At 34.6% G+C, this 144,179-nt stretch overlaps 1 pseudogene; it reads left to right on the top strand.

Annotated features, from left to right (window-relative positions):
• Positions 1-39,170: 39,170 nt before the first annotated feature.
• Positions 39,171-143,503, top strand: LOC144374906 (sodium/calcium exchanger 1-like; annotated as a pseudogene).
• Positions 143,504-144,179: the final 676 nt, after the last annotated feature.

Here is a 144,179-nt window from a genome sequence, read left to right as displayed (position 1 = left end):
AATAAACATCTGATCTTCCTCTATCTTGCTTTGAACTATTGCCATTTCTTTCATAAATCAAACTCAATTGGTAGCCAGGGTATAAGGAAGCCCAATAATGCATACCATAATAATCAATCAGCTAAATTACAGGGCAAGATGAAACACAAAACAAACAAAAAAACAAACAAAAAAAGGATCAAAAGAAGGGCAAATGGAAGTTATTCACAAAACAAATTTAACAAATTCAGAGGCTTTGGATTCAGATGTTTTAACAAATTCAGACATTTTGGACTATATTATACAAATTTGGGAGTAAAGACTAGACCCCAGGGATTATGTATTATAGACCACTATTTTAATCAGCTTTCTCATTGCCGTGGCCACAAGACTTGACAAGAATAATTTTGAGGAGGAAAAGTTTATTTGGGAACTCACTGTTTCAGAGGTCTCAGTCTATTCATCCCTTGGGGTTTGACATGAGACAAAATATCATGGTGTAATTTGTGGCGGAGAAAAGCAATTAGGAACCTGGCATCAGGAAACAGAGAGAGAGAAAGACAAAACATATACTCAAACTCACACCTCCAATGACCCACCTCCTCCAGCCATACCTGACTTGCCTACAGTTACCACCCAGTTAATCCTTAAAAGGGATTAATCCTCTGATTAGGAAAAGGTCTCATAATCCAATCATTTTACCCTTAAAATTTCTTGCATTTTCTCACATATAGTTTTGGGGAGAATAGGTAATACATAAACCATAACAAACATTTATTTTTATTTTTTAACCATACAATGTTACCTCTCTTTATCTTAGTATTTCCCTCCTACATTTGTTTTTTGTTTTGTTTTGTATACTCTTTTCTCATTTCTGACTTGCACTATCCTGTCTCTATATAAATCTGTCAATACTTCTAAACAGTTTATTGGTTCATTAGTAGTAAGAATCCCCCCCGCCTTTTTTGGAATCATTGTATCATTTCACTCATTAGAAATAATGCAATAGCTATTAGCTTAATTAATCCACTCATTTTCATTCATAATTATGTAATAAGTGCCAGCTGTGTAACAGGAACAGACATATGTAAAAGCACTCATAGCCCCTGCTTCCATATCTTATGTGAGATAGGCTTTCGTCAAGTGATCACTGAGGTTAAGTACTCTGAAAACAGGCATGTTTGCACAATTTTGACGTGAGATTTTGTGGACTGCTTCCCTGAGGAGGATATGTTTCACTTGAGGCATGAAAGGAGAGCAGGAGTTAAGCCAAAGATCTAGAATGGAGGACTTTATAGACAGTGGGAACAACACATGCAAAATCTGTGGGGCTATAGGAAAGAGGAAATATCCAAGAAAATACAGCCTTTGTCAAAGGGGCACAGAGAGAAAGGGAAGGAAAAAGTGAGAGAAGGGCCCAAGAAAGGCTACCAGAATGGAGAAGAGACAGTGCCCTGAGGATCTGTCCAAGATTTTGATATTTTTCCCAAAAGCAATGGAAAGCAATTGAAAATTTTAAAGTGAGGAGCACAATGACCAAATTTTTATTTTAATAAATAGCACAGACATTGCAATGTGAATAATGAATTTGGAGGGATCAGAGAAACAAGGAAATCAGAAATCTGTTAAAGAAAATGAAGCATAGTATTTTACAGAATGGAATGCCATAGTTTACTTAACTTTTCCTTTATTGTTTGCATGATTTTCTTATTTTAAACAATGCTATGAAGAACATAGTGCATGTGACTGCTAATTTATGCATCTAAGTATGGATTTCTCTAGAATAGGCACTCTGTTTTTTCCCTAGGAAATATTTTCTTTCTTACTCAAGATGATTTGACTGGACCTGAACTCACCTTAGCTGTCAGGGTGCAAATGTGACCAAGGACTTGCCAAGAAAAGCAGAAATTTTCAATTATTGAACAGTTTTCAGGAACTATTGGGAAAGAAAGGAAACAACTTTGATGGGGATGTTAATAAATAATAGTTTAAGTGGAGATTCTGACAACCTCCACCCCAAATAGAAATGCTTGCTTAAAGATAGATCCAGCAAAGAGGAAAGCAATGCCAAGTTATGGTAATAAACCAATTTCTAATAATTTGTTTACAGTTGTGGATTTAGAAGTACTGAGGGCATGTATTACTTCTGGAATTACATGGTGTAATAAATTTTTTTTTGTTTAAGTCCATTTGAGTTTTGTTTCTCTAATTTGCAACTGGAAGTATCCTAATAAACAAACAACAAATTGAAAACCAAGTGAGTGATATCTGTTACAAGGTTGTTATAAAATTTACTGCTATGAAAAAATATTTCACTCCAAACAATATTAGTTATATTCTTGAAATGCAGACATTTGAATGGAAAAAAAATTACAGAGAATTATTACAATGCATAGTGAGGCTATGTTAGGAATTAAGACATAAACAACTATGAGACAGATTCTTTTAACATTTCCTAATATATTAGGGATATGTTTTCTTCCTTACTTAGAATGTATGCCTACAGACATCATTCAAATTGGAATGGCTAACTATTATCTAGGTTGAAAATACTTAAATATTATTACAGAGGACATACTGAAGCTGTTCTGTGTGTGTTCCACACCAGATGGATGACTCAACAGGTGAAATGATTTAGAGCTTCTTGGTTGTGCTTCTCCAAGCCAAATGCAGACCCAAAAGGTGACCAAAGTAGATATTAACTGTACAGGTAGATCTTACATTTAATGATCTGAAATTGATTCATCAGGAGAAACTCCTGTCCAGTCTGATTCCTCAAAATAGCTCTTTTCCTAAGAAGTGACTTTGTTTTTATCCTCTGGGTCTCTGAATCATATAATTGCCCAGGTTTTCCTGTTTTGAAATGGTTCCCAGAAAAAAATTTAGTGCTAAAACTGATATAAAGCTATTAAGATGAGAATGTTGTTTAATTCTCTCATGGATTTAGTTTTTTTCTTCATTCTGATTAATTTTCTTCTTTTGTTAAATATACATTGCATATTTTTTGTCAATTATCAATTTATATGAATTTATACTATCTAGATTATTTACCCTATTATAATGTATTTAATTTACAATTTAATGTACATTCATTATTTCTATTAAAGTAATCTGAAAACATTACTGAAAGTGATTTGAGGAAGTATCTTAAAAGATACAGAATTTATTTATTTATTTGTTTATTTAACTTTTTATTTGATAAATTATAAGAGAGTAAAAATTAATAAAAAAGAGATAAAGTTATTAGAAGAACTTATTTAAAACACTGGGTGGATTCTCAAACTGAGTACCTATTCCTCCTTCATTTTAAATTGCCATGAAAGAAATATGGCACTAACTGTAAACTCATTGCTTTTTAGTAAAACCAATAATTCTGCAGGAACTAGTAAATACTGGTTATCTATTCCCAGTAAATTGTTTCCTTTCCTACTAATTCCATGAAACCATAGTATAGATAAACATGCATAAGAAGTAAGACTGATAAATAACCTAATGAGAGAATCCAGAAGCAATTAATGACATAGACTTTCTCCTTGATCAAAACTTATTCAGGATCCTCTTCAACCTCTTCTCAACTGGACCTTACCCTAGGCCTTCTGTATCCAGAACCTATTGAAATCCAGTTTGAACAAGAACCCCCCCAACCCTATATTTCTGATCAAACTTCCCATCTCCCACCCTTGATAGTGAACTCCTTGACCTATATGTAGCAAGAAATTTGTTAAGCCAACTTAGCAAAACTCTTCCTACCTGTTTCATCTCCTCTCAGTAATTTTTCATCCAAAAACCCTCTCTCTCTGCTTGTCAGCTATAAGTCTACAGCTATTTTTGCTATATTCAGAGTTAATCTCAGTTCTATACTGAAGTCCCCTCCCTTACTGAAATTTTTTGAATAAAATATGTCTTGATATTTTAACGTGTCCATTGCAGACTTTTTATTATATTCATAAGTAACTATTTGATAAAATTACACACACACACACACACACACACACATCCTACTCAAGCTATAGCACATGATACATTGCATTTTGCTTTACAAAATGGAATGCCTAAAAAGTAGGAAGAGGTTTCTTAGTATTAAAGACAAAATTATTCATGTCACTTGTTAAAGAATAGTAAGGCAGACATATTCAGGAAGATTACCGTGATACCTATAGCCTCTATTGCCAAAATAAAAAAAAAGAAATACTGCAAAAAATAAAATTTTGCAGTAGAGAAGAGTTTGGGGTCAACAACAAAGAATACAAAACAAAGTGGAAATTTATAGCCAAAGAACCAGGAGTTGGGCACCAAGAGGGGATGTCAATGGGTTGAATAATATTCAGAGAAAATATCAGAAATAAGGAGAGACTCTGTCTAAATCAATTTAGCAGGATTCTTGCTACTGGCAGTCCAAGGTGATCTGACATTAAATGGAGTATGGTGAAGGATAAGGAATCATGCTAAGGGAGGTTAGCCAAAATTCCCACTGGAATTAGAGCTGGATAGTGGGGATCTTGGCTAAACTCACATAGCAGACAATATAGAGATAAAAAGAAAAGTTCAAAAGTTAGGGCTTAGTTACGAAAAGAGCTCAGAAAATCCTGACTAGAGTTTGGGCCAAGAATCTCTGTCACTATTTTCAAAACGTTTGTTCTCTGGCTCAGAAATATAGCATTTATTATATGCAGAGAGGAAGATAAATATTATCCTACTCTCTTAAAATGATATCCAGTGAAGCAGGTAGATACTGTTTTGCCTTTCCTTCATCTTTCCACTTGTTAGTTTTCTCCATCTTGAAAGAAATATGAAAGTCCCTCAAACCACCAGAGAGGAAGTGGGAGCAGATTGATGGCACGGTGCATTTTGGGAAGTGCATTCAAGAAAGGAATTAGGAACAGAATGCTGGTACACAGTGCAAACTGGGAATTTTAGATGTGCTGAAGTTTTTGCTCCAAGCTGGGAAAGCTTTTTTTTTTTTTTAACCCTGTGCAGTGTCAATTTAGGTATCAGAGTATAGGTATCAGAGTATAGGCATCAGAAGCAGTTGAACTAAGAGAAACCTTATTAGAATTTTGATAAAAAGCTATGAACATCAAAAATTCTCTCACTGAAGATCTGAGAGTCATCTCCAAATACATTTGTAGAAAGCAGAGAGAAGGAAGGAGGACAATCAAAAGACTGTCTAAAATTTATCTAGTCCCAAATCTGTTTTAAATAACCAGGAAACGTGTTTGGAATGATCAACAGAATAAACATCTGGCCTTTTTGGAAGAGAGGCAAAGTTCTTATGGAAAAAAGAAACAGAGATGAAAGTGAACAGAAAAGATGAGTAGGACAAAAATGGTGGTAAATGAAATAAATAAGAATTTTAAATAAATAAAACCACAGCATTAAAAGAGAAATTCACATTGGTAGTAAAGAATGAAAGAACTACTGAAGAATAATCAAATATTCATGGGAAACCAATACAATTGCCCAAATGCAGAGGAAAAATGAGATTAAAATAATGAGATGACAGAAATTATACAGTGTTCATATGCATAATGGTGTTCTTAATCTAATGCAAGATAAACTATTAAAGAACATCCTTTCAAGAAAAAAGGAGATATCAAAAAAAATCCCAAAATAATAAATATTATGTTTTAAGGATATAGTCTTAAAATCCAGAAGACAGTACAACAAGATTAAGGAATATTGAAGGGAAAAATGTATAATAACTCAATAAAATTTATACACATAAAAGTACTTCAGCTGTCAGAAAAACAAAGACAAAAATTAAAAATAAATGAAACTACATAAATGAAGATGATAAAATTATTTGGATGAAATAGATGAAGTCCTTCAGAGAACAACTTATGCAAACTGAAAGCCTCAGGAAATTTTCTATAGCCTGATATTTGGTAAATAAATTGAACTCATTGCTAAATGTATTCCACCTACACAAAACAATAACAAAGGCACACTCATATAGCATTAACAGTAAATTCTTCCAAAATAAAAAAAAATGATTCCAATACTTAAAAATTCACTCAAGTTATTGAAATAAAGGCAGCCAACTTTGTGATATCCTTGATCCCCAAATTTAGTAAGAACATTATAATCCTGTATATCTTACAAATACACAGGCAAAGATTCTAACAAAATTTTAGCAGAGCGAATTTAGCAAAATGTAGAGAAAAAGAGACTATGTCTTGACTAAACTAGTCTTAATCTAGGAATGTCAGAGTCAGCTAAAGATTTGAAAATCAACTGATGTCATTCTCCATATTAGCAGGAAATTGTTAGTGGGAAAGGGGAATCACATATTCTTTTCCCTAGTTTCAAGAAAATTTGAGAAATTTTAACACTATTCATGGAAAACAAACAAACAGAAAAGCAAAAATAAGAAAAAACATCCTTCCACAAACTAGAAATAGAAAAAGCCTTTCCTTACTCTGGTTAATATGAATGAATTCTTCATTTCATGAAAGAAAAGAAGCCAAACAAAGAATTCCTTTGGTATAGTTCCAATTATATAAAATTTAAAACCAAGGAAAAGGAATCTATGCTGTTAGAAGTCAGAATGTCTTAGTCGGCTTGGGCTGTCGTAACAAAATATAGACTGGGTGGTGGCTTCACCAACAGACATTCATTTCTCACAGTGCCACAGGCTGAGAAGTCCAAGGTCAAGATAACAGCAAGGTGTGTTCATTTCTAGTCCTCTTCTCCCCACTTGTAGGTGGCTACCATTTTTCTCTGTCTTCATGAATGCTTGGTGCATTTTTTAGAGAGAGAGAGCAGGTACTTTTGTGTCTCATCTTAGAAGGGCACTATTTATGTCATGAGGGCCCCACCCTAACCCAGGTTCTCTCCCAACCGCCTCGCATCCAAAGACCATCACATTGGGGGTGATAGCATCAACATACCAACTGGGAGGTAGGACAAAATTATGCAGTTCATACCATCATTGTTCAGGAGAAAATAGTTCTTGGAAGGCGTCAAAAGTGAGCTGGCCAAGTTGGCTTTCTTGATCTGGTCATTGGTTCCGTGGACACACACTTCTTGTAAAGGCACATTGAGTTGTACACTTTAAGATCTGTGCACATTTTGGTATATGTTCAAAAAAATCAAATTGCTCAAAAAATTCTACACGATACTCTTCTTAAATCTAACTTCATGCCTTCTTGTTTCTTTTTTTTAGTTGTCTTGTTTCTTTTTATACTTAAGAAATATACCTAGGGCTGGGGATGTGGCTCAAGCGGTAGCGCGCTCGCCTGGCATGCGTGCGGCCCGGGTTCGATCCTCAGCACCACATACCAACAAAGATGTTGTGTCCGCTGAGAACTGAAAAATAAATGTTAAAAATTCTCTCTCTCTCTCACTCTCTCTCCTCTCTCACTCTCTCTTTAAAAAAAAAAGAAATATACCTAAACAATTATCTATATCAACTTTGATCAGCTTTCCTACCTTAAAATCAGCTTATATGCCATATCTCAAAAAGCTCTCAAGCTTTTCAACTAACTATCTGGAAAAGTTTTATTTTGAATATGATTTATGAAAACTCAACACAAATGATGAATCTATTTATAGGTTACAATTTTCAAAAATAGGATTCAGAAGGAACTGAACATCCACTTGGCCTTTGTGAACACATCAAATTACTTTATTTTATGACCTGCAACCCCATAATGCTTTGTGTGTGTGTGTGTGTGTGTGTGTGTGTGTGTGTGTAAATATCCTGAAGCCAGGCAAACTGTGTTCTCATAGTCACAGTTCTCTGGTCCCATTTACCATGGAAAACTGTAAATAGATACTGTGTTTGCTTTCCTTTAAAAAATGAAAACCATAACTGTAATAATCCTCGGCCAGATTTTATGGACATAATATCAGAGAGAAATTGAAGGAAACTGTTCCTGGGACTGCTAAGTTGATGATTTTTGTTGTTGTTGTTTGTTTGTTCTAACTGAAGTCCTCATAGATCAGTTTGCAACCTCTTGTTTGTTTTTCTCAAAGAGGCATGAGCCATTTTGGTATCTTCTCTGGAAGCTCTGACTAGTGGTTTGGACTATAGAAATACATCTGTCCTATTTTGTAGAGCTGGCTCAAAGCGGTGTTGGGGTGACACTTGTTCATGCTATCTCATTTTCCAACTGTGTTGATAAGCTTTGTAACAAAGGCTGCTAAATAAGTCTTCCTGTTTGGAATTAAAATATAATGCATGAAGGGAGACAATTTCTTCTTTCTTAATGACCATGGCCCATGAATTTAAAATAACCCAGTCTATTAATCACTAATCAGATTTTCCAGATTGCCAAGTAAATATTTATAGAGTATAAATCCTGCATAATTATGCAGATTCCTATCATCCTTTGGGGAATATAAAATAATGAATTGTCTTTAACATTTGCTTTTGTTCCTTGCTTTAACTCTTGAACTGCCTAGGATAGGCCACTAGAGTTCCCTTCTCTCCCCCAAGTGGATTCCCCTCTCAGCAGAGGAAACAACTTCTCCCTCATTACTAACCCCAGATGTCACCTAAAGCTCTCTAAATGGTGCTACTTTGCTTGCCTTCCCTCCTGTCTCCCCCTCTTCTCTCCTACCTCCATCTCCAGACCTGTCTTTATGTAGAACTGATTGTGCATCTCCTTACTGCTTTCGGAGGGAACCTGGAAGTCTGAGTGGATAACTTATAGCCGTGATCACTTGGCCTTTACCCAGTTCCCCATGTGAATGACCTTGAATAGTCCACTCTGTGAACCTCAGGCCCCTCCATGGCAAACCTGGGATGAGGAAGTTCCTACCTAGCAGGGCCAGCCCTCATAAAGTTTAAATAAGATAAAGCATATGACAGACTTAGCTTAGTCCCCAGCATGGGGGAGTGTGGGAGGGATGGGGCTCTATTAGTGTTGATGCTCTGATCTCTGACACCTTCCTGCTCACAGTCTCCTTCTGGTTTTGCTCCACCACATCCACTTCCCAAGGGCCTATTTACCTGGCTTTGAACTTGACTGGGAGATGATTTGCAAAGACTGACTCTGCTGTCTGTGTCTTTCCTTTCATTCTGTGATGGCTTGGATGTGAGGTGGCCCGCAAATCTCCGGCATCCATGGAGAAATATTCAGAGGTGAAGGGATTAGATTGTGAGGCCATCACCTCATCAGTCCACCTGGCTTGAAAAGACTAACTGGGCAGGTGGGGCGTGGCTGCAGGTGGTGGGTCACTGGGGGTGTGCCTTGGAAGGGTGCATCTTCCCTGTGACCCCTGTCCTCCTCTCTCCACTTCCTGGCAGCCTCCTGCACCAATCCATTCTGCCATGATGTTCTGCCTCATCTTGGGGCCATGGAATTGGCCCACCATGGTTTAAACCTTTGAAACCATGGGCCAAAATAAAACTTTTCTTCCTCTAAATTGTTCTTCTTGGATATTTTGATCATGGTGACAAAAAAGCGGATGCCCTTATCTTTCTCTGCACTGATTCAAACTTGCCTGCACACTCTTCAGCGAGACAATGAGTTCACGCCTTTGTAGATGGGAGACAGAACCTTACTTTAAATGTCCATGGATTTCTTAAGTGGAATGCTCCCTTTAATAGCATTCTTTAAAAAAATATTTAAAAAGCTTATTGTGTATCTTTTTAGGCTTGAAGTCTCTATGTTTTGTGTACTTTCTTACACAAAATGTCCCTCTAATTGTTATTTTCCCCACAGCTTGGCAGAGGCCTGCTCCCCTGTGGCTGCCCTTGGGAGCAGAGGTGGACAAGCACACCCTGAGAGGGTGGGGCCATCTCCTGTCTGGAAACTAAAATAGATGGAAAGCGCTGTCACCAGTCTTCAATTCAATAGACAGGATGGCTGGGCGGTGTGCCTCAGTATTGTAGTGGAGGGGCTCTTTCCCCTTGGTTTTTGCAGGAAAATTGTTAAATGGCCTCAGCAGGGGTTAAGAGACATCCAAACTTGTCCCTGAGTCACCCAACAGTGACAAGAACAAACACCTTCACTGTGTCCCAGAGCGCCTGGCATTTTAAGTCATTGCTGCAAAGGAAGGCAAGTTTAATTACTGCAGAGGAAATAAATCAGGAGGATCTCATTGGAAATGCAGGCCTTGCAGACAGCCTGTTCTGCAGGAGTCTCAGCCACACGCCCAAAAGGGCAAGCCTCTTAGCTCCTGAAGGAAGACACTGCACAGTCTGAGGGGTACCACAGCTTTAAGACAGAGGCTCTGAAATAGTGCACTGCCTGCATCCAGGTGCCATGCTGACCCTCCCCACTTCTACCCACTGTCTAGTTTCCTGCTACTGGGATTCATAATTCTCACTCTTTGTTCCTGAAACCTATACACACCTGAGGATTGACGGTGGGGTCTACTTGCCATGTCATTCCCCAACCCACAGATGCTCCTCTATGGACTCTTCTGGGAAGGATTAATTTCCTCTGCCTAAGCTGCTTGGTTAGATCTGTTTCCTTCCTAAGCCATGAACTCCTGCACACACTTATTTTCATGGTTATGAATCTATACTTATCCATATCTTAAAATGCGTTAGATCCTTGTATTCTCATGTTTAGCCTAATAGAAGCACATGGAGCATAATCCTGCATGATTGACATTAACATTAACAAAACTGACTCATATTTTGGGGAGTGTCAATTGCCAGGATGATTCTAACCACCTTCATGTAAATTTCTCATTTAATCCTCCCAACATCCAAATAATCCAAATATTTTCATCCTTGGAACCCTATAAAGAAGTAAGTAATGCTCAAGACATAAGTGGAGAAGGCTGTGTCACAAACTTGTAAGTGGCAGAGGTGGTTGGTGAACCCAAATCAAGTGATTTCAGGACCCTGCGGCTTAACCACTGCCCGCACTGTCTAGCTAGTGCTGAATTGTGGCATTTATTTGTTATAAAACAATATGATTATAAATAGCACAATCATAAAAAATGTTATTATCCTTTATAGCAGTAATATCACCCCTGGCAGTATATCCTATGAGAATAATTCAACAAAAGAAAGCAAGCCACAGTACAAGGACATAATAATGAATTATCAATGTGCATGTTCAAAGGGAAGAATGAGGAAAGGCTTGTGGGATAAGACTTCATATCTCTGTATGCTAATATTGTTCACAGTTACTTTTAAAATTTTTCTATATTTGTTTTAAAATACTGCTTTAATATATTTGAAGTATTTTATAAGACAAGGCTAGTTTTATTAATCATGAAGGAACTTTTCTTTCCTAGATGAGCTAAATAACTCCATCATCAATTCTGTGATAGCTTCCTTGGAATTTTACCCATAAAACAAAGTAATCGGGGTAATAATGACCACCCATGTTTGTTGAACTAAATATTACATACTACTTTTAGCTATTTACATACATTAAAACAACATTCATACAACCTACTATTACGTCCACATTACAGGAGACACAGCTAGGGCTCACTTAGGTTAATTCATTTGCACATGTACATGGAGATGAGAGGCAGTAGGTACAAAATAAAATTATCTGCACTCTTATTTCCAGCCCTGAACTCCACTCTTGGTCCCCTAGTTTTCCTTAGCTGGACGAGTTCTGTCTCCTGGTTATAAGAATTCTGGCATCCAGCTCCCCCTATGACCAGACAGTAATAGACATGAGATCCAGTGTCCAAGCTATTGCTCTGGCTGTATCCCAGACTTCATTGGTAGCCTTTTCCAAGCTTAAGTACCAGTTGCTCTCTCAGCATTAACCAAGCATCTATTGAAGATTTTCCACATTCTCTGTAACTTCCAGGGGTCCCAAGGCCACCTTCAGGTTTGATGATTTGCTAGAAAAATTCATGGAACTCAGTAAAGCCATCATGTGCACAATTCAGGTTTATTATTAATGTTACAGATGAATATATACAAAGGAAAGATGTGCACAGGCTGTGTCTAAAAGAAACCAGCCCTGAGCATCCAACCGTGCTCTCCCAATGGGTTAGGTAGACAGCACCAGTTCTCTAGTGGTGATGCCATGTCTGAAGTATTACCACCAGGGAAGCTCACCTGTGCCTTGGAGTCCAGGGTTTTTATTGGAGCTCAGTCACTTAGGCATGGAGGGCCTCTATGACCAACCTTAACCATTCAGTCTCTAGCTGCCTCCCCCTGCCCCAGGGACAACTGATACAGCATGGCTTAGGGACCCACATGAACGGAAACAGGTGCTCCTCATGGGTCACACTGCTAGTCCATTATGTGGTTGGCATCCAGGCTCCAGGTATACAAGGAACCCTCATCAAGAAGTTTCAAGGGCTTAGAGGTCATCTCTCAGGAGCTGGTCAAGGCCAGTCTTTCCTCTGGACATTCGGGGTTTACATGCCCAAGCCCACACTGAGTTAACTCCTCACTGCCCAGCAACAGAACTGACTCTGTTCCAACCAGTAGAAAGCTTTTAGTCCAGCGTATTCCAGATGTATTTGACAAAAGTCCATTTTGGTATATGGATGCCTAAAGCTCTGACCATTGTTTTGCATTCCATTGAAGTCACCTTGTTGAGGTGAAACATTTTATTTTCTGCCACTTTAAACTGACACATAAAATATTGTTTGCTTTTGGCTTATCACTAATGACACAAAAATAAATTTTTATAGCATTTCGTGGTGAGTAAAATCATCTGCCACTGTATTGAAGGGTCTTTAGCTCTTGCCTTCCTTGTCCCATGTCTGTACCTTGCTCTGTTTGTTTTTCCATTGGTGTCAGAGTTCAGTGACATTTCTCACTGCTCCCAATAAGTCTTCTATATTTAACTCCCTTTCTGCATTTTAAAGCACATTTTTATTTTTGATTGATACACAGTAAAATTGCGCACATTGGTGGGGTGCAGCGTGGCATTTCAAGAGAGTTATGGGGTGTGGAATGATCAGAGCAGGTAATAGACATATCTACCACCACAGACGGGCATCATTTCTTGTTTCCCTCCCCACTTTCTAATCCTAGTGATGCAGGAGCTCTACGATGAAGGTCGCCTGAGTGGAACCTCAGCGGAGAATACATGGATTCTAAGAAGGAAGCTAAGGTTCCAGGCTCATTCTCACTGATATGTTCCAAGGCCTTTTTCCCCTCTGACAGGTTTTTGGCTGCATTCCAGAGAGCTGTAGACAGATGCTTTTAAATAATCTGAGTCATTGGGGAAGACACAGCTATCTGTCTTACCTACGGTTTCCTCATCTGTGAAAGATGTATAAGTGCATTGTAAAATTAATTTTATGAAGTATTGTGATGGAAGACATCTCTAATACAAGTATATTTGGGTGGCTTTCCCAAGTAGGCAAGGATTGATTAACCAATGATTGATATTTGGGTGAATGGCTAGAAATTCAGACAACAGAAAATTAGTTCCTCCATTCTCAACTTGTACAACACAAATCCAACACATACTCTCCTAAAGGGACACGAGATAGAGCATTGCCCAACGTAATGATGGAGAGAATGTTTTAGACCAAGAATGTTTTAAAAAATACTGAAGCAAAGTATACACATCAAGTAGAAAGAATTCTAGAACAAAAGTTTTAAATAGTAAGAGAAGATCATTTATAAATTAATCTCAAGTCTCCTCAAAATGAAGTATTGGTTTTTGAAAAGACTCCCAATTGGAGGAAACTTTTGTGATCTCTTTTAATAAGAGAGGGAAAAAACACAATAAACTTCTGAATAAATTAAATCAAATGAATTTTTAATAAATAATATTTATGCATAACTTTCTACCAATAAATGTTATTTAATTTGAAATCTTGACAGAAGATACATATGCAATTTAATGATTTCTTTTGTTTAAAAAATAGAAGATATGATTTGACCATAGATATGAAGAAATGTGACTCTTTTTTGTCAAAAAAAGAAAAATACTGCTGTCCCAACTTCTAATTTCATCTCCATTTTTATTTTGAACATCCAAAAAGATTTGATATCTATAACAAATAAATTAAGCTATGTTAAAAGAAAAAAAGATGAAAAGCTTCCTAATTCATTCAGTGAAAAATTTATTTACTTCTAAAATCTATGCCTGATGATGATAGAAATACGGAGAGACAGAGAAAGAGAGAGAGACTATTATTTAAGGATACATAAACTAAATACTATAAAAACTGATTTGGGCCCTTAAAAAGCTGTTTCAGCACTGAGGAAAAAAAAGGGAAGAAAATGAATAATCATAAAAACTTGACTTTTCTAATAATCAAATATTGCAGATTAAGCTTTTTTGTAATCATGATTATAATATTATCAGGTTTATTAATTGTGTTGAATATGATGAGAAATAATGAATATAAATTTGTGAGCAGAAATTCCTCAATTTTTTTCAAGTCAAGGTGAAATTTTATTCAAGGACATTTGCTCAACTTAAATCATGCTTATGACATAATCCTTGCAGTTTGATCAAATAAAATGAATGCAAACTAGTCCAAGTAAGAAAAAGTTTGTTCATTATTTGTATGTCCATGCTATCAGTTTCATTTAAGAAATGTTTGCATTTATTTAGAAAAATGAAAAGAAACCTTCATAAAACTGTTCATAGGTTCTGAGAGTCAAACCAGTCTGAGCCACTTACTTTATAGAATAGATAATAGAAGAAATATCAGCTTTCTAAGAACGTCATGTATGTGAAATGAAATAAACAGTAAGATTTGTAATGTACTGGCACAGCAGTAATTTAAACCAGTTTTACAAATTGGGAAGGTATCATGTGTGGAATAGTTCTTCCTTTTAAAAAGTCAGTAATGGCTAAAAGTAAACACAAGGGCTTTTTGCTAAGTTTCGTTTTAGTCTTTCCCTTTTCCCAAATAAACTGGTATATTTAAAATCAGGTATTTAAATATATGTTGAAGGTTGTGTCAACCATGTTTGGAGAGGTGCAGAGTGCTGAGGTCAACTTTGGAAATGATAGGGGAGGTCTTGTTAGGGGAAATGCAAGAAGGGACTTCTATGGCCCCAACCTCAAGGTTCTGCTCCCCTGAAATCATCTATCAGAGAACCTCAAAGGCTAGAAATCCCAGCCAAGAGACTCCCCGGCCAGGAAGAAGAACCCAGTATGAAGCTTAGGAACAGGCCACAGCAGCCTCAGCTAACCCCTCATTTCTGTCCTCCCTATTACTCTGGCTAATTTTATTACCTTCTCTTAGCTATTTATACATTATATTTTATGACTTTATTTAGTTTACTCTGCTAGCTAAGATTTGTGTTTTAAATCTAAGATTTTCTTTAATCTTTGTTTCCACTTTTCATTATCTGATTTTTATCACATCTTGGTTTCTTCAGTGCCTATTTTATACCACTTTATCTTACCATCTTATGTTATGCTATTTTGGTTATTTTCATCATCTACTTTAAAGATTTAATTCTTATTTTTTAAATTTTGCCCAATTTTACAAATGGTTTGCAGAAATGCTGGCTAAAAGGAATCATTTTGGGGATCAGTCTAGTACCCAAGAAAAGGGAGTTGGAAGATTTTTTTCTTCTAAAGGGTTGTGCAACATCTCTTCTAGATCACTACAATGGATTCCCAAATTCCTTTTCTAGATAAATTATTTGTTTGTGAAATCATTCTGAAAGAGTCTGACCACTATCAAATCCCTTTATGCTCAGGATCCCAATATGCCTATTAGAATAACCAAATCCAGAACACTGACATCACCAAACATTGGTGATGATGTGGAGCCACAGGAACACTCATCCACTGCACTTCCACTCCAAATGAGCCTGTGGACTTTGAAAGTATGAAGTCTTCCTCATGTACCTACAATTTATAAGGCATGGTGGGGAAGAGTGAAGATATTTACTTTTGTGGCTTCTTGATCTAGAATTCTGCTTTCACACATTGTATCTCTCTGGTGTTCCAACCCAAACTTGAAATAGTCTTCTTTAATTTCTCCCTAACCGATCTCCATTTCTCTCTCTTACCTGCTCACCTCTGCTTCTTGTGTGTTGGCTTCAGTCCCTTTTCTGGAAGTTGTCCTTCTCTCCTGGTGGGAGACATGGCTGCTAGTCACCCCAGCCTGGCACCATGCCCATGAACACTTTAATTTGCCAAGTCTTTGAAGGCATTTTTGACTAGTATTAATAAACAGATTTATTTATAAGAAATTCTCAGAGATGCCCCACAAAGAGTTATGTAAAATAGTATTTATTATATTCTTATGTATGATAGTAAAAACTAGAAATCACTGAGTATAAAATAATTAAACATTTAAATATGTGTTAGTATATCCATACTGTGGAATTTTGAGATCCTTCATAAATTTAAAAAATTATCTTGATGTAACTTGAAAAGAAAGAGATAAACAATATGTAGTTAATCTACTAATGTCTTTAAATATGTAAAATATTATGTATATGTGTATGTGCATATAAATAGATGGCAGATGTATACACAGATAAATTTGTATAAACCAATTTATCTATGTGATAGTAATTATCTCATTTTACAGTGTTTATAATTTTTGGATTGGGAAGTTAAATGTATTTTGACAATGCAATTTTATATTTTTCCCTATTTGGGCAAAGATCAGCTCATGAATAGGAAAAACATTACACCAATTAAATGCACAATTTTGTTAAAATAAAAACTATGTAAGGAAAGTTTGAGGTTATCTGAGTTTTAGAGTATTTTTTCTGACATCCAGAAATATCCAATTATAAGGCATTTTCTTAAGAAAATGTGATTCTATTGTTTGCAGCTGTGAATTGTGCTTCTTGTTTCTAATTCATTTCAAGTAACATGCTCCTTATCTCAGAGGAGACTGATTCAGAGGTGACTCCCTTAGGCATGAAGGCTTCGAGAGAAGAGAGCTGTTTACATTCATTTTCAGGGTTCAGCATCTTGTCTGAACAACTTATATCTGGTTAGCTCAAAATTTACTGTTGCTATTTTAACTGTTCCCAGAAAACCATTAGAGGGCTTTATCTAGCGTGTGTCTATGAATATTCATAGACAGTTGCTTCTGTATTAGAAACCACACCCACATCTCTGCAGTCTCTGCGGCATGAATAAAGGTGTCCTCTGGGATTCACAGGGCAACATGAAAATTTGACACCAGCTGCCTGCAGAATGCACATAAGATCTGCTTTCCTGTGTTGCTTTTTATAGGAAACCCTTTCTGATTTACTTTTTTATATCATGGAAATATTTAAAAGCTTCCATTAACTGTTTTACATGACTGGGTTATCTCAAAATATTTATAAAATTAAAATTGACATTTTCTAAAATCAGAGAGAGACAGAAAGCTTTAAAACCTACATATATACTGCTCCTGTATTATTTTGGGGCATACAGTAAAGCAACATTTTGCATATTCACATGGCAATGAATGTAAAAAGACAATTAAATATATAGCCAGACATGATGGTTCATGCTAAGCATCTCAATGAGGCAATCATTTTGAATTTGAATTTGATATATGGATACAGAGGCATATGTGAATCAATATATGGGTAAATGCTGGCAACTTGCCTAGGATCACACAGCTAGATAGCTAAGCTCATTATACGAATATGTTTTGTTCATATGCATCATTTATGAATGTCTACACCAAGTAACACACCAGTTAGTGGGAACTCTCCTGTCCCTGGGGGTCATAGGAGGCCCTGCACTAATTTTTGTGTCAGTTCTTGAGGCCTCTTCTCTCATAGCCTTCTCTGTCTTATAAGTTGTCTTCTACCTGCACTAAATAGCCCAAAATGGAAACCACTGCTCTTTGATAACTGACCACTCCTGCCCCTACCCCCCCCCAACCAATGAACCCACAGACAAAACATGGATGAATTGAAGACTTCTGAACGTTTTCATTTGGGGAGAAGAATTTAAATCGCGCCATTGAACTTACTCCAAATCTCTCTTTGGCCTGTGCTTTTTCTAAAAAGTTCCCACCAAGGTTTCTTTGAACAGTAGGCTAAAAAGCATCTGACCTTCCCTTTTGACTCTCTTCCCCCCATTTTTTAATCTAAAAACATTTCAAGTCTCCAATTTGCAAAATAATTCAATAGATTTGCACATATTAAATTTGCTCATCTAAACTTATTGGTATATTTTCTGAACAAGGCTTTTCTCATTAACTTGATATACATTCCTTAGAAACAGTTGGAGCTGCTTAGCATAAATCATGAGGGTTTTTGTTTTTGTTTTATTGGACACATAATGCTTCCTCTTACGTGTGAGTACCCTGGGTACCATCCTTCATTGTCTTCTCACATGATCTTCTTGCTGTATACCCTTTTCTTCTCTAGGGCTTCCAGCTCCTGTTCCTTGTATAGCGACTCTAAATTCCTTCTCAGTTTCTACCTCTCTACATGCCACATGTGCAGATCAGCTTTATGGGCATATAGATTTGGAAGCCTCTCAAGTACCTTGAGCTCAACATGTTCAAAGCAAATCACTATATATCCCAAAGGAACCCATTTTTCTTTGTTTTATCTATTCTCTACATACTTTCTAATACCACCACTATCTTCACAAATACTCAGTTATCTGGGAGCCATTATGAAATCCCACTGTTTCTTTTTTCTTTTTTTTTTAATTTTTTTTTAAATTTATTTATTTTTTTATTGTTGATCGTTCAAAACCTTACACAGTTATTAATACATCATATTTCACAGTTTGATTCAAGCGGGTTATGAACTCCCAACTTTACCCCGTATACAGATTGCTGTATCACATCAGTTACCCTTCCATTGATTGACATATTGCCTTTCTAGTGTCTGATGTATTCTGCTGTCAGTCCTATTCTCTACTATCCCCCCTCCCCTCCCCTCCCCTCCCCTTTTCTCTCTCTACCCCTTCTACTGTAAATCATTTCTTCCATTTGTATTATCTTGTCTTACCCCTCCATTACATAGTTCTTGATATATCATATTTCACATTTTGATTCAAGTGGGTTATGCACTCCCATATTGCCCCTTATACAGCTTGCAGAATCACATCGTGTGATTGCTAATGGACATCTGAATTCTCTCCGTCTTTTCCTTTCCAACTGCATTAGCCCTCCTTGAAACCCTATTTTGTTCTCCCTAGACTTTAGAAACTGCCCTTTTGCCTTTGATCTATTAAACTTCTAGTACATTGGTCTTCCACTTGTGCCAGAGAAATCTTTCTATACCATAAATCTGACATTCCCTTTTCTGCTCCTTCTGTAAGGTCAAGCCCAAGTATAAGGGCTTGGAGTAAAGTCCTTCACAGTCTGGCTTCAGGTGGCCACCAGCCTTACCCAAACGTGGGGTCCAGTTCCTTCCCACCTTTTTCAGTGAGCTTTATTACATTTTTTTGTTTTTATATTTCTGTACCTGTCTAAATGTTATTACTTTTGCCTTGAAAGATGTTGTCCAATCTTTAATTCCAATGTTTCATTCTAACCAGAAAACCTGTCTCCTTCCATCAAAATCTAAACCAGAAGAACTTTCCCTGTGCAGCCTTCCTTGGCCTCTGTCCCTTTCTGCTTAGCCTCAATGCCCTCTCCATCCTGTTGTCTAGCTGCTTTTCAGCCCTCTGTTAGAGCCTAGCTGTATCACATTGCAATTAGCAATTTAAACCTTAGTCTCCCCATTGAGAGTGCAAGTTCCCAAGTCAGGATTGTATTGCGTTGGAATTTCTACCCTTCATCTGCAGTGAGGTGTCTAGAGCAGGATTCTAACTAAATGTCTGCCATTGAATTAAATGATGGCTGACACATATTTATTGATGTTTGGAGACAAATGGGCTTCAGACAAGCTCTTGATCTCTTTTATGTCACAAAGTTTCTCACCTTTGCCAAGCTTTAGTCAGGCTCCCCTGAGTCCTCTTTCAGGCAAGACCTGGTCCTTGGGCCTTGTCCTAGGCTTATCCAGTTGAGTAGCAGCAATAATCCTGCTACGTCAGTTTAGCAAGAATCATCCTCCTCTGGATACCTCCTCTTAGTGATTTTCTATCCTCCAATTCCCTCACTCTGCTTCTTAGCTATCAATCCTCAAATGTCTTTTTTGTTTTATATTTGTAGGTTATCTCTCTCCCTGATGTCAATAGTCTTGACACTTATTGCAATAGTCCTGAAAAAATCTTCCTTATGATTATAACAAATATCTGAATAATTTTTTTCATTAACACTGACTGTCACATTGTTCTTTTATGTACATTTTGCACATAAATGAAAACTTTGAGAGGAAGCTGATTCTTCCAGATCTTTTTTTTTTTAACTTCTACATATCTCAAGTTAATGAACATATTTCATTATTATTGCAACCTATGAAACTGTTTTTTTTTAATTTGTTCTCAGAGAATAATGTATTCATGTGTTAGCATTTGAGTGTCTATAGCCAGGATAATAGACAACACTTTTAGTGTCTCATTAGTACTTTTGTGCTCATACATATATATGTGAGGCTTTGGTTTTATAATGAATGTAAGGATATAAGGATATGTATTTCTAAATTATTAGTCAAGTTTCCTCAGAGAAACAGAATCAAAATAGCATAGATAGAGATCCAGATAAGAGATTTACTATGGAATTTGGCTCGAATTATGGGAGTGATTATGGAAGCTTTGAAGTCCCAAGATGGAGAATCAGGAAAACTGATGGTATAATTCTATCTGAGAACCAGAACAACCAATAGTGCAACGGTCAATCCAAGGCAAACAACTTGAGAACTGGAGCTAGGGGGTTCCGGTCAGGGGAAAGTGTACTTGATGTTTTTGAGCTTGAAATATTTGAAGTGGGCAATAGTATGTGAGCAAGAGATGGGTGTTGGGCTGGATCACTGTCAGCCTCTGGCTTTTACTTTGAGTAAGACTGGGCCACCTGAGAGTCTGCAGCAGATGAGTGGCAGCGCTCACTTACTTTCTTGGAGAATCACTCAGGTTGCTGTGTGAAGCATAGGCCATTAGCTAGGGACATGAGCAGGGAGAGTAGTTAGGAGGTTATTGTAATGCCCCAGTGGGAAAATGATAGCAGTTTTGGCCAAAGTGGTGACAGAAGAAATGGTGAGCAGTGGAATGGACTGTGGAAGCATTTTGAAGGCAGGTCTGCAGGATTTGAGGGCAGAGAAAGAGGAGTCAAGAATGACCCCAAGGTGTTTTGTCTGAGCTACGTGACGAATGAAATTGCCATGTCCTAGGCTGGGAGGGATAGTGATTTGGGAAGTGGGAGTTGGGTAGTAAGAATATCAAAAGCTTTGCCTTTAAATATGTCACAATCTATAACTAGCACAGTCTCCTAGAAAAGGAAGAAGCTGCATCTCTCTTCTTGCCAAAAGAGCAGCTGACTCAGAGCTGCAGCTGTGCCCAGGCGGTGGCTAATGGGCTGAGATGACTGGACATTGGAAAGTGATGTCGGCAGCTAGTTTCAAAGCCTAGTGGGCTGGAAGATGGATGTTCAAGTCTTCAATGTTAAGGACAGCTTTATTATGTTCCACAAAGATAAGAGCACTATTCTAATTAGATAATTAAGCCTCATGGCACTTTGGCTTAGATAGAACTCTACCTACAGAGAGCCTAGATTTCTCTCCTGAGCTCTGAAGCACAGACTGCCTTCCCAGCTCCTGGGATTTTTAACATATGGAGGTATCACTTCTAGCTAAGAGGCTTGCAAAGGGTGCTAACATTGCCTCAAAAATAAGACATTATTAATGTCATCTTTCCTTAAAATTATAGGCAACCCTGGAAGTTGAGGTAGACATTTATATCTTTCAGAACTCTTGTGCACTTCATATTTAAGTATTTAAGCACTTGCATGCAGAAACTCTATGAGGTGGGTGGGACTGACAATTATTATCATTGTCAGCTAAGAAATTTAAAGTTTTAGGGAAAGAGAGAGAAAAACTAAACTGGAAGTACTGAATAGCAGCACAGGGTTGCAGAGGTGATTGTATCCAAGTTTGGATAAGGAACAAGGTGTGTTAACTCTGAGTTCAGTATTCTTCCCGGCAAAGCACACAAACATAATTAGAGAAAATTTATCTGTGCCTTCCTTAATCTCTTCTGTAGGTTTTCTTTTGGAACAAACATAAACCTCTGCAGTCTAGTTTATGTTCAAGGGTTGTTGGGAAATAATTCAAGAAGGCTATTGGCAAGTGAAGGATGGACTTGCTTTTATTGAGCGGTCATAAAATATCTCACATAAGCAATTGGAGAATATCCAGTTCTTTCTGGTTGCAGAGAAACTTGTCCTCCAACTCCTGGAAACAGGAATTTTAGACACAACCAATGAAGTTCAAGCAAACAACATTACCTCATCAAAAGAGGTTTTCATTAGCTGTTCACTTTCCAAGTAGCATTAATATAAGTTTCTAATACTTTAACCCTTGTGTGTATAAATCTATATAGTACAGCATTGTAGCTAACTCTTGATAATAAAGCTGTTCTATGGGATATACATAGAACATATGGCTAGATTAAAGAAGCAAATGCCACTTATTTCCATTCAAAATGTACAAGCAATACTAGTGGTCAATTTAACATTAAAAAAATCAATTTTCTTTTTTTTGCTGACTCATAATGACTCAATTTTCATGCTAGAATGCTATAAAAATATTAGTCCAAACAAGAAAAAAGAGCAAAGATAACCCTAGTGATGCCTTGCTGTGTGTACCAAACCTTCTGACTTCTGAAATAGCCCATTTCTCCATGGTATCTATCTCGTTACCCATCTGTGTTCAGCAAGCTGGGGCTTAGTGTTGGGTTTAGGTGTTGGAAAGTTAAATAGAAATCTACACATGTGGAAAAATGATGAATACAGATAAAGGAATAGACCAGCACTAGAGGGATCCAGGGATTAGAAGACTCCTGTAGTTAATCATGTCTTTCTACAGTATAGGAACACCTTCTCCAATACCCTTCTTCCCAGTCCCACTAATCCTCTAGGCAGAAGTAAAATCCTTTCTCTTCTATTTATAGCGGTTCCCATTATTCTGGTGCCACCTGCTGACTCTCCCCCCATCCCCAGCCCATTTGTTCTTTTCTACTGTTACATGACAATTCTGTGCTGAAGTTGTGACCTGATTGTATTGTTAGGTAATATTTTTTATTCCGTTTTACCAATTAGCTTGTAAATCCTGTAAGGACAAAAATTAAGTGTCACTTTTTTTAACAGCACTCAGAACCTAAATAATAAACACCCAGAAATTGGCTGATATTAAGATGATTTGAGTCAGACTCCAGAATAAAGGCCAGAAGATGACCATACTTCCTAAGAGGACAAGCACCATCCAGTCCAGAAGAGAAGAGCTGGGTCTTTTTTCTCCTTCATAATTCACAGACTTAGTTTCTTGAGTCGTTATGCAGTGAGCTTGGAAAAGAGCTAGACTTGATGCCTATCTCTGTCTCTATCTGTATGGAAAGTTTTAATACATTATTGGATTTCCAGAGGCTTCACTTTCCTTGTCTGTAAAATGGGGGGAAACGGAGCCTACTTCCAAAAATGATCCTAGGGATTCAGACAGATGTGCAGACCCACCTTTCTTTCTGTCCTCTTTACTGTCTCTCCTTCACGCTGGGCAGGACTCATTCATCTTGGATATTGAGCAAGAAAATGTTGCATTAGGAGGAAATTTCTAGCATCACCCCCTACTTGACTCATTCCTGCCTTGAGATTCTGAAAAGCTTCATTTCTGTCTTGACTTCCCTCATCGCCTGTAGTCAGTCCCCAGCAGTAAGTGTATTGAGAGCATCCAACTTGTGAATTAAGGGGTCTTGAATTACATTTGCTGTCATCCATCTGCTGCAGTCTAATAAATCGTGAGCCTCTGAATTCCAAGTCTGCATCCTTCACCTTTTCCCCTAAGTGCAGGCTCTAGGTTCTCTCTGACTTTTTTTCCTACTCAACTTTTTGATTCCATGATGTTAAGAAAGTGTCAAACTCAACTGTAGTTCACATTACTAGGATCTAGACATTGTTCTTTGCCACCTTCCTATCTTCAAGACAGAGCTGGGCCATCTTTGTCCAGCAGGGAATCTCCTGTCATGAGCCACAGACTGGCCTGGGTCTATGTTATCCCTATCAGTAATGAGCCATAAGCTTTGACCTTTTTGGATATTACTTTTCATTACTGCAGTTAATACACACACCCTTCTTGGCTGGTTAATTCATTCACTCTTTCAAGTTTTCATCTGTCTGAGCTCACATCCTACTTTGTACCCTTGCCTAAGCCCTAGGATACAGAGTGAAATAACTGGAGTGAGTTCCATTGGTTTTGATCTAGCCATATCTCAACTTCACCTCACACTGCACTTATCCCAGTATGACTCATAACTGAGCCTGAATCATCCTTAAAATCTAACTTAAACTGTTTAGAGAAAATGAGAAAATGAAGAAAACCTTAACAGATCCTAATGCATGTTGAATAATTTAGATATTTCCAGAAGTCTTTCATTCGTCACCAAACAAACAAGCAAATTACCTTTTCTAAGTGAAATCATTTACAATAAAAGTAAAGAGATTAACAAAAGGATAGATTGGAAAGGAAAACATACTGGGAAGTGTAGTTAAGTCACATACTGTTCTTTCTTAGAGAAGGGCAGAGAATGCAGCAAAATAAATTTAAGGAAGGACTTGGTCTCCTCTGCAAAAAAAGCTTTAGTCTTAATAGATGGCTGATTTGTTATAGTTCTAATAAAGTTAATGGAAATGAGCAAAACCTTTCCAAGTAATACTTGTTTTTACTTTAAAAAAATCAATATGTGCTGTCCACTGAATGACAATTAAATATGAAACCAATATGTAGAGTTTGCAGAATCTTCCAGAACTGTATGCTTTAAATGAAAAACTGCAAGGACTTCAATGCTTTAATGACCAATCACTGCTTACCCACTGGTGGTCCGACTTGGGTCCTCTGAGCTAATTTGAGCAAGCACAGGGAATATTAGTGGTAGTGGCTCCTTTCTGGGTAGAATTGTGGTTAAGCCATATACTCCAGCGTGAGTTTCAAGCGTCCTATGGAGTCTCCTTCTCTGCCAGGTTGACTTGGGTTTTATATATGGAAGTGAGCCCACATTGCTAGATCGGCAATTTACTATAACCTCAAATTACATTATAGTTTATTCTTATAGAAAGTGATGTTAAGAAAACAGAAGTAGAATATTAGATAGAGACTTCAAAAATAGAAAAAAAAAAGTTGCCAAGGCTTTTTTTTTCTTCAAATCTGTGTTTTGTTGTCTTTAATGGGAGAAAAAATATATATATCTATATATATTTTAATCACTTGGAAATTTTCATTTAATTTATTTACTTAGTCACGGTCTTGCTATTTAGCTCAGGCTGGACTTGAACTCCTGCACTCATCCTTCTAAGGAGCCGGGACTATAGGTGTATACTACTAGATGGGCTTTGGACATTTACATCTTTTTTAATATTTATTTTTTTAGTTGTAGTTGGACACAATACCTTTATTCCATTTATTTATTTTTATGTGGTGTCAAGGATCGAACTCAGAGCCCCACACACACCAGGCGAGCACTCCATAGCTGAGCTACAATCCCAGCCCCCATTTACATCTTAACTAATTAGACTACATAAAGAAATCACCAAATAATGTCTTACAAAATAGTGCTCTACTTCCACAAAGTGTATGTTCTTCTCTTTCTTTCATAGAATTATAAAGAGTCATAAATTAGTACACATTTGTAGGGATGATAACTAGTCTGAGCAGCAAAATAGAACTTTGAGAGAAAACTATAGGGTTAAAGCAATTTTATGTCACTAAAGATTTATGCAGAAGGACTTGTGGTATATACCTAAAGGAATATTAAAAGTTAGGAATGCTAACAATACCTTATTTTTTCATAAAATTAAACATAAATTTTATGCTCAAATTTGCATATAAATGTGAAGATATAACTCCATTAAATATGGAATCAATCTAAATTATACTATTCTCTTCTCAATTTGAAAATGTTTATTAAAATAGGCCCATGACATTATAAGTCCATCCTAAAATGGAATCAATAAATGAAATCGCAGTATGCAAATAAGTCACAAAATAGCATTTGCTTATACAACAAAAACGTTATTATAATGATGTTGTGTGGTACTGATTTTGGCTCATTGATTTGGCTCACTGCTCACTCTGATATACACATCTGCTGACATAAGATTTATCACCCATCTTTTAATTAAATTGTTGAAGCATGATGTAGAAGTCATGATCGAGGGAATAATGATTGCATTTTATTCTCTTATTTGGCTAATTTTGGGATATTTTAAATATTTTTGAAGATAAAATTCTAATTGAAAGTTATTAAAGATTGTAAATATTAATACCATAAGTATATTTTATACAATTAGCATTGTCATAGTTCTTTCTTCATTATACCTATGTAGGCTTTCAACTAGCTGTTTATACATAAATTATAAAAACCTGAAGTTTTAATGAATTAAGTGATTATTTAAGTTGTAGAAAGGTAGATATCTGTCTTTAAAGGCAAGCAGACTTCTGTTTTATTTTCACATGGGCATGAAAATTCTCCAGTTTTTCAACTGGCCTATTTGATATCAAATGCTATTGTTGAAATATCCTCTTCAAGGAATTATGGAAATACCGAGGAAGACAAAAGAGAGAGAGAGAGAAGGAGGCATAATTTTTTTGACAATAAGGATTTCTTATTTTGTAAATATATAGACATATTTGAGTATCTTTTAAAATCACAAAAACAGATTAATGCTACATTAAGATTAGATTTTCCTTCTAGTTGTACCACTTAACATTTTGACCTTAAATAAGACATTATATATACCTCCAAATGAGATAATTTATGCAAACCACTTAGTCTAGTGCTTGATACAGTTCTAACAAATTATTGGCCATTGTTACCTAATGTTATTTAAATGGTATCAATCTGTATTTCTATGACTGAAATATGGCATGAAACATTGCCACTTCAGTATTGTATTATGCCTCTGCATTGCGCGATAACAAAATTTTTATTGTATTTACCTTGGAAAATAGATGAAACTTAGAGGTTCAACTCCTCCAAAATTGTCTTCAGCCATACAAATTTCTCCCTACCTATCTAATTCAAGCCTGTAGCCTACATTGTCTGTACTCAAAAGAAATTTCCTAGAAATGCTATGGATTATTAAACAAAAGTAGAATAAGTGTTTCCTTTGTCCTAGTTCTAGGAAATCTAGAAATAAATAACTCTAAGTTCTTGTTCATATAGACTTATTGGCAGAAAGAAAGAAAGAAAGAAAGAAAGAAAGAAAGAAAGAAAGAAAGAAAGAAAGCAAGCAAGCCTGCTAACACTTTCAATGAAGGGGCAAAACTAGACAGTGGAAAGCCAGAACCAAAGACTATATGCATGTATTTTTATTGGAAGTGATCATAGGGAAGAAATGAAGGGCAGTGGAAGTGAAATATAGAAGAGATAAGTCTTAAAAGGATGAGTAATCTAGTTTGTTCCAACTATTGGTATATCATCCCATTGGCCTGAGATACTGTATGAAAAGTTTCAAAACTGATACTTCGTGTTGGCATTGACTCCTTTTTTCTCACTGGTCCCCTTCCCCATTGGTCAAGTATAGCCTGTCACTGGAAAAGTTCCTGGAGAAGGGAAACCTCTACTCAGGACAAGTGGGGTTCTTGAATAATATGATAGAAAAGAATTTCATTCAGCCACATGCTGGACAAAGACATAGATTTATTTAGGAAAGCAATTACACGTTCAAGGGAGAATGCAGGCTATCCTGAAAGAGAGAGGAGGGAGAGAGAGTGGGGGGAGACAAAGGGACAGAAAGGGAGAGACAGAGAGATCTTTGGGGGTAAAGTAAGAAAGACAGTCCCCCAAAACTAAAGGCCAAATGTTTTCTCTGATGTGCAGATGTTAATTCACAATAAGGGGAGGGGTGTTAGGGAAGAATAGAAGTATTTTGGATTATACAAAGGGAAATGAAGGGAAGAGAGGGAAAATGGGAATAGGAATGAAAGATAGTAGAATGAACTGGACATTACTATCCTATGTGCATATGATTACATGACCAACGTAATTCTACATCATGCACAACAGGAAAAATGAGAAATTGTACTACATATCCGTATAATATGTTAAAATACATTCTACTATCATGTTTAGAACAAATTTTTTAAAAAAGAAATATACATTCAAGGGAGAATTCCAGCCATCTTGAGGGCAAGAGATTTTTAGGATAAAACAAGGAATACTGGTCAACTCCAAAGGGAGAGACAGCAACCCATTGTTCTAGAATGTCTATATTTATAGAAGAAAGGTAACTAGGGGCTGAGCCGCAGGTGGAGTCAGGGTGGAGTTACACAAGTTCTCACCAGTTTTTCTAGCACTTGAGTATTAATATCATTTACTTTTTGCAGGAAAAGGAATGAACTCGGGCTGGGTTGCTCAGGAATGCCTCTTTTGCATTCCAACTGGCCACATGGGAATTTACTTCTCATTTTAGACTCAATATTTCTTTTTCTGTATCCTTAGATTCCTATCTCAGTCCCATGGCTTTAATTCCCTTGCATTGTTGACTGATACTTAGTTGAGTGACTAGCTGATCTTGCCAGTAATTCAAGCCACAGGGGTAGGAAATGTGAAGTATGTTCCAACATTCCAACTTACCAATACTCCACTCCTTTCCTTAATATTATGTAAAAGCATTTATGGAATCTTCACCTCAATTACTGTAGATTTTTGTGCCCCAGATTCAAAGAACTATCAATTTGTACCAGACCCAGGTAGCTTTTCCAAGACATTGACCTCAAGTCATCAGTAAGGCTTCCATTTCCTCCTCCTCCTCCTCCTCCTCTTCCTCCTCCTCCTCCTCCTCCTCCTCCTTCTTCCCTAATCATGCAGGGCCAATGCATTCACACGTTTCACTGATTTCTGCCTAGTTACTATCCAGATTGTGAAATAAATTTCATGTGTAAACTATTTTCTTCCAAAGGGAGGGCTATTTCCTAATCCATTTGTACAAAGTTCTGATTCAAGATACAGGACTGTAAAATAGTAATGAGAAACAAATCATTTTGTGCGACTCTGGTTTCGCCCTTTTATCGATATCTCTAGGCAAGAGGAAGCTTCTTTCCTCTAGCAAAGGAATTTTCTCTATCAACCTCAAGCATTTCAGTGACTTAAGATTTTCAAGCTTGTACACATAATGCCCAGTTTCAGGGATGAAATGCAGGTGGTTTAAATGAGAAGAAAAGAGGGGCAATGATAAAAAATGGAAATAGCAATTCAAAGATATACTATCACCAAAGGAGACTGATGCAATATGACATTTTGAGAAGTTTTGTGAAAGGCTTAGAAATATCTGACAGTGCAAAGACATTGGGAAGCATCTATCCACCAGCTCTCATATCCCAGTGGTCAGGAGGTGCTCCACGGTGTGAGTTCTTCAATACTTATGGGTGTCCCTGAGGTAGGAGGTAAAAAGGATGTGAGACAGTCTTAGTTGAAGTACTGCCCCTTGCATCTTTGTAAAGCCTGGACAAAGTGGTGATCTTCAGCATGGCTTAGATAAGAAATTGGTGGGGAAGGGGACAGCAAGAGAAGATTTGAAAAAGGCACACAGAGAATTTTAAGGATGCTATACTAGATGTAGTACAGTTTACACTATATATTTTTTCTTTATCCTTTACAGCTTATATACTCTTCAAGAGTACTTTTTCCCCCAAAACATGTCAGCTCTTTGAAGACCACATCTATTTATTATTTACTAATTACATATTTTTATTTGTGTATTATAAATATATGTAATAGTAGCATTCTTTGCTATATACTTGTTCATGTATACATTATAATTTTGTCAATATTGTTTCCCCATATTTCCCCTTTTTCTTCCTTCCTCCCTCTCTCAATCCCTTATCTCTATTCAACTGGTCTCTTTTGAGTACCACATCTATTTATATTACTTATTTCTAAAATATTTTTTCAGTTGTAGATGGATACAATACTTTTGTTTTATTTGTTTATTTTTATGTGGTGGTGGGGATTCAACCCAGTGCATCACATATGCTAAGCAAGTGCTCTACCACTGAGCTGCAACCCCATCCCCTATATTACTTATTTTAAATTCTAAGATGATCCATCAATGTGTGGTGTTCCATGATAATAGCATGTTAAATGATTGATTAAATAATAAATTTGTTTTCAGCTTCCCAAATATCTGACTTTCTAAATAACTGGCTTAAATAAAATAATAAGTATATTTACTAGTAGAGGAGATAAGATAAAGTCAAAATAGTGATGAGAGTTTATTTTACATTTTATTAAGGTACATATATTTTAAATTTTAAACTAGCCTGTAATCCTAATGTTTTAATGGAATATACTTTTCTTTCCTTACATTAACTGCTATGATCACATTATATGTTTAATTTTGTATTCCTTGAAGTAGAGATATTAAAAAGGAGTTAATTAGCACTTTAAAAAAATAGTAAGCCTATGTAGTCAAATAGTATCCTTCAATAATTCTACCGTCATCAAGACATGAGAATACAGAACAAAAAACTTGGGAGAATTAACAGACTTAATTCTCAGTTATCACATCTAAAGAGAAGAAGTTGTGACCTAAATAATCTTAAGACTATTTACCTTTGAGTTTAGAATTGTAGGGATTTATAACAATAGTAATTTCTTAAACTCACCTAAAAACCAGGGCTTTGCTTGAGGTGATATTAAGACCTACATATTTTGTTCTTAGACAGGATAGACTAAGTGGAAATGATACCCAATATTAGTATTGGGAAGGAGTTACTTAGGTTTAAAATCTTAAATAAGATAATCTATACTTGAATATTTGTGAACCCATGTGATTTCCTTGTTCCTTCTATATTTTGCAAGTAGATAGAGGTGTAGAGTACTGATAGACTAATTTTTAAATATTCAAACGTGTCTCTCACAAGGATATATTGTGGAGGATATATTGTGATGTATACTTAAATAGGAGAATTCAGCTGTCTTTTATTAAGTTAGAAATTAAGAAGATTGGTAAAATAATTGCAACAATCAGACCATTCTGATTTTGATAAAAATATACTATTTATGTCAACAAGGAATAGGATTACTATTATTTTTAAATAGTTTATTTTTGTTTTATTTTATAATATGGCAAATAGCAACAACTATAGGCAACAAAAATTAAAGTCCTTGGATCCTCAATATTTTTCGGGAGTGTAAAGAGGTTTCCTTATATTGAGATTCGCTGCAATACATCACTAATTGTCCAGTGACAGGACTAGGCAAAGAATTCAGAAATAGAGCCAATGGTGACTGGAAGATTCTGTGAAGACTTCTTGGAGAAATAGAAACTTGCATGGGGTCTTAAGTGACAAGCGGGATTTAAGTATTGTAGAACGGAAAGGATTTCTATGCAATGAAGCTGGTGAGGGCAAAAACACAGGTACAAAACACTGAATGTAGGGGTAGGGAGACCGGATCAGTTTGGCTGCAATGGGAAATAAAGTAGTAGCAAAACACATAGAAAACAAATGAATGGTGGGAAAGACAAAGGCTGGAACACAGGACTAGGGATTTAAATTTGATCATATTAGCTATTGGAAACCATTGAACATTTTCAAGGTGTTGGGGGGAGTGACATGAATATAAGTGGATTCAACTTTATAGAGAGGGAAACTAGTAGAAATCTTATCACATTAATGCATATGTAAATCGATAAGAACCAATGTTGAGGGTTTATGGTTTGAAGCCTGAATGATGTGGGAGAATAGAACATGAAGGGAAACAGTACTCAGTAGGGATTTGAAGAAAAGATAAACTATTTACAATAATGCTAAATCACTATTTGGTGTTAAAGATGCTCCTGAATCATAAATGCAAAATGATATTTGATATAACTTAAGTATTTTTTATTTTTATATTATTAGGATTTTAAATTATGTGAATATATAAACAAAGTATATGAAAGATTTAAAAATTAATTTGAATAACTGGTTAATTAGAATTCCTTATATTTTTAACCATGCCACGATTACTATAATTTGCACATGGACACACATTATCGAACTGTCTCATTTATTATGAATAAAGTATAGTTCTTGTTGATTTAAAATAGTCGCTTCATATATAATTAACCCCTTTCAATGTGAAGCTTGAATGCTTCTGAAACTTACTTTATTCTAAGTTGGAAAAGCACTATATTCAAGAACTAAACCACTACTGAAAAAAAGTTTCTAAGACTTTGGAATAAATAAATTCCTTGCTTAAAATAATGTGGTTGGTTTGCTTGTTGCACTCCAACATTGTGCACACATTCTCCTTTTCTGTCCTTCACACACACACACACACACACACACACACACACACACACACATATCCATTAAAAAATGAACAAATTATTTTTTGGAATACATCCAATGTAGATTAAGCCCATTAACTAATAAATTGGTACCCTTAAAATTAGAGCTTCCTGGTCAGTCCTGGTTTTAGTACAAAGAAATATATTTAACATATTTCTTCATAACCAATCTAGCCCCTGAAACAGATGATGATGAAATCTTGCAGGAAACCAAATGGATTTGTCATAATATTCTACCATTAAAACTTAATGACTGGTTATAATTTCAATTAAATATTTCATTTTGTTAATATGAAAAAAACCTCATCCACAGCTCAGCAGTTGTGGTGTTAAGAAAAAACCTATTCATCATTTCTTTCCTTGAAAATGACAAGGTTAAAATGAACATTTATTTGGTGAAATAAAATTATTGGCATGTAAGTTATTAACTTATTTGATGAGTGTAGGAAATAAATTGAGAAGAAAGCCATGTACTTGGAGATTCAGCATATGGTTTACTCATTAATTTTAAAAGTTCAATTCAAATTTTTATATATAATTCAAAAGAAAGGGATAATTGAAAGGAAGTCAGAATATGTTGAATTGGTCATTTGTACACAAACGAATTACAGCATTTTAAATCCAGGAGAACCACAAATCAAAATACGCTGTTAAGTATTCTGTAGCAAACTCACATCTATCCGAGCCCAGACAATTTGTTTGGCATAATAAGGATAGCAAAATTATCTCTGTTGCTCACCTGGCTTCATAGTTTCCTTTCCAATGTTTCTCTGGCTCTGTAGAACCCTTTTTCAATTATTTCCAGAATCTTAGAGATACTCTCTAAATACTCCTGTGACCCTCTTGGATTCTTTTCTCGTTTTAAAAAAATTGCTACAGATGGCTTAAATTAAAGAGCTTCAATCATTTGTCCATATTCCTACCCTCTCTCTGTATAATTTCTTTTTTTTAAGAGAGAGAGAGAGAGAGAGAGAGAGAGAGAGAGAGAATTTTAATATTTATTATTTTTTAGTTCTTGGCGGACACAACATCTTTGTTGGTATGCGGTGCTGAGGATCGAACCCAGGCCGCACGCATGCCAGGCGAGCGCGCTACCGCTTGAGCCACATCCCCAGCCCCTCTCTGTATAATTTCATTAAGATAAAGTGAATCTTCCTAGTGAGTCTTGGAAAGCTCTGAATGCACAAAAAAGTAGCCACCATTGGACTTTGACCTCAGAATATCTGATATACCAGAATTTAAGAAAATAATTCCTTCCCTTTTTTCCCCTTATTATTCTTCCCTCCTTCGAGTTACTAACCAATTTACAGTTCTTTGGAATTATATTTCTTGGCCCTTATGTATACTCTACGGGCCTCTCTAGATACACGGAACAGGCTTGAACAAATAAGTGAGATACTGTTTGAGATAAGCAAATGCTCAACATAACTATACTGCATGCTGGGGGTTGTTTCTGAAAACATGTCAACCACAAATACTGGTTAAAATCCAATTAAATCCAATTGCACAGGTGCTTGCTCTCTTTTTTTTTTAAAGAAAGAGTGAGAGAGAGGGAGAGGGAGAGAGAGAGAGAATTTTAATGTTTATTTTTTTTAGTATTTGGCAGACACAACATCTTTGTCTGTATGTGGTGCTGAGGATTGAACCCGGGCTGCACACAGGCTAGGCGAGCGTGCTACCGCTTGAGCCACATCCTTAGCCTAGTGCTTGCTCTTTGTATGATCATCTCAGTTAGAAAATACTTTATTGGACTATTCCTTAATACAATGTTTTAAAGATAAATTTATATTGGTCTTGGCAGAAATCCTAGGGCAGAAATCAAAATATATAAAAAAATCAAAGCATTTTATAAATGTTACTATTATATAAAAATGAGAATATTTTAATTTAATAGTATGGAACGTGGCATTACTTTGAAAATAATTTAATTGCTGTTTATTGTATGAACATATTACTTTGAAATTTCAGTTACACAGTTTAAAAATAATTGAATGAATTCATCATAATATACAAAATCACTTTTATGTTAGAATATTTGTATGGAAACTTAATCAACTGTTTGAAAACTACTATTATTACTAACCTATTATTATGTTTAGGGAAATGAAAAAAGGCAGGTAAGTTTAAATATTGATATTTAAATATTGATATTTCCAATTGTTGGTTTTTAAGCTATATTTTTTTTTGGAGTTAAGAGGTTTTTCCTTTAAAAATGCATTCGTATGTACATGTTGACATCTGTGTAATAGTTCTGGAGACAAAAAGGTTTCTGCTCTGCTATGGTGTCACAGACAGTATCAGGAACTTGGAGCTGAATTCTGCTTCCATCTTTGTTCCTGGTATTTGATTGTTTACCCATTAGTTAAAGAGACACTTTGACATCACTGTTCTGCTTGTTTCTCTAATGGGAACATGCTGAAATTTCTGTGTATGCTTTTCAGAGATGGACATTTCTTTTTTGCCCCTTTTCTTGTATTCACCCAGTATCTCACATAATGGAGGAATTATTGTCTGGAATTCAGTCAAATATTTATTGAGTACCTACTACCATAATGGAAATTAATACATAGCATTTACCAGGTTTTAGATGCTGTTCTAAACACTTTGCATGTATAGACTGATTCCATCTTCATGGTACATTATTATCGTCATTTTACAAGAAAATAAATGATACAGAGATGGGAAGAAACCTGTCTAAAGTCATACAACTAGAAAGAGTTAGAACATGGACTTTAGCAAACACTCTACTGTGATTGGCGCGGGGAGAACAAAGATGAACACAACACAGTCCTTGTTCTCAAAGTATTTACTATTCAGCAAGAGGAAAACTAACATACTTTTAATGTAACTGTAAATCTAGTAATAATAACACTAGCAAATACTTATGAATTTTATATCTATTCTGAACCCTGTAATCATCCTTTTTTTGGTATTGTTTCACTCTCACAAGAATTTTATGATTTTCATTTTTTAGGAAATAAAGATAATTTTCCCCCATGTGGGAAAGAACAAACCACTCTTTGATTGTCAGTTTGAAGCTGGTCTGGCTTTGAAAACATTCCCCTGAAAACCAGAACACTGAAGAGTTCTTTTGGATATCAAATATCTCACAGAACGTTACTTTCATGGTGACTGTGACAGAGCAAGATAAAATTGTGTACTCTCCACCATCTTTTCAGAGCATAGATAAAAACAACAACACTGACCAAACAACAAAAATGACCCATCATCCACCTTTCTTGGATAATATAATGTGACTGTTCCCTTTGATCAATTGTAGCTTTAGATCTACTTTGTTATTTTCATTTTCTAGACAAGAATCAGTAATATACCCTACATAAAATTTTTCATTTCTGCCAGATTCGAATCAAGCAAAATCACACTCCCTGAATCCTCTTGAAAGCATACAAAGAAAGCCTATATGAAGCCCCATCTAACATCCTCTTTTGGGACTTCTCACAGTTCCTGTAGGGTTGCCTTCCTTGCTGCAATGAACCCATAAATCCAAATCCAACTTGGTTTGATCCCAAGTGTGTTCCTATGGTCTTTTGCTTGAGGGTATTAACAGAAATGAAGGTATTTCAGCAAGGATGTGCTGTTGGAGCAAGACCCTAGACATAGTTTACAATGTGTGTATTGGAGGCCCCTGGAGAGCTTCTCATGTTCAGGTATTCCAGTTGACTCTGGCATATGTTCTCATGGGACTTTTCTGGCTTTAGGATCAGAATTTTATTGTTCCTCATTGAGATTGTTCTCTGGCCTTGAAGTTCTACTTCTATGGTCTGCTGTTTAGTGTTTTGTCTACATAAGGAAACACCATAAGGAGAAAATGGATATAGACCTGCATTGTCTAGTTTTGAGACAATGCCAGGGAAGGAGGAGTTAAGAAAATATCATTAGATTGGTGTTCTTCAGATAAAAGTTGCCAGGGTCACCATTTTAGAATCTTAAAAAGACTTTTCTCTTAGTTTTATGAGAAATGACTTATTTAATTTCATCTCTCCAGAGTCCAGGTTTTTTTTTTTTATCATGTCTCTGATCACTATAAATTAGCTTTTGCCCAAATTCCAGATACACATAATTACACGATTATCAACCTTATGGACCCCTTGAGTTCCCATGTGGTCCTCTTAATCTAAAATTGCACCTTTTAAACCAAACACTTGTTTCTTCTCTGTTTTCTGAATATAAGCAATACTTAGGCTCTGACTGGTAAAATTTCCCAGAGCAATTCAGAATTGTAGTGACAACTGGGGGAACTCTGACATCAGCAAAACATAAAGTATTTACAGAGTGTGCATAAAATATCCCTGTCTCATGGCATTTGTATACTAAAGTAACGTGTTAGGCTAGAAACAAAATGAATATAAATGGTATGATGTCAAGCAGTGAAAGGCCAGTACTATAAAAAGTTTGGGTGTGTGTAAAGAGAAAGATGTTTGTTTTTTAGATATGGTCATTTGAGGGTCTATAGAGAGAGATATAATTTTAAGAGAGGTAGACCTTGGCCTGAATAAAGTGATGAAGTACACCAGGTGAACATCTATCTAGGTGAAAAGGGTTACAACAAAGAGAAAAGCAGTGCAAAACATAGAATAGAGTGTGCATGGCATTATTTTAGGGAAAACAAAACAGCTGGTCTGGCTGGAATACTTTGAAAAAGCAGAAGAAAAATAGAAGATGAATTTGGAAAGGTAGCTTGGAACAAGGTAATGTGAGATTCTGAGGGCTTGGGAGATTTTGTTATTTCTAGTGTAGACAGAGAAGATACTTTGCACTGATTTATGTATTGAAGGAGTCACTCTGGCTGCTCTACTAACAATAGAAATCAGGAAGGCAGCATTAAGGACTCTTGGATTATGCTGGTTGAGGATGTAGTTAAGATTGTAAGAAAAGGAGGATCAACAAATAAAGCTGTCTGGTGTGGTTCTAAAGAATGCTAGAGTTACAAAATGGGAAAAGGAAGGTAAATTCCTAAGACATTGTAGAGGTAGGGTAAATTGGAAAGTGAATGTGGATGGCAGCAAGATTAGAGGGAATAAAAAAAAGGAACGCAGATGTGAGGCTCTGAAAATCCACAATTGGGACAGTGGTACCAATAATTACACAAAGGGATTTAAAACAAGTTTGAGAAAAGGGGAGATAATGGATTTTATGTTCACTATATTTAGAAGTAGGGGTCGAATTGATAAAATCATAAGTTCATTCAAATACCAAAAGTTGAGGCTAGTTTCACAGGTCTCAAGGAAAAAACAAGGGGCTATACTTTGGGAGTGTTTTAGCAAAATAGGCAGGAGGCTATTAGCCAGGAGTTGTTTCTATACCAGAAATCTAATGTAAGCATATTCTGAGTTGCCTTCAAAACATTTCTTGTAACCAATTAGGGAAACAACTACTATAAACGAAACCTCAGCCAGTCACAAGCATCCAACAAGATGACTGGATACAATCACCCACCCCCAAAACGTATCTACCTAGGGGGAATGCCTAGCTGTGGATAATCAGGCAGTTTCCTCACTTTGCTATTATAATAAGCCTTGCAAGTTTTCTGCTAATATTGCTGGAGCTGAGCTCTCTGAACCTCTTCTGGTTTTGAGTGCTGCCAGCTTTATGAATTGTTCTTTGTTCAAATGAACTGTTCAGTTTAACTTTTTCTTTTAACAGAGTGATAGCTAATACAAGCAAAATGTTCACATAATAATGGGAAATGAAAAGCCTGGGAAATAGGAAAGAGGGATTTATTTGTAAACGCCTTTTAAAAATGTGATGTAGCATAAACATGACTGTAGAGCTAGACTGCCAAAGTTCAAATTTCTGCATCAACCTTTTCTAGCTGTACTACATAACATTGGATAAGATCATCTGGGCCTTAGTGTTTGCATTTGAAAATTATTATACTAGAACTTCCCTGATAAAAGTGTTGTGGTGCAAACATTCTTCATCTGGAGGCCTTGAAATTTCATAACATCTGTAAACATTGTAATGGAAAAAATTATGATCCTATTTCTATTAACCATTCACAAAATTTGATTCCTTCCTTTACAAAAACCCTATATAGTTTTAGTATCTATGACTTTGTTTCCTATAGAAAGTATAGATATTTTCATATTGCAATACAGTGGTTGCAGACATCATGAAATATTGTGATGACTGTTACTTCAAAATTACCAAATTTATTGCAACTGGCTGTTAGATCGCATGTGATGACTGAACTTATCTATTCCTCATACCATTTAGTTGGCCAAATCTCCTGTAATTTTATGCCTCTTGGTCAAACACAATCATTTTGGGTTGCCTGAATGTTTATAGAGTCACACATCTATATTGCTGTCCAATATCCACAAAATACAAATATTTGTTCATCAATATGAGGAAGGAGGAGAATAGTTTGATATTTCCATTGTGATGGATTCTTTGGAAATCATATATATTTAATTTCATACATTTAAAATATTATTTTCAGATTAGATCCATAGGGTTAATCCCATTGTCAGACATGTTCAGGGTACAAGAAATCTTGAGGTAGAAGGATAAAATGAGTAGGCATGACAACACCTGGCCCTTAAGTTCAATAAAATGTCTGCTACTATTGTTCTTAAAATTTTAGAGAACAGAAATTGAGTTAAGTTCTATTCATTCTTGCATTCAAATCAGCTAGAACACTGCTGTGTCCATTGGCAGTCAATAAACACTGAAAGAATGAAGCCAAGTCTATGTTGGCTTCTCAGGATCTTCAGTTGGGGTTGAAAAACAGGTGTCAAGTTGTGGGGCCACTTCTTATGCATCCAGAAAACTCCAGAGTATGTTAGAGCGCTTGAGAGTTTAGACGGAGACACATATGTGTCCCTAAACTCATCCCAATAAGAATATGAATACCAGTAGCTTAGAGTGGCCAGATCCTTAATTCTTCAAAGCTCTCCATCACCCAAGAAGGCAACCAGGTAAAGTATTGGACTGAGAGGTCCCTTGCTTATTCCTGGGACCTAGTTTCAAAAGGACAGTTTCTGATTGAGCAAGATAGACAGCAGCCTCTCTTCCCTAGGTGGGGCTCAGGGTACAGTCGTGGTGAGAACTCCGCGCCGCGCGCACCGAGCCCTCTCTTCCTCGCCACGCCCACTTCCTGCCCCATCCAGCGCCTTTCCAGGTCTCTCTCCCGGTGAACCGGATGCGCTGTCAGTCTCCTCCTCCGTGTGTCCTCGGCCTCCACCCAGCTCCTTCGCTGAGCCTTTGCCACCCCGAGGCCCCAGCCAGGAGGCTCCTGGCGGCTGGCCTGGCAGGTGTGGGGCGCAGTAGGAGCTGGGCGCTCACGGTTACCGCGCGTGGAGGAGACACTGCCCTGCGGCGATGGGTGCTCGGGCCTCTCCTTCACTCCGGAGACCGGCGGGGCGGCGGCTGCGGTACCTGCCCACCGGGAGCTTTCCTTTTCTCCTCCTGCTGCTGCTTCTCTGCATTCAGCTCGGGGGAGGACAGAAGAAAAAAGAGGTAGAATGAATCCTGTTGGCTTTCTCGAGTGGGCCTGGGCGGGCTGGGGCGGGACACGTTGCCAGGAAGCCCCGCATGGTGGCTAGGCAGCGGGGCGGCGGGGCGTGGGCGGTGGCGGCCGCGTGGGTGGAGGCCTAGGGGCGGGTGCTTTGCGGTCCGCAACCTTTTAGCCCAGTACTGTCCCCTGAAGGGGAAAGGACGCGTCCGCTTGGCTGCCCTGGGCTGCTCCTGGGAATGTCACTTAGGACCACTGAGAGTCCCTCTGTGTGCAGGCCGAGCTTTGGGCGCTGGTGTCGCTGAAAGGGGTGTGGTGGATGAGAAAATACCCTTGAGAAGTATTTATAAAGCTCCAGGAACTATTTAACTCTTTATTTTTCTCCTTTTCTGGATTAAACAGAATATCGAGAGTGTTTTAAGTTTTTCTCTATTCTGAATTATACCTTCTAAAAGGGTAGGTTTATTTTTATTTTAAACTCAATGTGTAATTGTGAAATAACCTCATATTATTTACGTTATGCACATTTTTGGGTGAAGTTCAGATCACCAGATTTTAATCTTAGTCTTTAACTTTGGCCAGAGTGAGATTTGAAACGACTGTGTTTAAAGTAATGTAGAGTTATTTGTGAATTTGGTTATGTATCATTACTATGGATGATTGATCTAGAAGTTTCAGAAGAAAAATTCAGTGTTTCTAATTGTGGATCATTTTGGTTAATATACTGGTTATGTAATCCAAGATGGTTTTTCTTTGGTGGAATTACACAACTACACATGTCTCATAATTTGAATCAAGATATTGCCAGAAATTTCTTAATAGCTGGATAGAGAGAGAAAAAATAGATAACTTTCGAAGTAATCGTTTTGTCTTTTCTTATTAATCATTGCAGAAAAAACTGTGGTCAATATTCACTGTTTTTTTTTTTTTTTTCCTTTTGCGTCCTGGGGATTAAACTCAGTGTCACTTTAACCACTGAGCCACATCCTCAGCCCTATTTTGTATTTTATTTAGGGACAGAGGCTCACACTGAGTTGCTTAGGGCTGCTTTTGCTGAGGCTGGCTTTGAACTTGAGATCCTCCTGCTTCAGCCGTCTGAGCCACTGGGAATACAAGCGTGCACCACCTTACCTGGCAATATTAATGACTGTTAGTTTTTTGTTTTTAATTTTAGCATGAAATTAGGCCATACAAAATTCCTTGTGGAGTTTTGACAACAACATTTAGAGAATCACTAGTCACTAGTTTTGTTACAGTTGTATTTAGAAATATAAATTGAAGATATATTTTTAATACTTGGTATTTATATGCTATATTTCAAGAGTTTTAGGTTTTATAGTTGTTGATGAGAAAAGTAGAAGATTGAGTAGTAGACTTTTTTTTTCCTTTTTCTTTTTTTTTTTTTTTTGTGAGTTACCAGAGCAGAGAGCAATAAAATATGATGAGGAATTCCATGGAAATTCTGATGTTTTACCTCCTGGGAATGTCACTTAGGACTACTCTTTAAACTGCAGAGGGAAAAAATGCAAAAAGGGTACAGGTTCATGGCATCTTAGTGTCTCCATTTGTAATATTACTTGAATATGTAAAGATGATACCAGTGTAATTAATTAAATCTAAAAGTCAGTAGTATATTTCCATTAAGATATATTTTATAGAAGGTATTTTTAAAATGAAAATCTGGGGAGAACAATGCTGAAGATTGAAAATGAGCATCTTCCAAAATTATTCTTTTTCTCATAAAAAGGAGAAGCTAATACTAATATATGGTGGTGTTACAGTAACCATGTATTTTTCTTTATGGAAAAAAAGGCATATTAAAAACATTTGAAGTTTTGATACTTAGGTCTCTGAAGTATTATAGGCCAGTTCTGTATATAGTACTCTGTTAGCAAACTGTGATATCTTCTATTATTGAAATAAAAACATTATACATTGGAAATAATGAGAAATGATTGTTCACTAGTATGATGCTTTTTCAGGGGTACCTCTTTTTTTTTTTTTCCTGTATGTGGTTTCTTTCTTTGCTGACATTAGAATCTGATGCCCAGAGTAAGATTTGCCATTGAACCAGAAAGTATAGCAGCTGAAATGTAGTTTACTGCAATGAATATGACTACCATTATATATCAGAATAGTTGACATGGCATGAAGAGCTTTTCTTTCTTGGGAATTCAAATTGAACTCTAAAATTGAGTCTGGAGTCAAGAATGTATATTATTTGCTTTTAAGGAAGTAGTAATTGTGGTGGTAATATTTACAACATGTTTTCTTGAGTCAGACAAATGATACAGTTATAACTCAGTCCTTGATTGTATGACACAAGGCAAACCATTTAATGTTGCTGAATTCTGGTTCCTTTTTTTAAAAAAAATACAGACATAATACCTATATCTTGGGATCATTGTTGGGATTAAATAAGTTTATGTAGTATCTAGTGTGATGACTAGAACATAACTGATGATCAGTAAGTGGTAAGTAGCTATTATGGGTTTCTTATTTAAATAAACATGTTAGTATGGTGAAATTATAAAATGTAAGATTTTTTAAAAATTATTTTTAAGCTTTATGATGATAATAAATTATATGGCTTCTAAAATAGATTATCTATTACTTATGATGAAACACTGAGAATTCTAGACTTTTATATTGAGAATTTTGCACATAGAGATTTTGCATCAGAATTAGTGATACTCCATGCATTTGTGTATATGTATGTGCATGTACATGTGTATGTATTATGTATATGTTTATATACACGTTTCTTTATGATGACATTTTCATTCCTTAAAAATAATTAGTTTTGTTATGTATTCTGTTTAAGAATATATGTAGGAATAGTTAAGTGGATAGACAAAGAAAAGTGAGGATTCTTAAGCCACATCTCTTAATTGTATTAAATACAGTCATTAAAAAGTAATTTTTAATTCTCAAATTAAAATGATGTGATGTGAGTGTGGAAGACTTTGGCCTCTTAGTAGTTTTAATTTGTATATTAACGCATTTTGCTTTTCTTTTGATAGTTTTTCTATTTCATAGATTATTATATCAGTTAATCAGCTTCATTTGGAATTGTTGTAATTTATAATGACCTCTTCTGATTATGTAAACAGAGCTCAAATTGTATAATGAATTACAGTAGAAGTATTGATTTGTTAGTCATCAAAAACAGCCGTTATAATAATTTATTATATTTGCAAGGAATGTAATTAGTTAATAGGCTAGGATATGTAGGTATAATGAATATGCAATATGAAAAATTGATTTGCTCATAAATGCTTCCTGGGAGATTAGTAAAATATTTGCTTAAAATTGTTCAGCTGCCTTTGACATAATTCTGTATGCCATTAATGTTTTTAAACATGTTTTACACTGGGTGAATGATATCTAATTTCTAGTGTCCCAACTGCGAAATAGAAATTTTACTTAGAAAATGATTACAAGGGAGAAGATGGAGGTAAGCAATAGAAGTTCCCTTTAAGCAAAGAACTTAAGTGGAAGAAGTATGCAAACAGTACAACTTTTAGAAATGCATAACAATTTTACATTGATCTGCTTACATATAAAAAACAGATGATGCTGATGTCAGGCAGTTGTTTCATTTAGGTTAGATTATGTGTGTGATAATCTTTGAAGAATGATTGAAAATGACAGGTCTTACTCAGAATAGCCAAATGTGCCTGTCCAAGAGCTCCAGTTTCTTGGATGATGGCAGAAGGTATGGTATTCCTGTATCACGGCATTCCATGAGGAATGTGTCACAGAATTCCATGACTTTTAGGTACATGAATATATTACAGCACTAGAGTTGCCAGAGTATCAACATCTGCATTGGTTCCTTGAGCTTTAATTGGTTAAGGGCAGTGTAAGAGGGCCAGGTGATCCTCAGGTATGTAGTAGTTGAATTACAGGAGAGCAACCTTGACTGTAGGGAACGCACATATTTTAAAATGCACACACTTTTTAATTTTTTTCTTTTTTTGGTACCAGTGATTGAACCCAGGGGCGCTTTACCCCTGCATCAATCCCCACCCCTTTTTATTTTTTCTTTTGAGAGAAGGTCTTGCTAAGTTGCTTAGTGCCTTGCTAAATTGCAGAGGCTGGCTTTGAACTTGTGATTCTCTTGCGTTTGCCTCCTTAACCACTAGGATTACAGATGTGCACTACCGAGCCCACTTTTTTTTTTTTTAAATAGAGAACTCTGTCTTGACTAAGACAGTTATATATAATTTTCACATGATGGCTTTATGCTACACAACATCCTTAAAAAGATAATCCAAAACCAAGTTAAGTCTGTAGCTTCACTCACAAATTGTGTAGAAACCCACGAAGAATTATCTCTTTGAGAAATTTCATCAAAAGGGAACATTTTTAGGGTATTTTCTTAGAGGTAAATATACCACTGGCAAGTATAGTCCCATATATGTACTTAATTGTATGTTTATGTCATAGAGAAAGATGGAATGAAAATATATAACACAAAGCAGACAACATTAACACTTAACCTTTTGTTACATTTACTTTTTCATCCTTTCTCTTTTGCCCTAAATATTTAGTAATTTGAATGCCAGTGCAGTCTGTTATGCCCTTGAGTGATGTTGGTTTCTTCACTGTATTAGACTATCCTGATTAGCTTATCTGCATAAGAATTCCTCTTGGAGCATCATGGTAATTCTACCAAAATAGAAAATTTATCTTTGGTTAAGTGTAGGAGTAATGTGTTCCCTGCTAGAAAATGGGTAGATGAAAAAAATGACTATTTGTTGCATAACAGTAGTGTGAGAGTGTGTATGTTTGTGTGTGTGTGTAAGTGTGTAACAAATGGATAATACTTCTGCTGATCTCTATGTAGTTTTTATTTCTGTTGTTAGGACAAGATTTCTGCAGTTCCTCAACTTGAGCATATCTATTGAGCATATCATCCTTTCCTCTCTCCATCTGGTCCATCTGATTTCTCATTGCTATTAACAGTGTTGTTTTATGGGAAACAAACTTTTAATGTTGAAGAGCTTCGTTTTTTTTTTAATCTAACTACATGCTAGTATAATACATCTTTGCAGTTTTTTTTTAACATTTATTTAGTTGTAGATGGATACAATACCTTTATGTATGTATGTATGTATGTATGTATGTATGTATGTATTTATTTAATATGGTGCTGAGGCTTAAACTCAGTGCCTCACATCTGCTAGGTGAGCACTCTTCCACTGAGCCACAACCTCAGCTCTCTTTGTAGTTCTTAAATTATATTTTGCAGATAGTAAGTAGAGTCTGTGATTACATGATTTCTTGTGGAATTACACATGGATTTAAGGAGAGAATTTTAAAAATAGGGCTCCTGATTTATACATAAATATGTAAAACATTTAAGTATTTAGGCTGAATATTAAAGCTTCAACATTGTTATTTAGAAGAATAGATAATACTTTTTCATAGTAATTAGTTTCTCTCTGCCTATCTATATTTTTCTTTAACTCTGGAAAAAAATATCATGAGCTAGCTTATTGAGTGTTTTGGAATCTGTAACTTAATAAACATTTTAGTACAGATAGCATCCTGAAGAAATTCATGAGCTGAAGACAGTTTTGAATAAAAGTAAGTCCTTACTGACATATTTATTAAAGTTTTTGTTGATCACCAAAAATACCTATTGAGTTTTATACTTGAAGATGTCAGGAATTTTCTTTTTCCTTCATGTTACCTTGAGAAATCAAGTAACTGTGATGGAAAGGGGCAGTTCAGTATAAGTTAAATAAATGTGGTATTGATTGTATTTAATGCAAATATTTTATAAGTATATCTTTTAGAGATGGTTTATTTAGATGTTAATATTTATGTGACTTAAGTTTTGGAAATATTTTGATATTTTTGACTCTGCTTGAGACACAGAAAACTATTGGCAAGTTAGTTCATATAAGTGGTAAAACTTATTTTTTGTAATTATTTATAAATTGTGTAATCTGTTTAAATTTTAAATAGAGTGTAATACCTTAGTATAAATTCCTGAATTTGGTAAATTGGGAGTTGAAAATAAGTCTTAAATTGTATCAGGAAAAGATAAAGAAAGTAGCAATACATAGACAGGATGCTAGGCCTTTCCCTTAATTAGATTATTGAAATGCATTGCATGTTTGTGCCCTTCCAAAATTTATAATTTGAATTCCCAACCCTAATGTGATGGTATTAGAGGTATTGTGATGGTATTGGAGAGCCTTTGGGGAGTGATTAGATCCTGTGGGTAGAATTCTTATAAAAGGCACCTGATCGTTCTTGTTTTTCTGCTCTGTGAAGATATAGTGACAAGTCAGCATTCTGAAGAGAGCCCTTATCAGAACCTGACCATGCTGGCACCCTGATGTTGAACTTTCAGACTCTAGAAAGGTGGAAATAAATCTGTTTTTTAAGCTCCCCAGTCTAAGGTAATTTGTTGTAGCAGCCTAAATTGACTAAGACAGTTATCTATAATTTTGACATGATGATCGTGGCAGATGGTCTTGTTTACCTGACTTTTGGTTTGGTTTAGCTGGGACTATTGCAAGCTCCAAGTAGTAATTTTTATTAGTCAAAGATCATCATGATTTTTCCAGCATCTTTCAAATTGTTGTTTTAAAAGTGAGCAGATGATACAATTTTGGGCAAGTTTCTTTGTTCTTAAAGGATGCAAGAAGGTAAATTTTCTCTTTCTGTCTTTGAGTATGTGTATGACAGTGGGATGCTTGAGTTGCTGATCTCAACTTGTAATTATGATGGTACAAGCTTGAAGCAAAACCTGTGGAGGAAAATAATAAGAATGTGAGGTCTTGATTATGTAACTTAGCTAACCTTGTTATTGTTCTAACTCTGGACTCTTGTGTTCTGAAGTTAATAAGTGTTTTAGCTTTTCTCGCTGCTGTGACTGAAAGGACCCAACCAGAAGGGAGGAAAAGTTTATTAGAGGGCTCACAGTTTCAAGATCTTAGTCCATAGAAGGCTGGTTCTATTCCTTGGGGCTCTAGGTAAGGCAGAATATCAAGTGGAAGAGTGGCTGAGAGAACCAGCTCACATGATGATCAGGAAGCACAGAGAGAGGTCTCCACTTGTGAGATACAACTATATACCCCAAAGCCACACCCCCAATTCCCACCTCCTCCAGCCACCCCGACCACTTCAGTTACCACTCAGTTATCAGGGGATTAATTCACTGATTGGGTTAAGACTCTTACAACCCAATTATTTCTCCTCTAAACCTTCTTGCATTGTCTCACATGTGAGGTTTTTGGGGACACCACATTTAAACTATAACAATAACCTTCCTTATTGTTAAGGAAATTTCAAATTGGATTTATAGTTGTATCATAAAGCATTCTGCTAAAGAAGAAATTACTGAAGTTTTTTTTTTTTTTTTGGATCAGTGATTAAGCCTAGGTGCTTTACCTCACCCTTTTTATTTTAAGACAGGGTCTCACTCAGCTGCTTAGGGCCTTGCTAAATTATTGAGGTTGGTTTTGAACTTGTGATCCTCAGCCTCCCAAGCTGCTGGGATTACAGGTGTGTACTACTGTACCCAGATGAATAGAGGGTTTTGACCCTGTTTTTACAATTTGTACACTTACCGTTTTACTCCAAAGTTCTCCTTCTACTCTGTTTTAATAACTAGCTTCATAACCCTATTTATGAATTAGTAGAGGATTATTTAAATATTAGTAGATGATTATGCAAGTGTGCATAACCCTTTCTGATCCTTGAATCTCAGTTTCTGATCCTTGAATCTCATTTGTGCAGAAGTGAATTTTTCCATGTGTTTCTTCTATTGATAGAATTTTGTTTCATTGTATGTTTGAAATTCTATTTAAATATTGTATGAACCAAAAGCTTTTAATAAAAATACTGTAAGCTTAATATGTGTCTTAAAAGCTGCCAGCCCAAGAAAAGAGTGGAAGAGTAATATATGCCTCAGATATATTTTCTGTATATGATTCATTTTACATGTGAATGCTTTTAAAAATATTTTGTGTGTATAATAGATGAGCAGGTGGTTTCATTTTAAAGGCACACCAAATAAAATACAGGGAAATACCTTTATTTTGAAAAAAGCAATCATATTTTAGTAACATTCTTTTGATTAACATTTGAGTTAGTATTAGGCAAAACTAAAACGGATTTCTTAAGAAGGTATGCTGATTGGGCCATGTTTTCTTAAGAGCTGGAGTTTTCAAGGGGAATAAAGGGACTTTTCATCCTGATGAAACAGGAGTGATTGTGCTCTGTCTTGCCATTGTTTCCAATACATTTTTTTTTTTTGGAGTCTTTATGGGAAAGAAGGGTGGTTGAATCAACTTTTAGCACTGTCATAATGGCATTCTAATTCAACTTTGCTTCCAACTGACAGCCACAGGAGTTGCATGCTTTCATCCTGGAGCACAGTGCACATCAAAATAGTAACTATAGAATTTTTTTAATACTACATTATACAATGTAGTGAATGGGAAATGTCAGATTTTGGGCTAAATAAGGAAGCTGGGGCTAGAAGTAAGGTTTGCGGACACCAGAGTTTTTGTTTCTATATTTCTATGATCTGTTTTAAGAGAATTTATGCTGTCATGGTATTTCCTCCTTTAACATTTTCATATTATTTTATTACTGTCATTATTCCTTCTTTTATCTTTACATAGTTTATCATTTATGGAATTCCTGTCCCAGGGGACTTGTTTAAATGTTTTTTTTAAAATTCCAATTTAATTTGTTTCAAATGGATCTGTATATGAGTTGGATATGACATAGGATGCCTTGTGATGATTCAAAATATGTATACATTGGGTAATGTTTGAATCAGATTAGATATTTCCCTGAACAGTTTTTATTTATATTAAAAGCATTCAACATTCTTCTAGCTTTTTAAAATACACAATACATTGTTGTCATCTATAGTCACCTTACTGTGCAGTAGCACACAGTTACTCCTAGCTAATATAACTTAGTGTACCCATTGATCAACCATTCCCCATGCTCCCTCCTGCCTCCTTTCCCCAGCCGCTACCCACCAGAATCAATGTTTTAAAATTATATTCTGCATATGAATGAGATCATGTAGTACTAATCTTTCTGTGCCTGACTTAATAGTTCCATCCTCATTGGCAAAAATGACAGGATTTCATTCTTTTTTTATGGCTGGATAGTATTGTATTGTGTATATGTACTTCATTTTCAGTATTCATTTAGCAGTTGATAAACACTTGTGTTGTTTCCATTTCTTATCTACTGTGAATACCCGTGCAATAAACAAGGAGAGTACAGAAGTCTCTTTGACATATTGATTGAACTTCCTTTGTGTATATAAACCCAGTAGTAGGATTGATGGATCACATGGTTTTTGAGGAACATCTATTCAGTTTTCCATAATGGCTATATTAATTTGTATTCCCACAAATGTGTACAAGAGTTCCCTTTTTGCCACATACTCATCATCACTTGTTATCTTTTTGAGAATGATCATTCTTATTAGGATGAGGTGATATTTCGTTGTGTTTTTTTAATTCTTTTTTTTAATGATTAGTGACACTGAGCAACTTTTCATATACTTGTTGCCAGGTTGTATGTGTCCTGAGAGATGGCTATGTAGTTCTGTTGCTCATTTTTAAATTGGGTTACTTTTATACTGTTGAAATTTGGAGTGCTTTATATATTCTGAATATTAACCCCTTGTGAAATGTATAGTTTGCAACTATTTTCTCTCATTCTCTAGGTTGTCTCTTTGTTCTGCTGGTTATTTCCTTTGCTGTTTAAATGCATTTTAGTTTTATGTTATCTCATTTGTCTCTTTATGCTTTTGTCTCCTGTACTTTTGGGATCTTACTGAAAACATCCTTGCCCATTCCAGTGTTTGAAAGTGTTTCCTCTGTTTTCTTCTAACAGTTTCAGGTCTTACATTTAACTCTATCCATTTTGAATTGATTTTTGTATCGTGTTAGAGATAGGTTTCTAGTTTCATTCTTGTGCATGTTTTTTTTGAACCCAAAGAGTGACTAAAGATGTGGCAGATGAGTCTTTTAAAACTGCTGAAACTTAACCACTGTAAGAGTATAATTTATAAAATTAGACCATTTGTTTCTTTGGGAAGTTATTTAAATAAATGAAGTTAGACTCCGGTAACCTTAGATCACACCTAACATCTAAAGGATTTAATCTATATGGTTAATAATGTATGAGGGGTAAGGTTCTGTTCTGACTTTCTTGCCCAAACTGGTATAATTCTATCACAGATAAAACACTCTCACACATCTATTTGCCAAATGTAGATATCTGGACACATTTCTCTGAACCTCAAACTTTTTTAAAAATCGCCTCTGTCCCACCTCAGCCAAAGATATCTGCTGGGACTTCTCAGGAGAATTCAATCTTTGAGGAGTGCAGTTTAAATACCAGTGGCCTTGTAGGACACAATTTAAGATTCTTTGCATGTTCTTTAGGTGCTTTTTCCTGAATGAGCATTGTGAGGTTCTGAGATAGTGTGCCACTGAGACATAGAAGATATAAGGCAAGGAGAGAGGCTCTAGTTCTTCACAAATAATTGAGACAGACTCATGGCCAGATATAAGTTTTTTCCCCCAGTATTGTTCAGGAAGGCCAGGATGACCATTGTATTAGTTTCCTATTGTTGCTATAACAAATTAAAAATTTTGTGACTTAAAACCACAAGATTAATTATATTAGTGCTCTGAAAGTACAGTGTTGTCTCACTGGGCTAGCATCTAGGTGTCTGTAGGGCTAGCTGCCTCAGGAAGCACTTAAGGGAAAAATCTGTTTTCTTACTAAGAGGGATGGTTTACTGAAAATTAAATATTAAAACAATCGGATCTCTTTCTGTATTTTAAAACATTTAATTTAGAGTAGTACATTTTCCTTACATTTGCATTTGTGAATGTATTGTATAAGGAAATTGTGTCCATCATGTATTAAAAAATTATTCTCTAAGCCTTCAGTCTAATGTAGAGATGTGCATTTGTAGCATCTTTTCTGGACTGTGGTATTAGAACATGGTATTGCTTGAACTATGGAATCAGAATATGGTATTGTTTACATATTTAGAGTAATGGCCTCATACAATATACTTTTTGCAATGTTCAGACTACAGCAAGAAATTCAGTACCTATTCTTTAATAGTATTCTACTCTTTCTGAAGTCCAGCAGTTTTATTGCCAGTATATTTTCCCCAAAACATTTAAAATGTTTCTGGAGTTCAGAAGTAAATTTCAATGACTAGTGTTTGGGGGAACACAGCTTTTAGCATCATCTTATTTATTCCTCATGGCTTTTTTTTCTTTTTTGGAATAGGTGGTATTGTTACTATTTTAAGATGAGGGAGCTAACTCAGTTCAAAGATTTTTTATCCCAAGGTAACATAGTTGATAAGGGAAAGAGCAGGGTCTCAAACAGATGTAAGTTGTTGATCATCTACCTCTAAAGTCACTACTTTTTTCTTGATATATGTACTTCAGAGTGGACTTGTATACCTTGCTTCACAGAAGATATGTACTCTTAGCATGAATCATATTTTAACCTTTTAATTGATGTTGTATATGTTGAATATATTCTTGGCTAAGAAAATGTTGCAGCAAACTGGGAATCTGCAACAAAGGTTTTAGTCAGATAGTCTTTAAATTATCAGCTTTGGATCTTCATTAAGCCACCATATTTTTCTGGGTCTCAGTAAAACTAGAGATGAACCAGATGTCTTTGATTTCCCATATGTTACCATTTCTTTTAATGAAAGAACTAAAATATACTTCAGGGAAGTATATTTTAAATACTTTAAAATTTATTTTATTTTCAAGGGAGCACTGAAATTGATATTTTTTTTCAGTTAAATAAGTATGTCTCCTTGCAGTGTTTCTTTACTTAGCTACCAAGTATTAATCTTTCTCTCAGTGCTCTCATAGTACTCAGAGTCATGGTCTTTGTTAAATGTTATTAGTTTAAGGTTCTTTATGTTGTTTATCTTCTAATCTTCTAAATAACCTGGCCCATTATCATGCTCAGAGTTAGTTCCTTGCTTAAGTATTTGTTTAGTATTTAAAGCACTAGCAATTATTTCTCCAAACAAGATTCACCTTTAATTAAATAGTACTTGGGAGGAGTCCGGTTTATGAAATAAACTTTAAGTGATGTGTAATATTTCAAAATGGTGAAAAAGGATTTGGAGTTCTTTCTTTAAAATTAAACCAAACTTACAAAAAAAAATTAAATGTGATAGATTCTGGTGTGATTTTTGTTAATAAATTATATGATAATTTAAATTATCATAAATTATATGATAGTATAGGATATTTTCAGTTAATGTTTAACTTTTTTAGCATGATTCTAGAGGTCCTTTCTGTGGAAATATTTTTGGTTTTAGTAATTTTCTCAGGTGCTGCTTTGAATTCTTTGACATTAATGTCATTCTTTATTGAAGTATGTAATATGGTTATTTTTATTGACTTTATTTTTTCACATGTTATAATTTTTTTTCTTTTTTGAACCTGGGGGGTTTGAACCCAGCCCTTTCTGCATGTGAGACAGGTGCTTTACCTGGGAGCTACATCTCAGCTCACACCTTATAATTTTGACAGGTCTTTTCTTTACTTTGCATATAATTTGAGCAATTCTCTTGTATCAGTTTGTAAAAATCGACTTGATGAAATTTTTTGCATTTATAATGTTGTAGTCAAGTATGGGAGTGACCAAAAAAGTAGTATGGTATGACGAACTGGGATAGAAGCTGCAGGGGAAATTTGGATGAATGTCTGTGATTGGTCCATTTGAACTAATAATATAATTATCTTTTTATTGTCTATATAGCTTTGTGTGTGTATGTGTGTGTGAATGTATTGAATTAACTGTGGCATATGCAAGACTAAAAACCACTGTATGTTGAGATGAACGATTTATTTATGTTGCTGGTAATGAAGGACATGTTAATGTTTGATATCTATGTTTTTATCCTCTGTAGACCTCCCTTTCCCTTCTTTTTTTTCATCATAAGAAGCTGCTCCTTTATGGCCACATATTATTAGGCCAGGCTCAGATCTTTGTCAACTCTCTTGTGTCTTGCATAGGATTGGCATAAGATTGGGCTAGTGGCTAGAACACTCCCTGGAGTTTTTCTAAATGGAATTGGCAGAAAGATTGCCTTGCTGGTTGGTTTATGAAGTTGGAAGAATGTGCTTTTTTAGATTATCACTTTTGGCACAGAAAACACTCATGTTTAGTAGTTAAGCTGAAACAAAGAGGGGATATTTATTCAATAAATATTTAAGTACTAACTGTGCCAGTTTCTATGCCACTAATATAGAAATAAAGCATACAAAAAAATTGTTGCCGTCACTGAGCTTTTAAAACTAGAAGGGAGTATTGACACCATCAAATTCTTGGGTTTAGTCCTTCCTAAAACCAGATTTTTCTCTATTTTTTGTCATATGATGTTATCAAGTCTTTTTTTTCTAAACTGAATTAAATTAGGCTTACATCATTATTAATTCCAGGATTTTTGAAAAATTTAAAAGAATATTTTATTTTTTTCCTATTTTTATTAAGAATGTAAACTAGAATTTATGTGGATTCTGACTGATGAATTTGGGTAAAATTCTAATATTTTCACATTTCTTTCAGTTTTTGGTATATGGATATTATCCTATTTTTTTCTCTCATTTTCATTTCAAGCTTTACCACATTGTTTTCTTTTTTAGTCATTCAGGAAAATATATTTTTTTAGTAAGCTTTTAAGTGAATGTACATTATCTAATACTTTTTTATTGATTGGTAAAATATAGCAATCTTATTTGAAAATTTATCTGTATTCAAGTAGAATAGAGAAAAAAGATTTATAAATAATAAATTTTGGGTTGTATATACAAAGCATTGCTTTTAATGTTTGTTCGGAAAGAGACTACAGATTTCAAAAAGTTACTCATATTATCACTACTTATGTGTTGTTTATAGCTTTTCCATAACATTGTAAATTCTTGGTTACTTCTTAGTATAGTTGAAATGATGTGTACATCATGTCTTCTCTGAATAGTAATTTTTTTCACAGAACACCTTAGCACATATTTTATTCTTTCTCTAGTGTTAAAACAATATTTTTATAACGTGTTCTATGTGTACTCATATAAAAACATATGTGATTGAATGGTGACTGATTTTCTTAATTATACTTGATGGAAATTTGTTGAAAGATTGTATTATTATTTAGTTTGAGTATGCTGCAATTATATTTATAGCATCTGAAATTGTGTATATTCAAATAGGAACCTATGTTTCCCCCCCATCCCCTTTGTTTATCTAAAGAGCTTAGGAGAGGAAATTTGGAAATGATTTTTAAAATCATGTAATTGTTTGGATGTAATTAAAGCAGACACTAATATTATATATTATTTTAATTTCTTAATTAAGTTGAACTAGTGATAATTACCATTTATTACATGCCTATAATTCTAAGTATTTTGTATGTACCCTATTATTTAATCACAACCTTAGTATGATTTTAATTTATAGATGAGGTTAAGAGATGAAGATGTTTTATAAATTAGGATAATTTGCTCTGAATCATACAACTAGCAACTCTGCCAATATTCACGTATGGATTTGACTTCAAAGTTGTTCTGAATCAACTCTTTTTCTTTCTTTGTTTCTCATACTGAAGGGAGAAATGAGTGAATGTGTACCTTTCGAGATCTTGAGGTGTAGCACGAAAGCCATCTGATTGTTTAGAATATCATTATGATCTTATATTTTATATTGAAACTGTTTTGCAAACATTGCTTTGTATTTCACTGTCAGTTTAGTCCTTTTTTTATTTTGGTACTGGGGATTGAATTCAGGGGCACTCGACCACTAAGGTACATCCCAGCCCTGTTTTGTATTTTATTTGGAGACAAGGTCTCACTGAGTTGCTTAGTGCCTCACTTTTGCTGAGGCTGGTTTGAACTGGAGATCCTTCTGTCTCACTCTCCTAAGCTGCTGGGATTACAGGCATGCACCATTGCATCCAGCTACTATTGGTTAAAAAAAAAAAAAAAAAACTTTTTAAATAATAATCTCAGTTGAATATAAGGATGGCATCAGGATGGTGTACTACATTTTTCTTGGCATACTATCAAGTCATACTCTAGGGACAATTCCGCAAAGCCATATCTGGTCATATGGTCATATCTGGTCATATCTACCTCTGGAGTAATTACCAGCTTCAACCATAAAGGAGTTGTGTATGTCAGTTAACGTCTCCTAAACAAGTTTGATGGGATCTGCTAGGTTGGCTTGCTGTACTTCCAATACATTCTGCTGCTCAGGAGCCCCATGGATTTAGGTAGTGTGTTTGTTATTCAGGGCACAGCAGGCGTCTGAACCAGAGCCTGACATTGAATCAGTGGGTCTGTATCATAGCTGAGAAAACCCGGAGTTTAGGGACCCTAAGATATTAAAGGAGCTGCTTTAAATCTCTCCAATTTTTGCCTTGCAGAAGATATAGCTTTATTATTCTGGTCTAGGAAACAAATTCTGTCCTCTGCCTCAGAGGGAAACTATGCTTCCATGCCATTTATTACGCAGATGTTCTTGAAAGAGATTTTGGAAGAAAAGCTGCCGAGACATGCAGAAAGGTCATGGAGTATTATTTTCCCAGGACATGTTATCATGAAACTTCCCTGATTGTTCCAAAATGTAAGGGGGAAGAGCACTTATATTCATATTAGCAGAAGGTAGAGAATGAAGAAGGTGGGTAAGCCATTTCTTTTTATAGGTAACTTTAGGTGCATCCTTGCCATTTTGAGGTCATCATTTGTTCCTGGAAATTATTTCAGACATTTTTGTTTGAAAGTTTATCTATCTTATGTGAACTTAGGGCAATTTAAGAGACATTAACAATTGATGTGTATTCAGTTGTTAACCTGCTTAAGTCACCTGTTAGTTTTTTGTCCATTAATGTACAATAAATCCCTCCTTCTCCCTCTTTTACTGCCTAGAGATTTGACCTATTACATTGTTCATTACTGTCTCAAAGTGTGCAATTACAGATATAAATAAATGAGTAATAGAAAATTGAATAGATTGTAGCATTGTTAGGAGGCATCATTCTTTAGTGCTCGACTTTTTATCTTTGTTTTATTGTCATCCTCCTCTCAATTATTCATTCATCAGACTCTGTGTCTTGCATAGGCTCTTTCCTATAAATGAAATGTTATTTTTTACTGTAAGACATTAGGTTATGGTGGGTCTGGATAATATATATGATGATGTAAAGCATTCAGCCACTTTTAACTCCATCAGAGTGATTTTTTAAAATTGGTAATTCTGGTTACACTGCCTCACCAAGCTTATTTTTAGGGTTTTGACCCATGGCTCTTTCTGTAAGAGTTAGTTCTCATTTTGTAGCTGACATTGTCTTATTCCACTTGAGAATTTGAGTCAGTTTATACTATATTAGAAAAATAGATCAAACATTTTAGGTTACATTTACACTTTGTGTCCAAATGGGTTTTTATATAGGTGCAGATCACTTGGAAAACATTAGCCAATTAGAACCTAAATAAACATGTTCAGCTTTATGCTTTCAATTATAAGGAATGTCTCCTGCTGTTAGACTGCTCTCTTTTTATTATATTTTAAGGTTATTTTGAAGGAGAAATATATATACTAACTTTGGGATGGTTATTTTCCTGCAGAGTTTTCACTTTTATTTAATTTTTTTTTTGAAGTCATTATTTGGAAAATTTTTAAATTTTATTGTAAGGTTACTCATCAAAAACTAATTTTTAAAATACAATGCAATGTAATTTAAAGGGAACATTTAGTGGGATATATTCAGTTAAATAAATTTCTGTGTATATATGGCATGTAAATATTTTTATATTTGAAATTAACAGGAATTTTGTGAAATGCAAGGGGCTGGTGTCGTGGCTCAGTGGTAGTGTGCTCGCCTAGCAAGCACGAGGCCCTGGGTTCGATCCTCAGCACCACATAAAAACAAATAAAGGTATTGTGTCCAACTATAACTAAAAAATAAATATTAAAAAAAATTTTGTGAAGTGAAAAAGTACATTTCATGTCTTCTATTATGTTTTTTGAGGTTAGGGATTAAACACAGGGTCTCATGCATACAGGCAAGTGCTCTACTGCTGAACTACATCCCCAGCCATGTGTTCTCTTCTTAAGAATTTGTGTTTTTAGGAAAGACTAAGTCTGCCTTATAAAGTTACCAATGTTGTATTGAAAGATTTCTAAACTGGAATTATTTGAATTTATTTTGCAGTGATTATCCAAATTTGTTATTTTTCAAGTCAAATGGAATATTTTCACAGCAGCTAGTTTTAATATTAAAGAAGTTAAATATCTAATATGTGCGTTTATATAGTTTCATTGTAAGAGAATAATTCATTTTTTTATTTCAAACATTCTTTTGAAGTGTATAGTAGTTCCCACTTAGTTTTGTTATCATTTTCCATGGTTTCAGTTACTTCTGGTCAATCATACTCCAAAACCAGTAAGTGCAATATTTCAGAAATAAATAATTCATGTTTTAAGTTAAAAATTTGAATGATGGTGGGTCTCACTAAATTTTATATTTTGAGATGGGGGTCTCATTACCTTTAAATAATTCATAAGTTTTATGCATTCTGCTGAGCACCATGATGAAATCTTGTAACATCCCACTTCTTCCCTTCTACAATGTGAATTATCCATCATATCCATAGTGAATATGCCATTGAGCAATTGGTCATGTAATAACCCTCTTGGTTTCAGGTAAGAGAGAGAGAGAGGGACAGGGACAGGAACATGGAGGGAGGGAAGAAGGAAGGGGGGAGAGTGAGAGGGAAGGAGGGAAGAACAGACCTCTGGGGGGTCTTAAAACCTAACTCCAGTAGATTAGGGAGGATTACTGTTATTTCTTTTCTAAATATATAGTGCATATCATTTTTTGGTAGCATTATATGTTTAGACTTTTAAGAGATACATTTATGTCCAATATTGAAATTAATTTTGAATTGAAAGGGTTATAAAAGTGAATCAGACACTTATAATTTATATAACATAAATAAATTTTATAAATCTGTATTAATAGCACATTGATATAATAGCAATTGAATAAGATACTGATTTCAGATTTTGAGACTGATGTTAGTTTTTTAAAAAAATATTTATAAATGATGCCAGATATGGCTGTGTACGCCTGCAAACTACTCAGAAGGCTGAGGCAGAAGGATTGCAAGTTTGAGAACAGCCTCAGCAACTTAGTGAGACCTGTCTAAATATAGAAAGTAAAAAACATGTGGGGATGTAGCTCAGTTGTGAAGCACCCCTGGTTCAACCCCAGTACCATAATTAATTAATTAATTAAATATGATTAACTGGTTTATTTGAACCTCTTTGTTTCCATTTAACTTTTTCTAAATATTTTTTTTCTAAATAAATTAAAGCAACTAACTAGAGGTTTTGAATAATTTCTGAAGAATTCTTTCTCACTTAGATGTTGGAGTCTGGCTTATAAATTTGTCAGCTGATGGTCTATCTTGCTTAGCTAGCTAGTTAGGCATCTAATGTTTTTTATGTAGGTATGAAATTTTGGCAAAGTTAAATACATTGTTTTTTTGTGAGGAATGAGACAAACCTGTTTTAATAAATTCTTTTTTTGTTCCAATACCTTTTTATTTTGAGATGGGGTCTCACTACATTGCTGATGCTGACCCTGAACTCCTGGTTTTAAGTTATCCTCTTGCCTCAGCCTCCTGAAGAGCTGGGATTGCACCATACCACTTGGGAGTTAATGCTTTCTTACTTCTTGTTTGGAAATGGATTGAGGATGCTTTAATGCTGTAATGAAGAACATTTTGACTACTTTAAATATGAGCAACTGCATCTTAAATTTCTGAAAATGTGTGTTAATTAACGTTTTAAATGACAATTAAAGAGACAAAAAATTAAAAATGCTATAAATAACATATAGCTGGATGACTATATAATTGATAAGTAAAACTGAAGCACATTTGGAAAGGAAGGGAGATGCTAGTAATAATTACCCCATAGCAATAAGAATAAACTAGAAATATTTGAAGCAAATCTAATACAGTGTAAAGACAAAAGTTAATAATGTATTTTGTTGTGGATATATTTTTAAAAGCACACTTGTGTTTTACACAGAACATCCTAGCATTAAAAATCAAAATCATACTTTGTTTTAATATAGTCATGTCAGGGCAGTTTCGTTCTTTTTAGAATTTTTGAGGTAGAAAGCATCTTTTAAATTAAAGTTTGTGCTTTTTATTTGGTTAGTGTCTTATTCCATTTTCTGCTGTTACAACAGAATACCACAGACTGGAACAATGTGTAAATGATATTAGTTTATTTAGATTACGGTTCTTGAATATGGGAAATCCAAAGAGCATGGTGCCAGCTTTTGATGAGTGCCTTTCTACTGTGACACTACATCTTAGAAGGACAGGCAAGTATATGTAAAACAGAGTCATATGGAACTCATTGTTTTTATCAGGAACCCACTCCCGTTATAACTAATCTACTTCCAAGTAATGACATTAATTCATTTATGAGGACAGAGCCCTCATGATCTAATAACTTTTTAATATTACCAGCTCTTTTTTTGGTACTGAGGATTGAACACAGGGATTCTCAAACACTAAGCCACATCCCTAGCCCTTTTTTTATATTTTGTTTTGAGACAGGGTCTTGATAAATTGCTTAGGGCCTCTCCAAGTTGCTGAAGCTGGTTTTGAACTCTCCATCCTCCTTCCTCAGCCTCCTGAGCTGCTGGGATTATAGGTATGCATCACCATGCCTGGCTAGCATTACCATCTCTTAATACTTTTTTAATGACAACTAAATTACAACATGAATTTTAGAGATAGCATTCAAACCATAACATTTATGTTTTATAATTTTCTGTTTATCTATATTCTGTATTTGATGAGTCATTGCTATTATACTTCAATTTTCAAGAAACTTTTGTTTTTCAAGAACAGTTTCCCTTAGTTCTTTGAATATAATAGCTAATTTGAAGTTTTTCTGTTGCTTATATTTTTTTTCCTTTAACCTATATCTGCTTAAGATTTTTCAATTTGTGTACTTATTTTAGTTATTTTTATGCATGCTGTTTTGAAAACTGAACATTTTAGATCAGAAATTTTTGTAACTGTAGATTCTTATTAATCCCCTTTCCCTCTGGAATACTGTTTATTTTATTTTTTATGTTTATTTGGATTACCCATAGTTCTGGATGAATTTTTGTGGAGTTTGGCTGCAGTATATAACTTCTGATTTTAATGGTCAGCTTCCCACACCCACTTGTTTTTATTTTTAAGCCTTGCTTCCTAGAAGTTGTCAATGACTGGTCAGAAGTGTGTACCCTAGAGGCAGTAAGTTTTCCATCTTTTGCCAGTTTCTTGGTGTGTGGTTTGAGGAATGCTTTGAAAGTTCAGGGACTTTTAGCCAAGCTTACCAACTGTCAATTATCTTTTCCAGCGGTTACTGAGCAGGTTCATTCTGTGGCCTTCCAGACTAGTAGGCATAAATGCAGTCTTAGAAGGATTCCTTTTGGCTATGTTTTTCCCTAAATGTTTTTTGTTATATTTATGATTGATATGCTGTTGTTTTCACTGTTATGAGTATCTAATTGTTGCTGTAATTGCTCAATACTTTAATCTTTGTTTTTTTGGATAATTGCAGAAGCAGTACTATAGATGCTTTTCCTGGAGATCCTCTCTTGTTTTTTCCTGGAGCTGAGGAGGAGAAAATGGTAACCCTTTCATCCAGCAGGAGGAGTTAGAACAGGATGGTAGCCCATGGTCTTCTTAGCTTGCCCCTCTTGGGAAAGACTAGATCTAGTAGATGGATATGACATAGGTGGATATATATATACTCAATATAAGGAAGAATTTTGAAATGTCATTGTTTTGAAGTGGAGTTGGCTGCTTAAGTGAGAGAGCAAGCTAAGTTTTACCAGAAGTATTCATCTTTTCTGATCAACCTGCATGATGAGGAACGTAAAATTTTTCCCTTCAATACAGATGAGAGAGAGAGAGAGAGAGAGAGAGAGGGAGACAGAGATAGAGATAGAGATACACACACTTCCTGCCAAGGAAATAAGTATACAAATGAATGTATGAATATTATTATAGTAAGTGCTCTGAAGAAAAAGCATTCCCTAATAACAACCTATTCTTTCTCTTCAGAATACTTACTATAAACAATAATATTTAATAATAATAACAACAGTAATAATAATAATAATAATAATAGAGAAAACATAGGAGTTTACATTTCAGTGGAGACCTGAAGTTAAAAGTAAAAAAATCTTCCAGTTAGCAAAAGATCTGTCTAGAGGAGATACATTTTAGTCGTATAGTGAGCTAAGGGGAGAGCACTTATAATGATATTGGAGTTGTAGACAGATATCAAAACAAAGAAGTACTTCCTGGGTCATGTTAAAAGGTAGGCAACAAGACTAGATGATAAAATATTTAAATCAAAGGGGTGACATGATCTCTTTTAATGTTTCAAAATAATCACCCTTGGAATAATTTGGAGAAAGAATTGGTGAAAACAAGAGCAATGCTGGAGAAAACTTCTAGGAGGCAGCTTTAATAGTTTAGGTAATAGAGATTAATGGTTGATTAGGCAGTTAATAGCAACCAGGGAAGTCAAATCAAAACTACGCTAACATTTTAGCTCCAGTTAGAATGGCAATCATGAAGAATACAAAGAACAGTAATTGCTGGCAAGGATGTGTATGTATGTGGGGGAGTACATTTATACATTTCTGTTGGGAATGCAAGTTAGTGCAGCCACTTTGAAAAGCAATATGGAGATTTCTCAAAAGCCTAGTAGTGGAACCACCATATGACCCAACTGTCCCACTCTTTGTCCAAAAGACTTAAAATCAGCATACTATAGTGATACATGCATACCAACGTTTATAGCAGTGCAGTTCATAATAGGCAAGTTGTGGAACCAGCCTATGTGTCCCATCAGATGAATTGATAAAGAAAATATGGTAAATATATGCAATGGAGTTTTTTCCCTTTTTTTAAAAAAAATTAATTCTAATTAGGTATATATGACAGCAGAAAGCATTTTGACTCATTATACACAATTGCAGCACAACTTTTCATTTCTCTAGTGGTATGTGATATAGCATTGCACCATGTATGCAGTAATACACATACCTAGGGTAATAATGTCCATCTCATTCCACCATCTTTCCTGCTGCTAGGCCCTCTCCCCTCCCTTCCTCTTTACCTAATCATAGTTTCTCCATTTTCAACGGCCCCCCCCCAAATATTGGATCAGTATCTACTTATCAAAGAGAACATTCGGCCTTTGGTTTTTTTGAGATTTGCTTACTTCGCTTAGTGTGATTTTCTCCAACTCCATTCATATACCTGCAAATGCCATAATTTTATTCTTTTTTATTGCTGAGTAATATTCTTTTTTTTATTGTTGGTCATTCAAAACATTACATCTTTCTTGATATATCATATTTCACAATTTGATTCAAAAGGGTTATGAACTTCCATTTTTACCCCGTATACAGATTGCTGAATCACATCAGTTACATCAGTTACATTTCCATTGATTTACACATTGCCATTCTAGTGTCTGATGAATTCTGCTCTCTATCCTGTCCTCTACTATCCCCCCTCCCCCCCTCCCCTCCCCTCTTCTCTCTCAACCACCTCTACTGTAAAACATTGTGTATATATACCAGTTTCTTTATCAGTTCAGCTATTGAAGGGCATCTAGGTTGGTTCCACAGTTTAGCTATTGTGAACTGAGCTGCTGTAAAAATTGATGTGGCTGCGCTACCCTAGTATGCTGATTTTAAGTCCTTTGGTTATAGAAGCAGGAGTGGGATAGTTGGGTCAAATGGTGGTTCTATTCCTAGTTTTCCAGGGAATCTCCATACTGCTCTCCAGATTGTTTGCACCAATTTACAGTCCCACCAGCATTGTATGAGTGTGCCTTTCCCCCCCATATCCTTGCCAACGCTTATTGTTGTTTGTATTCTTGATAACTGCCTTTCTGACTGGTGTAAGATGAAATCTCAGAGTAGTTTTGATTTGCTTGTCTCTAATTACTAGAGATGTTGAACATTTTTTCCTGTATTTGCTGGTCAGTTGTATATCTTCTTCTGAGAAGTATCTGTTCAGCTCCTTAGCCCATTTATTGACTGGGTTGTTTGTTTGTTTTTTTTTTTTGTTAAGTTTTTTTGAGTTTGTTATATATCCTGGAGATTAGTGCTCTCTCTGCTGTGCGTGTGGCAAAAGTTTGCTCCCAAAATGTAGGCTCTTTTTTTCACCTATTGATAGTTTTTTTTTTTGATGAATGTGTGTGTGTGTGTGTGTGTGTGTGTGTGTATCACATATATAATTATAATGCACTAATTAAAATAACAAGGTTTAAGAGGGTAAAGGAGGATAGAGAAAGGGAAGGTATTAGGGAATGAGACTGATTAAATTATATGCATATATGAAGATGCCATAATGAATAATACACTATTATGTATAATTATAATGTACTAATAAAAATTTTAAAAAGTTGGAGATGGAAAGAAGTGGAGAAAAGTAGAATTCATTCAACATGATGATGCGGGAATTGAAGAAGGGAGGTACTGATAAATGTTTCTTAAATTTCTGACTTGGTTAGCTTTGCTTTATTTACTAAAACAGGAAAAAGTTTTGAAAAAAAATCAGAATTCATTTTGAATCTGGTAGTTTTTATTTTCATGTCTTTATTATATAATCGCATGTGGTTTAATGATAGAGATATGATCTGAGATAAGTATCAGATGACTTGGTCATGGTCTGAACATCATAGAATTTACTTATTGAAACCTACAGGTATAGCCATTTATACATTTAAAGTGTATGGGTTGTGTGTGAATGTTTGTATAGAGTGGGGGATACTGGTGTGGAGAGAGAGAATAATCTGCTGCTCTTGGAGTGGTAATGATCAAGCACAAGAGGAAATGATGCAATAAGGAGATGTAATAAACACAGGATATTTGATGCTGCTGCTGCCATGTAACAGGGCATACTGTTTTATAGTAAACTTTTTTTAAAAAAAATAAACCAGAAATAAAAAACTTGAAAGTAGTGATAATAGTTTTTCAGCTCCATTATGGGGATCACCATTGTTTGAGATCTGTTTTTGACCAAAATATCCTTATGCAGCACAGTTTACACAACCACCAGTTTAATATTATAGTTGTGGTGATAACTAGAAGTACAGAATCCTAGGATTAATCACAAGCTATTCACTGGGTAGGTGGAGTCTTTATGGTAAAAGCCTCACTTGTATTGCAACTAAGGGACTTTAGAAAGCAGTGGCCTTGGATTTTATAACTCAGGCCAATACAATTGTGTGTCAGAGCAATAAAGGAAAAATCCTTTTTCTAGGGGGGTACTACAGAGAGCTTAGATTGTTCTGACCAGTCCTTCTCTATCTGCAGGACCTCACACTCCTGAACTGTTGTAGTTATTCTTGGAACTATAATTGAGAAAGAGGGGAGATCTGGGTCGTCTGGGGACACTTGGAGAATTGTTCTGTAGTTCTCATATACTGTAGGATAGATCTCTTTCCTGGCTTCAGGTAATTTCCTTTCAGGATATGATCATCCAGATCTCTAGATTTTCAGTTTTCTCTATGCATAATTATTTCATCTCTAGCACTTTGCCATGTGATTCTAGCTGTGTTGGTTACCTTGCCTCTACATGTGTTCACCTCTTCTATCCCTCATCCTTGAATGTTTATCAAGGTAGTGGAGTGGAGTAGTCATAGGGCTCACCTTACTTGTTTCTTGTCTCTTAAACACATGTGCCTTTTATTTCCTGATGGCCAGTGTCCTGAAAATTATTTCTTTTTGTTTGTTTCTGTTAGGTGGGTAAATCCAGTCCCTGTTGCTGCTCTGTCTTTGCCCAAAATGGAAGATATACATATATATATTTTAAGCAGTATGATATTGACAAGAAAAATTCTTGAGGGATAAATGTAGTGATCAGGTTACCCTTATATTTCTATGAAGTTGTCTCAAAAATTAAGTAAAGATTTTTAGTATATGTGTGGAAGCCAAAATGGACTTAACCATTTTTTTTTTCTAGCCTTAGAAAATGTACTTCATCTCTCTTTGTTGTTGAAATTAAAATGAAGGTTTTTGTAAATTCAGTGTATACTAAAAGGAGTTAATGGTTTTAATAGATGACAAATTTGACCAATTGAAAAATAAAGGTCCCATGAATATCTTTAACATACTCTAAAATTAAGGTTATGCGTAAAATAGCTCCATGATGACAGCTAGCATTTCCCAGGTGTAGTTTGAAAATTTTCTAACTTTTACCTAATATTTGTTTTCTCAAAATGTTTAGAAGAAATATAGAAAACTAAGTACTCTTTCCTACTTTAAAGTCACATATTCTAATTGAATACATTATTTGTAATAATGAAATGAAATATCTAAATTGGATGTCTTTTTAAAAGGTTGATTTTATTTGTATAATCTCCCACAGAAAGAATGAAATGTTTTAGTTGCGTTTTGATAAAAAATATTTGGAACTTGAATTAATACATTGTATACTAGTAGTAATGATAATTATAGGTCAAAGTATAAATTGTAACCTTATTTTTTCACACTGTTATTATGCTTTTGCCATCATTTATCAATTGTAGTCATATTTCCCCCATAAAATCCCAAATTTAACTGGATTACAAATAAGTGTTCAAAGTATGATACTTGGTTTAAGTATTTGGAGATTTTGCATTGCTTAAGTGAGTGGATATAGTGTTTTTAGAGGATTGACTGTAGTTTTATTTATAATTCTTTTTACCCTTTCCCTGATTGTTTCAGAAATGAAATGTTCTGATTATAATCAATTATCATGTCAAGTATGAGAAGGTCTTTAGTAATTTAATTGTAAATTGGTCTGTGGGTTGTGATAGAGACTACATGATAGGTAATAGGATTCACAGTCCAACGTAAAGCTTGGTCAGTAGCGGCAGTTAAAAGAAAATAATTAGTGTGGAAGGCCAGGAGAAATTGGGTGAGTTCAGAAGAAATAGTAAGACTTCTGAGAATATCATAAACTAGTGCATTGTAGGTTAGAGATATCAGAGATAAGCAAAATATGCAAATGAGAGAGTACTTGGACAAGATCAGGACTGGAACAGTGGGAAGGGGCTAACTTTAAGAATAGAGATTTGCTACAAATTTTTATGGAGGTAATTTAAATCTCTTATAGACCAACCCAAGAAATGTCTACAGCCCTTGGCCCTTTGAGCCAAAGGGCTCTGAACCCGTATCATTTGGCTTATTATATAAATTTTGGAAACTGCTGCTTTGAAGGTAAATTTTGTATTCTTCTTAGGCCAATTGGGTGCTTGCTTATGAAGTATTACTTTCTAGTTTCAGTTTGTCTCTTATACTTAGGTAATTTATTGAGTAATGAATGCTTCTTTTTCTCCTTTGTTCTCCTTTAGTCCCTTTGGAATGGTGAACTTTGTGTTAAATAAATTTTTTTGAAAATCATTTTTACATGGTCAGATCTATAGCATTTTATTAACCTAACCTCCCAGAATATTGGTTGCATAAGCCTAGAACATAGGATATGTATAATATGCTAAATATACATCAAAATCAGATTTATGCTGTTTAGAAAAACTTTCATGAATTTGTTTTTAGAAAATGACCATATATATAACATTGGAATTAAGGACATGTACTAAAAGCATATGGCTGAGTCTTAGCATCTTGAGCTCTACCTAGTTCATACTTTGTAATTTGTCAAAAATAAATATAGCCTAGATTTTTAAGTCAGTTGGAATTCTAAATTGGTAATTAGGGATAAAAAACTACACTTAATACTATGCATTGTTTTTATGTATTAACATGTAATCTGTGTTTATCTCTCAGCATTTATATATTTGTATGTATTTGCGCACACTTTCCGTGGTCTGGCATTGATACTTTCAAGGTATCTTGAAACTAATTTTTCACATAAGTTGTTTTTTTCTAAGCTTCAATAAAAATAACATCAGATTACCTGTAAATTTCAAGAGCTTCTGGTTAAATAAATCTGACTGAAAGTAGAATTTGGAGGGTATTATGTAATTGGTATTTTATGTGATTATCTAGAACTTCATCTCTTCCTCATCTTCCTACTGCAATCAAATGTTTATTAATTGATATGTTAAAAGTCTGCCAAATCAGGGGAAGGTACAGATATTTTACCTATATCTCCTGTCCCAAACATTTATATCCTCTTCATTATCAACATCCCTACCAGAGGGTACATTTGTTATAATTGATGAACCTAGAATGACATAATAATCACATAAAGTCTAGTTGGCTTTAGTGTTCACTCATGGTGGTGCACTTCTATGAGTTTGGATAAATGTCTAATGTGTCCATCATTTACAGTGTTATATAGAATAGTTTCACTGCCCTCAAAATCCTGTTTTCTTCATATTCTTCTCTCCATCTCTCCCTATCCTGGAAACCATTTGTCTTTTTACTGTCTTCATAGTTTTGCCTTTTCTAGAATGTTGAATAATTGGACTTGTACAATATATAAGCTTTTCAGATTGACTTCTTTTACTTAGTAATATGCACTTAAATTTCCTCCATGTTTTTTCTTGGTTTGAATAGATCATTTCTTAGCACTGAAAGATACTGCATTGTCTAGAAATATCATAGTTTATCCATTCACCTGTTGAAGGTCATTTTTCTTGATTATGAGGTTTGGCACTGAAGCTTCTAAAATAAATTTGTACAGTTTTAAAAAAAATTATTATTTTTTGATTGTGTGTGTGTGTGTGTGTGTGTGTGTGTGTGTGTGTGTGTGTGTAGACACAAGTTTTCACCTTCCTTGGATATATACCAAGGACAGAGATTGCCAAATCTTGCCTTTAAGAGTATGTTAATTTATAAATAACTGTCCGATTGTCTTCCAAAGTGACTGTGCCATTTTATATTTCTGTCAGTAGTAAATGAGTGTTCTTGTTGCTCCTAATCCTACTTAGCAGTTGATACTATGAGCGTGCTAGATTTGTCCATCTGGTACATGTGTAGTGCTATTCCATTATTTTCATTTGCATTTCTCTGTTGATACATGGTGTATATCACATTTTTATTTACTTAATTGTCATTCATATATCTCCTTTAATAATTATTTTTCAGTTGTACGTTAACCCAGTATCTTTATTTCATTTTTATGTGGTGCTGAAGATTGAACCCCATGCCTCACGTGTGCTAGGCTAGCACTCTACCACTGAGCCACCCCCCAGCCCCTGATGTATCTTCTTGATAGGAGCTTTGATAAGATCTTTGGCCCTTTAAATAAATAATCAAGTTGTTTGCTTTCTTGTTAATGAATTTTATGGAGTTTTTTGTATATCGTGGATAACAATCCTTCATCAGATACATCTTTTGCAAATATTTTCTCCCATTTGCTTGCTTATCTTCCCATTTCTGTTACATTAATGATGTCCAGATTATCAATCATTTCTTTTATGAGTCCTGTCTTTGGTGTATGTAAAAAGTCATTACCATGCACAAGGTCATCTGGATTTCTTCTTCTGTTATCTTCTTTTAGGAGTTTTATATTTTACATTTAGATCTGTCACACATTTTGAATCACATTTGTGAAGCATATAAGGTTGTATCTAGATTCATTTTACTTGCATGGAAAAGTTCAAGTGTTCCTGTATCAATATGAAAAGAATGTATTTGCTCCACTGTATTTCCTTTGCTCTTTTGCCACAGATCATTTGACTATGTTTATGTTAATCTATTTCTTGACTCTGTATTCTGTTCCATTGAATCTGTTCTTTTGCTAATACCATGCTGTCTTGATTGTTGTAACTATGGTAAATCTTGAGGTTGAAGGTTGGGTTGTGTTCCCCAATTTTGTTTTTTACCTTGAAAGTTATATTGGCTATTCTGGATCTTTTATCTCTCCAAATAAACTTTAGAATAAGTTTGTCCAGATCCATAAAATAATTTGCTGCGATTTGGTTTGATATTACATTGAATTAGTAGATCAAATTGTGAAGAACTTCCATCTTGACAGTGTTACATCTTATTATTCATGAATATGAAGTAACTCTCCCTTTATTTAGTTTCTTCTTTCATTAGAGTTTTATAGTTGGCTTCATATAAATTTTGTAAATATATTGTTAGATATTTTTCTAAATATCTCATTTTTTGATTTTGCTCATGTTAGTATTGTGTTTTTAATTTCAAATTCCACTTGTTCATTGCTGATATTTGGGAAAACATTTGAGGTTTGTTTTTTACCCTGTGTCCCACCTTTTACTATTATGACTTATTAGTTTGAGGAGTTTTAATTGCTCTTATTGATTCATTTGGATTTTCTATATAAATGATCCATGTGATCTGAGAGCAAAGACAGTTTTATTTACTTTTTCCAGCATGCTTTTAATTTCTTTTTCTTATTGCATTCGCTTGGGCTTGAGAGTGAATGGTCAGAGGGGACATCTTTGCTTTTTATTTAGTGGGAAAATATTTATTTCCTCATCATTAGATATGATGCTAGCTTTTGGTTTTGTTTGTTTTTTGATGTTCTTTATCAAAAGTTGTAAAAGATCTCCCATTTTCCTGGTTTCCTGAGAGTTTTCTGTTTATCATAAATAGGTTTTGAATTTTGTCAAATGCTTTTACTGCATCTATTGATATGATTATTTGCTTTTTAATCTGAGCCAGTTTTTATGATGGGTTACATTAATTACTTTAATTGATTTTCAAATGTTGAATCAGGTTTGCATACCTGGAATAAATATCACTTGGTTGTGTTGTGTTATTCTTTTTTTACATTGTTGAGTTGGGTTTTCTAACATTTTGTTGACGATATTTCAATCAATGTTCATTAGAGATAATATAGTCTGTAGTGTTCTTGTAATGTGTATTGTGACTTGGATATGAGGTATCCCCCAAAAGCTCCTGTATTAATGTGGAAATGTTTGTAGGTGAAATAATGAGGTTATAAGAGCTGTACTAATTAGTCTATCCTAGTTTGAGTGAATTGAGTGTTAACTATGGGCAGGTGGGGCATGGCGGGAGGAGATGGTTATTGAGGCTATGTCCTAGAAGTATGCATCTGTCCTGTGGCCCCTTCCCCTGCTCTTTTTCTCTATATCAGTCTTTCTTGTTTCTGCCATGAGCTGATAGATTTCCTCTGCTGGGTTCCTCTCTCAAGAAGTGCTGCTACCTGATGCCTTAGCCATCTATGGACTTAGACCTCTAAAACTGTGAGCTCCAGATAATTTTCCCTCCTCTGTTTTGTTCTTATTAGGTATTTTGATCACAGCAATGCCAAAGCTGACTAAAACAATGTCTTCATCTGGTTTTGGTATTAAGGCAGTGTTGGTGGCATCAAGTGAGTTATGAAGTGTTCCCTTTGTCCTTTGAAAGAAAATACAGAATTGGTATAATTCCTTCCATAAATGTTAGTAGAATTCCTCTCTGAGCCTATTTGGGCCCAATGCTTTCTCTTTTGGAAGTCTATTAATTATTGATTTAATTTCTATCATCAATGTAGGCCTTTTTAGATTGAGGATATTTGCCTATCTGTTCATAAGAAATATTAGTCTGCAGTTTTCTTGTACTCTCTACTATGGTTTAGATATGAGGCGTCTCCCCAAATCTCTCTTTGGGTGTGTTTTTGCAGATTGTGTTTTCCAAGGGATTGGTCCATTTTTGTGTAGTTTATTAAATTTGCGACATACAGTTATTTTTAGTACTACTTTTAATCCTTTTACTGTCCTTGGAATTTTTAGTGTTATCATCTTTTTTTTTTTTAATTTCAGCTCCACTTTTTCCTTCTTTGATAATCTCCCTTTCTTTGTATAGAGTGAATTTAGAACTTATATTACTTTCGTTCTCTCTAAAGAACTTCTTTTAGCATTTCTTGGAAGACAGATTTATTGGCAACACATTTTCCTAACTTCTTTGGCAGGTAAAGTCTTTATTTCTCCTTCTCCTTTGAAGCATGTATTTTCGGGCATGCAATTCTGGAGGTTTTTTTCTTCTTTCAGCACTTTGTTTCACTCCCTTGCCATCTTTTTTTGTATGGTAAGAAATCAGATGTAGTTCTATCATATCTTTGTTCCTCTAATAGGTAAATAGGAAGGAAGGCAGAAAGGTTGGCAGACAGGGGAGGGAGGAGAATGTGAGAGATAGTGAGGGCAGGTTGTTATTCAGTACTTTATCTTTGATTTTTCTATAGTTTGAAAATAATATTCCTGGTGATTTTTTTATTGTTGTTTTTTAATGGCACTTATCCCTTGGTGTTTTTAGAGCTTTTAAGTGTATTGTTTTTTCTCTGACATTAATTTAGGGAAATTCTCAGTTATTCTTGTTTCAGAGATTTCTTTTACTTTCCCTCCTCTTAATCTTTGCCTTTTGGTTTTCTGATTAATATATGTTAATTTTTTGTAATTGTCAATAGTACTTGTATTTTCTGTTCTGTTTTTTAATTTATTTTAGTCTTTGTTCTCTTTGCCCTTCATTTTAGAGGTTTCTTTTGATAGCTCCACAGGTTAGAGATTTTTTCCTCAGCTGTGTTCTCTCCACTGATAAACCCATCAAAAGCATTTTAACTTTTTGTTGGAGTGCTTTTGATCTCTATCATTTGGTTTTGTTTCTTAGGATTTCCATCTCTCTTTTTACATTGCATATCTGTTCTTGTATGCTGTCTACTTTATTCATTGGTGCCCTTGGCATATTTATTGTAGTTGTTTTAAATGCCTAGTCTCAGTTCCAACATCCCCTGTTATGTGTTTCTTATGCTTGTTTTAGCTCCTTAAACTGTGTTTTTCTTCTTTTAATTATGTCTTTTAATTTTTTTCTTTTGAAATCCAGAAATCATGTACCAGGTTAAAGGAACTTTAGTAAATAGGCTTTAAATAATGTGGTGGCAATGCATTCTGTCCTCCTTTAATTAGGTTTCAGTCTTTCAGTGAGCCTGTGTTCCTGGACTGTGGACTGTGTAAGCAAGTGTTCTTCAGGTTTTTCTTCTCCTTTTAAAGGTGGGGCAGAATACATATAGTTGAGGTACAATTGGGAATTTTCTTTTTCTCCTGGATCAGTTAGCCTCTGATAAAACCCCTATATGTTAAACTCCGGATAACTAGTTTGTTCTGAGAGTAGGTCTTGTGTCAGAACATAGTGCTTTGACATATTTCAAAATGGCTCCTTTTCTTTTCCCTTGCTATTTATGGTGAAAAACTGGTGAGTTCCTACAGACAGAACTCAAAAATGTGTGAGTCTTCCCCCATGACTGAGGCCTCATAAAGTTTTGAACTCTGGGTTGTGCATTTTGGATCTTTAGCAGTTTGTTAATTACAGCTCAGGTTTTCCTGTCCCTGCAGTGGTTCCCACTGCAATTTCTACTGTTGAGACTGCACGAATGAGCTGACTCCCTTTGCTCACTTGTTGTTCCAGTCTTGAAGGCAGTGACTTTTTGTATGGATCCAAGAAGTGTTGATTTTTTAGTCGGTTCACTTATCTTTAGGATGTAATGGCTACTTAGAATTTTCTCATGTGTGGAACTGGAAACTAGAAATATGCTATGCCTTTTTATTGAAATTTTTCATTTGCTTAAGTGACCTTTTAAATTTGTTTCAATCGAGACATACAATATTTTGTTACAAGATTTTCCTACTTTGGAATTAATCGAAACCAATATGTTATGTTTTGTTCCATTGCACATTGGACCATAAGAATGGATGTTAAAGTACATTTCATCAGGTTAAATTTCTATGCTTTAGATTGGTAGTGGGTTTTTCAAAGTCAGTTCATTTACAATAAGATGCCTTTTTTGACACACACACAAACACACACACACACACATATATCTATATCTATAGATATAGATATATGTATATTTATATATATATTTATTTGAAAATTTTACTGTGGTTGTATGATTTAGAAAAACTTCTTGATGGGATAGTCTTTTACATCTTAAATATTAATATCTTCTTAAAGATTTATAGTTTGGTATAGTAGAATAAAATTTATATAATTTATAAAATTTATATGATTTTATATAAATGTTACAGTGCTTTTGTTTTAAGATTATTTTGTAAAGCATTTGTGTGACCTCACTTGTTGTCTTAATACATATTTTTATTAAATTGTCATTAATTCATGAGAGACCATCAAATTGACAGTAGGGAGAAAAATGATCTTTTTAATGAAAGCAAAAGTAAATATTATTGGTGGGAATAAGATTAATTAAGAAAGATGTTGATTCAGCAAATATCACCAAAGATATAGCCAGGAAGAGATTATGCATACTTTTGCAGTCACACTGAGTGCTTTGAATTGCTTGTGTGCTATTTTATTGTCATTTCACTTGTCAAACTTTGCAAAGAGAGAAATTAAGTATTTGTTTCTTTCTCTTAAGTAAATTGCTTATATTAACTTTAAAGTACCTTCACATAATTGCTTTATTTTGATCTTTGATTCCAAATCCTCAGGCTTCATGTGCCTTATTTGCAAAATAATGATAATAATTGTGCTATTATTTTATAATAAAAATATTATCATTGTTATAAAAAAGTAAGATGTTGAATTATTGAATTAGAATAAAATCAGAAATGAATTTATTGAAGGATAGATGGATTAGAATAGGATGTTGGTAGGCTTAGGAAATATGAAAAGAATGTTAATTCACTGGAAAGATGAAAGATGAGTAGTGATTCTTACAGTTTATTGTATAAATTTCTTTGGTAAAAGCTTAGCATTATTGTTTTTTTTTTTTTTTATTGGTTGTTCACAACATTACAAATCTTAGCATTATTGTGACCAATAAATTTGTTAGGGATATAAAATGTTTTATTATTTTTTGTTTTTTCTTTATGGATTATAGGTTTTATTTCCATATAATTTATCAAGTGGACTATAGTTTTTACATCTCACATTTTACATATACTTATAAACAGTATTTTGAGCTTATTTACAGATGATTTCTCCTGGCGATAGGAAAAAGAAACGCAGTGGTTTGAGATACATAGTATAGTGTTAGCAGTTGGACATACAAGTAACTATCTTTGTGACCTTGTGCAGATAGCCTAATCTTTATAAAGGTGCTTGTGATAGTTGCTGTTTTACTGGATTATTGTGAAGATTAAGTTTTTTATATGTGAACATATATATATTATGTGTGTATCCTTATCATTTATTATTTACTATATTTGTTTTATTTGAATAAAAACAGGCACCAGAAATTGCCCATGGAAAAATAGGATTAGCATAAATTAAAAAGACAAAAATAAAAATAAGGGTAAATGAAACTTTAAAATTATTAGAGTGGGAGACTATCCTATGATGTCATGTTAGAGAAGTGCTTTTTTTAAAAAAATTTATTAAGTACTGGGGATTGCACGCAGGAGCACTCAACCATTGAGCGACATCCCCAGTCCTTTTTATATTTTATTTAGAGACAGGGTCTTGCTAGTTGCTGAGGCTAGCTTTGAACTTGCAACCCCCTTGCCTCAGCCTCCCCAGGCACTGGGATTAATGGTGTGCACCACCATGCCCAATAAGAAGGGCCTTTAAAATAAAACCCAAAGAGATTATGAATTGTAGAGGAACATATTTAACTTGACTGTATTAAATAACAAAATTTGTGAGATAGAGTATATCGTAAATGGATTTATATATCAAGTCATAGAAGATAGATGCCATACATGTAAATAATTAATATTATTAATACATTACTAATTTATTACCAAGATAGAACAATTACAAAAAAATAAGACAATCCCACTGAAAAATAAGTAGTCTGAAAAGAAAGTGTATAGTAGAAACCTGATTGATTAGTAAACATTAATATGTGTAATATCATTGATCATCATGGATATGAAAATTACAAGGTTGAGATACCATTGTTACTTGTCTGTCTTGCAAAAAGTTTAAAAATTATGAAAGTGCTAGAATTGATAACTATGAGAAAATGGGGACATCTACATTGCTAGTAAGAGTATAAATTAGTATACAATTAGCCCTCTGTTTTTGTAGGTTCCATGTCTTTAGATTCAACTAGTTGTACTAGCAAACAAGCAAAAATTGTTTAGGTACTGAGTATGCACAGACTCTTTTCTCCTGTTGTATTCCCTAAACATTACAGTATAATGGCTATTTATGTAGCATTTACATTGTATTAGGTATTATAAGTAATCAAAAGATGATTTATTAAAGTACATGGGGAAGTATACAGAAGTTATAAGCAAATATTATACCATTCTAAATAAGGATCATGTGAGCATTTATGGATTTAGTATTTATGGATCCTCTAAAGTTACTAAGGGACCACAGTAATTAGTCTGGAAAAGCAGTTTGGCTAGATCTTATAATTGGTTATTACATTTTTATATGCCATAGGCATTATATGTCATAGTCTGGTAAATAAACCTCTGTGAACTTCTTTACAGAATAATTTTTAAATGCATAAAATAGAATTTGTAGATAACCCTACTGAAATGTAGTTATCAAAATATAAAACAATATAGTAATTTTTATTAATTAGTAATACAAATCTAATAACTGAGCTATAAACATTGTGATTTCAAGAGAGTGATGAGTATAAACCATATTTTGAACCATCAGCAACAAATGGGATAGAGTAGGAAAATATCTATCATTTCTATTGGTTATGAAGTGGCAGGTACTGCTAATTCTCCTCTGTTTTTGTGCTTCTACTTAAAACTGAAATGCTAACTTTTAGTTAGAAATTTGTGAAAATGAAGCCTTTCTTATCCCTTCCATTGTTCATGAATTCCTAAATTATAATCATGGAAAATGTAGAGTCCCAGTTTAAGAACCTTGTAGAATGTCTCACTCATGAACAGTACCAATCGTTATAACTTTGGTTTTTTTTTTTAAATTATTCTTATAAACAAACAAAAACGGAAAAACCTGTGACCATTATTAAGAGAAATGAAAAGATTTAATGTGATATATAAATATGATGAAGTGCTCTACAGCACTGGGAAAAACTGAATTATACTTATGTGTCAATATGCATAGGTTTCTTTTTTTTTGGTACCGGGAATTGAACCTCGGGCACAACTACTGAGCCACATCCCCAGCCCTTTTATTTTATTTTATTTTGGAACAGAGTCTCACTGAGTTGATTAGGGCCTCGATCAATTGATAAAGACTGGCTTTGAACTCAAAATCCTCCTGCCTCAGCCTTCCACGCTGTTAGGATTACAGTGTGTGCCACTGCGTCTGGCTTCAACATGCATATGTTTCTGAAACAGAAATTTTAAATTAAAAGTTTCAGTATGATATTTTAGAAGTTTGTTATATAAATTAAAAACAAATCTTATTATGTTTTTATATATAAAGATAGATTTGAAAACAATAGTATTTGTTCCTGACTGGGAGATAGGAAAATAAGATGGGATAAAGAAGATCAAAGGTAATTGTACTATTTTAATTCTCCATGTTTAAACAAATCATAACAAAACAAAAAAGCCAGGTATATCGCAAATAAAGAAACCTGAGTGGTGGATGCTTGAGGGTTTATTTTTATTTTTTTTGTAGTTTTTAATTAAAACAGCTCAAAGTTTCTAAAATAATGATTATAATCTGAAATTTTTATAGTAAGAAATAAATATTGCAATGAAAAAGAAGTAGCATCAAGATATGTTAGAAATTACCAAGAAATTATAAAGATTTCTGTCACATTGCTTCATGTATGGGTTGATCAAGTACATAATTACAGAATTGATATTTTTAAATTAATGTTAAGTTTTATTTGCTTTTTACTTTTTAAAATTTGAAATATAAAAGAAAGCCTTGAATAGTCTTTGATTATGGTAGCTGAATGTGGTTAGGTACTCCCAACAACTTAATAGCTCTAAATATATCCATTTTTGGAATCTTTATCATCAAAAACAACAAACAAACAAAAAAGCCAAAACAAAAACAACAAAAAACAAAGCTCAAAACTTTTATCTTACTACATGCAGGAAAACTATTATATTTGTTGGATATATATTCGTTTCTTGTATCTCTTCTTTCTAATGGTTCACTAAATTAGATTTGAAATATCTGGAATTGCTTTCTTCAGTTTCTTAGCAAAGAGATACATGAAATTCTTATTATTGAAGAACTTCTGATTTATACTGCAGGTCATTTTTTTTTAAATAAACTAAAATGTTAGTCAATAAATATGAATGTAGTAGTAACTGTGCAAGTTAGAATACAAAGAAACATCCTCACTTTTTCAAATAGCATTCTGATCCTAGTAAGAATTAGATTGAACTGAAGTGAGCATAGCTTCCAAAACAGTGCAGTCAGTCAATATATTGGAAGATGAGTATAGGAGCAGCACAAAGACATACAGTTCCTGATGCCAATTCCTAGATGAATCAAAATTTCTTGACTTTTCACTACTATCTTTTGGATATTTCTTGCACTCTCTCTCTGTAATTGACAATTCTGCTGCTATATTGTTCATAGGTGATAACTTTTTCAATAATATAGACATTTATAAAGTAGAAATATACATAGCTCTATAATCTTCTATGGAAATAAACCATTATCAATTATCAATGTATCCTTTCAAATTTTAGCTTATATATAAAAATGTTAGTGAATAAGTACATATGTGTATTTTTAAAATATGAATTGGTATGTTAGTGTCCTTAAAAATAGTTTTTAGCTGATAAATAACATTTATTGAATTACTTAAATTTTGGATACCCTGTTAAATAAGAGGTATTGTTAAATAAATATATTAATATTTTATGTACTGTATTATGTTCTAACCAAACTTATTTTGTAGGCACAAATATTATTTCCTAATATTTGCAATTATAAACAGTGCTGCAGTGAATATCCTTTTACATAAACATTTGCATATTGCTTTATTTCTTTAGATTTCATAGATATAATACTAAAGGATGCACATCTTTAAATTTTATATGTCTTAATGTGCATTATTTTTATGTGTATTGATTTCATCAGTGTATGTACATATTGTGTCCCATGATATGTTTTTAAACATTTTCACTGGTATTTAGGATAGAGCATATTTATTTATTAAATCATGTATGATTTTATAATATTTTACCTACTAAATATTACCACTAAATATTGTATTGTATGTAAAGACTAATTCCAAGTTTTAATGATCTGCTTTCATCCTGGCTCCTGTCTCTGATCACAATACCAAGTGTTTTGCCACAAGGGATTAGGGGAGGTTGTCTGATCCAAAGAAATATGCATTGTTAGTAAATTGTTGAATTACTTAGTTAGTTCAGGAACTATCTGGTCATTAGAGATTCAGTGAAGAACAAAGTCATAGTTCTGAGCTTTCAGGAATTTATAATTTAGTGATAGAAACTACTAAATATCTTAAAATAGTCAACTTTTTAAAAAACTACTGTTATAGAATAACTATTAATGCCCTAGTTTCCATCTCCACCTCTAAATATTTTATAAATTGCTATAAATTTGGAAACTAATGTATCATATCCAAAGTGACCATATAACTTATTCAAACTGGAATATTTTTGAGAGAGTAAGAGGAGGTGCTATTATTAATAGCTAGGTAGAGATTCCAAGTGCATTTTGTAGTTTGGGGCTTCCAAGACAAACCAAGATTGTCTATAATATTAATTACTAGAGTTGGTAGTTTTATATTTTAATTTACTTGTATTCAAGAAGCATTATACTTACTAACATTTAGTATTCTACTCCAGAGCTTATTTTGTGAGTTCTTTATTTTGATTCACCTCTTCATGGAATTCCATCCATAGTTTTTCCTTTCCTGAATACATTTATTTCTTGGTTAGATTTTAACCTCAAGTAGTTTTTCTCTCCATAATGGTCCAATGTGCACAGAATTTATTAAGTTTTGCCTTAGATTCGTTTTGTACTTGTTATAAAGAATACATTTCAAGATGAAATGGTTATTTATGCTGAAGTGATACATGGAATGGTAGTCAGGTATTTGAGTCTGTCCTGGGCCATGTGATTAGAATATTGTCTCTAATATGATATATTCCACACTAAGTACCATATAAGACATTCCTTTGGACATTTTATTGCTTTTGGGAGCAGTACAGATGGCAATTAGTAGGTAGTTTGATACTTTTTGGTTGTATATCTTTTGTACAAAATATCCAAAGCAAATCTTTTGAACTACTGAAAAAACTAGACTTGCTCCCTTGCCATTTTGAAATAATTTTGGTAGATAAAAGTCTATTCAAGTTGATGAAAAAAGCATTGGGAAACTTTTTAAGTATGTTTAAAGCTTTGCTTTTGCCTTGTTTTGTATTGGATTCTATTTAATTTTCTTGCTCTTAATAACTTAACCATTATAGACTTTATCGACTATGTGACAAGAATAAGCTCACTGAAAAAGTATCTCTCAGTTTCTGAATTTATGAATCATTATTATTTTTGTTTTTCCATATTCTTGTAGTAAAGCTTTTTTTTAGCTGTAGCATGTATGTTGCCATTTACAATGCAGAGTTGCATACTTTGACTTTTGGAGCAGCACAGATCATTTTATGATACAATATATTATTATAATATGTTACATGCTGTACTCACTTTACACTAGTGATGGTCATCATGTCTGGATCTGGCTTCCCAAGAGAGTAAGACCAGATGGCTGTATACAGCTGCAAGTAAAATTTCTTCATTACTCTTAACAGCTACTGTGGTTTTTTGTATTTGGTACCTCCTTTTTTAATGGGATATTTATTTATACAATGATGACTGTTCAACAGAAGGGTTAAGAAAAAAAAAGTGACAGAAGCTAAAGCTGTTAGTAGAATAAAAATAAGCTTCTCATTTATCCCATTTTATAACTATCCCTGATAGAAATGACTTCATATTTTGAACCTTCAGAGAAAATATGGTCTTCAACAATGATGCTGTCTTTTTACAGGAGGGTATTGTACTTCAGCATTTTGAGAGAGAAGAATAGTCATAGGACAACCCACATATTTTTTTAAAGACCTTTTTACTTTGTAGTAAAAATAAAATAGAATAGCTCCCAATACTTAGGAGCCTATTTCAACTATGACTTTATGAACTGTCTTTACTACGAATATATATATATATATATATATATATATATATATATATATATATATATGATGTAATTAGTATAAACATATTACCTTCTGTATTTCCACTTCCTGATAGAGTTTTTACTACCACAGACTACATGTGTCATCATAGTCTGTAATATTTCACTGTACTAATATAATCTCTTCACTATTAATATATATACATATATTTTTTTGGGGGGGTACCAGGGATTGAACCCCTGGGTGCTTAACCACTGAGCCACATCCCACCCTTTTTAGAGATAGGGTTTCATTAAGTTGCTTAGAGCCTCACTAAATTGCTGAGGCTGGCCTTGAACTTGTAATTCTCCTGCCTCAGCCTCTTGAGATGATGGGATTATAGGTATGGTTCACTGTGCCTGGCCTAATGTAGCCTTTATTTCCTATTATTTGTATTTTTTGACATTTCTCTCTTAAGTATATTTAGATTTTTTTCTCTTGAATTATATTATTTGGGTATGTTAAGGAAGGTATGTTTAGTAAATCAACAATTATCAATTTAATGTATTTGTATCATTTTTGTGTGGGGACTTGCATTTTGGGTATGAAAGGTATACTTAAATTCATGTAATTCTGTATATTCATTAGTCTAATATTGTTATTACCACTAGTGTAAAATACAAAACATTAATGAAATTCATTTGGAAAATAAGAGGCCCAGAATAGCCAAAGTAAATCCTAATGAGAGAAGTGGAGGAGGGGGCATCATAATCTCAGACCTTAAGTTATTCTACAGAGCTTCAGTAACAAAAACAGCAAGGCCTTGGCTCAAAAAAAAAAGACATGAAGACCAATAGACTAGAATAGAAAACAGAGACAAACCCACATAAATTTATATGTGTCATACTAGTGAAAGGTGCCATACATTGGAGAAAAGATAACCTTTTTAACAAATGGTGTTGGGAAACTGGAAGCCATATGTAGAAGAATGAAATTTTATCTCTGTTGCTTACCCTGAATAAAACTCTACTGTCATGTATGACTAAAAAGAGAAAATTAAAAAAAAAAATTAAAAACAGTCAATTCAAAGTGGATCAAAGACCACTTAATTAGGCCAGAAACCCTGCAGTTACTATAAGAAATGTAGAGGAACATTCCAACATGTCAGCACAGGAACCACTTCTTTAATAACACTCCTAAAGTACAATAAAAAAATCAAGACTTAATAAATGGGATGGCATCAAATTAAAGTGCTTCTTCATAGCAGAAGAAACAGTTGAGCTTGAAGAGAGAGTTTACAGAATGGAAGAAAATCTTTGCCACCTGCACCTGGGGCTTTCATATTCAGGTTATACAAAGAACTCAGAAAACACTAAAAAAACCAAATAACCCAGTCAATAAATGGGCAACGGAACTAAACAGACACTTCTCAAAAAAAGAAATAGTCAATGGATACTAGCAATTAGAGGAATGGAAATGAAAACTACAGTGAGATTTCATCTCATCCCAGTCTGAAAATTATCAGGAATATAAGTAATTATAAATGTTGGCAAGGATGTTGAGATAAAGGGTAACTCATACACTTTTGGTGGGACTTCAAACTTGTGCAACCTCTGTGGAAAGCAGTATGGAGATTCCTCAGAAAACTTGCAGTGGAACCACCATTTGACCCAGTAATCCCACTCCTCAGTGTATATCCACAGAATTTAAAATCAGCATACTACAGTGATGCAGCCATATCATGGTTTATAGCAGTTCAATTCACAATAGACAAACTTTGGAGTCAGCCTAGCTGCCCTTCAACAGATGAATGGATAAAGAAAATGTGGTTTATATATACAGTGGAGTATTATTCAGCCATAAAGAAGAATGACCTTATGACATTTCCCAGTAAATGTATGGATCTGGAGACTATCATGCTAAATGAAATAAGCCAATCCAAAAAAGACAAAGGTTGAATATTTTCTCTGATATGTAGAAGATAACCCACAACGAGGGTGGGGGGAAGAATAAAAGTTTAGTAGGAAGGGATAAAGGGTAATGAAGGAAAGGGAGGAAGGATAGAAAAAGTAAAGACAGTTGAATGAATCTGATATAACTTTCCTAAATACATATATTAATATACCAGAGTGAATCTTATCATTGTGTCTATCCACAAGAAATCAATTAAAAAACTATGGGTAAATGGCAGAAAGATTATTACAGGAAAGGGAGCAGGATACAGGGAGAGGGAAGGGGAAGGGGAGGAAAGGTATTGGGTTTGAATTAGAACAAGGTACATTCCATGTTTGTACAATTATGTCAAAATGAATTCTGTCATGTGTAACTTAAAAGAACCAATAAAAATTTGGTCACTTATATTGATAAATGCAATATGTATGCAAATTTGGAAACAAGTTTTTTTTAAAGACAGAGACCATGACAAATTGAAGTAGAAATCCATTTAAAAATTATATTTCATTAGAATATTAAGTTCCTTTTTTCTATATTATAGCTTAAAACTTTTAGAAGTTACCTATTTTTTGGCATATATATGGAAAAGTTTGAGGGCTTGTTAGGAGCTACCTATATATGTTCAGGATTCTTTGAAGTTTACAATGATAGCCAACATGTGGATCTTCCCCCAGGGAAGATTTCTGAAGGGAGTTCAGGTTGATAAAGCTACAATTGAGCATATTACTAGAAATATCCTTACTGGGTATCTAGAAAAATTTTGTTCAATTGAATATTATCAATTATCAATTGAAAGTTTTTCTAAAAAGAAAAAAATCACTGTCTGAATACATATTTTTTCAAATAATTTTTTCTTTTCTCATTTAGATCCCAATTTAGTTATCGTCTTTGTTATGTTTGACTTGAAAACATATATATTAAAGTCTATGCTGTCATATAAACTTGTGGATACTACTGTGCCCTAGCCAAACTCCTTTTTTACCTATTTAGACAGACAGAAGATCTTTAGGATTTTTAGAATAATCTGTGAGGTGGAATTGGTCTGGCATTTTCCAGGATTTTTTAAAATTTTGAAATATTACCCTCTTTTAGATATTAAATACATTAAAGAACTTCCCATATGATTTATTTAATGTATTTTGAATTTCTTTTTACTTTTGAATGTATTGATGGTTGTGATTTTTAAGCATTTTTTTTTTTGTATTTGTGGATGGGCAGAATGCCTTTATTTTATTTATTATGTGGTGCTAAGGATCAAACTCAGTGCTTGTGAACATGGTAAGCAAGAGTTCTGCCTCTGAGCCATGCCCCAGCCACCATAGTTGTGATTTTGATGGAGTGTAGGTTGCATTTCCTATAGGGATACCATGGTTTGCTCTTTGCAACTTTGGTGTGTCTTATTAAAAGATACCTAGGTTTAACATGGTGCAGTCAGTGAAACATAGTGTAAAAATATGAGGATTACTGAGATCTTTTCCTATTTAAGCTTCACTTTGAAATGAGGCATTTTATTTCACGTTATTTGATGTACAATTTATTGTATGTTTGGTGTGAATGGATTTCATTACTAAAGAACAAATTGAGAAACAGATGGAGTGATGTCATATGTTGGAGACTTAAGCTGAAATGCTCTAAGGGTCTATTTTCATTAAAAGTTTTAAGAAAAAAATATAAGAGATTCGAAAGAGGAGTGGGCATCTGGTATGGCTTAAATATTAGGTGTACTCCAAAAGGTCATGTGTGAGACAAGACAAGAAGGTTTAGAGTTGGAATGATTGGGTTATGACAGGCTTAACCTAATCAGTGCATTAATCCTGGATAGAGATTTAAATGGATGCTAACTGTAGGCAGCTGTGGGGTCTGGCTGTAGGAGGTGGGTCATTGAAGTTGTGCCTTTGGGGGTATATATTTTGCCCTTGGTGAGTAGAGTCTCTCTCTCTGCTTTTTGGTGCTGTGTTCCCTTTTGCTTTCCTCTGCCACAAACTTCTGCCATGTTGTCCTGCCTCATATCAGACCTTGTTTATGGACTGAGACCACTGAAACCATGAGCTACCAAATGAACTTTTCCTTCTCTAATTGTTCTTTTCAGGTCTTTTTGGTCATAGACATGAAAAAGATGACTAAAATAGCATCTGTAGTTAATATGACTGATTCTATTAACTTTGCTTGTGTATGGGACCTGCTAGTTTTTCCTCCTTATGAGGTAACAAGCATGGGGTTTCTTCTTCTTCCTTGAAGATTCTAAGTTACATACTTCTTTATTCATTTCTGATATGATAGCTTTATATCACTTGTTTGCCTGTTTTTCCTCCTGTGCCAGTAGTGGACAAAGCCAATTTTTTACACACTCTTCACTGACAGATCAGAGTGGATTTCAAAATTTTACTTTGAATTAAAAGTGGCTATTATCAATCAATTATCATTCACAGAAATAACATCTTTACCATCCTTTCCTGAGTTAGTGCTAATCCAAGAGCAAAGCTATAGCTATCACCCAGTTAATATAAGCAGTATATCTTCTTTTAGTACTAGAACTTATTTGCAGTAATACTTTGAGAGTAGCAACTATCTTACGATCACTCATTTTCCAAAAATTTAGCACAGTGCTTCTTGTTACATAACAGGTATTTCACAATTTTGCTAATAAATTCAGTACAATGTTTGAATTGTGGTTAGTAGTTAGATAATATTTGGTAATTCTGAGATTGAAGTATTAGTACGATATTAAAAAAAAAAAATTCCCACTGTAAATGTTCCCTTAACACTTTCCTTATTAAGTGTTGCTAACAAAGTTTGATCTGAAGAGAAAGGGATGAAAATTTGGTTGTTTTATCATTTCTAAGATGCTATGTTAAGAGTTCTCCATATATTAACTCATTAGTACTAACCAGTATCTTTGTGAGAAATTATTTGGATTTTAAATAGTTGAGAAAAACATTCAGAAAGATAATTTGGTTAAGTCACATTGTATATAAATGTAATCATTATTTTGGACTTGCCATCAAATCTTTTGTCCTTTTTTTTTTTTTTTTAAATTAGTGCATGTGACATTTACGCTGTTTTTTAACATCCATCTCATGGATGGTTCTGTGTTCCCTTAACTACACAAGCTTTCCTTCGGCATGATTTTTTCTTCACTTGTTTCATTCTCCACTTGGAATAGGGGGGTGAAATTCATCATTATTCTCTCCAGTGTGCTACAAGGGACACCCCAAAGAGAATTTTATATTACACCTTTAGGACCTACTGTAAAGATAAACTCATTCCTCTGAGTTGTTTTGCTCTAATGTATACATGTTTTTAAATTTGTTTGTTTTTCTGCTATTATTTTTTTACATGGAGTCCCAGATAAGAATTGTGAAGGGTATGAGAAGATTATTTTTCCACCCCATAAGATTTTGAAAATCCTCAGATTACATAGTAAGAAAATTATATTTTCTGGGGGAATTAATCATTTATTGTTTATTCTCTCACAACACATTTTCATTAAGATTTGTATGTTTTTATCACTTCATGGAAACACTCTGTGAGGACAAGCATAGAACAACTAATCTAGATTGAGATGTGGATGCTTAGCATTGGATTGGACTCACTTATGCCCCCTAGCCTCTCTGCTCTCTGAAATTTCAATATTTTTAAAACAACTTTTTTTTTGTTTTTACTTTACATATAATCATTTTAATACAATGGTGGAATGAATACTTTTTTAAAAATCTTATTTTATTTATTTATTTTTGCATTACAATTCTTAATACACCTTTTAAAGCTGTATTTTTTTATAAAATAAAACTCACCCATTTAAGTGTACAAAACTCAGTGATTTTTTCAGTAACAGTGAGTGGTGCAACCATTACCAGAAAATAACTTTGTAACATTTTATAGCTTTAAGAAGATACTCATACCCATTTACAGTTAATCCCTATCCCTCATTTCCCCAGGCCCGACCAATAACTTTTTGTCTATAAATTTGCCTTTCTAGAGAATTCCTGTGAATGGAATTATATAGTCTGTGGTCTCTTGTATCTGGCTTCTTTCAGTGAGCATAATTTGTTTAAAGTTTATCCATGTTGCGTAGAATTTACGTGAATTTTGTTTTTGTTTTTTAAATTCCCAACAGTCTTCCATTGTGTGGTATACAATATTTTGTCTACCCATTCAACAGATGTTTAGGTTTTTATCAGATTTTGTTAAAATCATGCTTTTACAAATTTGTAAATTGCTTGGGTCATGGGAAAATAATTTGTCAATTAATATTTGGTATGTAACAGTTTATACATGAAACAAGTTCCTTGGATTAGAATTGCCACCTTCAGGTTGGTCCTCATGTGCATTGAAAATATAGAATTGTCATTGTCTATCAATAACAATATGTTGACATTAGTGAAGTAGTAAGGGAAAAATTTTAATTTGACTTAGGTAGGTTTTATTTGTCCCTTTGTTTAAAAGGACATTTATGTAGTTAACATCGTTGTACTCCTACTATTTCATTGTATATTTCTAGTATGAACCATTTGAGACAATTCAAAAGTGTTTAGTCAAAGATACATCAGACTAATGGACTGCAGCTTTAAAACAGGGAAAAGATCTTGAGGCAAGATGTATAGAAACTGATTATTATTCTCTTTCTGGGTAGAAAGTGAAATAAAAATAGATAATCTATAGTATAGGAATAAATGAATACTCCAAAAAAGTACAGGTCTTATTCTTTTTCAGTTTTTTACTAGTGACTGATTTATATTTCAGAAGTTTATACATATTGATATATTTTTATATAGTATTTACTCCTAGAAATTTTCAAATTATATATATTTAGAATATCAATTTTACTTAATAAATAAAAAAATCTCATGTCTTAAAACTGCCAACCTCAATTAAAGAAATGTTTTACCCTCCTCTATGTTTATATTGTTGTTGTAGGTAGGATTTAGAAATACTCCTGCAACTTGTACTTCTAATATTTCATTCTTTCTCTTTCTTTTGTTGGTTGTGCTGGGAATCAAACCCAGGACCTTGCTGCATGCTAAGCACACACTCTATTACTGAGCTACATTCCCAGACCCTAGTTTCTAAGAAAATTTAAGGAGAGTGGAACTCCTAATTTAGTCACACACTACTTTGATATCCATTATGTCCTATGGACTTAAAAAAAATCTAGAACTACAAAGAAGACAAAAGGTGACTCTTGCAGCCCTACAGTTAAGTTATGACACAGTGTGGTAGGTGGCCCAATGGAGATTTCTGTAGAGGAGGGAATGACAGCCTGTCTGTAAGGCATTTTATGAAAGGATCTTTGAATGTATGATATTTCAGTTTGTGAGTCATTTAGGCCAACAATAAATTTACATTGGGAATAGTATTAGTAGAGAAGTGAGGTGGACATTTTTTTTGTGTAGGTAGTACTAAGCTCGGTCAGTAAAAATAATGCCATTTTTTTTTTGAGATCCATTAAAGCTATAGCTTCTCAACTCTAACTTTATGACAGTTATTCAAGGGACTGATTAAGAAAAATTCTGATTTCAACTCCCAATCCATTACACACTAGGAGAAGTGGTATAGGTGGAGGATGAGGGAACAGAGGTTAGGACCAGGTGGTGATCTTGATTTTTATATGTCAGGTAGCTTTTATTGTATCAGCTTGCAGCTACTAAAAGTTTTCAAACAAGGCAGGCTCTAATTGTTCTCTTGGTCTTCAGGCTGCCTGGTATCTTTTTTTTCGTTTTTGTGTTCTGTTTCCGCAACCTTTTATACCTTTTAGGGAAGTTGGGGCTTTAAAATCAGTGTACCTTCTAAAGAGGTGTATCTCTTAAAATTTGAGAACTTAATCACTATTAAATTTTGAGAAATATAAAATCATTGAGGGTAGGGACTAAGCCATATTTACTCTTGGACTTAGGTTCTCATTCTATGACTGGTACACAGTAATTATTATTTTTTAAGTTAGGTAATGCTGATTACTTCTCGTGTAAATACACACTCTTGGAACTGTGCTTCCATTATTTCAGAGCATGCATTAAGAATCATTCTGATGATTTCCCAAAAAGTCTATCAAGATCTGTTGAAGTAAGAATTTTTCCTGATGGATTTCTTTTTTTCTAATCTTCATACTATTTGGGAAACTTCAAAGTAATTCTATAGTTTTAAAATTTTCTATTTTAAAGCAACACTAAACTATAATACTCAATCTGAATTTATAGCACAGAAGTTTTCATCCCAACACAGAAAAACCAGTAGTCAAGTTTTTGCATATTAAAATGTTTATGCAAATAATGTGGTTTTATATTGCATGCCTTCCTTTTACATTATGAAATAATTTTAGACTCAGAAAAGTGTTACAGAGCACCTAGCTGCCTTTTATTGAACTTTTCCCAAGCTTAACAATGTGCATAGTAGTAAAAATAAGTATTGTGTATATATACTAATATGTAACAGTAAATCTCACCATTTTATAAAATATAATGCATCAATAAAATTTTTGGAGAAAATAAAGTAAAAAAAATAATCAACATTAGTTCATTATTAACTAACATTTAGTCCACATTTCAGTTTTACTAGTTTTCCACTAATATAATTCTCCTGTTCAAGGACCCAAGCAAGGGTACCACATTGCAATAGTTGCCATGTAATCTTAGTCTTCTCTAATCTATGAAAGTTCCTCAGTGTTTACTTTCTCCTTTTTCAGGAATTTGGCTCCTTCAAAGAAGATTCATCAGTTATTTTATATAATGTCACTGCATTTGGGTTTCTTTAATATTTTCTTGTGATTAGATTGAAGTTATACATTTTGGGAAATAACTCTACCCAGGTAATCTGTTCTTACTAGTAGATCATGTGGAGAGTGCATGAGGTTGATAGGTCTTACTACTGGTATTGTTAAGACTGATTATTTGGATAAAGTAGTGTTTACTGGGTTTCTCCACCATTTCAGTACTACTTAAAACTTCATTATTAATGAACGTCTTGGGGAAAATAGTTGGGAACTATGTAAGTATTCATTTTCTCCTCAAAATTTTACCTAAACTTAAAATCTTTTGGTAGGTATTATTGTGGAGTTATGATGATATTCTGCTTTCTTTGTTGCTTCTACATTGACTGTTTGTAATTCTTCTTCTTATTCCCAGTTTTGTACTCATGTAGTTATTTATCAATGTAGGTTAGACTTGTGGATACTTTTTTTATTCTGTGGTTTAAAATTTTAATGCTTTTTGTCATTTCTTTTATTCTCAAAATTCTCCTGCTTTAGTTATTGGGATTTTTCTCCCTGTCTGAGGACTTTTTTTCTCTTAATTTATTTGTTTGTTTATTTATTTCTTACATACATGACAATAGTGGAATGCATTACAATCATAATTATTCATTCACAACATCATTTTTCGTAACTCTGTATGTAAAGTATGTTCACTCCAAATTATGCCATTATACATGAGTTCTATTATTATTATTATTATTAATATTGCATTACAATTCTTAATACACCTTATTCCTCTTCTTGGACTATACCCAAGGACCTAAAAACAGCATACTATAGGGACACAGCCACATCAGTGTTTATAGCAGCACAATTCACAATAGCTAAACTCTGGAGCCAACCTAGATGTCCTTCAGTGGATGAATGGATAAAAAAAATGTCATTTATACACAATGGAATATTACTCAGCAATAAAAAGAATAAGATCATGGCATGTTCAAGGAAATAGATAGCTTTAGAGAAGATTATGCTAAGTGAAGTTAGCCAGTCCCCAAAAAAACAAATGCCGAATTTCTTCTCTGATATAAAGGGGGTGACTCAAAATGGGGTTGGGAGGGAGACCAAGGTAGGAAGATTACCTTAACGGGATTTTTTAATACTGGTTTTTAGGCCCTTGACTTGCCTTTTTTGAACACTTATTTAGTTTCTGTTACCATAAGAAGCTACCATAAATTCTAATCTTCTGTCAGTTTTCTCTGCTTCAGCCTTTTAATCGACCATGTCTTCAGAGAAAACCCAAGTCCCTTATTAAAAATTTGCTCTTTTTAGTTATATATGACAGTATTTATACAAATATGGAGTACATCTTTCATTCTAATTAGGATCCCAGTCTTGTGGTTGTACATGATGTGGAGATTCACTGTAGTGCACTCATATATATATGAAATTTATGTCAGATTCATTCCACTGGCTTTCCTATTCCTTTCCCTTTCCATTCCCTTTATTCCATTTTGTCTAATCCACTTGGTTCCTTTTAATGAAGAATGGTGTTTAGAAACCAAGGTCTTAATGTTAGGTGTGTTGTCCGTGTGCCAGTGTTCCTCAGCTCTGTCAGCAAAATGAGCTAGGAAATAGATGTATACAAATTTGTTTACCCATGCAAGTTGATACTTATTTCTGTATTTGTTTGTAAAATATAGATATTCATATTTCTATTTTAAAAGCCACAATTGATATAGATTCTTCCAACACCTATCCAAAATGCAGGATTTATCTTCACCTTCTTTATTTGTGAATTCTTTTCTGATAGTGATAAATCTGGCACTCCTTATCTGGCATTTACTTATTCAACTCTGTACTCATGGAATGATAGATATGTAAATCCATACCCCTGCAAGGAACCAAATAGCTTTAAGTATGTTTCTGTGTACAGTTCTTTTAATTAATTATTTTTTTTTTAGTTGTGGATGGACACAATACCTTTATTTTATTTATTTTTTTAAGTTGTGCTGAGGATAGCCAAGTGCTCTGCCACTGAGCTACAATACCAGCCTCTGTACAATACAGTCAGAATCATTTGTGAAGGCTTATATTTCATCTTGGTAAACCCCACTCCAGTTCTGGTTAATCTTTTTTTTTTAAAAAAAAAAAGATCCTATGTACAATAAAATTTATTTTCGTCTTATATATTTCTGAGTTTGAACAATTGCATAGTCATGGTTATACCTCCAAGTTCATGAGATAGAATACTTCATTTCCTGAGATGCTATGTTTTGGAAGATACTTAAAATTCACAGGAAATTTTTGTGTGAATTTCTGTGATATTCTCATCTGGTGTATATATAGTGAGATTAAGAGAAAAACTTGTTTGAATAGGCAACGAGAATAATAAGAGAGATTTGAAATGAGATTTTACTTCCTAATGTACAATTATTTGATATTCATTGTGGTGCTAGAACATAGATTTTTTTTTAAAGAACTGAAATTTTTCTTTTTAAACAGAAATAATTCAAATCATATAATTATATGTATTTTAAATCTATTTATTTATTTTGACTATTTTTTCCTGGATATTCTAATAGGTATATATTGATATCTCATTGTAGTTATAGTTTGCCATATATATTTTAATATTTATAAATATTGCTTATATGTATAAACATCACACACACACACACACACACACACACACACACACACACACACAGTTTTCTCATGTATTTTACTCTGTGTTTTTCCTTGTTTCACCTATAAGCAAAAAGAAGAAGATTTAGAAGAGAAAAAATTTTATCCTGTTATTGTTTTCTTTCTAGTTAATCTGGAAAGGTTTTCATGTATTTTTATCATTTCTCTTGAACAAGTTGATTTTAATTACATTTGTAATTAATTAATGATAGAAGACCTGGGATAATTGAGTCTACATGAAGAAATTTGGAAAATATTCAGTTTTGCCAGAAAACACTGCTAATTAAAACATTGAGATACCATTTTCACTTATTAAGATTGAGGTGTATACATGCATGTACGCAAGAAAGAAAAAAATGGGAATGAATAAGGGGCATTGTAATATATTAATACATTACAGATAGCATTGAAATCTCACACTAATAATGTTTTTTGGCAGCACTGAGTATTCAAAAATATTAATATTGGATCTGTTGGACAGTGCATGATGATGGACCTTTTATTCAGAGAGAATTTTTTTAATATTTATTTTTCAGTTTTCGGTGGACACAACATGTTTATTTTGATGTGATGCTGAGGATCGAACCTAGTGTCCTGCGAATGCCAGGCGAGCACTTACCGCTTGAGCCACCTCCCCAGCCCAGATGGACATTTTAAAAAAATATATATTTTCTAGATTATCTGTAATAGGAAAACAATGTAATTGGACTTCTTTTCAAGACATAATTCTTTTCAAGACATTCTTTTATTTTCAAGACATAATTGTGTAAAAGTTACATTTTACACAGATTTTTGATATTAAACATGATTATGTACCCTAAAGTTAGAGCACAGTGCTTGCAATCTTTTCTTAAACAAATACAGTGTTGTCTTAGAAGCCAATTATGAAAGTCAAAATTATTTACTTACCTCTACCACTCAAGGTTAGTTGGTTTTGAAAAATTTTGTGTATATTTCCATATTATTATTAAGCATACATAGCAGAATAACCTATACTTAGTGTTTGACTTAGTTTTTTTTTAAGGTTATGTTTTCAAATTATGTGTTCTAAAGAAATCCTCTTCAATACTGTTGGGAGACAATTCTCCATGGATCTCTCCTGTTTCTGCAGATTCTCTTGAGTACAAGCATTTACATGTTTTTTGTTAGACTATTGTTTTGCAAACCCTGGATAGATGGAGATATTGCCTTTCTTAGCTAGAGGGTGGATTTGCTTCCTGCCCAGGAAAATGGAGATAATTTTTTCCTTCAAGGTGGTCTGTCATGTTTACTAGCAGTCCTTTTAAAAGATTTGGGTTTCCTAATTATTAAGTTCTTCCGCTAGGACATAAAATCATTACTGTTGCATCTTTCACCCAGGCTGCTCCACACCATCCCTTGGAATGTAATTGACAACATGAAGCTCATGTTGACTATTTTGCCATAAGAGATAGCTCTAATTCAGGATATTGTTTCTTCTAGCCCTCATGAAATTATGGTTGGCTTCTTTGATAACTTGTGAGTAAAATCTTTGAGCCAGTATAGCTATTTTATGTTTTGGTAGACACATATTGGTGAAATTATGTATTTTTTAAACATATTATTGTAGGTATTCAGAGTGGTATGTGTAGATTATTGTAAGAATTTGGAATGGTGTGAGTGTGTTAGATTATTATGGGAGTTCAGAGTGATGTGTGTGTGAGTATGTTTAATGAGAAAACTATACTAAAATAGTTTAGGAACTGTAAGGGTCTGGCAAAGCGTCGGAGGAAGAGACCACAAGAGACTGGCTTCATGCAACAGGCAGGAGGGAGTTTATTGGAATCTAATTCAGCGTGCTGAGGCCCAAGGGTCACACTCAGGAAGGGAGAGCGGCCCAGAGCCGAGAGCAGAGGTCAAGCAGAGCTTAAGTACACTTTTTGGGGAGGGCGGAGGGCTTTGCATACATCAGAACAAATCATCATGAGGCGCGGGAAAATTGAACAACAAATCTGAGACATGATTAGTACATTCATTGGCGGGAACAGGCTGGGCAGGAGTGATTGATCACTCCTAAGCGGGGTACACATTCAAACTGATTGGTTTTAGGGCCTAAATAACTACGTGACAAACTACACAGAATCCCAGGTTATTAGACAACCAGGGAGTCAGTAGAAATATTTACTGGGCAGTTCCAGTATTGTCCTAACAGCTACAGGGATTACAGGTTCTGGGGGTAGCAGAGGAATTTTAACAATACCTAGTCCTTCACTTTTTAACTAAAGCCCTGCAGCTTGGGAACTTTACAATGCCCGGTCTTTTACACTTTAACTCAGGCTTTGTGGCTTAGAAACAGCTTAGAAATTTTACCTTTACAGAACTAGATTATTTCTTAACATCAGTTCCCTCTCCCTCTATTGATGGATGACCCTGCTCAATTTCTAGTCTGGAGAGTCTGTCTTTGCATCAGTGGTCACAATTCCTATATATTTAAAATATGAAAAAAATTGGGCTGGGGATGGGGCTCAGTAGTTAAGTACTCCAGGGTTTACTCCCTGGTACCAAAAAAAAAACAAAAAAAAAAACCCCTAAAATATGAAGTTACCTAATGATATTGGCTTGCTGAATTATAGTAAAGAACAGTGATATAATACTTATATTTTTAATAGCAAATCTTATTAAATATATACCTGTTTTCTGTAAATTATCCTTAATATGGAAATTACCCTTGCATTTTTCCTCAGATATAAAACTAAGAACAGTTAGTAAAAATTCTTTTATGTAGTTCTCATTTGGGGGTATATTAATGAGAAAGAACAATGTCTTCTAAAATAACTTTTATTTTACTGTATTAAGAGGATTATTTTACTTTGAAAATATAGTATGTTTACAGGCAGAATTAACACTCTTTGACAGTTAAATATAACTAAATCTAAGTAATTAGTTTGTTTTGACTTTAGGATCAATTTTTCTTCTTGCCTTTAAAAAACTATGTCATTTAAAAAACTTAATAATCACCCTAGTAATTAGCCATAATTTTTCTTTTTCATGCAGTTAGTATGCCATTGTATGCTTATCTGAATGTTCCATTTCTACAAAATTACTAATTTGAGTACTCTGCTCTTTTGCCAGATTATTTTTCCTCCTCTTTGCCCTCCTATTCCTTTTGATTTGTCTTTTTCCTTTGCTTGGGTGGGTACATAGCACTAAGATGTCTGTCTTTTCTTTTCTTTCCTTATATTCATGCCCAGTTTCTAAATGATTCATGAGGGAACCATCCTCACTGAGAGGAGAAGAGAAAGAGATTGCATTTTTCCTGAATTCTGTAGTAGAGCATGCTTAAACAGTGAAATTTAAGCATTTCTCCTGATCACTAGTATTTGCATGGTTTTGCAAGGGCAGAGAATTTTTCTTATACAGATACAATACTGTAGAATTCTTTCTTAGACTTTTTCAGGTAAAATGAATGATCAAAAGACAAGAGCCTTCTCTATAGAAGCTAGAGTGCTACCTCCTCCCTTTGACCCCATCTGAACAGGAAGTGATTAGTACCCCAACCTATAGAATTATATTACTCCCAGCCTCTCTGCCAGGACCATGTTATTCAGTATTCTGACTTTTATCACAGTAGATTAATTTTTCTTGTTTTTGACCATATATAATCAGTACTGTATTTTGTGCAGTTTTAGCTTTGTGTTTATTGAGATTTTTCCTATGCAATTGTATGCAAATATTTTGAAGAAAAATTTATAGTCAAATGGAGGCTTCCCTTTTAGACTTTGCTAGTGAGGGTGGTAAAGAGACCACAATTGTTATTAATTTATTTTTTTGTGGTGTTTGGCTGGATTACAGGAGTTATTATTTTTATCTTCCTAGGCTGCTCTTTTCCTTGTCTTTGGGTAGAGAGAGCAGAGCAAGCTTTACGTGAGTTTTTTTTTTTTTTTTTTTTTTTTTTTTGTGTGTGTGTGTGTGTGTGTGTTTTGGTCTGTATCCATTCACATTTTAGTATTGTTGACTTCTCTAACATCTGGTCTGGAAATTATGAGACCAAAAGAACCTAAGGAACTCCTCATTCTTCAGGCCAAGCTGCCTTCTCTCTACCTTTCACAATCTTCTTATGTTTGTTTTATACATAATTAACAGGGTTTTTAGCTCTGTTTAGTAGGGAATTAGGAAAATGTATATCTATGGCATCGTTATGGAAGCAGAAATTGAATTGTTTTACTTTTAGTATCTTTTTAAAATAGTCTTTTGAAGTCATTAGGAAAAGTAAAATGAAATATTTTATGCAATCTGGTCAGTTAACAGTATATTCACCAAGAGAAGGACTCTGAACAGAAAGTAATTTATAATAAAAGATATTCTCAGTGTAATCTGTTTATGTTCTAAACTGAAGAATTGTAACCCTGTGTAAATTTAAATTCCTGTGTTTAATTACAGAATCTTTTGGCTGAAAAAGTAGAACAGCTGATGGAATGGAGTTCTAGGCGTTCAGTCTTCCGAATGAATGGTTATAAATTCCGAAAATTTATAAAGGCACCACCTCAAAACTATTCTATGATTGTTATATTCACTGCTCTACAGCCTCAGCGGCAGTGTTCTGTTTGCAGGTAATTTACATATTTAAAATTCTTAAAACTACTAACTCAGGTTTAGAATTGTATTTTATGAGTAATATGTATAAGAGAATTAAAAAATTGTTCATCATTGTGAAATGTAGCAGTGTGCATTCTAGTATATTCTAGAAAATGACTTTGATAGGCTAATATTTCTTTATTATGGGCATATAAAATATTTATTGCATAGTTATGTATACAGTCACTAAAATTGATACGTTATCTTTAATTCCTACATGTTGTCTTGTAGATTGCCTCATTATATCTGTGGTCAATGAAGTAGCTCCCTTAAATATACTCTATTTTAACAATTTTATAGAGGATACTCTTTTTTTTTTCCTGAGGGAAATCCATTTACTTTTTGATGTCTCTGGTGATCAGCATTTTTTCCCTAGACTGTAGAAATATATAAATTGAAATTAATTAAATATTTTTTAGTATGTATACACTGAAGAAAATTTTGGGCAAGTATAAATATGATATATATGCAACAAATACTTTTTCAATACTTATTTTGAGATAATTGTAGGATCACATGTACTAGTAAGAAATAATACAGAGATATTCTATATATCTTTTCTAGTTTTCTCCAATGATAGCTTCTTATAAATCTGTGATGTACCATCACAAGCAGGTATTAGCATTGATAAGTCAAATATAGAACACTTATAACATCATAAGAATAACTTTCTTGTTCTTTATAGCCAAACGCACTTCCTCCTGTTCCATTCTCTCCTTTGAATTTCACCCTAACAATCATCCATTTTCCATTTCTTTAATTTTATTTCAAGAATGTTATGAAAATGGAATCATATATTGTTTGACCTTTTGGGTTTAACTTTTTTACTTGTATAATTACCTCAAAATCTCTCCAAATTGTGGCATTTATCAACATTGGTTCGTTTAAGTATTCAGTAGTAGTTAATGGTGTGAATATTCTATAGTTCATTTAACTATCCATCTGTTGAAGGACATCTGGGTTTTTTGCACTTTTGGGCTTTAGACTATGTATATAAAGTATACATGAAATGTAAATGAGTTTCATAGTTAGGCTTTAGTCTTGTCCCTATATATCTCAATATATATTCATGCAAACATTTCAAAACCTGAAACCCAGTACACTACCAAAGCAACTTTGGATACTATGTCCTAAGCATTTTGGGTAAAAAATACACAAACTATAAAACCACTATGAAAATTCACTTCATAGATAATGGTGTTGAGTCTTTTCCTATGTTTATTAATCTTGTTGAACATGTTTTTGTGTGCTTATTTGTCATTTGTGAATCCTCTTTGTTGAAATATCTGTTCATGTGTTTTGTCTATTTCTAATTGTATTCCTACCCCTATCTTTGTCTGCTGAGTTTGAGTTCTTTATATATTTAGTTACTATTCCTTTGTCAGAAATGTGGTTTTCAAATATTTTCCCCCATGCTATTATTACTCCTGTTTTTATTTTCAGCACATGGTTTTTTTTTTTTTTGTTTTTTGTTTTTGTTTTTGTAGGTATTAATTTTGGTGAAGTTCAGTTTATCAGATTATATTCTTGCTTTAGTTACCAAATTGCAGAAGTCTTTGCCTTGTCCTAGGTACCAGATATTTTCTCCTATGTTTTTTCCTAAAAGCCTTATAATTTTTTATTTTAAATTTTGATGCAATCTTTGGGAGGAAGCATTTAGTCTTTTATCATTAAGTTACTAGCTACAGACATTTTTTTCTGGATGGTCTTTATCAAGTAAATTCTTCTTTATACCTATTTTGCTGAGAATTTTTATCAAAAATTGATGTTTTATTTTCTTATCATTCTTTTTGATGTCAGTTAATATAACTTTGTTCATTAGCATTGTTGGGGTAGTAGATTATGTTGATTGACTTTCAAATGTTGAACCAGTTTTTTATACAGAAGTTTGTGGAATATTATTCTTTTATGCATTGCTAGATTTTATTTGCTAGTATTTTGTTGAAGACTTTTGTATCTTAGGTTAGAATAAAGATGGATCTGTAATTTTCACTTTTTTATGTTGTTATTTAGTTTTGGTATCAGGATAATTCTGACCTCATAAAGTGAACTGAGGAATGTTCCCTTCTCTTTACTTTTTGGAAAATATTATGTGAAATTAGTGTTATTTTCTTCGATTGCTTGATAGAATCCTCCAGAGAAATCATTTGGGCCCAAATATATATTTTTAAAAAGCTTTTGAACTAGATATTTCTTCTTATTAATGTTTAAGGACAGTGTAGTTTGCCTTTCTTCTTGGCTGAATACTTTTTCTTTTTAGGAACAAACACTTTTTAAATTTTTATTCTTCAGGAACAAACTCGTTTTTATGTTGTGCCATGACTCTCTACACTATATGTTTAGTGTAGACCTTTAAATCATTTTGGGGCTTTTAAGTCATTTTGAACTCCAGGGGAGACTCAAGTTATTAGTAACTGGTAATTGAAAATAGTCAGTTTTACACAAACTAACTTGCAGAAGGGAAATTTCAGTGTTCTGAAATTTTCAAGAAGGACATTATAACAAGCTAATAATGTATATTATAGCATGACTAGAAGTCAATAGATAAGATAGTGAAGAAAAATATTTTGAAAAACAGAACTTCAGATGATACTAAGTATCAAATTTGAGGAACAGTGCCTAAATGGATATATAGCACTGTTGTTAGAATTGGACTAGCACATATAGATAGGGCTTATATGCCTTAGGGATGCTGTAAGGTTTCTACTCAGACAAAAATACCACTGTAATAGGTATTTTGTTATAACAGTTTAGTTTTCATTAAAAAAAGGTGTTTGTGTCTCTGTGTTTGTATTTTGGAAAAATCATTTATTTGCTTCCAAAATTAAATGTTAATGTGGAAAAAATAAATTTAACCAAGGTTTAGAAAATAAATATATTGTTTTCCTGTTGTTAGTATTTTCGTTACTGTAATCTAGAAGGATTTTATTATTCAAATACTTATTTCACAGTGACATATAATTGTATGTATTGTGAAAACATAGTCCATAACATAGTGTTAAATTGTACATGTTTTGGGTATTATTTTACTAGATTATTCTGTTGCTAAATTTGTTTTTCAATATAGACCCTGAATTTTTTAATAATAGCTAGCTTATAAAACCTTTATTTCATTTCTATTTACTATAGCCTTTATAGTAACATACATTTAAATGTTAAATGTTTTAGAATTAGAAGAGAAAAAGATATTACTAATAAAAATTTAGTTAATGGATCAAGGAAGGAGCTGGGTTATTGGCAAAGAAAGCACAGGTGAAGATTTAGAGGCAGATAAAAAGCATGCAGCAGATTTATGGGCCCCATATCAATGCTTTCTGATTATATGGGGGTAGGCCAAGGAATTATTATTCTAAAATGTATAATCTTGACAAACCTAGTGTATGTAGCATTATGGAGAATGGGAAAGAAGCAGGTTCATGACTCATATCTTTGATTTATTTTATTTCATTGGCAAGCAATGGGAATGGAAAAGCTTATGTAATGGGATTCAATGTAAAATTGAAAATCTTTATTGAAACTAGAATACATAACTTCTTAATGACAAATCTGCAAAATTAAATTGTTTTCTTCCTCTGTACTGAGCAATTTAGGAGCAAGAACCACTCTGCTTGGAAATCATTATGTTTGCTTTATGGTGTGAAGTAAATTAGGAAAATGATCAGTATATATTTGAAATTGTGATTCTAGCTTCAAAGTTGTATTGGGGTTAAAAGGAAGCTGGAAAAAATAGAGCAACTAGTTGTGTTACAATTAAGTTAGATTTTCAACAGGGTAGTGAAGAAGTTTTCTGTAGTAGTAAAGTAGGGTTGAAAATTAGAAAGTTCATATAAATGGTTTATGTAATAAATGAGAAATTGCTAAAGTATGATGGATGGTATACAGAAGCATGAGTTACTATGAGATTTTGGTAATGTCTACATTGTAAATTTGTATGTTGAAATTACTATGATGATATTGGAAATGGAGAAGAATAAAATTGAGCTATCTAGAGTATGGCTTTGGAGTACGTTAGATTAAGCTAATAAATTTATTTTATAGGGTGATATAAATTATAAAGGAGAATATTAAGTAATCATTATTGAGCAATAGTCTTGAGTTCTAGGTGGGACCCATATGATACTGGGCAGAGTGATTCAAAGAGACCTTGAGGCAACATCTGAGATGAAAAACTAAAAAAGAGCTTTAGGAAAAATTCTTCAAGAAAATTATTTAAATTATGTGTCTGAATTATTAATTAAACATTAATAATTTTTAATTATTAAACAACCATCTTCTCAACAACCGTCTTCCCTCCACCACATGAACTAAGTTTTTCTGGGTCCTTCTGTGTCAGTGGAGTTTGGACTATTTCTATAATACTGTTGTAATCTTCTATAATTATAATAGTGTTTGAAAAGTTCATAGCTATAATTTCAAAATATATGCTTTCCTTTGTGAGACTTTTCTGATTTTTTTCTTTTCTTTGAGAAATTTGCTTCTGTTCTCAAATTACACTTAAGATTCTGCAGTTGCTTTTCTTTGTTGAAAGGCTGGTGAATGCCTTGCCTTCCGTTTAAGTTCTTTTAGCAAATCATTCTGCTCTTCCTTCACACAGTCAGTTTATTCACAAATTTCAGAATTCAATTCTCACCTCTCTCAGTGCTAAAATCAAACTCCTTGGCCAAATAAAGTTGTTAATTATGACTACTCAGTACAATTCTCACCTCCAAACTTAACTCCAAACTTCCTTTATCAAATTATACTGTAGGGAATATTCCCAATAATTGCTAAATCTTTTAAATTAGATTATTTTCCCATTAAGTAACTCATCTCCTCCAGAGTTTCTTACAGATAGGCTCTTTTAAGAATATTAATATTAATTAAGAAAAAAATTCAGATGAGGGAAAATCAAAAGCTATTTGTAGAATCAAGCAAAGAACATGCAATTCAAAATTTTGGTGATGAATTCTAGAAATTATTATATTTTCAGACTCCAAATAAATGAAAAAAATAGTAAATTACAAAGATATTTTAAAATAATTATGAAGAATGTATTACATTGACATATTAGATGTTAACTGGATAACACTCCCCACCCAATTGAATAAAGTTTTTTCTATTTGTAAACTTTTGGGGGACTTACGTTAAGTCAGAAACATACACACACAGAATCTCTCTCTCACGTAACTTGTTACTCTGAAAGATAGATCCATTTTATAGATGAAAACATTATAATTGAGGGGTTATGTAATTTATGTGAAGTCACAAGCTTACACTTGTCAGTATTGGGATTTGTGATTCTAAGGCTATTAGATATTAATACTTTCCTTACATACATATATATTCATCATCATCTGTGAACCATAATTTATATCTTGGTCTCTGTTCTCCACTTATCAGTCTTAGATCAGGGCTCCATCAGCCAGCATTTCTTAAACTCCTAAGATTCTTGAAAGCTTTTGTTCAAGGAAGTATCTCTTAAATGGGACTAAGACATTGAATGTAACTAAAAAAACCATGTGGAAAAGAGCTCATTAACCTTTGGTTTCATTACAGTGAGGTCACATCTCTTATAGTATTAGATTCTAAAATTAACAGATAAAGTAAAAATCATGTATGGATAAAATTATCCTTTCTGTTACTTGAAGCACATATAAGTACATTATTTTATAAGTGGAAACATTGCTTATTGCTTGCTTAATCCTTAGAAAAAGGAAAAATGATCATTACATTTTTTCTCATTTACTTGGCTACCTGAGTAAGCTTTTTCACTTCTTTTTCAAAGACTAGAAAATACCTATGTCATTCTCATTTTTTCCCCCTGTTTGATACATGAGAATTGTTTCAGGCTTCAGTGAAACATGTAATACATAATACTTTATATAATGAAGCTAAGGTTATTGCTGAATCTCTACTTTTTATATTAAAGGCATATAATTTGTTTTGTTTTAATGTTCTTCTTAGGTGTTTCTTTTTTTAGATTGTATCATCCTCTTTGGCTGTTTTCAGGGAACTTCCCTGATATTGTAGCATTCCTGAATTATTTTCTGTTTTCTGAATTCTTTCAATTTAAAGTTTAACTTTAGTCTTTCTACCTACCTCTGTAATTTCAAACCTACAGAAAATTGAAAGAGTAATATATAGTAGACACTTTATTTTATTCTTTATCAATCAAGGTTTACTAATTATTAACATTCTACCACTTTTGATTTTGTTCTCTTCATACCTATGTCAAATACCAGCAAAGTTACCCATGAGTTGTAGACATCATGGAATATTGCCCTAAAGAACTTTTAGTAATACATTTTAAGAACTGTAGCCATTCTTACACAATCAGAATACTGTTACAACTTTAAGCAAATTATCATTAATTCAGTGGGGTAATTTGTTGTATACCCCTATTTAAATTTTGGATTTGTCTCCAAATATCTTTTATAGCATCCTCCCTCCAGTTTGGGACCTTATGAAGGCTTATCTATTACCTTTGGTTGCTGTGCTTCTTTAGTTTCTTTTAATCTTCAACATTTTGTGCATTTAAAAAGATGTGTTTTTGCTTTAATGACATTGAATGCTCCTTTAAAAATATTTTTTTAGACATTAAGTGTTCCAAGCTCTAGATTTGTCTGTTTCCTCAACATTAGTTTCAGGTATTTATTTTGGGGAAAAAGTACCATGGGAGTCACTGGTATATTTCATATTCTTTCATGTCAGGAGGCATATAATTTAGGTTGTTCAGATACCAGTGTTGAGATTGATCACTTGGATTATGTGATGGTCACCAGATCTCTTTGTTGTATAAGTGTATTTTTCCTTGTTATAAATATTTGGGAGAGGCAAATATTTATAACAAGGAAGGGAGGGACAGTTCTTAGTTATCATGTGAATATCCTGTTTCCTAGTAGATTTTTTTAAATTAGTGATTGTAACATCCATCAATAATTCTTGCTTGAATTTGATATTTGTGAAATGGGGATTGTTAAGTTGTCATTCCTTCTATGTTAATTAGTTGCCATGCATCTGTAAAGGAGAGCTTTTTGTAACTCAGCTTCTCTTTTGAGTATTCCAATTCAAGGATTCTTCTTTTTTCACCAATCCATTACTATGATTATTCTTCTTATGTTCAAATTGTCCTAAATTTGGCCAGTGGGCATCAACACCTGTATCATGGCATTTTTGTTCAAGAAAATCTAAGTAATTTATACTTTCTTTACAATGAAACTATGATCAATACCTTTTCTCAAGGAGTTGTGATTCCTCTTGGTTAGGAAGCATTATTTAAAGAAAGTAAGTTATGTGGTAGGTATGCTCATTACTGGTGGGGTAGTGTCATTGTGGTCAGGCTACTATGGTATCCCCAGAAGAACGTCAAAGGCCCAGTATCATGCAATTGCTAGAAGTGGTTAGGTACAATGATGTTACCATTATGGCCTCTTTCTTCACAAAGTAAACACATCTAGGAAGCATTGTAACTTCTGTTTTAAGTTAGGATAGTGGAGCCAGCTGGCAGTGGTGGTAATCGGGGCATTGTAGGTTCAATCAGCAGCTTCATAGCACTTGGTCTTATCAAATAACTGGTTCTTACTCTGAGCATCTTTGTTAGTGATCCATTAGTGATCATTGGGCAGGTGCAATGTTTTTTCAGAAACAGAGATGTTTTCAAGGAGAGGCAGAAGATTATATGCATAGGTCATTTGCATTAGTTAATAATAAAGTAGGATAGTTTTTCAAAGTCAGCCTTGGTTAGGACTGAGATCTGTTTGGAATTCTGCCCACTCTACAGAATAGCTATATCACTTTGGATATTGCGTAAGTATTTCTAAATCTGAACAGCCTTAGTAGCCCTTCAAATGCTAGTGTATTTCAAATTAGAGTCATTAGTAAACCAGGAGTACACATTTTGGGGAACCTCTGAATTAGGCCCCACTGGGCTTTGTTTTAAGTGGCAGAGTTGGGGGTTCTCCCAAGGTATAGCTGCTGCTATTCTATGTAAAACTGAAAGGCTTCTGTGGCCAGGTCAACTGTAATTTTTTTTCTTTTTTTTTTTTGGCACTGAAGATTGAACCGAGGAACACTTAACCACTGAGCCACAGCCCTTTTTATGTTTTATTTTTAGACAAGGTCTTGCTATGTTGCTGAGGCTAGCCTTGAATTTGCAATCCTCCTTCCTGCCTCAGCCCCGACTCGGTGAGATTACAGGCATGTCCCACCACTCTTGGCTAATTGTATTCTTAACTTTACCATTTCTACAAGCAAATTCTGTTTGATCCTTCACACTTAATGAGTTGACCTCTCCAAAAATTGGGATATTAGGCATTTCTATTTGGGGTTTATGTCAGGTGGATAGAAAATTCAGAAATCAAATGGGCACTGGTAGGTACAAGACAACTTATGTTGCCATAAGCTTGAGTCAGAAGATCTTTAGTTACAGAGACCTGTGGTTTAAAGAGGTTGTTGGTTTTGTGTGGCCCCAAAGACATTCCCAGTGCAACCTATTGGATTAGGACACTGATTTATGGGTTATTAAAATAAGTGATCATGAACAATATTCAGATGAAATGTATACTCTTTTTTCAGTAGTTAAAAGAATATAGTCAGGGGTTGGGCATCCTTTTGGTGATCAAGTCTGAAGTAAGCAGTTTTTCTTTAACTTCAGAAGAAATTTAATGTTCTTTGCTGACATAATCCCAAGAATTTTTATTTGGCATGGTGATGAAATTGGTGCCAATTTAATTCTCTTAATGTGATTATGATTCTTTTTTTGCCCTAAGAGCCAAAGTATGCTTACAGTTTTTCACTGACAGCTAATAATTTTGTTATGCTATGATTCACAGTTGACAATGCTTGGTCACCTTTTGCAGGTATACAGTAGGCTCTTTCAATGTGTAGATAAAGGTTTCCATTTATTTCCAGGAAATTTAATTATATTACAGCTTAAAATATCAGTTCTGTTTCATTATTTTTTTCCACCTCAGGGATTCAAATTCTCTGTTTAATCTTTTTTTTTTTGGTGGGGGGGAGTCCCATCTTTTATACTTAGCATGGACTTTTAAACTTTCATTTTGTTTTGTGACTCTTACCTGCTTCTAATTCCTATTCTTAATGTACTTTATTATTTTTTTGAGTCTGTTCTTTGGGGCCTTGTAATATAGCTTTAATTTCTTCATCATACAGTTTTCTTTTTGCCCCTTTGCATTGGTATCCTGAATCTGATTAACATTTTATTCTATTTCAAGTTTTTGAATTTGAATTTCTGATTAGAGGTTTTTTATGTCTTCAAATGCTTTTGTAATGACATTTACTTTAGATTATTTATGTTTCAGTTTTCTTTCTGGTTTCTAAAAGTTTTTAAAGGGGAAATGTTTTATCAACTGAAGAATTTTGATCCCCCCCCACCTGTGATAGTTTTTTTATAGATACTGTTGATTATTTGCTGCTCCTTAAAAATATCTTAGATTAGAATAACAGTTTATATTTAAGGAGTGATGGGGGCTTACTGATTTCATAATTCAAATACCCATTTTGTTTATAAGTGAAATAGTTTGAATGTAGCAAGACTTTTTTTTCCTTCTAGTAATTTTTCCTGTTAGATGTCCACTTTGTTTGCAGTGATATGTTCTGAGATAAATTTTGTTTTTCATAGGTCCCTTAATTTCCAAGACTTTGTTTTCTGTTTTGTCTATCACTAATCCTTCAGTGCATGTGGCCTCTTAGTAAGCTGCCTCTTGTCCCCACCCCCCTCTCTCTCTCTCTATATATATATATATATACACACACACACACACACACACACACACACACACTCTTCTGTTACCTTTTAAAATTTACATTGAATAATTATACATATTTATAGAGTATAATGCAATACTTGATATGTGCATTGTGTAATGATTAAATCAGGGTAAAGCATTTCCATGTGCTTACAGATTTATCATTATTTATGTTGAGAAACTTTGAATCGATCTATTCTAGGTCTTTATAAAATACAATTATTGTAAATTCTAGTCACCCTACAGTGTTGTAGAACCTTGTAACTTATTTCTCCTGTGTAACTTTTATTTTGTTATCTGCTATTCAGCCTGCCTCTAAGTCCCCTCTTCTCAGTCTTCCTTAACTCTGGTACACACTATTCTGCACTCTACTTTTGTGAAATCAAACTTTTAGCTTCCACATGAGTGAGAACATAACAATATTTGTCTTTCTGTGCCTGTCTCATTTCATTTGACATAATGTCCTCCTATTCAATTCATGTTGCTGCAAATGACAGGATTTCATTCTCTTATAAAAGCTACAAATATTATTAGCTACAAATACACTGTGTATGTATTTTACATTTTCTTTATTCATTTGTGTACCAGGGGATACGATACTTACTGTTGATTTTGTACTTACTGTGAATATTGCTTTAATAAACATGGGAATATTGGTACCTCTTTTATACACTGCTTTTATTTTTTATTGAATATATACTCAGTAGTGGATTTTGTGAGTGTTCTATTTTTAAATTTTTGAGGAATCTCCATACTATTTTCCATCATATCATATTAATTTATATTCCCATCAACATCATATAAGAGCACCCCCTTTTCTGCATTCTCATCAGCAATTACCATTTTGTATCTTTTTAATTATAGCCATTTCTAATTGGAGTGAGGTGATGTCTCACTGTGGTTTATATTTGCATTTCCCTGATGATAAGTGATATGGAAAAATTTTTCATTTACATGGTCATTAGTATATCTTATTTGAAAAAATCTTTTCAAATCATTTTTTTATTTGTAAAATCTGATTATTTGAATTTTTGCTGTTGATTTTTTGAATTCTTTATATATTCTGAGTATTAATAACTTGTTACATAAATATCAGCATATATAAATATTGGCATATATCTTTCTTCCAACTTGTAGATCCTTCACTCTGTTTTCTTTGTTCTGCAGAAGCTTCTTAGTTTGACATAATGCCATTTATCTATATTTGCTTTTGTTGCCTTTGCTTTGGAGGCTTATCCAAAATAATCATTGGTGATAGTAGTGTTTTGATGTGTTTCCCTTAGGTTTTCTTCTAGTATTTTCATGTTTATATTTGGATGCATTTAGAGTTGTTTTGTGTATGATAAGAAATATAGGGATCTAGTTTCATTCCTCTGCTTTGGACACAATTCTTACAGCACTTTCTAGGGTATGTTTTTGGCACTTTTGATGTAGAGTTGACTGTAGGTGCATAGATTTGTTTTTCTAGCTTCTGTGTTCTTTTGATCTGTGGGCCAGTTTTTATGGCAATGCCATGCTGTTTAGTTACTGTAGCTTTGTAGTATATTTTGAGGTCAGATAGTGTGATGCCTCTAGCTTTGTTCCTTTTGCTCAAGATTGCTTTGGCCATTTGGGGTCTTGAGTGGTACCATATGAATTTTAGGATTGCTTTTTCTATTTCTGTGAAGAATTCCATAGGTATTTTTATGGGATTTCACTGAATCTGTAGATTACTTTAGGTAGTTAGAAATTTTAACACTATCAGTTCTTTCAACCCATGAACATGAGATATCTTTTCTTTTTGTTTTCAATTTTTTATCAGTATTTTTAAGTTTTCATTGTAGAAATCTTCTACTTTCTTGGTTAAATTTATTCCTAAACATTTTATTTTTTTGAGCTATTGTGTTTGTGTTTATTTACAAGATCCGTCCTTTACATTGTCTAATAGTCACTGTTGGGCTGGGGATGTGGCTCAAGCAGTAGCGTGCTTGCCTGGCATATGTGGGGCCCGGGTTCGATCCTCAGCACCACATACAAACAAAGATGTTGTGTCTGCCGAAAACTAAAAAATAAATAATAAAAATTCTCTCTCTCTCTCTCTCTCTCTCTCTCTCTCTCTCTCTCTCTCTCTCAACAAAAAAGCCACTGTTATTTATCTATCCAGTATTAAACCTTTTTTCCGTATTTTCCAATTTAGACAAGTTTTTTTCCTCATCATCTCGTCTCTTTGACCTCACACCACATTCCACCTCTGTTAGGCTCCTTCTTTTCCTTTTGGTTTTTCTATCATCTCTCCATCTTATTTTCTGTTCTGGGGTTGGTTTCTAAAGTTGCAGGTGTGAATTTGTGAATTTCCAAACTCTTGTGTACATTTATATTCTGTATGATTCTCTTTAACCTCATTACATTATCAGCATGAATACTTTTGTTCATTCTTGTGGAAAACTAAGTGGTTTGTAGAAGTTGTTGGTTGTCATTATCCTACAGGAACTCAGTAATTTTCTAGGCATAGTATTAATCTTAGTAGGTAAATTTGGAATCTAACTACAAGTAAGGTAGTTCTTTTAGTAAAAATTATTATACTGATGATGATGAAGAAGATAATGTATTTATGCTAGAACACATGAAGTTTAGGGTTTTCTACTTCCTGTGGGCTTAGTAGAATTTTATTAAGTGAAGTGAAAAAGAATGCTTTCATATTGGCATATAAAACTCTGAAGAGTTTTTTATTCTACAAAATAGTGTTTTATTTCTCTAAAACTTTCATAACTTATGAAAGTTATGACAGAAATGATATAGTTACTTTGAGAAGTATCATCTTGATAGCTACTCAAACATTTAACATAAAGATAGGTGACTCAGCCACATCAATGTTTATAGCAGCACAATTCATAATAGCTAAGCTATGTAGCAAACCTAGGTGCCCTTCAACATATGAATGGATATAGAAAATGTGGTGTAAACACATGGTGTATTTGTCATAAAGAAGAATGAATGACTTTATAACATTTGCCAGTAAACAGATGAGTATAGAGACTATTTGAAATAAGCCAGGCCCCCAAAACCATAAGTTCAGTATTTTCTCTCATATATGGAAGCTCACCCACAGCAAGGTGAGGGGTATAAGAATAGAAGTTCAATGAAGCAGACAAAGGGAAATGAAGGGAAGGCCAGGATGGGATGAGATGGGAAAAGGAAAGAGGGATGGGACAGGGAATACAGTGGAATGAATCTGACATAAATTTCCTATGTTCATTTATGAATATACTACTGTGAATCTCACCATTGTGTATATCAAGAAAAATTAACTTAAAAATAACTATGGATAAATGGCAGAAAGATAAATAGAGGAAAGGGAGCAGGGTGGGGATAGGGTAGGGAAAGGAGAGATACTAGGGTCTGATTAGAACAAGATATATTCCATGCTTGTATAATTGTCAAACTGGATTCTATTGTCATGTATAACTAAAAAGAATCAATAAAATGTCTAAGTTTTTTACATTTTTATCCCTAAAGCTAGAAATGTTATGTACTAAATTCATGTTAATAAATTATACTTAATACTCATGTTATTTTGAGGCTTTTGTTCTCTCTTTTCAGTTTCAGAATGTTAGTCCTTTAACATATTAAGTAAGATTAAATATTTTTTTATGATGTCAGACTTTAGTTCTGAAATATTTTCTCTTAGATACACAGACTTTTGCTCCCACAGGGATAACTTTACAAAATATAATACTTTTTCAAGTAAAATTTCTTCAGATATATTCTTTGTCTGTGGTAGATTGGTATTTTTGTGAACAAAATACAATGAAGAAATTACTTGCTCATTTTATGTCAGAAGATATTTGTGCAGAAAGGAGTTAACATAGCAAGCCTTAAATTTCTGTCTTTAGACAAGCCAGCTCTTAAGGTTTGCATTCGGATTATATATTGGAACTTGGAAATTATAAACTATAACCACTGTTTCTTAACTGATAGTGGAAGCTCTCTGTTCCTAAACTGTTGTTTAAACAATGAAGTTAATGCTGACCACCTGCTTTCCTTATGGGAGTCTGGAATTTTGTTATGTACTCGCAGAACGTGTCTGTATGACCAGCCTTCTTGGGCACTGAATCTTTAATGAGCCCCCTAGGTAGAATGTGTTTTACATATGTCATAACTCTTTGCTAAAGGAATTAAGTAAGTCCTGTGTGACTTGGCAGGGAGTCACTCTGGGAAGCTTTCATCTAGTTCCCCTTAGACTTTGCTTTAGGCAACTTTTTTTCTTCGATGATTTTGCTTTATATCATTTTGCTGTAGTAAATCTTAACTATGAATATGACTATATACTGATTTTGTGAGTTCACCCACCAAGCATGGGGATGTTATTGGGGATCCTTAACGTAAATTTAATAATTCTGAAATGTTTCTTAATGCTCTTGTCAAGAGGTGAAATATTTAGTATTCATTTTAGTTCTATTTTAATTTTAATGTGTAAGATCTATTGAATAAAGTAGTTTTTACCTTCCACTTAGGCATCTTAAAAGGTATTAGGGGAAAAGAAATCAAACTATTTCATATAATCAGAGATTAGGCACTATTGCAGTGATGTAGTTTTATATCAATGTTGATATTTATTTTATTTTATTTTTTTTTATTGTTGGTTGTTCAAAACATTACATAGTTCTTGATATATCATATTTCACATTTTGATTCAAGTGGGTTATGAACTCCCATTTTACCCCGTATACAGCTTGCAGAATCACATCAGTTACACTTCCATTGATTTACATATTGATATACTCATGTCTGTTGTATTCTGCTGCCTTTCCTATCCTCTACTATCCCCCCTCCCCTCCCCTCCCCTCCCCTCCCCTCTTCTCTCTCTACCCCCACTACTGTAATTCATTCCTCCCCCTTGTATTATTTTTCCCTTTCCCCTCACTTCCTCTTGTATGTAATTTTGTATAACCCTGAGGGTCTCCTTCCATTTCCATGCAATTTCCCTTTTCTCTCCCTTTCCCTCCCACCTCTCCTCCCTGTTTAATGATGGTCTTCTTCTCGTGCTCTTCTTCCCTAGTCTGTTCTTAGTTACTCTCCTTATATCAAAGAAGACATTTGGCATTTGTTTTTTTAGGGCTTGGCTAGCTTCGCTTAGCATAATCTGCTCTAATGCCATCCATTTCCCTCCAAATTCTATGATTTTGTCATTTCTTAATGCAGAGTAATACTCTATTGTGTATAAATGCCACATTTTTTATCCATTCATCTATTGAAGGGCATCTAGGTTGGTTCCACAACCTTGCTATTGTGAATTGTGCTGCTATGAACATCGATGTAGCAATGTCCCTGTAGCATGCTCTTATTAGGTCTTTAGGGAATAGACCGAGAAGGGGGATGATAGCTGGGTCAAATGGTGGTTCCATTCCCAGCTTTCCAAGAAATCTCCATACTGCTTTCCAAATTGGCTGCACCAATTTGCAGTCCCACCAACAATGTACAAGTGTACCCTTTTTCCCACATCCTCGCCAGCACTTGTTGTTTGACTTCGTAATGGCTGCCAATCTTACTGGAGTGAGATGGTATCTTAGGGTGGTTTTGATTTGCATTTCTCTGACTGCTAGAGATGGTGAGCATTTTTTCATGTACTTGTTGATTGATTGTATGTCCTCCTCTGAGAAGTGTCTGTTCAAGTCCTTGGCCCATTTGTTGATGGGTTATTTGTTATCTTATTGTCTAATTTTCTGAGTTTTTTTATATACTCTGGATATTAGGGCTCCATCTGAAGTGTGAGGAGTAAAGATTTGTTCCCATGATGTAGGCTCCCTATTTACCTCTCTTATTGTTTCTTTTGCTGAGAAAAAACTTTTTAGTTTGAGTAAGTCTCATTTGTTGATTCTAGATGTTAACTCTTGTGCTATGGGTGTCCTATTGAGGAATTTGGAGCCCAAACCCACAGCATGTAGGTCGTAGCCAACTTTCTCTTCTATCAGATGCCGTGTCTCTGATTTGATATCAAGCTCCTTGATCCATTTTGAGTTAACTTTTGTGCATGGTGAGAGAAAGGGATTCAGTTTCATTTTGTTGCATATGGATTTCCAGCTTTCCCAGCACCATTTGTTGAAGATGCTATCCTTCCTCCATTGCATGCTTTTAGCCCCTTTATCAAATATGGGTTGGTTTCTGTGTCCTCTATTCTGTACCATTGGTCCACCTGCCTGTTTTGGTACCAGTACCATGCTGTTTTTGTTACTATTGCTCTGTAGTATAGTTTGAAATCTGGAATCGCTATACCACCTGATTCACACTTCCTGCTTAGTATTGTTTTTGCTATTCTGGATCTTTTATTCTTTCATATGAATTTCATGATTGCTTTCTCTATTTCTACAAGAAATGCCATTGGGATTTTGATTGGCATTGCATTAAACCTATAGAGAACTTTTGGTAATATCACCATTTTGATGATGTTAGTTCTGCCTATCCATGAACAGGGTGTATTTTTCCATCTTCTAAGGTCTTCTTCAATTTCTCTCTTTAGGGTTCTGTAGTTTTCATTGTATAAGTCTTTCACCTCTTTTGTTAGGTTGATTCCCAAGTATTTTATTCTTTTTGAGGATATTGTGAACAGAGTGGTTGTCCTCGTTTCCATTTCAGAGGATTTGTCGCTGATATACAGGAATGCCTTTGATTTATGCGTGTTGATTTTATAACCTGCCACTTTGCTGAATTCATTTATTAGCTCTAATAGTTTCTTTGTAGACCCTTTTGGGTCTGCTAGGTATAGAATCATGTCATCTGCAAATAGTGATAATTTAAGTTCTTCTTTTCCTATTTTTATGCCTTTAATTTCTTTCGTCTGTCTAATTACTCTGGCCAGTGTTTCGAGAACTATGTTGAACAGAAGTGGTGAGAGAGGACATCCCTGTCTTGTTCCAGATTTTAGAGAGAATGCCTTCAATTTTTCTCCATTCAGAATGATGCTAGCCTGAGGCTTAGCATAAATTGCTTTTACAATGTTGAGGTATGTTCTTGTTATCCCTAGTTTTTCGAGAGTTTTGAACATAAAGGGATGCTGTACTTTGTCGAATGCTTTTTCCGCATCTATCGAGATGATCATATGGTTCTTATTTTTAAGTCTATTGATGTGGTGAATAACATTTATTGATTTCCGTATATTTAACCAGCCTTGCATCCCAGGGATGAATCCTACTTGATCATGGTGCACAATTTTTTTGATATGTTTTTGTATCCAATTCGCCAGAATTTTATTGAGGATTTTTGCATCTAGGTTCATTAGAGATATTGGTCTGTAGTTTTCTTTTTTTGAAGTGTCTTTGTCTGGTTTCAGAATCAGGGTGATGTTGGCCTCGTAGAATGAATTTGGAAGTTCTCCCTCTTTTTCTATTTTCTGAAATAGCTTGAAAAGTATTGGTATTAGTTCCTCTTTAAAGGTTTTGTAAAACTCTGCTGTATACCCATCCGGTCCTGGGCTTTTCTTAGATGGTAATCTTTTGATGGTTTCTTCTATTTCCTCAATTGTTATTGGTCTGTTTAGGTTGTCTATATCCTCCTGACTCAATCTGGGCAGATTATATGACTTAAGAAATTTATCGATGTCTTCACTATCTTCTATTTTATTGGAGTATAAGGATTCAAAATAATTTCTGATTATCTTCTGTATTTCTGAAGTGTCTGTCGTGATCTTGCCTTTTTCATCCCGTATGCTAGTAATTTGAGTTCTCTCTCTTCTTCTCTTCGCTAGCATGGCTAAGGGTCTGTCAATTTTATTTATCTTTTCAAAGAACCAACTTTTTGTTTTGTCAATTTTTTCAATTGTTTCTTTTGTTTCGATTTCATTAATTTCAGCTCTGATTTTAATTATTTCTTGCCTTCTACTTCTTTTGCTGTTGTTTTGCTCTTCTTTTTTAGGATTTTGAGATGAAGTATGAGATCATATATTTGTTGGTTTTTCCTTTTTTTAAGGAATGAACTCCAAGCAATGAATTTTCCTCTTAGAACTTCTTTCAATGTGTCCCATAGATTCCGATATGTTGTGTCTGTGTTTTCATTAAACTCTAAGAATTTTTAAATTTCCTCCTTGATGTCTTCTAAAACTCATTGATCATTCAGTAACCTATTGTTCATTCTCCAAGTGATGCATGATTTTTCCTTCCTTCTTTTATCGTTGATTTTTAGTTTCATTCCATTATGATCAGATAAGATGCATGGTATTATCTCTGCTCCTTTATATTGTCTAAGAGTTGCCCTGTGACATAATATATGATCTATTTTTGAGAAGGATCCATGTGCTGCTGAGAAAAAAGTGTAGCTGCTTGATGTTGGGTGGTATATTCTATATATGTCAATTAAGTCTAGGTTGTTAATTGTGTTATTGAGTTATATAGTTTCTTTATTCAACTTTTGTTTGGAAGATCTGTCCAGTGGTGAGATAGGTGTGTTGAAGTCTCCCATGATTATTGTATGGTGGTCTATTAGACTCTTGAACTTGAGAAGAGTTTGCTTGATGAACATAGCAGCACTGTTGTTTGGGGCATATATATTTATGATTGTTATATCGTGTTGGTGTATGGTTCCCTTGAGCAGTATCTAGTGTCCCTCTTTATCCCTTTTGATAGACTTTGGTTTGAAATCTATTTTATTTGATATGAGTATGGACACTCCTGCTTGTTTCCGCAGTCCATATGAGTGATATGATTTTTCCCAACCTTTCACCTTCAGTCTATGTATATCTTTTCCTTTCAAATGCGTCTCCTGTAGGCAGCATATTGTTGGGTCTTGTTTTGTGATCCATTCAACTAGCCTGTGTCTCTTAATTGGTGAGTTTAAGCCATTAACATTTAGGGTTATTATTGAGATATGGTTTGTTCTTCCAGCCATATTTGTTTATTAATGCTGCTAAACCTGATTTATTTTCCTCTTTGATTATTTTCCCCCCTTTACTGTCCTACCTCCCACTGTTGGTTTTCATTGTTTTTTTCCATTTCCTCTTCCTGTAGTGTTTTGCTGAGGATTTTTTGAAGAGATGATTTTCTAGCTGCAAATTCTTTTAACTTTTGTTTATCATGGAATGTTTTAATTTCATCTTCCATCCTGAAGCTTAATTTCGCCGGATACATGATTCTTGGTTGGAACCCATTTTCTTTTAGCGTTTGAAATATGTTATTCCAGGATCTTCTAGCTTTTAGAGTCTGTGTTGAGAGATCAGCTGTTATCCTGATTGGTTTACCCCTAAATGTAATCTGCTTCCTTTCTCTTGTAGCTTTTAAAATTCTCTCCTTATTCTGTATGTTGGACATCTTCATTATAATGTGTCTAGGTGTGGATCTCTTATGATTTTGCACATTCGGCGTCCTGTAGGCTTCTAGGATTTGGGATTCTGTCTCATTCTTCAAGTCTGGGAAGTTTTCTCGTATTATTTCACTGAATAGATTGTTCATTTCTTTGGTTTGGAGCTCTGTGCCTTCCTGTATCCCAATGACTCTTAAGTTTGGTCTTTTGATATTATCCCATATTTCTTGGATGTTCTGCTCATGGTTTCTTAGCAGACTTGCTGAGCTGTCTATGTTCTTTTCAAGTTGAAATACTCTGTCTTCATTGTCTGATGTTCTATCTTCTAAGTGATCCACTCTCCTGGTAGTATTCTCAATTGAGTTTTTAAGTTGGTTTATTGCTTCCTGCATTTCTAGGATTTCTATTTGTTTGTTTTTTATTTCCTCTATCTCCCTGTGAAATTGATCTTTTACTTCCTGGATTTGTTTATGTAGTTCCTTGTCAATGTGATTTTTCATTGTCTGATTTTGCTGTCTCATGTCTTCCTTGAGACTCCCGATCATCTGAAGCATGTATATCCTGACCTCTCTGTCTGACATTCCATCTGTTGCAGCTATAACCTCTTCTAAAGTTGAGTTGACCTGCATTGCCTGTGGTCCTTTTTTTCCTTGTCTTTTCATACTGCTGGCATTTCTTTCTGCTTGGTAAACCTGTTGTGTTTTTGAAATTTTCCCTCTATTTATTTATATTGCTCTTGTATAGTTGAAAAGTCTCCCTTGCAGGGCAGGTAGTGGCTGTGATCCTCCTCCAAATGGTGTGATCCGTCTACCACGCTGGCGGGCCCTAGGTCGGCTCTGCTGGCCGGTCGAAGGTCCGCCTACCCAGCAGGCGTGAGGGGCACCTCTGTCACTCCGCAGGTTGCTGGGCTTAACCTCCCGATGGGTCGCAGGTCCGCCTACCTTGCAGGTGCCGGGGGAGGGGCCGGCTCTGCCCCTCAACAGGCCGCTGGGCCTGATCTGCCGGTGGTCACAGTCCTGCCTACCTTGCAGGCACTGAGGGAGGGGACGGGCCTGCCCCTCAGCAGGCCGCTGGGCCTGATCTGCTGGTGGTCACAGTCCCGCCTACCTTGCAGGCACTGGGGGAGGGGATGGGCCTGCCCCTCAGCAGGCCGCTGGGCCTGATCTGCTGGTGGTCACAGTCCCGCCTACCTTGCAGGCACTGAGGGAGGGGACGGGCCTCCCCCTCAGCAGGCTGCTGGACCTGTCCTGCTGGTGGGTCGCAGGACCGCGTTCCCTGCAGGCGCGTGTGGCAGCTCTGTTACTTGGCAGGTTGCTGGGCCTGACCTGCCCATGGGTCGCCGGTTCGCCTACCTTGCAGGCACTGGGGGCGGGGCCGGCTCCGCCCCTCAACAGGCTGCTGGGCCTGATCTGCTGGTGGTCACAGTGCCGCCTACCTTGCAGGCACTGGGGGAGGAGATGGTCCTTCCCCTCAGCAGGCCGCTGGGCCTGATCTGCTCTGATATTTATTTTTTGCACCAGTAGTTAGTTACTGAGCAGTCACTATGTATGTAAAGATATTATTATGGTTACTAGGGAGATAATGAGAACAAAGTGATCTGGCTGCAGCTTTCGTTAATCTCAGAATCTAGTTGAAGTTTTGAACACTATTCACATTACATAGTTATTAACTTATAATAATCTAACTTATAAACACCATTAAGGAAAAAACATGGAGATTTATGAGAAGTCTCTTGTCATATCTCTTAACTTAAATGTATTATGATCTAACCAGAGGATCGCAGAAATGACTTTCTCCCAAATTACCAAGTGAAGTACAACTCCAAATAGAACACTTGGAATGTAGCCTTTCAATCACCATTTAAAAGCCCCCTGTTCCTACTGATGGAGAGAATTAGAAATCCCCTGTGTTTCTCCTTTGCTAGCAAATCTCTTTTTACTTTTTCTAAAAAATAATAAAAAAAATGTATTACGATTTAGAGGATGTCTAGAAATTGATGAGACATATTAATCTGCTGCCATTCACTGAAAATGGCTGTATGACTTATGTTCTGTATGTGTTATGGATGTGTTATATGTGCTCTGTAGCAATAGTAAGTTAGTTTAGGAGAAGGGATAAAGAGCACATTAAAAAATTCTGTACTGAGAATAAGTCACTTTATTGGGGAAATTGAAAACTTTGAGGTCTGCTGCAGAGAGTGAGGGAGAAAGTTTTAACTGGCTACAAAATTTTAAAATTCCAAATATATAGTAAATGGATTTTAAGGTAGATGATGAATACACCAAGATTTGCATAATCTTTGTCATTTTCTAAAGAATTTGATTTGTCTCATGCTTTGTTATTCTTGGGACTCCTCTTAATTATTAGTATTATATGCTAAAAAGAGAAAAACAATAAACAAATTTATATAACTTATCCAAGTTTATACATTATGAAGTGCAAAGCCTACTTACTATACAAGTCCATATTTTCAGAATTCAAATGCTAGTTCTCTGTCCTTACTTAGTGTTTGACTTAGTGTTAATAATGGATTTGTATTACGTTGCTTACAAGTCATGATAGTGTTATGGTGGTAAGTTTTAAGTTTGTTGAATTTTATGCTAAATTGTTATAATATTGCACATTATTTTTCATTTGAACATAGACTGATATATTTAACTGAAGAATAAAACCTACAATCTAATCAGATGAGTTATATTATGAAAAGAAAACTTTCCATTTTTTTCCTCCAGCATTCTTTTATACCAGCTATCCTCTCTTCTGTATGCTTAAATGGTATTTTGAAAGCTGGCTAAAATATATATTACTGAAACCCATTCTTAGAACTAATATAATATATATGTTCAAGGATTTGCTTAAAAAATAATTTCACATTATTTCTGGTTTATGTGGACTGGAAACAACACTGTGAATTAAATGTATAATCTCTACCTATAGCAACAGGTATAGTCAGCGTTGTCTTTCTGAGTTTGAGTCTTTTTTACACCACTAATTCTTGGCCATGAGACATAGACAAACTGCTTTACATTCCTCATAGGAAATGAGGATAAAAATAGTACCTGTATCATAAAGCCTTAGCAAAAGCAACCCCCTGTAGCAAGGACACAAAGTGATACAAGAAAACCTTTGAAAGTCATAGAAATTCTTATTTATTGCCTCGACTGTGGTGATGGTAACACAAGTATAATTATATATGAACTCACCAAATTGTATAGACTATGGATATTAATTAGGTGCAGTATTTTTTTTGGTGGGGGGAATAGTACTGGGGACTGAACTCAGGGGCACTCGACCACTGAACCACATTCCCAGTCCTGTTTTGTATTTTATTTAGAGATAGGGTCTCACTGAGTTGCTTTGCACCTGGATTTTGCTGAGGCTGGCTTTGAATTCGCTGTCCTCCTGTCTCAGCCTCCCAAGCCAGTGGGATTACAGGGGTGTGCCAACATGCCTGGCTAGGTGCAGTATTTTTTGAAGACAGTTATACTTCAGTATAACTGAGGGAAGAGAAAGTAAGAATATTCCTTCAGTGTTTAGCATTAAGACATTCTTATGGGTACTCTAGTATTCAGAATCTAGGTAGAGCAATAGTGCTGGATAAAAAAAAGTTGCTCGTAATATATATGTTATATAGTAAACAAGATCAGTTTACTATATAACATATATAATACATATAATCAAATGGTTAATTGGTACACCAGTAGTCCCAGAATTGTTTTAAAATAATATGTGAATCCCTGTACCTTTTAATTAGTTTTTCTATGAACCTCTAACTGCTCTAAAAAATAAAACATCTAATTTGAGGTGATGGAAGTCTTAATTTGATTTAGTTATTCTATATTGTATTAAAAATCATAGCATCGCTTTGTACCCTGTAAATAAACACACTATAATTTACTAACATATATGATACAGTGGTCTACCAAAAACAAAATACATTTGATGAGGAAAGCATAAAAAAGAATGGAGATTAAATTAAATATGTATAAAACATAAACGGATTCCTGGCATATACTACAATGAATATTGCTGATGATTTTGATACTTTCAGTCAGGTAGACAGCATATGATCTCCATCTCTTGGGACACGGTTTCTATGATTTTTTGTCTGCTTTTTTGACTCATTTCAGTGAAGTTGTTTAAAGTCTGCCTATATTCTGTTCTTTAGCACATGAATCTAAAGCATAGATTTGTTGGGTAATTCTAGAGGATTTAAGGTGTAAGTTAATGCATTAATTCATTTATTCAATAGATACATTATAAATACCATGAGTGTGTCTACTTACATTATCATAATAAGATTTATTACATTGTTTTGAACTCATTTTTTGTATTCATTATTTAATATTTTTAAGTGTTTGTATAAAGTATTGAAGTATATTGAAGCAAGTGCCTGTGTCTACCCCATTCCCACATGAATTAATTCATTTTGGTTCAGCCATTATTAATCTTTATTATTAGTTATGCAAATATTTATCAAATACATAATATAATTCTTCTATCTATAGTATGCATATATAATAGGTTATATACACTTGTTGAATGAGTTGGGTAAAACAGTTTTTATCTGTTTAGGTCTGATAATGGAAAAAAATGGATACACAAGAAACAAAGTTGTAATAGACACAACTCTTTATTTACTAACCAACAAGTAAATTATGTGGTTAGTTGCAAAATGGCAGTGAGCTGTTGATTCATCAGCTCTGTAGTGGCATTGGGTTTGTTTAATATATTTGAGTATATTCAACTGCTTACCCTAAGTATGTATAGCACAGAGTATTGCATAGGATACTGTTAATCCCCCATTTCTGTCTTTTCTCCCCTACTCAAGAGCACCAGAACCTTAAATATTAGGTAAGTCTTCTCACTTCAGATCTATGTATGTCACTATCAATAGAAATTATTAATTCTGAGTTTTATGAAGTCTTACTTTTGTATAACTAACCTATATTTATGTCTGTATATAATTTGTAAATCTATAACTAAAAAGGCTTATTATTCTAGGATTTTAATATGAATCTGTTCCTGGATATTCCTAGTTTTATTAATATTATTTTTGATAGTTTGGTTAATATTAAAAAGAGAAACCATACTTACCATACTTTTTAAAACATTCCTTCAAGAGCTTTAAAGATAAAAATTACATTCATCATGAGAAATATTAAATGTATACTACTATAGATGATTTAATAATCCTTTGTAGTTTTACATAACCTTTTTTTTTTAATATTTATTTTTTAGTTTTCGGCGGACACAACATCTTTGTTTGTATGTGGTGCTGAGGATCGAACCCGGGCCACACGCATGCCAGGTGAGCGCGCTACCGCTTGAGCCACATCCCCAGCCCTACATAACCTTTTAAAAAGAATTATAATAGAAAAATTATAGCATTTGAGTTCACTGATGTTTTGTCTTGTTCCCATAATAAAAAATGGAGAATATTCAATATAACAAATTTAACTTAACAGTACCCAGCAGTTACTGCTTAAGCACTCCTTGATCCTTGTGATGCAGCATGACTGCCCTCTTCAGGCTGTATGCAAATATATTAGAAAACCCTAAATTCATCGGATTTGGCCATGAATGTTCCTGTGATCATTAACATGAAATATTTTTCAGTTAGCCGTGTTGGAAATGTAGTTATTTTGACTTAACTATGTGGAATGCTTGTAGTTTTTCACTTTTCAATTTAAAATGACATTGAGGTCTGAAGTGTGCTAAAAAGCACTAGTAATGTCTTACTTTGTAATATTAGTTTAGTCTGACATAAACATAGAATCCATATGCGAGAATTCACTGAATTAAGATTCTTAAGCCATCTCTTATTAGGTTTCCTCTATCCCCCATTAAACATTAAGAAATTGGAAGGGGGGAGTATAAGGGATAATGGAGTAAGGATGAATAGAGGATAGGGTCTTCACTGGGGCACATATTTTCTACTAAATCTTTTGTACTCTGAACATATGTCATTAATATTAAATTATATTTCTCAGGCTCATCAAATCATATTTAATGACCCAGATTTGCTTGCTGCTCTTATTGCTAATAAATTACACACATTGGAAGAAAGTCCCCATTTACTTTGTTGGTATTAAATTTTCACTAAGTATTTTATTTTAGTTGGAAAGAATGTTTTTTACTTTGCTTCCTATAAAATTCTTTATTTATTATGGTAGAGATATTCCTAGAAGATTTTACTGGATGTTTTGCCCTTCTAGATACCAAAGGAGAGTATGTACAAAATAGAAAACATGTTTATATATTATTTTAATAACCTATGTTTTCCCCACTAGGCCATTATAATAATATTTAGTTGAATTCCAAACATTTATTTACTTCTCCCTCAATATATTACATGCATGGTTGCAAGGAAGAGTGTTTTTAAAAATAGTATTTTGTATAATTCACTTCTTTCAAAAACAATATGAAATTGTTCACTATTTATGGAATTAAAGTCTTGGTCTTATTTTAACATTTACAGTCTTACTTTCTAACATGAAGTTTATCCTGTTATTTGAACACATTAAGAAACATTTCAGAGGGCTGGGGCTGGGGCTCAGTGGTAGAGCACTTGTCTCACATATGTGAGGCCTTGAGTTGGATCCTCAGCACCATGTAAATAAAATAAAAAGGTATGGTGTCCACCTATAACTAAAAAAAGAAAAGAAACATTTCAGAGTGAGTAATTTTTATTAATACTATTTCTGTTACTTAATACTATCTATACTACTCATTCCCTGTTCTTTCTTTCTTATTATACTTTTACACTTTTAAAAAAACTTATTTTTCAGATTTTTTTCACATTAACTCTTAACTACATTCTACTATTATCCCATCTTCCTTTTTATGATAAATAGCACCTACAAATCTTCATTCTTTTTTGCATATATATGTCTTATTTATATATTACAGTATATGTCTTTTCCTTCCTTGAACAATCTTCATAAAGGTAGAGGCTTTGACTAGGGAATTATTCTTTCCCAGCAAGAACCTAAATAGAGTAACATAAATCTAGCTTGGGCTTTTAGTCAGACTTCTTAATTTATGATACAGTGGTAAGGAAAGTACATTATTTACCATCACTATCAGCAAAACTTCATTGATGTCTGTTTTATACAAGGTGCTAGGCATTGGACAGTCACTATGTACAAAACAGATCTGTGCATAAAATAAATAGTAGTATGCAGTAACTGTGAGAATTTTTGTTTCAATCAGTCACATCAGCAAGTAGGTAGAGATAATTTGAAGTGACGTTTGAGGAAGAGACAGTTTTTGAGTGAGCCTTGAAGGAAGACAGCACATTCTAAGCGAAATTTTTAATACATGGGATAAGAATGGACCTGGTATGTTCATGAAACAGACTTCTTGAATGTGGTATGTACAGATAGATTATCCAAAGCTGTGTCTGGAGTATAGAAGATCTTCACTTCTGCGAATTGTCTTCTATATTATATAGGTAGTAGGAAAGTTTTTCAGGATTTAGGAATAGAGAAACATCTACAATTTGGTTATTGAGCACTTAAATCTAAAAAAATTGAATCATACAAAATATAGAGTTTGAAGGCAAAATTCATCTTCTTTGCTCATTACTCTACCATGTTTCTTTTTTTTTTTTAATTAGGAGTACACATGAGTGGCTGGGGCTATAGCTCAGTGGTAGAGTGCTTGCCTCACACATGTGAGGCACTGGGTTCGAGCCTCAGTACCACATAAAAATAAATAAGAAAAGATATTGTGTAAATAAAAAAGACTCTGATATTATTTTTAAAAGATGCATATGAGGCTGGGGTTACGGCTCAGTAGTAGAGTGCTCAACTAGCCTATATGAGGCAATGGGCTTGAGCCTCGAAACCACATAAAAATAAAATGAAGACACTAAAAAAATAGGTATATATATTATTATCTGATACTTGGTGTTTATTTGCATGCAGACTCTTACAAGAATGTAAGCTCCTTGAGATCTATCAGGGACTTTGCATTTATTATTCACTCCAGCATTATTACCAGGCAAATCACTTGTGCTAATATGGATTTGTGGATTAATAAATGCATGAATGTATACTTACTAGATTTTTGTAGGTCTATCCTAGGTTATCCCTGTCTCAGGTTATAACATAAGATGTTATACACAGATGTTGAAAAATCTAAACTAGGGTTATTTTCATCCTGATAATTTGTTGAAATTAAAACATTTTTATTTTGTTGTATATTATTACAAGGATGCTAGTTTTTGCCGATTTTCTATTTTCCTAGGTTTTATTTTAAAAGTTAAAATGTTTTTAATGAAATACCCTAATAAAGCAATTTTGTTTATATACTGTTTTCTTAATTAAAATGCTATCCTTGTAGTATTGTTTAATAGTAGTATTGGTATCTCTTAAGGTTTATTAGTATATCAGATGTTGTCCATGCTAATTCACTGTGTGAAGTTATATATTTTTCCTTTAATAATCAGTGATGAATTCTTATGAGTAATATTGTATTTCATTGGACAAAAATAAAAACAAAGTAGGACTTATGTTGGTTTTGATTCAGTTTTTATTGTAGGATTGTAAGAGGAACAGTAGCACTTAGAGAGGGCCCAAGCTATTCATTCTGCATGTATTCCACTAAGAAACAGCACATTTTCATTCATATGTCAGCTTCATTGTACCAGCATCTTAAGTTCTTTCTCTCTTTGGACCTTTATGCTTGCTATTCTTGATGTCTGAAATGTTCACTTTCCAGCTGTTTTCAGTGATGACTCTTTCTCATTCTTAGGATTTCACCTTTAGTGGCATCATCTAAACAGCCTTTTAAGACTACACCATCAGTTTCTCTGTCATACTGCTTATTTTTTGTCAGCATATATCTTACCTTTTAATTATCTTTATTTATTCATTTAGATATTTATTATGTGTCTTCCTTCTAAAACATCAACTCTGTAAGAGCAGAGACCTTGGAGACTAGCTTACACCTTTCTTTTTCATGCTAAGTAAATATTTTTTCAGGGAATTAGCAGTGATTTAAATTTTATTAAACTATCAATATTTTCAAAATTTGTAACCATTTTCATAGAAAATATTACAAAATCTATCCTTTGTATATTTCTATGTACTAAGCAAAATGCAGTCTTACAGTATTCTTTACAGTGGTCAGTTTTTGTACTATGCTTTGAGAAAATGGTGTCCTTAAAATATTTACTTTATGCTAAGTAATCTCAGATTATAGCACTGCTCATATTCAGTTTTCTTAAAATCATCTTTAATCATCAGCTATACTGCATGCTCCTTTTTAATTAATAAAAGAAGAAAAGAAAAAGGAACTAAAATGAAGAACTGCAGTCTTTGACCATTGCAACTCACCTGTTTGTAAGATCTGCAGAGATGATTACTGTTTTTTTGTGTGTTTTCTTTTTGTTTTTCTCCTCATGTCTCTAAATCTTGTTCCTTTTTTTGATACCAGGGGTGTTTAACCACTGAGCCATCTCCTTAGCACTTTTTTTTTCAGAGTAGAGATTAGAAGTTTATTAAAGGACAGAAGAAAAGACTTATTTATTAAAGGACAGAAGAAAAGACTTCTCCCGGAGGAAGAAGGGCACCCAGAAGGTGGAATCTCAGCACTTTTTATATCTTATTTTGAGACAGGATCTAAATTGCTTAGGGCCTCTCTAAGTTGCTGAGGCTGGCTTTGAACTCATGATCCTCCTGCCTTAGCCTCCTGAGCCACTGGGATTATAGTCTAAATCTTATTCTTAAAGCAGTATTTAATATAGTGAATTTATGTTTACATTTCTTGCTGTGATAGGTTAAGACTTAAATCCTCTCACCTCTTCTGATTTTTATTACATTTTATTTCTGCTTTTGATTAACATTGTAACAATAAATAGCATTCTTGTTATGTCTTGTCCATTAACTGTAGCTGACACTTATTGGTTTTCTGATTTTGACATAAAGATGAGTAAGCACAACCTTCCCGATCATTTCTTCTCTTTTTCTTTTACCTGCCAAATTTTGTCAGCAATACTTCTATATTGTCATAGTTAATATATTTTCATTCTAGAGTTTAAGCATAATATATCTGTTCCCTGTCGTTAGAGAGAATTAACAAATGTGAAAAAATATAAACAGCACTTACATTATGTATTTCCACATAATAGCATTTTTTTCAAAAATAGGAGGTTATATTTATGTCCTACTTTTCTGTAGGACAGTTGTGTATGACACCTGCCCCAAACAAAAGACAGCATTCAGAATAACTAATTGTTTTCTTCGATTGAGGGAAATTATGCTCCATTTTAATTTGCCTTTTTTCTTGACCTTGCCTCTTAATGTTCATTGTTTGCTTCTTTTCCTTTTGTGGTAGCAAATAGGTCTTCCTTAAATATAGTAAATATTACAGCAATTTCTGATTTTAATTATTGTCTAGCATCTATTCTCTTCATCTATAGGTACAGTTAAATTCCTATTCTAATTTGTAGTGACAACTTCATAGCTTCAGAATTAGATTACAGCTTTTTTACACATCTTCTACCTTTTCTATCTCACCACATTTTTACTTGCTTTTTCATCCCCTCTGATAATGTTTCTCTCATTGTCTCATGTTTTCTCACTTTTTCATTATGCTGTCTTTTCTCTTGATTATCTTAATGTAATTTCTTTCCTAAAGAAATGTGCAGGAGGTAAACTTTAGATCCCTTACATTTCAACATGTTTATTTCAAATTTGATTGTCTCATTGTAGAATTTTAAATGGAAAATATTCCTTCAGAACTCTGAAGGACTTGTTTTATCTGTCAGAGTCTAATATTGTAAGTGACCAAATATCCAATTTTTCTGTTTGCCAGTTATGAACTTTTTTTTCTGTGAAAACCTTTAAAATCTTCTGTTAATCCAGTGTTTTGAAATATCACAGTGTTTCTTGATGTTGGTCTTTTTTTCATTCCTCTTATTCAAAACCTGGGAAATCGTTCTAATTTGAAGGTGTAGTCTCTTTTAATTATATCTAAAATCTTCATCTGTTTCTTTTTTCCTCCCAAAGAATGTCTTAAAAAGCTTTTCTGTTGATTGGTAAAAATGCTTGTATATTTTGTGATGTACAAGAGGGTATTTTGTTATATTTTTTCATATAGTTTATGATACTTAGATTGCCTATCTTCTCAAACATTTATCATTCTTTCATAAAATTCAAAATTCTTTCCTCTAGCTATTTAGGACTATGTGATACATTACTATTAGCTATAATCATAATGTAAAATAGAAAACCAACATTCATATCTCTTATCTGGCTATAAATGAAAATTATTAAGCAGTTTCTCCATAAACCCCAGTCTCACCCTCTGCCCTCTGATAATAATTATTCTGCTAACAGTTTATGTCAGTTTACCTTTTTTATATTCTTCATATTAGTGAAATCATATTTGGTCCTTGTTTCTGTGTGCTTGCCTAATGCTCAACATTACTAACCTCCAGTTGTATTCATACGTAAATGACAGGACTGTGTCCTTTTGATGACTGACTAGTACTCCATTGTGTGTATCTACTGTATTTTCTTTACTCATTAATGAATGGTTGATTTTATATCCTGGCTATTTTGAATAGTGCTATAATACATATGGGAGAGCAGGTATCTATTTGATATTTCATTGCCTTTGAATAAAAATTTATGAATGGGATAGCTGCATCACACAATAGTTGTGTTTCTTTTCTTTTTTTCTTTTTTGTTTTAAGGCATCATCACACCATTTTTCATAGTGGCTTTACTAATTTATATTTCTACCAACAGTGTCTAAGGGTACCTTTTTCCCTATGTCCTCGAGAGAACTTGTTTTATCTTTTTGATTATAGCCATATCTTAGGTGAAATATCTCAGAATGTGGTTTGGATTTTATTCCTATATCTCTACTGATGTGGAGGACCTTTGTCTGCATCTTTTGAGATACTCTACTCAATTTATTTGCCCATTTTTATGTTGGACTATTTGATTTTTTTATTGCTGTTGAGTTCCTTATATAGTCTAGATATTAATGCTTTGTCAGATAGTTTCCAGATATTTTTTCCCATTCTGTAGGTTGTGTCTTCACTGTGTCAATTATTTCCTGTACTGCCCAGAAGCTTTTTAGTTCTGCATAACCTCATTTATCTATTTTTGTTTTTGTTGTTGTTGTTATTTATGCATTTAGCCTTGTTTTGAGGTGGTTTATTGGATTATAGTTCCAGGTTACTTTCTTCCCTCTTCCAGTTACATTCTACCTCTGTCTTTTTTGTTCTATGAATTTTTAAAAACTATCTTCTAATGTTCATATTTAATTTGAGCTATCTTTTACTTTGTTTCTTATATTCCTTTATTCCTTTTCTTCCTTCATTTTTTTTACATCTTTTTTTCTTTTTGGGGTGAATACTGTTGGTTGGACAAATATGTGTACCATGTACCCTGAGCATCCTGCACATTTTTCCTGGGTAGGCCACAAAAGGCCTGGCTGCTCTTTTGCCTGTGCAGTTTCTCAGGGTTTTGTGTATAGCGATAAGCTTTAAGGAGTTAGATGTCTCAGACAACTAAAGCACAGAGCACAGGCTTGTTAACAGTCCTCCCAAACACAGTGTTTCTCTCCTGTAACACAGGCGACTGTAAGTGTAGGCATCCATGATGGGCCTTTGTGTTACTCTATGAGATTGGAGGCAGTGAGAACTAATGCAAACAAAAATGAAGTAATAAACTCTTTTTTTCTTCTCTCTCTCTCTCTCTCTCTCTCTCTCTCTCTCTCTCTCTCTCTCTCTATCTGTCTCTGACTCAACAGTATTATTTCAGAAGAATTTATATTTATCTTTTACTTTTTCTAAGTCTATTAGCATTTTCTTTTTAGTGTTTTGACCTATGAAATCTGCTTTTGTTTGGAGAATTTGTTTTAAAATTATGTGAGGTTTTCCTCTCATCTGATGATTTATATATATATATATATATATATATATATATATATATAGTCTGGTCATTAAACAATAGAAAGGCTGACACTGGGATTGGGGAGGAAAAAAGTTTGTGTGTACTATTTATACAAATAGTAGAAGTTTAATTATAAGACCCTTATTTTCAGATCATTTTTTTTATCTCTAGACTCTGCTGCTTATGAATCCAGTATTTTTCCTCATTTCTTACTGTCCTGTAGTTGCCTCTTAGATTGAAGCTTTCTCTATCAAATCTGTTCCACTAGTTGTTTTCCAAATATTTCTTTAAATTTCTTATCTGCTGCTAGTTTCAGTCTGTTTGAGACTTTACCTTTGTATTTCTTACATTTGGGGGGAAGAGGACGAGAGGAAACACTTGAGAATAGTTAACTGTATAGAAGAGACATTCTTTTTTTTTTTTTTTTAAACTTCTTGCTTCTGGTTTCTATTATGTTATTTCTGCAATGCCACTTCTCTGTTTCTCCTCCCCCTAGATCTAGTAGGAAATATCATCATCTGGAAAATTGGTAAATGTTCAATAAAAATGGGTTCAATACCGGAATAAATATTATCTTAGAAAAAGGTTTGTGTTGCTTCTTCTGTGAAGTGTCTGTTAGTTCCTTAGCCCATTTATTGATTTGGTGATTTGTTTTTTTGGTGTCATGTTTTTTGAGTTCTGCATATATCCTTGAAAATAATGCTCTGAGGTGCATGTGGTAAAGATTTTCTCCTATTCTGTAGGCTCTCTTTTCACATTATTGATTGTTTCCTTTGCTGAGAAGAAGCTTTTTAATTTGAATCTATCCTGTTTATTGATTCTTGAAATTACTTCTTGGAATGTAGGAGTCTCTTTAAGGAAGTCAGATCTTAGGATGACATAGTGAAGATTTAGGCCTACTTTTTCTTCTATTTTGCTCAGGATCTCTGTTCTAGTGCCTAAGTTTTGATCTATATTCAATTGAGTTTTGTGCAGAGTGAGAGAGAGGGCTTTACTTTTTACTTTATATGGCTTTTCAATTTTCCCTGCACCATTTACCATTTGTTGAATAGGCATTTTTTTTTTTTCTTAAATGTATGTTTTTGGCGCCTTGGTCTAGTTTGAGATAACTGTGTTTTTGTGAGTTTTCTCTGTCTTCTATTCTGTACCATTCATTAGTCTCTGTGTTATTTTGATGAGGATACAATGCTGTTTTTGTTATGATGTCTCTGTAGTACAGTTAAAGCTATACTATTATGATGTGTCTTACTTCTCTCTTCTTGCTTAGTATTGCTTTGGCTATCTGCATCTCTTATTTTTCCACATGAATTTCATGGTTGCTTTTTCTAGTTCTGTGAAGAATTGTCTTTGGGATTTTGGAATTGAATTAAAATTAATGATCAAGCACTAATTAGTTAAAACTATGAAAAAGAATCCCAGCTCACCATAGACCTGACAGCTGTCTGGTCACTGGTGCCGGTTGATCCAGCCACTGTCTCCTGCACACTTGATGGTTGCTAAGCTGAGGTTACTTGTTGCATTTTGGTGCTAAGGGTGTCTTAGAGTTGAGTCTACTCTGCATGTTGGTACTGAGGTCTTGGTTCAGCCACGCTTTGCCAATGCACAGCCTGGGATACTTTTCTGGGTTTTTTAAACTTTTAATTGTGTCTAAAAATTTCTTTGGGTCCTTTAATCACTTTGCTTGATCAACGTCTGTGTGCTAGGCCCTATACTAGGTGTGGAGTACAGAGTGAATAGGCCAAGTCCTTGCTTCCATGGAACTTAATGAAGTTAGGATAATCATAGCATCTACCTCAATGTTATGAGTTATGTAGGCATTTTGAGGTCTTAAATAATTTTCCATCCAAGTTCTACCTTCCCTCAGTTTTTAATCAGAACTTGACTTTTGATAAAAAGTTAAAAATCTCTCTTAAAATTCATAAGATACATAATTTATATCTTTTAGGCTTTAAATCTAATATTATTCATTTTCCAAAAGAGCAATATTGGGTCAAAATCTTATTTAACCTTAAAGTAGACTTGTAACTAAGTATATAAAAACCTAGAAATAAAAAAAATTATATTGAATAAAATTTTAAAATGTAAGTGCTCAGCTTTTATTTCCATGCACACATGCAAATTTTGATATGGCCATTTTAGTAATTAAATAGGCAGCCAAGTTAAACATCATGAATATGAATGGCAATGTATTTGTGTAAGAGTATGTGTCTGAATTGTAGATGAACCATCAGTCTTGTGTGTGTTTATTGTGGAATTTCAGATTAGAATAGAGAAGGAAAGGATGGGTGGCAGAATTCTGGAAAAAAAAAGGCATTGAACCATCATTAGACTATACACATGAGATTCTCTGACTTCTCACCAGTGCCATTGACTTTGGAGTAAGAGTTCCACTAATTAGAGCTCATTTTTGAAAAATTGGCCATTCAGGTATTAATAAGAGGCTACTCTTTAAATAAAATCAAAGGGGTGTGCCTTTGAATGGAGTCATTATTTATGTGCAATCCTTGGGCCCAGTCTGCTTTTTTGGGATAACCATTAGATTGATATAATATGATGTGTTCCTGAACCCAGAGGTGAAATTCCTGTCCAAGCCCCTATTGATAACAGTAATAAAGTCCAGTGACATTAAGGTGGAAATTCCAAAAGAATCTTAAACAAACCTATGCTTTATCATTTATTCTGTTTGGGACTCAAAAATTAATAATAATGGCACTGTTAATAGAAAATCTTAACTATATTCAAGTCTCTGCAAAGCTGACCACCTCAACTAGTACTTATTCTCAAAACTCTGTGTTCCATTTTCTTTGTTTGATTGTTTTCATCATCAAATTTACATATGAAAATTTCTAATGTGCTAATTTGTTCATTTTGCTTACTGCCTGTTGTTTTTCCTCTAGAATGTAAGTCGCAAAGGAATAGGAACTGCACTGGTGTTTTTTTTTTTTTTTTTCTTTGTCTTTCTAGTGTCTGGAAGGACAATGCAGAGCAAAGACCAGGTCCTCATAAATATTTGTTAAATGAACACAAGAAGAAATGAATTTTATTTATTTAAGAGAAATTTATTTTTCTCTGTCCCATCAAACTTTAATGAGTTATTTGGTAACTGACTTTAAACATTATCAGAAAGTTGAGTCTTCAAAATATTTTTTAACAATTCAAGCATAAAACATAAAATGCATGATTAATGACTCTCTCTTAATAGATGAAATAAGAGATCTTTGACTTGTTTATGAACAGATGAACAAATTGGAACAAATAAAAGCTTTAAAATTAATTCCTGAGATAACTGAAAAAGGATCATTTTACAAGCTCTAGCCTGAGGCTGGGTCTAACTGCCATCTCTGTACAGTTCATCCTCCTTCAGTGTAACAGATAATCTGCCAGACATCACAGAGTAGGTGGCCAGGCAGGACTGTGGGTGTGGATATGGGGATTATGTCAGTTGTTAACCAGGGCCCACACTGCAGTTACCAGGAGCTAGTTGGTATTAAGTTGCAATTCCACTGGACAGGAACCAGAGAGTTTATTTCACCCTGAAAACAAAAGCCATCTCCTTTCTACACAGACAAGTCCCCATACGGTAGGTGGGATTTGTTCTGTTAATTCATCTACCATATAAAAAACAATGGGCTTGATGCTGGAGATAGAGTGTTCAACAAGACAGTCACAGGCCCTGCAGCCATGGAACAGGACTTTCTTGATCATAATTTTCAATCTGTTTATTCTGTTTATAAATCCTTGTCAGGAGAATTAAAATACCTATTTCTGCTTCTTTGAGGTCCTATGGTCTTTTAAATTTCCAAAAAGTCTTAATTTTTATATTCTGTTAAATATTAATATTGAGTGGAACAGCAGAATAGAAAATATACTTAAGTGGATAGAAGAGGGCTTTTTCATGCGCCTTTACCATCAATTAGCTGGTTCACCTTTCACTCACTGAAGTTCATCCCTGGTTGAACCTTAGAACCATACAGAGAACATAAAAAACATAAAGCTTTAAAAAACAAAAATTAAAGCAACCTCTCTCACACAGTGTTCAGATCCAACCTCTGACCAATAAGAAAATCTCCAAAAGTAAGGGCCTAGACTTCTATGTAAGCAAGTCCATTTGTGCTTTCTAAATTATAAGATTTGACAAATTCCCCTCTAAGCTGATTTCCCTTTTTTAAAATTAACTGATTTTGTCTGAATTTACAGCCAAGCCATTGAGCATATTGTCAGGAAGGTTAGAAAACTGTAGCATAGAATTTTGATGAAGGGGCACCATTAAGTGAGCATATTCACTTGACTTTTTGTCTTAATATTTATTTTTACTTCCTACTTCTCCTCTTCTCAAGAGCATCCTTTTCTTTCAAGGACTGTGAGTTGAGACTATACAAGAAAATCTGAAAGACTCACAAACATCAAGTTGATAGGTTTCCAGGAAACCTATCTACTGGAAGCTGAAACTTATGACAGTGGGAAAGCTCATGAAATTCACCAGCCTCTGCTCACAACACTGTGGCTTTTCTTGTTAAAAAAAGATTTTAAAAGAAAAAAAAAGTCATTCTGGATGTTCCTATCATGCAGCTTGAAATTTAATTCCGAATTCAACATTCCTAGTTCCAAGAGGCACACTAGAAAGCAAGAGTGACTGCCTAGATCAGATTCACTCTTCAGTTGAAGTGACAAGGGGGTGCAGGGGATACCCCATAAAATGCCTGTAATTTAAGGAGCGCAGCTTTCCTGTCATCCAAGGCTTCCTGTCTGGGAGTTCTGCATGTTTTCTGCCTCTACTTAGGGCTTGCATGTAAAAACCGGAGAGGTCTCTGAAGATTTCTGTTTATCCTGAGTCTTCGTTCACATGAGAGAATGTCTTGGAAATTCTTGTCTGTGTCAGCTCAGAGGAGGCAGAAGTAACCCACATGCATGAAGTAGGTGCTTCATAATTACCTCAGTACTTTAATCTCTTTGTGGGCCATGGGACTCCTAATTAGGGTCCCTTCTCCCCTTTCCTTCAGAGCCAACCCCCGACTCCCAGGAACACATGCACAGGCCTCTCATATTTCAGTCCTGCCTAGAATTCCAGTTTGCGAGAGGCATTATTTCACATTATTTTCTTCTGGATACTAGAAAACTCTGCCCTCTGATTTTTAGGCATTAGCTTCCTTCCAGGGCCTCCCAGAACATATTTTTGCCCGGCAGCTGGTTTCCACCAGTTCTGCTGTCTCCTGGCTTCTCTTTTTTCCTTTATGCCCTTCTACCCTTTACACCGGTGCTTCTCAAGGGATGATCCAAGACCACTCTCTCAGAAGTACCCTGGTGCTTGTTGAAATACAAATATGGGGGTTCTCTTTATACTTGTTATAAATCAGAAGATAGGGCCCAGGTGTCTGCATTGTAATGCTGTTCCCAGGTGATTGCTAGGGAGCTAAAGTTGGAGAAGCATTGCTCTGTGCCTTTTTCACATCATTTCTTCCCTCTAGAATGTCCTCTAACATTTCCAGCTTTGTCATTCTTCTCATTTCCTCCTTTATACATTTGTCCTTATTCTCTTTACTATTAATGGTCACTAATGGTAGCTTTCACACAGAAACTGGGAATTCCTTAATGCAGGGATCTTGTATCAATTATCTTTGTAATTCCTGAAGTGTCTGTGAAGGTGTTTGTACATTAAGGCCACTCACTAACTTCTTGGTGAGTACAAGAAGGGTCCTTCACTCCAAACCTAGAAATATGGAGAGGACACACTATATAAAAGTTTCTTAAGTATAAATGGCAGCAGCTAGCATAGAACATATTTTAAGGTAGGAGATATTTTTGTATGCATTATATATAAAAGAATGCATATGACCTTGTTTCTTTTCCTTATAATATCAAACATCAAAGAAAGATTGTTCTGTCTCTTCAGGGATGATAATGAACAGATTATTACCTAAAATAGTTATTGTAAGGGACCGGCGAAACGTCGGAGGAAGAGACCATAAGAGACCGGCTTCATGCAATAAGCATAAGGGGATTTTTATTGAGGATCCTGATTCAGCATGCTGAGGCTCCAGGCTCACTCAGGAAGATAGAGCAGCCCAGAGCCCGGGGCAGCGGTTGAGCAGTGCTTAAGTATACTTTTTGGGGACAGTAAGGGCTTTGCATACATCACAGTCTCTTTTAACAAATCATCATACACCATGGGAAAATCAAACAATAATTCTTAGACTTGATTAGTACATTCATTGACGGGACTAGGGCTGACTGGAGTGATAGGTCTTTCCTAAGGAGGGGGTTACATTTAAACTGGTTGGTTCGGGCCCTGAATGTCTACGTGACAAGCTGCACAGAGTCCTAGGCTATAAATCAACTAAATGGCCAGTAGGGCCTTGTCTTAACTGCCTCAGGAATTTAACCCATGCTTTGCAGTTTAGAAGCAGGTTTACAATGCCTGGTCCTTTACATTTTAACTCAGGCTTTGCAGCTTAGAAACTTTACCTTTTCATTTTCACTGGACTCTGGAAATTTCAGAGTCCAGAGGAGATGTTCCAAGGTCGTGCTCTAAGATTTCAAGTTTATATTTGAAATCTCTTGTTTATAGAGCCATAGACTGAAGGATCTGAAGTTTCTAGAATCCTGGTTCTAGTAACCCAAGACCCCAGACACTTACTTGGGAAATGGGTAGTTCAGTTGAATGTTCAATGATGCAACAGTTTGAAGGCCAGGGATGTCTCCCTTCTCCTGTGACTCTCTAGTAATTAAACAATTGTGTCTCCCAGTATGTGGACTCTCTCCTGCCTTGACACCTCACAGCATCTGGCACATATGAGTGGCTCAGAAAATCTCAGCAGGTGAAACCATGAATGACATTTTGTTCTTGCAGTTTTCTTGATTTCTGACCAATTTAAAATTAAAACAAAAAAGTCTTGACTTAAGTAAGTAAATTTGTGAGTTGCATTGAGATTCTGGGAAAAAAAAGTATAGATTTGTTAGTAGTGATGTATTAAGTGATTTGTTATGACTGTTCTGTATCATTTCCCATGGCTCCCATCCCATTCCCCTCATTAGTTTTGCTTTTTCAATCCTAGAATTTCTTTCTCCTTTTTTTCCTTCCTGAGCAAGTGGAAGAACCTTAAGTTTGTTACATGACTTTAGAATGATTTCAGACTGCAGACGTCAGCTGATGATCCCCCTAATGAATCATCTTTCCCTTACTACTTGATGAATATGAGTGTTTATTAACTGGGGGTTGGGAAAGGAGACAAGAAACAGGAATGGAAAAAACACAAAGCCCTGGATGTACTAATGCAGTCTGAACACATTTATTCAGGTGGGAGGCAGGGGCAGTGTGAGAGGTCATTCTATACTAAGTATCTAAATGCAGAGCTCTTTGTCCACAAAGAACAGCATTATTTCCCTATGCAGTGGAAACAAACAACAGAAATCCTTTTGGTGTGACGCAAAGTACCTACATTTAAATCCCAGCTGTCTTTTAAGTCTGTGTGACCTTTGACCACTTACTTGTAAGAACTTTTTGTTTTTCTAGTTTATCAAATGAGAATGATAATACAGATCTCCTTGCAATATTGTCAGAGATGACAACAAGAATCATGAATGCAAAGCACATGCTCAAGTTGGTGATTTCAGTCATCATTGCCATCAATGGCCCTAAGTGAGAGCCTTAAACCCTGCTCTCTGACCCTGGCACAGTAATTCTAAGGACAATCCTCACTGACTTCACATGGAACCGAAGATTATCAGTGCATCTTCTCTCTGAATCCTTCTTTCTTTAATTTCTATTGGAAGACTCTCTCTGCTCCAGTATTCCTCTGCGTGCCCATATTTCCATGTTTGTCTGCAGAGTTAATATAAAAATTTAAATCTTGGTTCTCTTTCTCTTTTACAGGGACTCTATAATGGAGATGATTTTGGTTGGTGTTACACAAGATGTCTTTAAATTATTCGAAGGAGGAAAAGATAGGCTTCCTTGAGGATGTCCCAGGGTCAGGACTCTCTCAACAGAGCCCATACAATCACTGAGCCAGGGCTGATATAGGGCCAGGTGCTGGGCAAGATGTCAGGGCCCCAGGTCATCTCTTTATGCTAGAGACAATTTTTCCAGTCTGAGATTCTTTACTATGAACCTCAAACATCTATTTCCTTTCCTTCAGCTTACACTGATATTGGCTTTTCAACCTGATGCTGAACTCTGCACATTTTAGGGCTCATCAGTTTCACAGAGAGTATTTTCCAATGCAAATGCTGAGACCCAAGTCCCAGATTATGATTCAGCATCAGAGATTTGGGGAATCAGCACATGACCCTATGATAACTATTTTTTTTAATTTAGTAAACATGTGCTGTACATTTTATATGTGCCAGGCTCTCCTCTAGGAACTGGAAATGCATTGGTAAAAAGGGAAAAAAAGATGTTGCTCTTACAGGGTTTACATCTGTCAGAGGGAGAAAGACAAAATGTAGAACTACTGAATAAAGTACACAGCAGATAGAAGTAAGTGCAATGTAGAAAAATAAAATAGAGAAAAGGGCTAACAGGTTCATCACATGACCTGTTTCCAAGAACTTCTTCATTATCCTAAATCCTAAGTGTATCTTTTCTTTATATATTTTTTTATGGTCACTTTACCTGGTCCTTACCCCAGTTGCTCCCCTTGCTGAACAATTTAGCGACAGGATGTCTAACCCAGGACAGGACCCTCACTCCAATTTCATCAGTTTGGGCAGAAGGACTTCATTCTTCACAAGACCTCCCATAGCCCAGTCCTTAAATGACTTGTCCCAATGTATCAATCAGCTGAGAGGAAACTCTGGAGAGGACAGAGAGAGAAAGAAAAAGAAAAAGTTTAAAAAGGTAGTAGCAAAGAGTACTGTGAAAACTAAGTTCCTTTCTGAATGCTGACCCTGGTCTGATAGACTGAGGCTGGGAGCCAGAGGAGTATTTGAACCTTAGATGGGATGGTCACATGTCACATTAAAAATATCTTCATCCTCTGGCAACATCTCCTTGTCTAGAAGCCCTGGGAAGTACTTGTTTCAGTCATGGGTAAAGATACTTGCTTCCATGTTGCCTTAGAAATAGATTAATTGCTTAGCTCTGAGGCTTTCAGTCAGCAAAAATTACATAGAAGGGAATTCCAAGGTATGATGAAGGGGAGTCAGGGAGTTCCTTGGAATAACCCCACTGCCAGTCAGTAGAATGGGATTAAGCCATCCAGTCTGAGGGCTGGTGAGGACAGCAGCATATTCCTTTCTCCTGAGTCAGGTTCTCCTTGGTAATTAAAACTGGCCCCGGTTTCCTGTGGGGAGTAGGCACTCTGCTGCCTCACTCCTGTTCAAGCCCCTTTGCAACCCAGCTGCTTCCTTATCCTTTACAAAGCAGTTTGATAAAGACCTGTCTGTAGGCATGTGTTTCTCTTCCTTGTAACTGATTTCTCCCTTCAGCACAGGTGGCTGGATTACTGGCAGGCAAGTATCTCTTTACCTTCTTCTTTGTCAGACCCATTAAAGTTTGTAATTTGTAGTGATAAAGTTATTTTGTCTTAAAATAGTGAGTAGAAGATAATTCAAGTGTTCTTGATACTCATAGGCTTAAGACTCATTTTGATGATGAAGTAGATATTCCTAAGTGATCCCTGGCCATAGACATAAGAATTGATCCGAATACACCGTAAAAATCAGCCTACTTTTTGTGCCAGCCTTTAGTATATCAAGGCAGAACATAAGAATGCCAGCAACAAACCAAGATACCTGTGGCCTCTGTTCTTATCTTCCTGCTTAATGTTCTTGTAAAAATTTCTATATATATTTATATATATATATATATCTCAGGGAAGTTGAGGAGAGTTAAATAGAACTTCTGGCATCTTATAATGGAAGGAAGACCATGGAAGAAAGGAAATACAGGAAAAAAAGCAACTCCTTTAGATAACACCTTTCCCACATCCTCACAACCTTCTGGGTTTGGAATTCATTAAATAAAGAAAGCAACCAAAGTCCAGAGAGTTCTTCCCAGTTTTATTGCCAATAACTTACATCAGTGTTTTGTGTCCCCTGGTTACACAAATTATGATGCTGTCACTTTTTGAATATAATTGTGATGATTTTCGGTAACCTCAGAAGCCCCTCTCCTTTTTCCCCAATAATGATAATGGATTTTTACTGATCCATCCATTTTTACACGTCTGGTCCTCATTGGCTAAGAAGACATTGTGAGATGTGGGCTAGGACAGAGATGGAGGGTAGGGCCTTTTTATGGCCAACCTAAGAGAGTACCCTGACTGTGCATGCAGGAAAAGGTTGCCAGGCAGTTGCTAAAGGGCAGGAAGCATAGGGCAGCTGTCTCTAGGAACATGCCAGCCCTCCTGCTACATACCACAGTCATTGATGCTTGAGTCTCTAATCCATAAGATAAAAGCCAGGCTGTTGGAAACCTTCCACAAGACTATTGCTAACTGAGCTCTTCTAACCTGCTTAGAAGTCAAGAGGCTTTCCAATGGACTAGTTCAAGCCCAAATCCAACAATTGTCCAGCATTGCTTCACCAACTATCAAGGATGACCTAATGGAACAGTTAATGGAAGTAGACAGGGTGTGAATCTTAACTCAGGAGTTTGCTATCTGTATGATTTTCAACAAGGTCTTAACTACTCTATACCTCAGTTATCCCACTTTGTAAATGAGCTAATAGTATATACTAGATAGGGCTTAGTGTATTGCCCACTACACAACTCCAGGGGGTGCTGTTTGCAAAGATCATAATTAAAATAGAAATACTAAAAGTTCTGTGATACAAAAATGCTTGTTATTATAAATATTAGCTATAATTGATACATGTAAATAATTTAGCATGATATCTATAATAGTTTTAAGAAAAGAATCCAATATCAGTCTCTCTAGAAATTGACTATGATTTGTTATACTTTTTTGAACCTTGATTGTAAGAAGAAAAATGTTTAGAGGAAAGAACATAGTCTGAAAAGGCTAACAGGTAAAAAAAAAAAATGTCTTATTTAGGTAATCAAGAATTTCTGCATTCAGGAGCACAGAAGTTAGATCATTAAGGATCTTGATCTTACTACTGAGGGGTTTGACCACAGGGCATGAGGCAAAAGAGAGCCAACAAAGAGTTTTAAGTAGAGTCATAATGTCAGATCTGTTCCTTCGCAAGTTTATTTTGGCTGAAATGTGAAAAATAGAATGATGAATTTGGCAGTGAATTGAAGGACTGATTAATTATATCAGGCTTGGAGACAGACACAGGTTTGAATCTTTCTTCAGGGTTTATTCTCTCTGTTCACTACTGTTATTTATTGCAAATATTTAACCTTTTTTGATCCTTGTCAGTCTCCAAGCCATTGTAAGTTGCAAGCCTACTAAAAGGATAACTACCCCTTTTTAAATGTTAGCTGTCTGCGCTTTCATTTTTGAATACCTGCTAGGCATTGGAATTGTTTAGAAATCAAATTTTAATATAGTAGGCATGATCTGGTCTCCTTGTTTCCTCCCATCCCCTACAATCTCTCCACTGAACCAGGAGAGCACCTGTTCTAAAAGGAAAACCAGATATTACTTTATGATCAGAACCTCCTGGGATTCCTGTCTCTCTCCTCATCAAAGCCAGTACCTCACTGGACTCGGTGGCCCCATGATCCATTCCCTTTGCATTTCCACTCCTGCACAGCCCTTCCTCCACACTGGTTTCTCTGTGGTTCTGGGATGTGCTAAGCACCATTACCATTTGTCCTTTGTTGTAATACTCTTCCTGCCGTATCCACAAGGTTTGACCATTTGCTTCCTTCAGGACTTTGCTCAAATGTTGTCTTTATCAGAGAGGCATTCCTTAACCATCTACTGTAAAATCATGCTGCTGTATGTTTGTATGCTTTCACACAACACACACACACACACACACACACACACACACACACACACACACACACAGTCTGTCTTCCTTAGATTGATTCTGCCCTGCCCACACTGTAGCACTTTTTAACAACCTGATATTTCATTTATTCCTTTGTTTTCTCCCCATTAGAATGTAAGCTCTGAGAAAACACTTTGTTTTATTCACTGGTGAATTCTTAGGTCTAGAAGAAAGCCTAGTGAGTCATTCTAAATTTCATACTAAGCGCACATAAATTATGGAATAAATGGATGCATAAGGGAGTTGGAACTAACTCTCCTCTACTTTTCTTGCAGGCCAGTTGAAGGTCATCTTGTTTTAAGCAGGGATCTCACAATCCATCTAAGCCCTGTAATGGCTGAACAAGCAGACACACATTGACCATGAACTCTTGCATGCTTTGTAAATGTGTTTCTTTCATTTGTCAGCCTTTTACCCTCTCCTGGTCTTCTTCAGTATGGGAGAAATACAAAAGGTTATCTCCCAATAGTGATGAGCTACAAGGGGCTTGAGGCCATGGTGGGAATCTCTGAGGATCTTCCAGAATGTGCTGACCATGGTGATTCTCCTGGGACCTTGGAGCAGTTTTCAGTGCAAGCCATCAGCAACAAACATAGACAAATGTGGGTGGCTCTCAGGCAGCATGGAGCTATGGGAGCGTCTCACCCAGCTCCTCTTTTAACTTTTTCCAGGCCACAGGGCTATGTTCTGACTCAGGATGCTTTTCCTATCCATGTGCTATGGATGTCATAACTGGCCTCCCCTGAAGCCAGTTACCACCTGATATTTCATTTATTCCTTTGTTTCCTCCCCATTAGAATATAAGCTCTGAGAAGACCAAGAGTTTCTTTTATTCACTGGTAAATTCTTCGGTCTAGAAGAAAAGGTCCAGATGAGAGTTGTGGACCTTTCTGGACTTAGCATCCGTTCCCTACCCCTTTGACCCCAGCCCCAAAACCCCAGGTCCTGGAAGCTGAGGGGATGTGAGATCGGGGCTGAGTTTTACATGAGCTGGTGGTTGAATTTAGGGCTGTGGTCATTCTGTCCACTACTTTGCTTACCATTCTCTGTGTTCCTCAATGACTCTATTGCCCTAACCCTAATTGCCTATAGTCCTTCATATTATACACACACACACACACACATACACACACACACACACACACACATACACTTTGTGGTCACTGTTTTTTTGCCAAATAAGCTGATTTAGATGGAATCATCGTTCTTGAGCCCACTATAGAACTAATGTGTGTTTTGGAATGACTATGGAAAGTGTGACACTGACACAGAGAAGGAACATTTTATGGCTGGTAATATAGATTTCAAAGCCTGCCAGGGTCTTATAGACAACTAGGCCTGGACCTGGTTATCTGTCCTTTCTGTTGGGGTCAGCCTGCAGGTTGTAAAGTAGGCTACGTATACAAATAGAAAGGAGTGTTCTTGAAATACCAGATGCCCAGTTGCTAATATATCTGGAGTTCTGGGTTGCTGAAAATTAGGAGAAAATGTGCTCTCATCAAAACATGCTTTTAAAACCTGTACTTAATGTGTGGAAATATTGCATTATAGTGGAATTTTTTTTTTTACTCTTGAGAACAAATACCATTTGAGCTTTGATTGCAGGCAAATGTATAGACTTCTCTGTTTCCAAGTTTAGAGCCATAAGGTGTGATTTCTTGAAATACAGTGTAAGTGTACTTCAAAATTTGAGATCATCATCATCATGCCTTGTGTTGGTAGGAGTTTTTCGTAGTCTCAGTTTCAATGCATGAATCTTAATGAAGTGGTTTTCTCAATGAAAAATGTCCTTGAAGACAATGTACTAACCAAAATTGAAAAGAAAAATCTGCTTTAGCAACAAGGAGGTGATTTTTTAATACTTCATGAGTTTTGTTTTTCTTTCTTGTTGTCCATTAGTGTGCATAAATGTGTGCTTAATAAGGCCAGGCTTAAAATTGAACTTTTCATTTCCAGGAAGTCAGTCATGGGTCTTGCTCAGTGAATGGAACTACAAGTAGAAAATTCACAAAAAGAGAGACCAAACTGTAAATTTCACAAAAGATTGCCTAATCACTGATGGACTCAGATTAATGATGATTCACCAGAGATATTGTGATGGTCAAACATACAGAAATTTATTTAAAGGTATTAATCATGCTTTGGATTTGGGTCTAATGATGTGATTTTTTTTCTACTTTCCCTGTCCCCATCTTCTTTTTACCAATAGGTCAGGACTGTTGGTCGTCTCCCTGTACAGCATGCCTTGGTTAAGCCTCTCACCCATGTTTCCAATGAGATTTCATCTGTTATCTCTGATGGCTTTCTTATTTTCCCATATGGACCATATAACTGCTGAGACCGAAATGGAAGAAGAAGAAAATGATACCAGCAAGTGTACAGTCTCATATTACTGCAAGAAAAGGGTGATTTTGCCTATTTGGTAGCCCCAAGATTATTCTTTCAGAGACAAGATCGCTAGAGCTACTAGGTATTTCGGGGCTATTGTCAACATGTTTCTGGGAGTCTCTATCATTGTTGACCAGTTTGTGTCCTTTATGGAAGTCATCACATCCCAAGAAAAATAAATAACCATAAAGAAAAACAATGGAAAGACCACCAAGATGACTGTGAGGATCTGGAATGAGACTATGTTCAACCTGACTTTGATGGCCCTGGGATTTTCTGCTCCCAAGGTTCTGCTTTCAGTTATTGAATTATGTGGCCATAACTTCACTGCAGGAGACCTGGGGCCCAGCACCATCATGGGAAGTGCTGCCTTCAGCATGTTCATCATTGTTGCACTTTGTGTTTAGGTGGTCCCTGATGGAGAGATGAGGAAGATTCAGCATCTGCATGTGTTCTTTGTGATGGCAGCCTGGAGCATCTTCGCCTACACTTGTCATTTCTCCTGGTATTGTGGAGGTCTGGGACATTTTGCTAACTTTCTTCTTCTTTCCCTTCTGTGTTGTGTTTGCCTGGGTAGCAGATAAGAGGCTTTTGTTTTACAAGTATGTCTACAAGCAGTATCAGGCTGGCAAGCAGAGGGGAATGATCACTGAACACGAGGGGGACCAGCCATCTTCCAAAACGGAAATTGAAATGGATGGGAAAGTAGTTAACTCTCATGTTGACAATTTCTTAGATGGCACTCTGGTTCTGGAGGTCAATGAGAGAGGGACCAAGATGATGAATAGGCTAAAGGAGAAATGGCGAGGATTCTGAAGGAACTGAAGCAGAAACATCCAGAGAACGAAATAGAGCAGTTAATAGAATTAGCCAAATACCAAATCCTAAGTCAGCAGCAAAAAAGCCAAGCATTTTACCACATTCAAGCTACTTGCCTGATGACCGAGCTGGCAACATTTTAAAGAAGCATGCAGCTGACCAAGCAAGGAAGACTGTCAGCATGCATGAGGTCAACATGGAAGTGGCCAAAAGTGACCCATTTAGCAGTCTTCTTTGAACAAGGGACATATCAGTGTCTGGACAACTGTGGTACTATGGTCCTGAACATTATTTGCAAAAGTGGGGATTTGACCAACTCTTTGTTCATTGACTTCAGAAACAGAGGAGACATGGACAATGCTGGATCTGATTATGAATTCACTGAAGGAACTGTGGTCTTAAACCTGGTGAGACCCAGAAGGAAATCAGAGTTGGCATCATCGATGATGATAGCTTTGAGGATGGTAAAATTTTCCTTGCACACCTCAGCAATGTCAAAGTTTCTTCTGAAGCTTCCAAGATAGCATCCTGGAAACCAATCAGTCTCCACTCTCGCTTGCCTTAGATCACCCTCCATGGCCACTGTAAACAGTTTTGATGACAACCATGCTGGCATCTTTACTTTTGAGGAATCTGTGACTCGTGAATGAGAGCATTGGCATCATGGAGGGAAGGTAGTGAGAACATCTGGAGCTCGAGGAAATGTTATCATTCCCTATAAAACGATCGAAGAGAGGGCCAGAGGTGGAGGGGAGCCTTTGAGGACAATTGTGGAGAGCTCGAATGCCAGAACAATGAAATCGTGTAAGTTCTTTTTATGTGTTTGTGTGTATGGTTGAGTGAGTGAGTGTATTACTGTGAGAGTGTGTGCATATTTTTAAACCAAATGGCATTAAAGGAACAGAATAATTATTACAGAAGACAACTGTCAAAGTACCAGTCCTTGCTTGGGTGTCACCTATCAATATGTACTAGACACAGATCTTAATTTGACATTGAGATCTTTTTTACTTTTGTCCTTTTACATATTTGATACACTGTAGACCATGATAAAGTGAAGCATATGATGTAAGTTATCAGATCATTTAAGATGGGTTGAAAATTCTGTATTCTATTTAGGATCATATAGTATATATACAGAAAAGGAATATTTAACACATCACAAAAGGTTTCTAATTTCATTGCTGAGTACAAATTGGGAAAGCCCAAAAAAGAAACACCTTGAAAAAAAGAATTTCCTGGATGCTAGGACTGAGTGGAACTATTTCTGTGGTTTTCATCTGACATTGTGGTTTTATGACAGTATAATGTTTCTGCTTGTATGCTAGTGTTTAATTATGACTTAATGACCAACCCTGCTTCTTCAGTGTTATGCTATTATGAGAGGAACATATATCCATTATTTATTTCCAATTTAATTTTACTTCATATGTTTACATAAACCTTTTTACCCTGCTCATATAGTGATGGGGAGAGAAATCAGA

The sequence above is a fragment of the Ictidomys tridecemlineatus genome, unplaced genomic scaffold (assembly GCF_052094955.1).
Source record: "Ictidomys tridecemlineatus isolate mIctTri1 unplaced genomic scaffold, mIctTri1.hap1 Scaffold_934, whole genome shotgun sequence".
NCBI lineage: Eukaryota > Metazoa > Chordata > Mammalia > Rodentia > Sciuridae > Ictidomys > Ictidomys tridecemlineatus.
This window is presented reverse-complemented; position numbering and strand designations above follow the sequence as displayed.